Source organism: Zeus faber, assembly GCF_960531495.2.
Source record: "Zeus faber genome assembly, chromosome: 11".
In the NCBI taxonomy this organism is placed as follows: Eukaryota; Metazoa; Chordata; class Actinopteri; order Zeiformes; family Zeidae; genus Zeus; species Zeus faber.
In genome coordinates, this window is record NC_137205.1 from 21,615,440 (window position 1) to 21,758,279 (window position 142,840).

The 142,840-nt window shown below is 42.7% G+C and overlaps 6 protein-coding genes and 1 pseudogene across 9 annotated transcripts; 3 read left to right on the forward strand and 4 right to left on the reverse strand.

Annotated features, from left to right (window-relative positions):
• Positions 1-13,186: 13,186 nt before the first annotated feature.
• LOC307236775 (myosin-1B-like) lies at positions 13,187-27,639 on the forward strand (annotated as a pseudogene). The gene is made up of 32 exons: positions 13,187-13,390; positions 14,579-14,722; positions 14,885-15,041; positions 15,161-15,188; positions 15,289-15,355; positions 15,408-15,590; positions 16,103-16,166; positions 16,278-16,376; positions 16,985-17,088; positions 17,170-17,308; positions 17,418-17,536; positions 17,920-18,069; positions 18,180-18,350; positions 18,436-18,742; positions 18,864-18,934; positions 19,125-19,212; positions 19,416-19,533; positions 19,615-19,738; positions 19,820-19,956; positions 20,334-20,589; positions 21,480-21,722; positions 22,600-22,776; positions 23,285-23,430; positions 24,660-24,750; positions 24,847-25,236; positions 25,560-25,686; positions 25,776-25,894; positions 25,984-26,180; positions 26,670-26,853; positions 26,964-27,129; positions 27,231-27,355; positions 27,447-27,639. The product of its transcript is annotated as a myosin-1B-like (transcript).
• Positions 27,640-33,165: 5,526 nt separating this feature from the next.
• LOC307236653 (myosin heavy chain, fast skeletal muscle-like) lies at positions 33,166-45,748 on the reverse strand (the record flags this gene model as incomplete). The annotated part of the gene is made up of 38 exons (XM_080009128.1): positions 33,166-33,251; positions 34,116-34,215; positions 34,812-34,916; positions 35,118-35,288; positions 35,505-35,630; positions 35,724-35,927; positions 36,344-36,652; positions 36,868-36,992; positions 37,117-37,282; positions 37,369-37,552; positions 37,635-37,831; positions 37,926-38,044; positions 38,135-38,261; positions 38,359-38,748; positions 38,856-38,946; positions 39,033-39,178; positions 39,261-39,437; positions 39,535-39,777; positions 39,922-40,177; positions 40,272-40,408; positions 40,568-40,691; positions 40,796-40,913; positions 41,019-41,106; positions 41,542-41,633; positions 41,747-42,056; positions 42,315-42,485; positions 42,584-42,733; positions 42,821-42,939; positions 43,059-43,197; positions 43,294-43,397; positions 43,591-43,689; positions 43,797-43,860; positions 44,247-44,339; positions 44,441-44,555; positions 44,644-44,671; positions 44,790-44,946; positions 45,317-45,460; positions 45,545-45,748. 38 exons carry the CDS (start codon positions 45,746-45,748, stop codon positions 33,166-33,168), a joined length of 5,778 nt encoding a protein of 1,925 aa, XP_079865254.1.
• Positions 45,749-50,544: 4,796 nt separating this feature from the next.
• Positions 50,545-72,016, reverse strand: LOC307236652 (myosin-8-like). The gene is made up of 39 exons (XM_080009127.1): positions 71,928-72,016; positions 71,310-71,521; positions 70,593-70,736; positions 70,119-70,275; positions 69,447-69,474; positions 69,049-69,163; positions 68,859-68,951; positions 68,523-68,586; positions 68,342-68,440; positions 68,039-68,142; positions 67,709-67,847; positions 67,476-67,594; positions 67,233-67,382; positions 66,949-67,119; positions 66,397-66,703; positions 65,655-65,719; positions 65,305-65,392; positions 64,886-65,003; positions 64,513-64,636; positions 64,114-64,250; positions 63,502-63,757; positions 63,129-63,371; positions 62,693-62,869; positions 62,460-62,605; positions 61,775-61,865; positions 61,296-61,685; positions 60,939-61,065; positions 60,744-60,862; positions 60,063-60,259; positions 55,954-56,137; positions 55,091-55,256; positions 54,876-55,000; positions 53,812-54,120; positions 53,497-53,700; positions 53,098-53,223; positions 52,815-52,985; positions 51,999-52,103; positions 51,814-51,909; positions 50,545-51,063 (listed from the first exon to the last, which is right to left on the reverse strand). The coding sequence occupies exons 2-39, from the start codon at positions 71,508-71,510 to the stop codon at positions 50,920-50,922; spliced, it is 5,799 nt and encodes a 1,932-aa protein (XP_079865253.1). The 5' UTR covers positions 71,511-71,521; positions 71,928-72,016; the 3' UTR covers positions 50,545-50,919.
• Positions 72,017-77,734: 5,718 nt separating this feature from the next.
• Positions 77,735-81,680, reverse strand: sco1 (synthesis of cytochrome C oxidase 1). The gene is made up of 7 exons (XM_080010200.1): positions 81,462-81,680; positions 80,862-80,975; positions 80,656-80,746; positions 79,945-80,142; positions 79,634-79,726; positions 79,299-79,414; positions 77,735-78,273 (listed from the first exon to the last, which is right to left on the reverse strand). Exons 1-7 carry the CDS (start codon positions 81,627-81,629, stop codon positions 78,139-78,141), a joined length of 915 nt encoding a protein of 304 aa, XP_079866326.1. The 5' UTR covers positions 81,630-81,680; the 3' UTR covers positions 77,735-78,138.
• An 831-nt stretch (positions 81,681-82,511) lies between these two features.
• On the reverse strand, positions 82,512-84,611 carry tmem220 (transmembrane protein 220). 2 transcript variants are annotated; one of them, XM_080009492.1, is made up of 6 exons: positions 84,388-84,611; positions 84,276-84,305; positions 83,622-83,682; positions 83,295-83,418; positions 82,906-82,965; positions 82,512-82,788 (listed from the first exon to the last, which is right to left on the reverse strand). In XM_080009492.1, the coding sequence occupies exons 1-6, from the start codon at positions 84,481-84,483 to the stop codon at positions 82,656-82,658; spliced, it is 504 nt and encodes a 167-aa protein (XP_079865618.1). In that variant the 5' UTR covers positions 84,484-84,611; the 3' UTR covers positions 82,512-82,655. The 2 variants fall into 2 exon arrangements, with proteins under 2 accessions (XP_079865618.1, XP_079865617.1); XM_080009491.1 differs by having other exon boundaries at positions 83,198-83,418.
• A 1,921-nt stretch (positions 84,612-86,532) lies between these two features.
• On the forward strand, positions 86,533-102,715 carry map2k4a (mitogen-activated protein kinase kinase 4a). Of its 2 annotated transcripts, XM_080009635.1 has the most exons (13): positions 86,533-87,000; positions 88,373-88,408; positions 90,090-90,122; positions 93,499-93,601; positions 94,798-94,972; positions 95,778-95,897; positions 96,507-96,626; positions 96,718-96,769; positions 97,352-97,479; positions 99,313-99,390; positions 100,763-100,911; positions 101,760-101,805; positions 102,469-102,715. In XM_080009635.1, exons 1-13 carry the CDS (start codon positions 86,886-86,888, stop codon positions 102,580-102,582), a joined length of 1,269 nt encoding a protein of 422 aa, XP_079865761.1. In that variant the 5' UTR covers positions 86,533-86,885; the 3' UTR covers positions 102,583-102,715. The 2 variants fall into 2 exon arrangements, with proteins under 2 accessions (XP_079865761.1, XP_079865762.1); XM_080009636.1 differs by lacking the exon at positions 90,090-90,122.
• Positions 102,716-105,035: 2,320 nt separating this feature from the next.
• Positions 105,036-119,458, forward strand: elac2 (elaC ribonuclease Z 2). Its single transcript, XM_080008785.1, has 24 exons — positions 105,036-105,496; positions 107,446-107,496; positions 107,995-108,065; positions 108,159-108,223; positions 108,445-108,502; positions 108,706-108,774; positions 109,269-109,418; positions 109,803-109,858; positions 110,017-110,075; positions 110,186-110,258; positions 110,882-110,994; positions 111,124-111,222; positions 112,622-112,760; positions 113,259-113,344; positions 113,607-113,728; positions 114,164-114,254; positions 114,608-114,746; positions 115,311-115,349; positions 115,537-115,646; positions 116,258-116,357; positions 116,811-116,931; positions 117,644-117,722; positions 118,598-118,742; positions 118,958-119,458. Exons 1-24 carry the CDS (start codon positions 105,177-105,179, stop codon positions 119,165-119,167), a joined length of 2,565 nt encoding a protein of 854 aa, XP_079864911.1. The 5' UTR covers positions 105,036-105,176; the 3' UTR covers positions 119,168-119,458.
• Positions 119,459-142,840: the final 23,382 nt, after the last annotated feature.

Here is a 142,840-nt window from a genome sequence, read left to right on the forward strand (position 1 = left end):
ATATGTATGGAAGTATGTATATGTATGTGACAAATAAAAAATCTTGAATCTTGAATCTTGAATCTTGAAACACACACACACACACACACACACACACACACACACACACACACACACACACACACACACACACACACACACACACACACACACAGCCATTTTATTTTTGTTTGGTTTATTCTTCGGTAATTCTTTAATATTTGGGCTTTTTATTTATTGTTCATCATTAGGTTTGTTGTATAATATTATACATGTCATCCATTATTTGACTGTTGCACATTTTTTCGGTTTATTGTATATTATGACATTCTTCTATCTTGTCATTAATTTCGAGGTTTATTTTATATTGAGAATATACCATGAACAATAAACTAAACAATATCTATCTATCTATCTGTCTGTCTGTCTGTCTGTCTGTCTGTCTGTCTGTCTGTCTATCTATCTATGTATTTGTCTATATGTCCCCTCTGGTACAATAAAAAAACCGTTATATAAGTTACAACTTTGTTTTTACTATCACACAGTGACAATTAAATCCTCATTAAACCACAATCTGATCAATTAGGGATTTTACAGGGGGAGCGATTCTTGTCTGGTCCTTGATCCGATATTTTTAGTTACCTCATTTTCACATAATTAGGGTCGATAAAACAGTCAGATTTAAATGGAAAAACAGCCCGTAGATAGCCGATGTAGTGTTTGGCTTCCATGATGTTAATGTGAATTTAAACGCAGCAATAAGCCTTTTTGGTATATTAATATAAGCATTTTTTTTCAGGTGACATCAGTGAACCAAAAAGGTATGAGGATAAAGGAGTAAAGTTCTCGAAGACTGCTATTGGTGATTTGACCCCTGTAGTCATTTAATTTAGGAGTCCTCTTTTCCAGTAATAGCAGTACTCATGAGAAAATTACAGCCATTACATAAAATGATATTGATATATGAATTTGTTTTTAGATCAGTTGTAATCAGCACGATTAACAGTGATATTGAAATGGTATAAAACCTTTTTCTTTGCATTTCCCCTCTGGAAATAGATCGTTTCTACCATGTTGACTTTTGGACTAGTTATATTTTGAGTTAGACTGGCGGCGATAATACTTGATCAATATTCCAGATAACACAGCGTGGCCTAGTCGATTTCATCACAGTGCAAATAATTTAGTATGAGCAGAAAAGCAGGCTTTGGAGGAATAGCCCCAAAAAAATGAAGAAAGAATAAGGACGTTGGTTGGAAATTGTGGTTCCAGTGATATTCTCCTCAGTACAATCAGGAAGGATGGACCTTCAATTAATCATAAGATGTGACCTAGAATTTCAATAAAAATAGCAGTTCTGATATATTTTAGAGAGTTTTATATGTAATCTGTCTGGTAGACACCAGTGGTTCTCAACTGGGTCACGGGTCCATTTTGAGTGGAATGCGGCCCATCAATTATAATAATTGATCAATTATCCCATGGGAAAAATACATTATGTACACACACACAACCAAATGCAATACTGGTGACAAAGGTTTATGGGCACTCCTTTCCGAAGAAGTTTCACCATTTTCAGATAAAAAAAAGGACACAAAATAAATTAAAAAGAAAATAAAATCTCCATCCAACAAACTCCAAATGATCAAGCGGGAACCTTTTTTTAAATTGAAAGAAAAAATAAAAAAGTATGAATGAGGAAATAAAATAAATAAAATTATGACACAAACAAAGAAACAAACAAATTAATAAATGAATAAATAAATAGACATTGAACACAAAGGCTGCTGAGACTGCTGGTATATCTGAAGGTATCCAACTACATTTTCGCTCAGGCATCTCCAAGTATGCCTCTGGAAAGATCCTGTGGACAGGTCCTGTGGACAGATCCTGTGAACAGATCCTGTGAACAGATCGTGTGTACAGATCCTGTGACCTGTGGACAGTTCTGACCTTGGCTGCAGATAATGACGCCATGTCTGTCCCTCTGTCCCTCGGGGGGGACGTGTCCTCTCTGGTCTGCGGTTTGACGACTGAGGTCATCCTCCTTGGTGGGCACAGGTATCAAGATGGCTACTTCCTGTCACAAAAACAAAACCCAAATCCAGCTCCACTGCTGCGACACTGAACAAAAATAACATTCAAATGTAGTCATTTTCTGTCTCTGTGGAATTCAGACTTTTTTCTGGTGCAAAGGCAGATAAGAATAATAGAGAATGATCTAAATTCAGCGAACACTGCCATTTAATTATATTATATATACGTATGTTGGCTCCAAGGCGCCGGCAGACAAAATTACATTCTTCATCTGAAGTTTATAATTCTTATTCCTAATAAAGGAAAAGAAAATGCCTTGCACAGATTTTTTTTATCTCTAAAGTTAATTATTTGGGATTTTTTTTTCTGTGTATCGTGTCTGTGCCTCGTTGGCATTCCAAAGCACCACAGATGCTAGTTCTGGTGCAATTCCTTTTGCAATTCCTCTGGTGCAATTCCTATTGCTTTTATTCCATTGTGCATTGTCCCTGTAAAAATAAATAAACAAAAAAAACAAAAAAAAGGAATAAACAAATACATAAAATAATAAACAAATAAATAAATAAAAACAACAAATGTAACTCATACCTAAATTAAATTATAGTTACAATTCAATCTATTCTGACGACCTTACAAAAATGTGTTACCTGTCCCCGACCAGTGTTTCTTCATTTAAAGTCTGAGGGGCAAATTCACGAAGGGATTGCGCGGCTTTTGCAGCCCCTAAACCTGTGCAAATAACGGAAAAAGCGAGTGTCTGATTTACAAAGCACCCGCCAATGGTTTAACACACAACTAACTGCGCTGCCACAAAAACAGCATCTCAGTGGTCCAGTCCTATTTGCACGTATTTCAATGAGGCATTATTCATACATTTGGTGCAAAATTGGCCCCTTTCTATGCAAATGAGCCCCGTTGCAAAAAATGTCAAATTCAGAAACACTGGCGATAATAGCCACACGCACTGAGAGTGAAATTATTACAGTCTGCAGAGAGCTGGTGGTAACTGAAGCACATTTATAAGGGGTGTCATGCCCAGACTTTCCAGTGATCATGGCAGCAGTGATTGCAGGCAGGCGAAGGCATCGAGGCACGATCTGGGCGTGATCCGAGCCATCCCTGCTCCTTTTCTCCAAACAAAGCAAATAAAAGCAGCGTGTTTTTAACGTAGTATTCATTTCCTCCGTTTCCTAATTGAATGAAGCAAAAACAGCCCCGTGCGTAACGGGGAGACTTTCTCAGTCACGATTCTGGACCATGGACAGCTCTGCTTGAGAGGGTAACTGAGAAAGTCTCCCCGTCACGCACGGGGCTTTTTTTGTCTCATTCAATGAGGAAAAGGAGGAAATAAATATATCCACAATATTAACACACAGCTTTTATTGGTTTTATTTGGAGAAACGGGAACCGGGGACGCGCAGCGGACGCGCAGCGTTTAATCCCTGTGTGATCACTGGAAATATTTACAAACTCCTTTTTTTTTATAAAGCTTTGCAGTAAATATGACGATCTAATGAATTCCGACACGTAAAGCCGTCACTAAAAGTTGGAGCCTCCCCAGTTATTTCCCACAAGTCCACAAATGCAATGCAGTCAATTTTGAAATGCGGCATTCATGACCATTTCCTCTAAAAATTTGGATATTATTATTAGTATTATTATTCGTCAGCTTCAGCTTCACTTTCCGCTCGTCGGCATCTTTTGGCTTTTGCTAGATGGTGAAGTACGATACGATGCAGCGGGAAAAGAAGAAGAGAACGAAATAATTGTCGTCCTTATCAGCAGCAGCCAGAGCATCTTCCCCACAGCCGCCCGACTGGATCATAAAGAGGAAATATGGAGGATCATTTAACAAGGGAAACGATATGGAGAGTCCTGGGTTGACCGGCCATTTCCAGATGGATGGGGGAGGGATTGAGAGGGAGGGAGGGAAGTTAATAAACGGATGAATTAAAGCCCTAACAATAATTAAAAGAGAGAGAGAGAGAGAGAGAGAGAGAGAGAGAGAGTGAGAGAGAGAGAGAGAGTGAGAGAGAGAGATCTTGCACCTTATATTGCAGAGTGGGTGGATGTGGTTGTTTTGATGTGCAACATAAAAGGCATTTCGACCCCTTCCCGCACGCCGTCTTTTTTGAGTTTCTCTTTCTTTCTCCAATTTAAGGCGAGCCGGCTCTGGAGTTTGCCGCTGTCCTGCACTAGATCCAACACAGGGACACACTGTAGAGTCACCAGGTCCATTTATTTCCCCGCCTCTAACCACCAAAACCACAGATGGTTGATATCTCACCCTTGAAACCCATTATTGGAAAATGAAGTACGGCATTGTACCTTTAGGGGTACCATGGCGTGTCACGTTGGCAGTTCCCTGCACAGGCAAAATTCTGACCAAATGTGTAACATTTTTGTACCAACTACGTCCAGATTTGTCCCATGCCAAGGAAACAACGAACTGCCAGTTTCGCAGGCCTTTGGACCCCGAAAGAGGGCAACTTGAATACGCTAGCTGCTCATTTTCATATCTGATTTACCAAACAGGCAGTCCTGTCCTTATACCTGTGACAGGATGAAATGGGTGGAAAATTTCGCCAATGTTAGAAAACCAACAGTACTGGGCAAGAGTCTCTAATCTCACTGACACAGCCTTCAATGTACAGAACCCACAGTACGGTGGCAGTGGTTGGTTACCCACAGTTCCTAAACGAGTGAGTTTGTCTCATTTCGTTTTATGCTCCAGTCCCTAAACGCTGACCTCACATGCATGTAAACGCACCCACCGAAAGCCATGTGTGTCAACTCGTCTCCGTAGCAAATGAAGCGTGAGCTGCGAGCAAAAATGCTACACCTTGAGATATGCATGTTCCCTGAGAGCCTTTATCGCTCAAGATGTTTATCAGCACGCCCACTACCCACGGCTCTGCTTTTTTCATGAGGATTTCACACTTTCCCTTTTCGAGGAAACATGCAAAACGGGAGAGGCATGTTCTAGCTTTCGCAGGACAGGCCCTCTTTCCCGCATGATGTAGGACAGACAAACTACGGCCCCCGGGCCGGGTTCGGCCGGCGCGGCGATTGAATCCGGCCCCGCAGAGCCTCCATCACCAGAGACACGCGAGGCGGAGCTGGGTGGGTGGGTGTCGGTGGCTCTGCGGAGCCTAAGGGCTGGTTATACTTTCTGAAAGAGTGTCTGAGAGAGCGCCTGAGAAAGTTTGCCCTCTACAGAAGTGCGGGAATTGCGATTATTACGGGTAAAGCGTATTCACACAAAAACACCCAGTTTTTACCAAATTAAGTCCCATGGTAACGGAGAGGCAACAAGGAGACATGTGTGAAGCCGCACGGGGGCATTTCTGTTTCGTATAATTAGGAAAGGGAGGAAGACGAATCTAAAATATCCATCTAAAATAAAAACACACTATCGGAGGATACGGGGAACGGAGATCGCTCCTCCTGAGGAGCCACGCTGAGGATTTCTACTCCAAAAATGCTCCCATACTTGAATAAGCCGACAAGGCAAGAGAGAACAGCTCAGCACTGTTCCCATTGATACGCGGCGTACAGTATATTGGTGATGAGTTCTGAATATTTAAAATGGCACTAACTAAATGCACTGACAAAAAGGGTTATGAAAAGGATAAGGATTGTCATAGAACTGAATGCCTTTTGAAGCAAAATGTACAAGTTTAGAAACTTGACTGTGGAGAGAAAAAAAAACATGAAATATGAAATGACAACTATCTGCACTGATAAGAAAAGATGTTAGCCGATATGAATAAAAAAGGGAAATGGCGCTATTGATAAAAACGAATCAGCTACTTATGGACCACCGCTCAAACAGACCTCTGAGAAAATCGATTAATATCAGCAGGAATACTCCCTTTGCAGCTGTTTATTGAGCGTGGAGGAATATAACAGATTGTTAACTTTGAATGCAGCCCCTCGCGTGGTTTGCAAAACTCCACCCGGCCCTTGAACCAGAAGGTCTGCCCACCCCCGCCGTAGGACGTAGGATGGTTCCTGCCGCGCTGCTGTGCTTAAGGTATCGATTGAGAACAAATGGAGGCATCGACCCGTCTTTCCCCGAGCAAGTGAAAAAGAGGATCAGTGAGCGGTGGCTTCCTCATGGATGGTCTGGAGAGGAGCGGAGCAAAACAGTGGCTGAGGGCGTTTTCACAGGTTCCCGCTGGTCGGGACCGGAGATTGGTCAGTAGTGGTCCAGCTAGTTTCACACTGGAAAAGGGCACAAATTCAGGTTTTTCACGTCAACTGCGTCATGTGTCCCTCGATAACTGCTTGGCAGCCATGTATAAATAATACAGCCATTGACCGGGTCGCATATACACAAAATTTGGTTTGGGGGTTACAAAATGTGGTCACCCTAAGGTTAACTGCAATTCCATCCTAGTGACTGTGTCTTTATCTGTATTCCCATAGACCTGTGTTAAAAACATACTGTGGTCCTTACTTCCTAGATGGTTCCAATTCTGAATTATTGCAATAAAATACACGAAGTTGCAGGGATAGTAACCCAAATGCATAATCAGTAGTTTGCAAATTGCCCTCACGTTCACTTCGTAAAAAAACAACAGTGTGGCTGCAGGAGGAGTCAAGTGACGTTCGGCAAACACTCCTGACCCTTACACAACCAGGAACACCACTCATCATTTTGACAGCTTTAGGTTGGCCTAATATAACATGGGACGCATTTCCTTTGCTCTGTTTGGAATTTGTTCAAATTACAGTGAAGGACAGAGTGAACATTAAAAGCGGTATTTCTAAAAATGTCGACAAATTGATCCAGTTGTAAATTCAACAGTATTTTCTCTTCAAATTTGCGTCAAGTTTTAAAACATCCTTCTTCAACCAAGTGAAAGACACGGCCATTTTCAACTGGATCTTATCACTAACCTCAACGACCATATGACCATATTATGTTCTATGTTGTCTCACTTGCTGCTGGCTCCTACTCACTTATACTGCACCTTCTGATCAACACTTATCTCACCAACTTCATACCTGTACCTGTGCTGATACCCGTCATTATCTTACTACATTACTCTTGTGCTTATCTGCACTGTTTATTTTTGCCGACTGTGACTGCTGTGCATGTTCATTCTGTATACACTATATATATATGTTTAGCATATTCATAGCCACTGTTCATATTGCTTGTGCTGTCCATACTGTTCTTACTGTTAATAATGTCATACTGTTAATACTGTTCTTACTGCACTTATCTAGAATACCCTCTCTGTTATCTATTTATTCAACTTATTCTACTCATCCCTTTGCACTTGCACTTGCACTCGCATTGCACTCAGTACTTGTACTATGTGCAATGACAATAAAGTTTGATCTAATCTAATCTATATACATATATTACCGGCGAAAAGCAAGTTATGTTTGCTATGGTTCTGATTCGTGCACTTAACATTAGATGAATAAAGATAGCTAGATAGATAGCTAGATAGATAGATAGATAGATAGATAGATAGATAGATAGATAGATAGATAGATAGATAGATAGAAAGATAGATAGATAGATAGATAGATAGATAGATAGATAGATAGATAGATAGAAAGATAGACGATAACAATAATAAAGCAATGGAAAAAAGGAAAGAAAAGAAGAAAATGGCAAAAATGGAAAATGTGGAAATATAAAATAAAACCTGTACGTAATAAAAGACAACAATATACACTTAACCTATTAATAAACAACAGAATATCTGACCAAAAAAAAAAAAAGTACCAAGAGAAAAACAGTAAGAAAATAAATACTAAAAACCGAAAAAATTAACCAGAAATTAATTTAACCATTGTAACTTTAATTTAAACCTGTAAAAGAAAACCCGGCAAGGGGAGAATGACACAAACATGCATCACATCAAGTGAAACGAAAAGTCCTAAACAAACAACAAAAAAAAAAAAAAAGACTTTGAAAAGGACCCTGACTTTGAAAGAACATTTAAATCCCTGTAATGAGTCCCCAGCCGCTGCTGCTGCTAAGCCCTTGTCAGTGACGACTGGGTTCCATCACCAGGGTCGTGGGGACGGATCTCTTACCATGACAGAACCACCACGGCGTCCAGGCTTTCCCCTCAGAACCAACCCAAATCTCCAGAACCACCCGGAGCCACCGGATAGGAGAACGGAGGCAAACAAACTTATTTTGAGCGGGAAAACCGAGATCTCCCCATGTGGGATCTGATGACCGTCCACCGTGTCCACGGTGGTGGGCTGTATTTTGTCCCCACGCGTGAAGAATCAAAAGGGGTCGAACCGCGGGCGCACGGCGGCTGGAACCGCTCTCCAGACGTTTCTGAAGGGGTTCCTTTGTTGGGGCGTCGGACCAGACGAGAGGGGTCTTGCATGGTCTTTAACGCCGGACAACAGCGTGTTCTGTGCGATGGAGACCCAACAAGGACTCCTCTGTCCTCTCCCTTGTCTGTTGTCCACTAAACCTAAATAACCTGGTCCTCCACATATCCCGCATGGATTTTACACAGATTAACGAAAAAGGAAACTCAGTCTCTCTGGAGAGAAAGGGAGAATAGATAGATGGATCTTTTACAGTAAATATAAAATGTTCATCGAAGCGAGATAGATAGATAGATAGATAGATAGATAGATAGATAGATAGATAGATAGATAGACAGATAGATAGATAGATAGATAGATAGATAGATAGATAGATAGATAGATAGATAGACAGATAGACAGATAGATAGATAGACAGATAGATAGATAGATAGATAGATAGATAGACAGATAGATAGATAGATAGATAGATAGATAGATAGATAGATAGATAGATAGATAGATAGATAGATAGATAGATAGATAGATGGCAATAAGAAATAAACCTAAAATTAAACAAGAAAAAAATACACCTGAAAACAAACAATTACAAAATAATGAAGTAAAAAAAACAAAACATTCTGTTTTGCAGCTCATTTTACTCATGCTCGCCCTCTAGTGGAAGATATAAGAATAGTTCAAGTGCATTAAAGCAACACTATGTATGTTTATTACCTTAAAATAACAGCTTCAAAATCATTTTGATGGTACACTGACCTGCATTATGGAGAATGGCGCCTCTTTCATCCCCGCCCACCCCCACCAACGCCTGTTCTTGCACTATGTAGGTTCTGTGTTCGGGTACGAAACTCAGAGAACAGTGCATGACGCTTTACGGCACTTGCCGGTCAAAATGTCCGGTAATACCACTCACTGGACACTGTCCAGCCGTCACTTTCATTGCGCCGCAGGGATTGTTTCACCCTCTGACTCGCACATCTGCGAGTCACAGGGCACATCTGGTAGCCGCACCGGTAGCAGGGGGCCCATCCCTGCGCCCTCGAGGTCCGTGCAAGGGCCGCTGTAACATACAGTAGGTGTACATTATGTCTGCTTTTGTAACATAGACTGTTATTGAAACGTAACCGATAAGGTTGACATATGTCGGTTAAAATGAATTATTTTAGGACACCGGAGTTTTATGACGGTGGTAACTGCACTTAGAATCTGTAGGGGCGGCAAATCCCGAATACCAGAAGTTACATAGTGCTGCCTTAAGGGATGAATGTGGAGGTAGATCTATATAATGACCTAGTTAGATTGTCATCAAGTTTTCCCTCATATTCCTGTACTTGTGTGAAACAAGATACAGTTTGGATAATAGTTAGATAATACTACATGAGATAATAATTTCATTTTAATAAACGTTCTAACGATTACCGGTTAACAAACGTTGCTATTAAAGTCAAACCCCAAAAACCCCCCTGGTGGCAGTTTTAAATCCCTCCAGTTTATTGTATATTTTTTCCCATCCTTGTTTTCCTAGTTTATTATTTATTTTAGGATTATTTGTATTTCCTTGTTGTTGTTTTTACTGTTGTTTCCAGCTGTTTTTCACGGGTTAGGCTATTGCAGATTCTTCCCTTGTTTATGGTTTATTTATAAAGAAAAATAGTAAAATAGTAATGTTTAGGGTTTATTTTCATTGTCGACAAGTTCATTGCACATTGGAAATTTCCCATGTTTTTATTCTTTATGTGTATTTATGTTTCATTTTAGCTTTATTTCCTATTGCCATTTTCTTGCCATCTATCTATCTATCTATCTATCTATCTATCTATCTATCTATCTATCTATCTATCTATCTATCTATCTATCTATCCATCTATCTATCCATCTCTCTATCTCACCGAGACACAGTTGAACCTTCACAGTATAAATAGAGTTCCTCGTTGATCTAATTACTGGACTTTCGGAGCTCTACAGGAGCTTCCTGTGGATTCCGTGGATTCATTAGCGAAGGACGGAGAACCCAAAAGGGGAGCGCAGCAGCTCCCGTGCAAAGTAAAGCTAATATCTGTTGTATTTGGACGGCCGCCATTGTTCTCCGGCCGCTGTTTCCGCAGCAGCTGCCCCGCCATAACTTCAAAAAATAAGATCAGAAAATCCTCCCCAAATCCCTCCCCGCGCTTGATCTGGTATGGATGCTAATCACACTACAGCCAGACCTGATCTCTCTGGCTCCACAGAGGAATTCAGTGGAGATAAAACAGGAAATGTATAAAAAATACATTTGATTAATGAATGGTGTTGAGCCATGTCAATTGGAAAGACAAATTTGACATATGAGGTGATGAACCACGGCTTCAATGTCAGATATGAGAATATAAATTAATCATAGTCTAACATTGGGGCTATATCAGTGTCATGTTCAATCAATCAATCGATCAGGCGATCGATCGTTTAAGCCATCAATTTATCAATCAATCAATCAATGATCTATCCCTAACAGAGCCTGCTCTTTTACTAAATGCCCCATTAATAAAGTACACTGGGGGTATGGCAGTGTCATATTTAATCAATCAATCCATCGATTAATCGATCAATCAATCAATCAATCAATCAACCAAACAATCAATCAATCAATCATTCAATCAATCAATCAATCAATCAACCAATCTTTGGGTCTTTCCCACTGGATGACAAAATAAGTGAAATATTATCTGTCAATAACAGAGTCAGCTCTTATACTCAGAAATGACTACATGACTACATTACCTGTGTTTCCCCATGAATAAAGAAACCTCGGGTATGGCAGTGTCGCATTCAATCGATCGATTAATTGATTAATCAATACTTTGGTCTTTCCCGCCGGATAAAAAATGAAGTGCATTATTATCTATCCCTAACAGAGTCAGGAGGTTTACTCAGCACTGACTATATATTACCTGCATTTTCCCGTTTATAATAAATTACGTTGTCTTATCTAATATTTTCTTATCTTATCTCATGAGCAACAACCTTCTTATGAGCAACAAATCTTCCTCAAAAGTTTCCCAGTGGAAAGAATTCAGGAATAATCAAAAACGATTTTTGCAGGAAATAAAGAACCGAAGGATAATGAAAAAGAAAAGCCGTTGAGATTTTCTCCTCCTCCTTTAAATAACTCACAACTGAACCAAATTCAATGGCTGGAGGTCGACAGAAGCCCTGAAAGGCAACCAAAAAAACCAACAATAATTACATTATTATTATTGTTTTTTGTTGGCTTCTGTAAGGATCAGTGTTCCTCAGATAATAAAATAACAACAAAACTCAGGACATTTGAAATGCCGAGTCCACGCTTTGCTTTTTGTCCTCCACACCTGACGCGGGCTCTGTTGTCTCTAAATGCGCCGTTTTCTCGTGTCCGCCTCTAAATAGAACCACATTCAGCGCGACGCGAACTTCACGCAGGATGAGAGCGTGTCGGCGTCACTGAAGCGGCACACGCACCAAGAGGTCGAAAGAGGAGGACGAGGAGGACGAAGAGGAGGAAGAGGAGGAAGAGGATAGAGGGCAAGCTCATCAAGGACAAACGGACGGAAAATGAGAGATATAAATGGAGGCGGAAGCCTGGCTGGTCCATTCTACCGACACCACCCTGTGCAGGTAGGTCCACTGGGAGCATGGGGACGATTAGACGAATGAACATCTCTAGGATTTAGAGATCTTTAATACAGAGTAGTAGTTCATGTATTCAGTTGCATGGACTTTAGTCTTTTTTTTTTGGAAGGAAATTTACTTTTTCCTACCTAGGGAACTTTTAAGATAAAAAAAACCTGAAAATTGTGGAACCCCTAACCCCTTATCCTAACCCTAAACCCTAAACCCTAAACCCTAACCCTAAACCCTAACCCTAAAGTTGCCTTGTAACGGAAGTTCTCTCTTTCTTTCACTCTAACGAGAAGTATAGTTACATGTATTCAGTCACATGGACTTCAGTTATTATTTGAAGAAAATGTACTTTTCCGAGTACATTTTAATATGTCTTATGTATATTTGTAATGCAAGCAAGTGCTTTTAACTCAGCGGCATTTTGAATGGCTCTTCTCGTCACATTATTCCGCCAAGCGGGAGCGACTTTCACTATGAGGGTTTGCCAAATTCCATTCGATTGAATTCAATTTAAAGAACTTTATTTTTCCATCGGGTATTTTCACAAGGCATAAATAAAAATTAATTCATACAAATTAGAATCTATGGATACACGTGATACAACAAAAGGGTCCGGATGTGACAAAAGCCTTCGCTAGAGCTGTGAACTCCAAACCGACTGTCACTAGTACTTGAGTGACCCTTTGGCCACTCGAAACTTTCTGACTTTCTTTTACTCAAGCTGTCATTTGGTGATCGACTTTTCTTTATCCGCAAGTTAAATTTGTTTCATAGTCACTGTACTTTTACTTAAGAATTATTTTTAACTGCGCTCCACCCAGCTGCTTGAGTTGTGTTTTATCTAGTGAAAGTTTTGTCTCTGTATTTCCTATAGGCTTTTCTTTGTACTTTCGTCAACATTTTTACTACTATACATTATACTTTTTTAGAAAAAAAGTGATATTAAAATTTAAAAAAAATATATATTTTTTTATTTTTTATAATTTACTAAAACTGTTCAATTGGTGAAGACACTAATGCTGTTCAGCAGGTTGGTGAAATTCAGCAACAAATTAAATATTTCCACACTAATAAACATTACAATATCTAAATGATGATGATGATGATTATTATTATAATTATTTATAATAATCAAACTTTTCTTATTAAAAATTAGTTGGTAGTACTCTGTTCCCAACCAACCAACTATATTTTATTTTAATTCCATTTTGACACCATGAGCATGGAGGGGGAGATGGCAGTGTTCGGGCCAGCCGCCCAGTACCTGCGCAAGTCTGAGAAGGAGCGACTGGAGGCCCAGTCCCGACCCTTTGACAACAAGACGGCGTGTTTCGCCAGCGACGACAAGGAGCTGTACGTGAAGGCCGAGGTTCAGGACAGGGGGGACGGGCAGGTCATCATCAAGACCCTGGACAACAGGGTAGGTCCCCTGGCCATTAAGGTGGAAATGTACTGAATAACCCCAATGGTGAAAAAAATAAAATGAAAAATTCCCCCATTCTTATCAAGTCAAATAAAGAATTGTATTTGATAAAGCAGTGTAGCTAGTTGTGGTCAGTAAACTGTTGATATGGATGAACATTCCCAAAAATAACTAAAAATATCCCTACCACCGCAATTGATCAAAAAATGTGCAACAGATACAGTGGAAGTGCAATAATTAAGTGTGGCAGTTTCTCATACCACACACCACCCAAGTGACATGTTCAGGGCCCTCCGGCACAGAGACACAGAATATGATGGGTTGTAAGGACCAATTTATTGTAGAGATTTGTCCAGTTGGAATTAGCCAGGAGCAGATAGAACATTTCATGACACGGGCTCCTATCCTGAGTGTGTGTGGGGATGGCAGCTTTACCTGTTGCTCATTAAACCAACCAACGAGCAACAGGTATGGAGCCACCCTGACCCAATCACCCAGAGCCTGGTCAGGTGTGGCTGCTCAACTAGACCACCCCCAGCCACCCACCACCACCAAGCAGAGAACAAAAATAAAAAAAAATGTTTAAAGCAGACTCTCAGGCCCCTATACCCTAAATAATAAAAACACCAGACTCTGAAACAGGGTTTCCATACCTTAAACAAACAAATGTCCAAAAACAATGTAATGGTCCCCTTCCAGAGGACCTGGTTCCTCAGAACAGCATAGTCGACCGGCCTCCTTCCCCCGTGACCACAGACAGCCCCCTCCTCCCTTCCGGAGTGCGGGGCCACGGGCTGCTGTGCTGGCTGGTGAAGGCGTGGCCAGACTTGGCTGTTGGGGGGCTGCTTGAAGGGCTGCTGGGCTGCTGGATGGTCCCGGCGGTGGCTGCTGGGCAGAGGAGTTAGCTGCAGACAGTTATCCATGGTGGTTGCTGCAGCTGCTTCTCCCCCGGTCCTCCGCCGGACACCCTGTGTGCTGTTGCTGCCAGTCGGGAGAGGGTTGGTGCTGAAATTTCGAGAATATAAAGTACCAAATCTAAAGAAATTCTAATTTGTATGGCACTTGGGGTCACACTAGGTGGCTTGAGGTCAGCCCTGCACCTGCAAACAAGCTGTTGGACCTGTAAAACACCATATAACTCTACCTGGGTGACAACCTTGTGTTTGTTTTTTGCTTTTGTCCCAGACCTTGACGGTGAGGGAGGACCAAGTCTTCCCCATGAATCCGCCCAAGTTCGATAAGATTGAGGACATGGTGATGATGACACACCTCCACGAGCCAGCGGTGCTGTACAACCTGAAGGAGCGCTACGCCGCCTGGATGATCTACGTAAGTTCCATATACAACACCCCCGGTTCCCAACATGGCCACTGATTGGTCGTGTTGGGAACTTTGGTTTGACCGCCAGCCACCACCAAAGTTCTCCCATTTAGCTTCCAATGCGTCAGTCGACTTCCTTCGACCTGTCCCGGGATCCTCTTCTTCACGCAGACCTACTCTGGGCTGTTCTGCGTCACTGTGAACCCCTACAAGTGGCTTCCCGTCTACGACCCCGAGGTGGTGAAGGCGTACCGGGGGAAGAAGAGGTTGGAGGTCCCACCGCACATCTTCGCCCTGTCCGACAGCGCCTACCAGTTCATGCTCACAGGCACGTGGGAAGGGAAGACCGCCGCGCCGTTCAATGCGTTCATTAGATGTTGATGTGTTTAGTTAGTCACCGTGGTGACATCTGCTCAACTTCTTCTCCCCTTTTCTTTCTACCCGCAGAGCGTGAGAATCAGTCTATTCTCATCACGTACGTATTATTGTCATTTTTCGTAACGTATGACTTGACCTCGAGGAAGGATGACTGTACGTTGGTTATTAAAGAAGTCTTTGTCGTCCTCGTTTCTTAGGGGAGAATCCGGTGCGGGAAAGACGGTGAACACCAAGCGCGTCATCCAGTACTTCGCGACAATCGCGGTGTCTGGAGAAAAGAAGAAAGAGGTGGCCAGCAAAATGAAGGTCAGTTCAGCATTTCGGGAGAATACCATCGGTTCATTTCAAAGGAGAGTCGAGGTCGGGAATGAATGTGTCCTCCTCCGCGTGCTCCTGTCTTCACAAGGGGACCCTGGAGGACCAGATCATCCAGGCCAACCCTCTGCTGGAGGCCTTCGGAAACGCCAAGACCGTGAGGAACGACAACTCCTCTCGCTTTGTGAGTGACATGAAGCCGGGGTCACGCTCAATCCAGAAATGCACCCGACAGTAGAGAATAGTTTCCCTAGCTGAGTGTTTGCATGAAAGTCTGGAAAAAAAGTAAGCAATTCATCAATATAAAATTGGATTTATTTATAGAGGATATGGTGATATCCAACGTTAACGTTAATAACGTGATTATTTTATCTACGTAACTTTTTCAGTTATTTTAAGCTGAGTTACAATGAGAAAAAAAGTGTATTATTGTAGTGTCAGATCCGAAATTGGTCGCATTTGTTGACCAGTTTGTTTTGTTGTTTCTCAGATTCAGTGTAAAGCTGGCTTTTCCTTAAGTAACTTCTACAGTCAAAACAGCCAAAGTTGCGTCCCTCCTTAAGATGTTTTTTTTACCACTCGTCTTTCAACTCAATGTAGAAGAAATTAATTTTTGTATTTAGCCAAGAATCTCTGCTCTTTTCATAATCTGGAATAAAACAGTAAAACATGACGAGTAACTTTTTAATATTTCAGGGCAAATTCATCCGAATCCACTTTGGCACATCTGGGAAACTGTCTTCAGCAGATATTGAAACATGTACGTTTAAATTTGCTGCCAATTTTATTTATTTGTTTATTATATCCAAATTCAAATACTATTCACTGATGTCTTTGGTACGAAATGATGGTTGTTGTTATGCTTTTAAAGATTTGTTGGAGAAGTCCAGAGTGACGTTCCAGTTGGGCTCGGAGCGAAGCTACCACATCTTTTATCAGCTGACCTGCAACAAGAAGCCTGAACTCATTGGTACATACCTTCTTGTCTTTTTTTATATCGCTCTCTTTTTCTCTCTTTTTCTCTCCACACCAGGCTCTACATGTCATTAAAAAGCCTTAAAAAGTCTTAAATTTAGTTATATGAGGCCTTAAAATGATGTCAATAATGGTATCAGGCCTTCAATTTACTAAAAGAATCTTCAATTTGAAATTATAATAAATGATACTTAATTTCAACATAGATATTATTTTATTTAGCCATATATGTCGGATTCAGACAGATTATTATAGTTATATGTTGAGTTTGGCCAAAATTAGTGAAGTTCTTCAGCATCAGAGTCAATATTTCTGATGTTCAAAACAATATACTAGCCTTAATACCCACCTGCTACACTTTGTCCAGAAAACACATTTTGGTTGGTTTAATCTGATTTAAATGTGAATGAAATTTAAATTAGTTTTATAATTGAAATCCCCCCAAAAAAATCGACTTTTATTCTAATTGGTTTTAAAAGGGACTGAAAAGTTAGCTCTTTAATACCTGCAGACACCCCATCCACACACACACACACACACACACACACTGCTACCTTAAACTTTTAACAAACTACTTTTAACAACATTGCATTCATTTTTCAGACCTGCTCCTCATCACCACCAACCCCTACGACTTCGCCTTCATCAGTCAGGGGGAGATCAGCGTCAAGAGCATCGACGACGCCGAGGAGTTAATGGCGACCGATGTGAGCTATCGGTGTACTTGAGCGATATGTTCCTTTGAGGGGGATTTTATTGTGACGTGTCTTTTCTGCTCCATGCGACAGGAAGCCATCGATATCCTGGGTTTCACAGCCGATGAGAAGATGGGCATCTACAAGCTGACAGGTGCAGTGATGCATTATGGGAACATGAAGTTCAAGCAGAAGCAGCGAGAGGAGCAGGCCGAGCCCGACGGCACCGAGGGTGAGACCGGTTACATCCATTTCTTGATATTTGTTATGGAATGAGCTTTTTCATATACATGTTTAACGATTAAATCCACACCTTTTTTCTTAATTTGTGCTGAATGCAGAGGCGGATAAAGCGGCTTACCTCATGGGCCTGAACTCGGCCGACCTGCTGAAACTACTCTGTTACCCCAGAGTGAAGGTCGGAAACGAGTACGTCACCAAAGGACAGAATGTTCAGCAGGTGAGACGCACCATGACAAGGATAAAAGAGAATTTGAGCTGTCACAGTCATCATTACATAATCGCCCTGATGGCAATTTTTTGAGCATATCGCTATCGTTTGGTAAAATCATCAGATTCCACAATCATCTCTTTCCATTGAACTTGAGTGGAGTTCTGAGCCACGTTAGAAATGTTGCAATGAATCAATTGGGAATTTGGTGCATTTCCATCAGTTGGGTTGAGGAATGGCTCTTCTGCAATAGAATTGTATAGAATAAATTAAAAAGACTGATCGCTAACCACAATGTCATCATCATAACAGCCCTAAAGAGTACCACACACGTCTGAGGGACCTATTATCCACGAGTCCTTCCAATGCCCTTTGTCTTTCCTTCTCTTCAGGTGTACAACTCGATCGGAGCTCTGGCAAAATCCGTCTATGAGAAGATGTTTATGTGGATGGTGATGCGAATCAACCAGCAGCTGGACACCAAGCAGCCCAGGCAGCACTTCATCGGCGTGCTGGACATCGCCGGATTTGAGATCTTTGACGTATGTGTTGACCCTATGCATGTTCCTTTGTACTAAACAGTATGTAATGGCTTGTTGAATACTGCCAACTACTGTATCTAGCCTCTGAACATTGTGTGTACAATCTGCAGTTCAACACGCTGGAGCAGCTGTGCATTAACTTCACCAACGAGAAGCTGCAACAGTTTTTCAACCACCACATGTTTGTGCTGGAACAAGAGGAATACAAGAAGGAAGGCATCGATTGGGAGTTCATCGACTTTGGCATGGACCTGGCGGCCTGCATCGAGCTCATCGAAAAAGTACAGTAGGCAGCCTTATTTCAGACACATAGATGGATAGCATCTTGCGATTCTCACGGTGAATTACGATTTCTCGTTCTTTCAGCCGATGGGTATCTTCTCCATCCTGGAGGAGGAGTGCATGTTCCCCAAGTCCACAGACACCTCCTTCAAGAACAAACTCTATGACCAGCATCTTGGCAAGAACAATTGCTTCCTGAAGCTCAAGCCAGTCAAAGGCAAGGCCGAGGCCCACTTCTCCCTGATGCACTACGCGGGCACCGTGGACTACAACATCTCCGGCTGGCTAGAGAAGAACAAGGACCCTCTGAACGAGTCCGTGGTCCAGCTCTACCAGAAGTCCCCAGTCAAAATACTGGCAATGTTCTACGCAAGCTTCTCTGGAACAGATGGTAATAAATGACTTCTGAGGTCTGTTTCATTTTCTAGCATACTTAAGCCATCAAGGGCATATTTCAACAATAGATCATTTCATGGTGTTTTCTTCTGTCTATGGTACAGAAACGGCTGCAGGGGGCAGTGCAAGCAAGAAAGTGACCAAGAAGAAAGGATCGTCTTTTCAAACTGTGTCTGCCTTGTTCAGGGTGAGATCTTCACCTATGGTTCCTTACTATTTTAATGTGTATTGTGGAGAAATAATTAAAGACAAATTAAAATAAATGAACACAAACAAAAGCCTCTTATTCTCATTCATATCCACGGTAACACTAGAGTTCGACAACAATTGACCATAATGATAAATGACTGTCTGTCTGTTTTGTGTTGTTTTTCTAGGAGAACCTCGGGAAGCTCATGACCAACCTGAGGACCACTCATCCTCACTTTGTGCGGTGCTTGATTCCAAATGAATCAAAAACTCCAGGTCTGCTTAAGGCTTTATGAGAAGTTCATCATTGTTTCCCTACAAGTGTCATTTTGATGCATCCATTCAACGAACACAGGCAAATGAGACTATTGGTGACAAAGTCTTATCCTGGGAAACACTTCTGCCTCCCCAAATGGCCTATAGTAGCTACAGTATGGTGAAGGCATTCTACGAAGGCCATTTAATTTTTTTCATAACAGGTATCATGGAAAACCAACTGGTCATCCATCAGCTACGCTGTAATGGTGTGTTGGAGGGCATCAGGATCTGCAGGAAGGGCTTTCCCAGCAGGATCCTCTACGGAGACTTCAAGCAGAGGTAAAATTGGGGTTTCTAAATTGACACGTACTTTGTTTTTTGTATTGGATATCTCATCTTATGATGCCCTTCCACCGACAGGTACAGGATTCTTAACGCCAGCGCCGTTCCAGAGGGCCAGTTCATGGACAACAAGAAAGCCGCTGAAAAGCTGCTGGGCTCCATCGACGTGGATCACACGCAGTACAAGTTTGGACACACCAAGGTTCGTATTTCTGCGTGATGCATTGGGTGAATGGAGGCTTGTGTCTATTATATAAGAAATAATGGCCGTCATATTTTTCAGGTGTTTTTCAAAGCCGGTCTCCTGGGAACCCTGGAGGAGATGAGGGATGAGCGCTTGGCCCAGGTGGTGACCTCCACCCAGGCCCTGTGCCGCAGCTACGTTATCAGGCTGGAGTACCAGAAGATGGTGGCCAGAAAGTAAAGATAGCTCTAGAGATTCAAGGGTATTTTGGGAATCTGGGAATATCCCCTATGGAAAAATCCAAAGGATACCAAAAGCCATATCATACATGACTTAATTTTCTGACTGTTTATCAACCATAGAAGCATGATAGACGTCTCCTTGTACTGTAGACAGGGGCTGAATTGAGGGTGGATGCAGATTGACACCGTGGACACCTTTAGTAAATAAATAAATTAGAAAGATATTGAAAGCATTCCCTTGCCGTCCGCCTTTCAGAAGGGATCAAACTCACTGATATCTTTTTAAGACTCACATGAAATTCCCAATTTCAGAGCGGCCAAAGGAATGGATCGGCTCAATTCTTAATAAATCCCAATTTTTGCTTGGACAGGGAGGCGATCTACACCATCCAGTACAACTTCCGCTCCTTTATGAACGTGAAGCATTGGCCCTGGATGAAGATGTACTTCAAGCTGAAGCCGCTTCTGAAGAGTGCGGAGATGGAGAAGGAAATGGCCCAAGTGAAGGTGGACTTCACCAAGCTGAAGGAAGACCTCGCCAAATCAGACAACAGACGCAGGGAGCTGGAGGAAAAAATGGTTTCCATCATGCAGGAGAAGAACGACCTTCTCCTCCAAGTCCAGGCAGTAAGTAAACAGCTGAAATGATCAAAATAATGTATCATGTATAGTATGTATAAGTGTGTAGTGGTCTTTGTTCATATTTATATTTGGGCTTTGCTTCACACTTCCATGACCCTGCCGAGAGGTTTTTGTCACGTCAATGGTATGAGTTAGAATTTTGGGGGCTCTCATTGAGTGTGTGTATTAAGTTTTCTGTGAGCTACTAATAATTACCAAACTTTACCAAATACTTTTCTATGTGCTTAGTTTAATCTTCAGGTTTAATGTATAATCTTTATATTGTAATATTAACAATTACTTTTTTTTTCATAATTAGACTTATTCCACATTGCCATTTTTCTACTTTTATTCACAATGCTTAATTATAATTATTATTATTATTATTATTATTATTATTATTATAATTATTTGTATAATAATAATAATACTTATTATTATTATTATTGCTATTACTATATATATTGATCTGTCTATGTTGATCTATCTATCTATCTATCTATCTATCTATCTATCTATCTATCTATCTATCTATCTATCTATCTATCTATCTATCTATCTGTCTGTCTATCTGTCTATCTGTCTATCTATCTATCTATCTTTCTATCTATCTATCTATCTATCTATCTATCTATTTATCTATCTATCTATCTATCAATCTATCTATCTATCTATCGATCCATCCATCTATCTCGCTGTGATGAACATTTTATATTTACTGTAAAAGATCCACATCTAAGGCTTAAAGTGAGAGATGGTTTATAATTACCTTTATGGAACCTTACCTTTATGGAACCTATGAATCTCAAACAAAACATTTATTCTTATTATTATAATTGGAATTATTTTGGGGTGAATACTGACCCAACTGTTGTCCAAACCCTGCCTGATGCCAGGAGGCGGACAACCTGCAGGACGCGGAGGAGCGCTGCGAGGGCCTGATCAAGAGCAAGATCCAGTTGGAGGCCAAGCTGAAGGAGGTGTCAGAGCGTCTGGAGGACGAGGAGGAGGTGAATGCCGAGCTGACGGCCAAGAAGAGGAAGATGGAGGACGAGTGCACCGACCTGAAGAGGGACATCGACGACCTGGAGCTCACCCTGGCCAAAGTGGAGAAGGAGAAGCACGCCACGGAGAACAAGGTGCACTGGGAAAACGGATGAGAGGTTCTCAACATTGGGGTCCGGGGACCCACCCCCAGGGGGTCCTTCAAGCGGTTCCTCTAGTATATAGTTAAAGTAATAGTGATAGTAATAGTTAAGCAATAGTTCAACTTCACCATTATTTAATTTACAAGACGTTAGCACCATTAGAGAAATGTACAATAATGACTGTTTTGATCCGACTGTAGTTTCACTGTTATCTCCCTAACTAGACAGACAGAAGTGGAAGTTTGGACTAAATCATATCTACCAATAGAAATCTTCCCAGGTTGGGGTCCCAGAGATACGAAACAGGTTGAGAATCGCAACAGCAGACACCAGTATTTTATGTTTTAATCTTTGAATGACTAATTAATTAAGTAATTAAAATACTTGTAATTGAAGAACACACCATTAGCAATAATATTACTCCAAAACTTGATTAAATCTGGCTACAAAGTAATTAAAATAAAGAAGTTGATAATTAACTTTAGTTGTGTTGTTTACGCTAAATTAAATTAAGGGCATATAGAATAATGGTGGGAGAAATGGTGTTTACTTTTTCCTGCTCCTTTCCAGACATTTATAATTTATTTTGTGGGGAATTTGGCGAATTATTGTTTAAAAAATTGTAATGGTTATTTATTGAGCTTCTATTGTTTCTTAAATGTCTGAAGTAGAAAACCAATCAATCAATCCAATCAAAACAAAGGCAGCACATACATCTTTGTGTTGGAATATGATAAAGTTATATTTTCATTAATATGGTGGAAATCGCTTCATTGACGACTTGATGACATAGAGTATATCATGCTCTTACTATGTACTGCATAATAACGGCTGTTTGATCACAGAAGTTTTGTTTCCACATTTTCAGGTGAAGAATTTGACCGAGGAGATCATGAGCCAGGATGAGAACATCACCAAACTGACCAAGGAGAAGAAGGCCTTGCAGGAAGCTCACCAGCAGACTCTGGACGACCTCCAGTCTGAAGAGGACAAGATCAACGTCCTGACCAAAGCCAAGTCCAAGCTGGAGCAGCAGGTGGACGAGGTGAGCGACCACGCTAATTTTTAGCGCATATAGGGAAAAGCAGGCTAATTAGTAATGAACCCTGTGGCTTGCCTCCACGCCTAAATGCTTTCGTGCAGAGGTCCCCAAATTTGAGTCATTAGCCCCAGAGGGGCCCTTGAAAGAATGGCACGGGGTCCGCTGCAAAATTCAGTAATTTCAGTATTTTTCTTTTGTTTTACTTGAAAAAACAATTACTGAATATTTATACTAAACCTCACTAATGTTTGTGTTTTTGTTGCTAGGCAGATAAAGGGTGTACAATTGTAAGTGTAGAAAGTGTGAGGGTGATGTGGTCTGGTTGCACCATGCCATTTAATTAAATGCACCTTGCCATTAAAAAAAATTGGAAACCCGTGCTTCAGTGTACACTAAATAAAAAAAATACATAAATACATAAAATCACCATGCCTGCACCCAATGGAATAACTGGGTTTAGCAGCTGGCTAATGAAACGGTGCTTCAGCTCCAAACTGCTGCTCTTTTCTAGCTGGAAGGCTCTCTGGAACAAGAGAAGAAGGTACGTATGGACCTGGAGCGAGCCAAGAGGAAGCTGGAGGGAGATCTAAAGCTGGCCCAGGAGTCTCTGATGGACCTGGAGAACCACAGGCAGCAGCTGGACGAAAATATGAAAAAGTAAGAATAGGAACAGTTTGAACACAATTCCCTTATTGCAGAGCTGGACATATTTACTTATTCTGCTATTCTGCTACCAATTGTTTTTGTATTGCTTTTTGTTTTTCATTTTCTTTAGTGAATGGATGTATACACCGATCAGCCACAATATTAAAACCACCTGCCTAAAATGATCTACGTCCCCCTAGTGCTGCCAACCCATAGAGGTATGGACTCCACAAGACCTCTGAAGGTGGAGTCTGGCACTAAGATGTTAGCAGAAGATCCTTTAAGTCCAATAAGTTGTGAGGTGAGACCCCCATGGATCAGGCTTGTTGTTCAAGCACATCCCACAAATACTTGATCGGATTGAGATCTGGGAAATGTGGAGGCCAAGTCAACACCTTGAGTCATATTTCATGTTCCTCAAACCATTAGTGAACAATTTTTCCGTGTGGAAGGGCACATTACACTGCTGAAAGAAGACACTTCCCTCAGGAAATACTGTTGCCATGAAGGTGTGTATAGTACTTGGTCTGCTACAATGTTGAGGAAGGTTGTTCGTGTCAAAGTAGCCTCCACATGAATGACAGGACCCAAGGTTTCCAAGCAGAACATTGCCCAGAGCATCACACTGCCTCCACCCGGCTTGCTTTCTTCCCATAGTGCGGCTATGCAGCCTCATAAGCAGCAAGCTGTGATGCACTGTGTGTGTACACCTTTCTATCACAGCAGCATGAACTTTTTCACCAATTTGTGCTGCAGTAGTTCTTCTGTTGGATAGAACCAGATGTGCTGAACTTCGGTCCCCATGTGTATCAATGAGCCCATGGGCGCCCATGACCCTGTCTCTGGTTCAGCGGTTGTCCTTCCTTGGACCGCTTTTGGTAGGTACTAACCACTGCATACCGGGAACACCCCACAAGACCTGCTGTTTTGGAGATGCTCTGACGCAGTCGTCTAGCCATCACAACTTGATCCTTGTCAAAGTGGCTCAGATCCTTACGCTTGACCATTTTTCCTGCTTCCAACACATCAACTTCAAGAACTGACTGTTCACTTGCTGCCTAATATATCCAACCCCTTGACAGGTGCCACAAGATGATGAGATGAGCAATATGATTCAGCTGTCGGTGGCTTTAATGTTGTGGCTGATCGGTGTATATAGCTGATGGGTGTTGATATCGCACTGAACCTAAAACCTCAGCATACCTCTGAATTATTTTCCATGCTTTTCATCTTTTCAACAGGAAAGACTTTGAGTTGTCGCAGCTTCAGACCAAGGTTGAAGATGAACAAGCCCTGAGTGGTCAGCTGCAGAAGAAGATTAAAGAGCTTCAGGTGACTATCCTGACAGATGGTTGGGATTTCCAAACAGTTTTTTACGAGCTATTTTTTCTTGTTGAGATTAAAGAATTAAATTTACCCCGCCTGCAGGCCCGCACTGAGGAGCTGGAGGAGGGGATGGAGGCCGAGCGCTCTGCTCGGGCCAAGGTGGAGAAGCAGCGCTGCGACCTCAACAGGGAGCTGGAGGAGATCAGCGAGCGCCTGGAGGAGGCCGGAGGAGCCACCGCCTCCCAGGTGGAGATGAGCAAGAAGCGCGAGGCCGAGTTCCAGAAGCTCCGCCGCGACCTGGAGGAGAGCTCCCTGCAGCACGAGGCCACCTCCGCCTCCCTGAGGAAGAAGCACGCAGACAGCGTCTCGGAGCTCGGGGAGCAGCTGGACAACCTGCAGAGGGTCAAGCAGAAGCTGGAGAAGGAGAAGAGCGAGCTCAAGCTGGAGGTGGACGACCTGTCCGGCAATATGGAGGCCGTGGCCAAAGCCAAGGTAATATAAGGATAATAGATGATTTTCTATATGGGGCATCTTAATACAAGCTGTGAACCATATTTGTACTACACTAGTACCTCCACTTACGACTGCATCTACTTACGACTAATCCAAGATATGAGTAGCGATAGTCGCGAAAATTTGTATCGACTTGCGACCGACTGCTCGAGGTACCACTGTATTTATAATTTCTGGGATAGAGAGCTGTTTGATCCTAGTGAATAGACCATTGTGCCCTTGGTTGGAAGGTGTTCAAATAATGTTTTTTTTTATTGATTGATTGAAATTGTAACATATAAACTATTTTTTTGTTGTTCTAGATGAATTTGGAGAAACTCTGTCGCTCGCTTGAAGATAATCTGAATGAGGTGAAGACCAAAGAGGAAGAACAGCAACGGCTCATTAATGACCTTTCAAGCCAGAAAGCTCGACTGCAGACGGAAAATGGTGAGATTTATCTTAGTATGTTTGCATATCAACAAATCAGCCATTTTCCAAAATATAAATTAACCAATTTCGATACTTCTTCCATGTAGCGGAGATGTCTCGCCAACTAGAAGAAAAGGAATCCCTCATATCCCAACTAACTCGGGGAAAACAAGGCTTCATTCAGCAGATCGAAGAGCTAAAGAGACTTCATGAAGAGGAACTGAAGGTAAAGAAAATAACCAACCACCGATCCTTTTGTTTGTTTGTTCTATGCTTTGTTTGAGAAATATCACAACATTTCCTTCTTTTCCCAAGGCGAAGAGCGCCCTGGCGCACGCCACTAAATCGGCACGGCACGACTGCGAGCTGCTGCGGGAACAGTACGAGGAGGAGCAGGAGGCCAAGGCCGAGCTGCAGCGCTGCATGTCCAAGGCCAACAGCGAGGTGGCGCAGTGGAGGACCAAGTACGAGACCGACGCCATCCAGAGGACCGAGGAGCTGGAGGAGGCCAAGTAAGAGAACCTACTAGGTAGAAGGTAGGTAGGTAGATAGAAAACCTTCCTCCTGCTCAATAGTGGCATTAACAGCCGGATCCCTGCTCAAGATATTAATTTTCCATCAAACCAACAAGCAAACGTGGCCAAAATTCAAAATGAACGTTAGTCAAGTCAAACTGTCTCTTACGGTGATGGTAGACTTAGACTTGCACAGTTCTGGTGGCGTTCTTGACTTGGTATCTTCAGTCTCAGACTACACTCAGATTCTGAACTTTCGTCTCAGCCTCGACGGTCTACAAAGACTTTGTCTTAACATCGTCTGCAAGACTTGTCCTCGAGTCAGTCTGCAAAAACGTATTCTCTACTTGGTCTGTAAACACTTTTTTCTCTACTCACTACAAAACCTTGGTCTCAAATCTTGCCTTGGGTAGTCTTGGCTGCATCACCACATATTTGAAATGGAAAAAGTGTCATTTTCCAGTCATTAAATGTATTCCCTCCCAGGAAGAAGCTTGCGCTGCGTCTCCAGGATGCAGAGGAAGCCGTGGAGGCTGTTAACTCCAAGTGCTCCTCCCTGGAGAAAACTAAGCAGAGGCTCCAGGCAGAGGTGGAGGACCTCATCATGGACGTGGAGAGGTCCAACTCTGCCGCCTCAGCCTTGGACAAGAAGCAAAGGAATTTTGATAAGGTTGGGGATGACTCTCCCACCTTTACAGCATCTCTGTTTTCTATTATGTTCCTTCATTAGAGGTTTGTCAATGCTCCAAAAGCATTTTGAAGTCATCGCTGATTCTCTAGGTTCTGGCCGAGTGGAAGCAGAAATACGAAGAGAGCCAGGCAGAGCTGGAATCGGCCTTGAAAGAGGTGCGCTCTTTGGGCACCGAGGACTTCAAGATGAAAAACGCCTATGAGGAATGCCTGGAACTTCTAGAGACCCTCAAACATGAAAAAAAAAACCTGCAACGTATGTCACCGAATCCCTTTCATGAAGTTAACACTTTGCATGTCCTTTGGTATTAGCAGGAGACTCTAGATTCTAACTCATGGGATTTTACTATTTTTCAGAGGAAATAATGGATCTCACTGAGCAGCTGGGAGAGACCAGCAAAACCATTCACGAATTGGAGAAATCCAAGAAACAGGCCGAACAGGAGAAAGTCGAGGTCCAAACTGCACTGGAGGAAGCAGAAGTAATAACTACTCCAATTTACCAAGTACTTCTCAAGTAACAACTGGACCTCCCTCGTCTTATTAGTGACTTCATTCAATTCTGTTATACAGGCCTCCTTGGAGCACGACGAGTCCAAGATCCTGCGTGTTCAACTAGAGCTAAACCAGGTGAAGTCTGAGGTGGACAAGAAGGTCTCGGAGAAGGATGAGGAGATCGACCAGCTGAAGAGGAACAGCCAGAGGATGATCGACTCCATTCAGAGCAACCTGGACGCCGAGGTTAGGAGCAGGAACGATGCCCTGAGAGTCAAGAAGAAGATGGAAGGCGACCTGAATGAGTTGGAGATCCAGCTGAGCCACGCCAACAGGCAGGCAGCTGAGTCCCAGAGGCAGCTGAGGAACATACAGATTCAGCTTAAAGTAAGCAACGTGTTCAGAAAACATTTACAAAATCAACAAATTAGTCTGAATGACACCACACGTGTTTTGCTCTCTCCAGGAAGTCCAGATCCACCTTGAGGATGCCGTGAGGAACAGCGACGACGTGAAGGAGCAGGTGGCCATGTCCGAGCGCAGGAGCAACCTGATCCAGGCCGAGATGGAGGAGATCAGAGGAGCTCTGGAGCAGACGGAGAGGAGCCGTAAGATCGCTGAGCAGGAGCTTCTGGATGCCAGCGAGAGAGTGCAGCTCCTCCACTCGCAGGTTCGACCCGAGCTGTTCTCCGTCTCACTGTCCTGTAATGCATTTTAAGAGGGGATTAAATCGATGAGTAATTTGGTCGTTTCCCATTCATGATTTGTATTTCAGGCTCTATTTTTTAGCTGGCACTTTTTAAGAAACAGCCTGTGGCAGTTTTGCCTGCCACACATTTCCCGAGTGTCGTTTTCAGGGCCCTCCGACACAGAGACACAGGCCACGGGGTTGAAAGCACACCTGTTTATTGCAGAAGGTGGGCAAGGTGGGACAAGCCTGGAGCAGATGGAAGACATGTCATGTGTGTGTGGGGATGTGGGTTTTACCTTGTTGCTCGTTGATTACTCTAACGAGCAACAGGTATACAGCCACTATGATCCTGGGCCCAATTACCTAGACCCAAGACAGGTGTGGCTGCTTAAACCACACCACCCCCACACCACACAGCCATTCAATATATTTGCGAAATGAATGTGCTCCTCTATATGCTGTTTCTATTGTTGGTGGCAGGGTCCTCCTTTCCTGGCAAGAATGCAAAACTGGGGCAAATGTAGCAGTGGTTGAATTTGATAAAATAACGTAGCCAGAAAAAAAAAAAAGAAAAGATTTTAAGGGAATTCTGGGACTTGCAGTGTAGCCCACCCAACACAGACAATCTTATGGATAACCAGTTGTTTGCGGCAATGTGAACTACAGCACTACAGGAAAAAAAAGGAATTACTTTGTCCTCATATTTCAAGAGAAATACAGCAATGAATGTACAGTAATGCCGCTTGTGCCGTGTCTCCTGCAGAACACCAGTTTGATCAATAGCAGGAAGAAGCTGGAGGCCGATCTGAGCCGGACTCAGAGTGAGATGGAGGACAGCATCCAAGAGGCCAGGAATGCTGAGGAGAAGGCCAAGAAAGCAATCACCGATGTAAGGTTAGGGTTAGGGTTTTATATTGATTAATTAATGATAAGTGGTTGCCAGGTTTGACCTACAATGCCTCGTGTCGCACGAAAACATTACCATCAACAAAACTCATCTGACCGAACTGGCAACCCTCCAAAAAAAACAAGAACTGCAGGTGTAGATAAAAAAGAAAAATGGAATAAACCATTGCTTTTGTTGCTCTCCCAGGCGGCCATGATGGCAGAGGAGCTGAAGAAGGAGCAGGACACCAGCGCTCACCTGGAGAGGATGAAGAGGAACATGGAGGTGACGGTGAAGGACCTGCAGCACCGTTTGGACGAGGCTGAGAGCCTGGCCATGAAGGGTGGAAAGAAGCAGCTCCAGAAGCTGGAGGCGAGGGTATGGTTTCCTTTAAAACCAACAAAGTAAGGCCCCCTGCCAAAAGTAAAACCCAATTTGGGAAAATGGTTCATGATGCCTTTTCTTTGACAATCTGAAGAACCTAAAATGTTAGAACCTATGGAAATCATATCTGTGTCTCCTATTTTACGGGTATTCACTAAATCATATGCCAGACGTCTGTATTGGGACACACTTCCTGTGGGACGCAATAACCCTTCATTTTGTATGATTAGTTATTTTCTGCACTGAAATAAATGTTTGACATTGTTTTATTTATTGCTAAAGCATCTTTAAATTTGAAAGGTATATAAGAAGAAAAATATTATGGGATCCAACTTGTACCTGGTTCACATTTTTTTGCTTTCTTGGCATTGCCTACCATTGATTTTCCTGGACTGTAGGTCCGAGAGCTTGAGACCGAGGTGGAAACAGAGCAAAGACACGGATCCGATGCCGTGAAAGGGGTGCGGAAATTTGAGCGCCGCGTCAAGGAGCTCACCTACCAGGTATGTCCTGCAGAAATAACTTCTTTAAGGGAGTTTACCAGTTGTGCATGAAGAACCTCTGGGAAGATTGTTATTTTGAACAGTTTGAGACTTCAGTGAAATGCAACGCAGACGTGTGGCGACTTCCCATTTCTGCTGTGAAGCATTAAGTTCACCTACAAAACACCTTAATGATTGGGAATTTATCAAATAAGGCACTTGGCTGCCAATTCAATGACCATATCTTAAATTGTAAGGGGTATTCGTTTTGGCAGAAGCATGTTCTTTTCTGTTGGCTGCCTATTGTTTGTGGTAAAATTAGTGGAGTATTGAATAGGTCTGTTCACCCTGGGGACTATACTGCATAAACCTCTCAAGTTGAACAGAGTCCTTCTAACCTCTATTAATGGCTATATTCATTAATACAAAACAAATTATCCATATGGACAAGAACTCCAGGCAAGAGTGTCCAAATTCTGGTTTTCCACTTGAACCAAGCCTTTTTGTTGACAAAACTAAAGCCTGTATCTGAGCTCCTTTCAAGTCAGGGATTTTCTTTGCCCACCTTGGCTCTCTCCCACAATTTCTCTGCACCAAGCAAATTTTGAACTTGAACAAAAAATTCACATATTTCAACCTTAAAACACACACTTGTGTTGTTTTTTTCATATTTGTGGGAACCAGTCAGAGGAGGACAAGAAGAACATGATGCGGCTGCAGGATCTGGTGGACAAGCTGCAGCTCAAGGTCAAGGTGTACAAGAGGCAGGCGGAGGAGACCGTGAGTGCATTTATTCCTCAACTTAGAGTGCTTTGATAGAATTCAGCCCCTTGAACCCCCTGTTAACCCTTGTTATGCGCCCTGAGCAGGAGGAGCAGGCTAACATCCACCTGACTAAGCTGAGGAAGGTGCAGCACGAGCTGGAGGAGGCCGAGGAGCGGGCCGACATTGCCGAGTCCCAGGTCAACAAGATGAGGGTCAAGAGCCGGGACATAGGCAAGGTCAGGAATCTTTTTCATGTCAAGGATCCTCAGTTTGATATGCCTTAGGCCACAGACTCAATCGAATAAGATTTAGTCTCTGGAACCCCAATCTGAGATGATTTTTTTATTGTTCGATATGACCTGTTTCATGACCTCTTTACCCGTAACAGTGAAAGTAGGATCAAAACGGTCATTACTGTACATACTTCATGACCTCTGGAACCCCTTGAAGGTCCCCCTGGCCGTCCTCAGACCCCATGTTAAGAACCACTGGTCTAACGGTTGTATGCAGGGCTTAAATGTGGAATTGACATGAATGGGTTAGAATAGGTTGAAAAATACAAATTTAAATTACGGTCCACCCACCTCCCAAATCCCAAGTTAACCCCTCGATGTATCAGCTGTATTACTTATCTCTGCTTCTAACCACAAAACCTGTGTAATGCATGGAGTGGGATTTGATGTAGCTGTTGGTAGCTGTTGAAGAATGCGTAATTATACGTATATGACCATATAAAGACAGAAAATATAATGCTGGTTGGTAATCTTCGTCTTGTCTGTTTCACTCTTTCAAATTTTTAGGGTAAAGACAGCGGGGAGTAGTTTTCCTTGGCGGATGAAAAGGGAAGAAGCATGAATCATGACGTAGAATGCAACATACTCTTAACTAGAATATCTATTCCTCGTTATGCAGACTGAACCGCTGTGCAGAAATCAGTGCAGTGGCTTTTATTTTGAAATTGTTTGGTAGTGGTTGTATGTTGCGATAAATCAATAAAACAAAAAAAAAAAAAAAAAAAAAAAAGAGCCTTTTGTTGCTTGATTTATTTAATGGTTTTGATGACAGTAGAAGCACTAGGATTTCAATTTTGGATGGGTCAAAGTCATTTTGTTTGCAAATGTCATTGTATTAATTTACAGACTCTTTCATGCCAAATAGTTACAATTTGCCATTATTCTGCCGCTCATGCCATATAAAAGGTTTATTGAGCTTTGAAAATGTTGAAAATAAACATAAACATAAAATTATGTTCTTTACAGGGTAATTCCAGGATGCGCCAGGGAATTCATTTCAAATTAATTTGAGATAATATCGTATGAAAACTGATATTAATTTATGTTTTTGTTGATATCAGACATGTAAGCATTCCGTATGAGGGCAGATTAAAAACTGAATTTAATTAAGATGGCGAGATAAACATAATGATATAATATAACATAATTAACATAAACATAATTAAAAGTCCAACTCGTCATTATCAGTCATATTCTTCGTGATAATGATGAGTTGGACTTTTAATTATGTAACTCATCCGCTTCACACTTATTCCTGACGGTGTGAGAGTTTTGGTGAATAAAGTGACATGATCCTGTCTAGATATGGGTCTAGATATGTCCCCAACATCCAGTAATTAGCTCCATTAATGAATTATCTGAGGTATATCCTCAGTATGACAGTATAATACTGAATGCATTGTTAACATGCTAAATGGAAATTAAGAGCCTTGTCAAATCTGACTGGCATGTATTACATCACAGTACTCTGTGAGGCCTTATTTTAGTTTATTGTTACGAGTCAGCATTAGAGTGAATAATACCGTTAATATTATTCACAAAAACCATGCCAAACGTAAGCAGTTATATCATCATGATACTGTTGCAGCTTTAACACCCAGCTATTCTGCGTCCAGGTGTTGACGGAGGTTCTGCTCCTGCTACTCTCCTTGTCCCTCTTGTGCCTGGAAATAAGCAGGAAAATTAGTAAAGTGTTCCGTCGAGCACATTTGGAATTATTACGATGACGTTATGACAGTATTGTTGGGTTTTGGCATTCGTTTGAAATGTCAAGACTTTCATTTATTTTATGTATTTATTCAATAGGGGAAAGGATTTAACCACTGGCTGGATCTTATTTCCCTTTAAAACAGAGGGTTCCCAACCTTTATTACTCAATCAAACCCGAGAACCGTCGTGGATTTTCTTACAATTTATATTTGAACTGACACCCATGAGGACTTTTGAACCAATGTTTGAATTGTTAGGAAATGTATACCTCAAATTCAAATTGCGACCCCTCCTGGGATCTCTGGCGACCCCAGTTTGGGAACCCCTTTTCTTTAAAAGACGGATGGTTTCTGTTTATCACAACAGTATGGAGGTCATTTCAAGCCTGAGATTCTAGCATTTTTATGTATCGTCAGTGGGCCGTAGCGTTTGAGATGCCGCGTGGTATTGATTATAGTTGTTGTTGTGGATACCTAAGCATAACCTCCTGTATAACTTGGGGGGCTTTCGGGATTGTATGCATAGACTAGCGGGTACCTTAGTGCCTATCTCCCGGCTCTTGGCCCGCATCTTGTTGGCCTGGGACTCAGCGATGTCGGCCCGCTCCTCGGCCTCCTCCAGCTCGTGCTGGGCCTTCCTGAAGCGAGCCATGTGCACGTTGGACTGCTCCTCCTGGAAGGAAAAAATAAAAAGAAAGAAAGGATGAACACATTCTAAGTCTATATATGGGGAAAACACCCAATGTTAACAAATAAATTCATATCAACCATTTAGTTCAATCCTGTCATTGAGCCTTGGGTCTAGCTCTGCAGAATTTCTTTCAGTTGCAAGTAAAATAATGACAATTTCCAATTTTTTACTTTTATTAAAAATTCAATTTCAAATTTGGTTTTTAAGGGGAGGTAAGAAGGAAGTCAAATGTTCTCAAATGGTAAATGACAAATTTTATATTGTGTACATAATTAAATAGTACATTTGTACATTTGCAATTGAATTACAAGTAAAATAAATTTCACACTTAAACTGCGCCAGTTTTTGACAAAATAACTGCTAGTTTACTGGGGTTTTTTGAAACGCACTAATTTAACAGTAGTTCACCAAAAAAAATTCTAATTTGAGACATTTGATTTATACCATGCCTTGTTATCAAGATAGTGAAACTTGATTCTCAATTACTGATATACTCTTTATTTCATGTATATCAACTTATAGAAAACTATGCACATCAAACTAAATTGATATGCATTACTAAAGAATCCTAACACACCTTATACCACCATTAGAATTATTTTTTTAAGTGTTTTAAAAAAGAAGAAAAAGATTTTGAACAGAACAGATTAAGGGGATCAGGGACTTCTCATTATAACGATACTGTCTTGTGTTCTTGTGTGTGTGTGTGTGTGTGTGTGTGTGTGTGTGTGTGTGTGTGTGTGTGTGTGTGTGTGTGTGTGTGTGTGTGCGTGTGTGTGTGCGTGTGTGTGCGTGTGTGTGTGTGTACTGCAGGCAACAGTGGTTACAGTGTTAATAAGAAAGCACTCACAGCCTCTTCAGCTTGTCTCTTGTACGCTTTCACTTTGATCTGCAGCTTATCCACCAAATCCTGGAGCCGGGCGTTGTTTTTCTTGTCCTCCTCAGACTGAGACAAACAGACACAAATTAATCTCAGTCGAGTGGTTTAATTCCCGGCTCTTGATCATTAATTACCCCTGCAGCTGAGTACACAAATTATCGGCGTGGCATTGTTGGCTTTTAAATGCGCACAGTACCATAAAAGATGATTTCTTCTCAAGGGCAGAGTTTAAAGGACACAGGTATTTTTATTTACTTATTAAAACTTCGTTTCCCAACCTCACCGAACCCTTTTCTATGGGGAAACGTACCACTCTGCTGCAACTCCTCACCGCACTTCCATTCAGTCCAATGGGGCAAACGTTCAAACCTCATCGAAAACGTATTAAAAACTCCCTTTCGAAAATGAGAAGCTGACAACACAGTCAGACTTTTTTTTTTACCAAGATGATTTTATTGATGCACTTCTACAAATCAGCTTCCTTTTTTTTTTTTTTGCTACACCCGTGCGAACGGAAGAGACCAGAAGCAGGAAGTTGCACCGCTTCATTTTTTTTTTCACTTCAAGAATGAAAATTCAACTTTACACTTTGGATGTACCGCGGCAGTCACAAAAAAAAAACAAAAAAAAAAAACGGTTTTGAACAAAATTGGACTTCTGACCTGGTAGGTGAGCTCCTTTATCTTCCTCTCGTATTTTCGGACTCCCTTGATGGCGTCGGCACCACGTTTCTGTTCGCCTTCCAGCTCGTTCTCCAGCTCACGGACCTGGGCAGAATTCACGTTTTTATATGTTTGTTTGTGTTTGGGTCTGTGATATTTCATATTAGAGGTGGGTATGAAGATACTTTTATTGGTAATGGACAGAATTGTGTTAAGTATTTGTATCGAGTGTTGAAAAATCGTATAACATTCCAAATTGTGATATCTAAATAATAACTATACGTATAACCAAATGTCCATACATACCCTCGCCTCCAGCTTCTGGAGCTGCTTCTTTCCACCCTTCATGGCCAGGCTCTCAGCCTCGTCCAAACGGTGCTGCAGGTCCTTCACCGTCACCTCCACGTTCCTCTTCATCCTCTCCAGGTGAGCGCTGGTGTCCTGCTCCTTCTTCAGCTCCTCGGCCATCATGGCCGCCTGGGAGAGCAACAGGAGCGATTTAGTGAAATAGTGAAAATATGAAAAATATGAAAATCCTGGAGGTCACAAATCATCATCATCAATTTTTGCTTTTGAAAAATTGTATTTACATATTTTGTAGACTTGGCTACAATTCATGAAATGGGAAAGAGATGAGACTCTTAATAAAGACCTTTATGGTTTTCAGAATAAAAGCACCGTAAGAAACCTTACATCGGTGATCGCTTTCTTGGCCTTCTCCTCCGCGTTCCTGGCCTCCTGCACAGCGTCTTCTATCTCACTTTGGAAATGGGTCACATCGGCGTCCAGCTTCTTCTTGGTGTTCAGAAGACTTGTGTTCTGGGGGGGGGGTTGGTCGGAGCAGATGGGCAATGTGAACGACGCGACAGCAGCAAACTGGCAATTCGATTTGTAGGATAACCGGGCTCTCACCTGGGAGTGGAGGAGTCCCACCCGCTCGCTGGCGTCGATCAGCTCCTGCTCGGCGATTTTGCGCCCGCGCTCAGTCTGCTCCAGGGCGGCTCGGAGCTCCTCGATCTCGGCCTGCATCAGGGTGGTCCGGCGCTCCATCGTGCCCACTTGCTCCTTCATGTCGTCCTGCCCTCGCACCGAGTCGTCCAGGTGGATCTGGGCGTCCTGAAATCCCAAACGACTCTCCGTCAAGTCTTATATTGCATGGATGTTTGTTTGGTTTTTTTGGAACTGTTTCCATTAAACTCTAGTTTTGTGAGCGTGAACCTTGTAGTTTAATTTTGTTTTCATTAAATGTGATTAATTATCCAATCAGCGGTTATTATATTATAATGTGTTTCCATAATCACGGTGGAGACATGAGCTCATGAGATGGGACAAAGTTTTGGATCTTGGAACCAAATGAACATCCTTGGCAGATCCTTTATGTGATGGAAACCCACGTTGAGCCTGTGCACACGCCTTCAAACCTGGCCAAGTCAAAAAACGGCATTAGTGTGGATGAGATATTAATGTCCATGTAATGACCATGTCAACCATGTGGTATGTCAATATATGCCTCTCAGGACTGCGGCCTGCACCTTGAACTGTCCTTGGACAATCCTCAGCTGCTTCTGGGCCTCGGCGGCCTGCCTGTTGGCGTGGCTCAGCTGGATCTCCATCTCGTTCAGGTCTCCTTCCATCTTCTTCTTGACTCGCAGGGCGTCGTTCCTGCTCCTGATCTCGGCGTCCAGCGTGCTCTGCATGGACTCCACCATCCTCTGGCTGTTCCTCTTCAGCTGGTCGATCTCCTCGTCCTTCTCCGCCACCTTGCGGTCCACCTCGGCCTTCACCTGGTTCAGCTCCATTTGCATGCGGAGGATCTTGGACTCCTCGTGCTCCAGCGAGGCCTTCAAACGCGACACGACATTTGTTAATCGTCAGTGTAAGTCACTGCAGAGTGTAGTATCTGTCCTGTAATCAACCTACATAAGCGTCCTACCCTATAGTCTAGATCAGAAAGCAAAAGCATTGATTTTGTCTTACTGTTACAACCGTCCCCGGAAAAAGTAATAAAGGAGCTATATAATGATTAGGACTGCTGTTGATGGCCTAAATTCTTTACCTCAGCTTCTTCCAGTGCAGTTTGCATATCGCCTTTCTCTGTCTCCACCTGCTTCCTGAACCTTTCCAGCTCGTGGACGATCTTTCCGCTTTCTCCAAGATGTTCGGTCAGGTCTGAGATCTCCTCTGAGAATGGAAGGTGTTCAGGTGTTAGGGAAGCAGAGAGATTGAGAGAGAGATCTTTTGGGCAATTAGGCTTTAAATAAAGGAAAATTTACTGTTTGCTGTGCAAGTAATATACTCGACTCACGCTGCAGGTTTTTATTCTCCCTTTTGAGAGTTTCCAGATGATCCAGGGCTTCCTCGTAGGAGTTTTTCAATTTGAAAAGCTCATTGCTCTGAGCGCGAGCCTCTTTCTGAGCACCCTCGAGCTCCGCCTGAGATTCCTCATACTTTTGCTTCCAGTCACCTAGAATCTAAACCCGCTCGATCATTAGCCAGTGAGAACATACCACTGTAAAGCAAATAAATGGACCTGTACATTGGGGTTGTATTAAAATACCTTGTCAAAGTTCCTCTGTTTTTTATCAAGGTTGGAAGCAATGCTATTGGACCTCTCTACATCCACCATGAGATCCTCCATCTCGCTGTGAAGTCGCTGCTTGGTTTTTTCCAGGGACGCGCATTTGGAGTTCACCGCCTCGATTTGATCCTCGGCCTCTTGGAGACGTTGAGCGAGCTTTTTCCTGCAAAATTGCGAATCAATCAGGAGGACCGGGGTTTTGGCCAGGCGGCGGGATGCAGCTCGCGAATATGGCCAGCGCTTACTTGGCCTCCTCAAGCTCCTCCGTCCTCTGGATGGCGTCGGTTTCGTACTTGTTCCTCCAGAGGGCCACCTCGGTGTTGGCCTTGGACAAGTTGCGCTGAAGCTCGGCCTTGGCCTCCTGCTCCTCTTCAAACTGCTCGCGGAGGAGGTCGCAGTCGTGGCGAGCCGACTGCAAGCTGTGAGCCAGGGCATTCTTAGCCTGCAAAGAGGTCGCCGGCATCGAGGGTGACTACCGTAGGATAGCTTGCCATTTGAAATTTTTGTAACGTGTGCGCATAATGACCTGGCACTACCTTTGACTCTTCCTCGATGTGCCGTTTCAGCTCATCGATTTGGGTCGTGAAGCCCTGCTTTCCTCGAGTCAGTTGGGAAATAAGGCTTTCCCGTTCTTCCATTTGTCGGGCGAATTCACCTAGAACAGAACAGGCCATTTATTTTAAAAAGCAACTCGCGTCTATACATTCGTAAACAGTGGCGATGGACGACATAAGAATTGGACTACCGTTCTCAGTTTGAAGACGGGCCCTCTGATTGTTAAGATCAGTGATCTGACGTATGTTCTCCTCGTTTTTGGTCTTCAACTCAATGAGCTGGTCTTCAATTGAGCGACACATCTTCTCAAGGCTGACCTTTAAAGTCATTTACAGGTCATTAAAAATACAATTTGAGTTGAAGCCAGTTATTCTGTCCTCCTGCCTCCTACAAAGATGTCTCTGATTTGAATACCTTGGTCTTTGCCACTGCTTCCATGTTGCCGGTCAAGTCATCGATCTCCAGCTTTAATTCGCTCTTTTCCTTCTCCAGTTTTTGCTTGACCCTCTGGAGATTGTCAATCTGCTCCCCCAGCTCCGCCATGCTGTCCGCCTGCTTCTTGCGCAGCGCGGCGGCCGTGCCCTCGTGGTGCAGCGTCGATTCCTCCAGGTCGCGGCGCAGTTTGAGGAACTCGGCCTCGCGCTTCTTGTTCATCTCCACCTGGGCGGCGGTGGCTCCTCCGGCCTCCTCCAGGCGCTCACTGATCTCCTCCAGCTCCCTGGACAGGTCCGATCTTTGCTTCTCCATCTTGGCTCGCATGGCACGCTCGGCCTCCACCTCTTCTTCAAGCTCCTCAATGCGGGCCTGGAAAATCAAACCATTTGACTCATTCAGATCTATCCTATTTGAAGGCAGTTTGAATTAAATGTTTGATATTGTAAAGTCATATGTTAATTCTTGCTTTTCCTTACATGCAGTTCCTTCATCTTCTTTTGGAGCTGGTTGTTCATCGTTTGCTCGTCTGCAATTTTGCTGAGTAGCTGATTGTTTTCAAATTCTTTCCTGCAAAGTCAACAAAATAAATTCATACAACAACAATAAACTACGATTTTTTCTGACTTAAATGGATAACCAGTATGTGACCTTACTTCTTGATTTTCTCCTCAGACTGCTGCTTGTCATTTTCCAGATCCATTATGGACTCCTGAACAAGTTTCAGATCCCCCTCGAGCTTCCGTTTGACCCTTTCAAGGTCCATACGGATCTTCTTTTCTTGCTCCAGTGAACCCTCAAGCTTAAACACATTGTGGCGGCGCAAACTTGATTATGCGTTGTGAATAAAAACCCGGAACGTGAATCTCTGTGGTAAAACTTACGTCATCCACTTGTTGTTCAAGCTTGGATTTCGCTTTGGTCAGAGAATTGACTTTGTCCTCCTCTGCTTGGAGATCGTCAAGGGTCTGCTGGTGGGCCTCTTGGAGGGCCTTCTTCTCCTTGGTCAGTTTGGTAATGCTCTCATCTTGAGCAGTCATTTCCTCGGTCAGGTTTTTAACCTGCATTATACATTTGGCACGTTAGAACAACTCTCATGCAATAGTAAACGCAACCAAAAAAACAACCCTTAAGGGACCCCGACAAGGCATCACAAACCTTGTTTTCCGTAGCATGCTTCTCTTTCTCGACTTTGGCCAAGGTCATCTCCAGGTCGTCAATGTCTTTCTTGAGCTCGGAGCATTCGTCTTCCAACTTCCGCTTCTTGGCCGTCAGCTCGGAGTTGATTTCCTCCTCGTCGTCCAGCCTTTCGGTCACCTCTTTGAGTTTGGCCTCAAGCTGGATTTTGCTTTTTATCAAGCCCTCGCATCTCTCCTCGGCGTCGCAAAGATTTTCAGAATCCTATGAATGAACAGAGAGAAAGCAAATGACAGAACTATCTTAACAGCTACAACCCTGGCAAAGACATCATGTCTCTCGTAAAAAGAAAGGCTAAACTATGAAAAAAAAATTTGTAAAATGGCTTTAAGCTCCAGTGGCACTCACAGCTTGTACTTGCAGCATGAGATTGTTTTTTTCCTGCACCAGAGAAACCATTTTCTCCTCGAGTTCTTTTCTCTTGGCCTCCGCTTTGGCCAGATCCTCCTTGCATTTAATGAAGTCCTCCTTCATGGTCGCCATCTCCTTCTCGGTCTCTGCGCTCTTCAGAAGTGGCTTTATCTTAAAGTACAGCTTCATCCATGGCCAGTGTTTCACATTCATGAAGGAGCGTAGGTTGTATTGCAGAATGTAAATGCAATCTCTGTAAAAATACAATAACAATGATTTCTGGCCCAAACGTTCGCACCTACTTAACGACAGAGAGAGTGAAATGTTTTTTTTGGCGAAGATCTCACTTTTGCGCTGTTAACTTTGAAAATTCCAGTCTCATGAGGTAGCCACGACACAGCGCTTGGGTCTGTGTCACCAGAGAGGCCAGTTTATCGTCACGCAGCTCCTCCAGGGTTCCAAGCAGGCCTGCTTTGAAGAAGACCTGGATTCACGTGGTACAGGGGTAGCAGTTCAGGAAAAAAATGGGTTTGGTTTAGTGAGATCAAGGGGCGTTACTCGCCCTGGACGCCCACCCCAAAGGATTCCCCTGGTGAGATCAGTATTGCAGAGTTGTGTTACTTGATTCATCTGGAGAACATACCTTGGTCGTCCCAAATCTGTACTGTGTATGGTCAACATCAATTGAACCGAGAAGCTTCTCAGAAGCTTTCCTGCCATCGATGAACTGTCCCTCAGGGATTGCACTCGCGTTTAGTATTCTGTACCTGTCAGGATTTGGACAAGTAGTCAAGATCACCATCATATAACTGGATGGAACCGATCCATTCGTTTTGATTGCAGTGATTCAAGTTTAGGGGTTAACGTCTACCTCTGCTTGAAGTCAGCGTAGAGGATCCTGCTGGGAAATCCCTTCCTGCAGATCCTGATCCCCTCCAACACGCCGTTACAGCGCAGCTGGTGGATCACCAGGTGGTTGTCCATGATACCTGAAAGGAAAATCATCAATAATGGTAAAAAAGCAACCAACATACCCACCACACTTGGACATGCAGTTTGTTTTACAGTGCAAAGTATGAAGTACGAATCTATACCTGGGGTTTTCACCTCATTTGGAATGAGGCAGCGAACAAAGTGAGGATGCGTGCTCCTCAAGTTGGTCATCAGTTTCCCAAGGTTTTCCTGCGGAGAAATAACTGACATTCGAACCTCACTGGAACCAAACAAAAATGTAGAATGTCCAGCAAGTTCAGAAAAATGTGACCACTGTGAATGTCCACTTTGCTATTAGATGACCTGCTGACAAAATGCATTATTTGTGCATTTTCAAACCTGCCAATACGCTCTACAGTTTAATATACTAAGTTTGAACGAACATTGCATTTTATAACTCAATGTTATCTCAATATAAAATCATGTGTAAACACCCCTGTGTCTTTCTACAGTGCCGTTGAGCAGCTCCATTGTTCTCCATGCTAGTTAAGGTGCATATACACACATTTTAGTATGGTTGCTAGTTCTTTGGAGTGATTGCATTGGCCAGCTACAGTGAGAGGCCTCTGTTTAGTTTGTTGCTTCAAGGTGGAATTGTCCTTTAAGCACAACCGGAAGCTGTACCCTGAAAACAGCTGACACCGTCTGGAAGGAGCCTCCTTTCTTCTTCCCCCCTTTCTTTCCACCTTTTCCAGCTCCGCCACTGCCGGCGTCACCTCCCGATTCTTAAGATGAGATAGAAATATGAACTGTAGCTACAGCAATCATGTTGACAATTCACGTACTTGACAATATGGTTCTACGTCCTGGCACGTTGAGAGTCAAATACCTCCTTCGGAAGCCGAAAACGAAGCGTACAGGAAAGACAGCAGTTTCACAGAGGACTTCTGGTAGAGCTGGACCACGGACTCATTCAGCGGGTCCTTGTTTTTATCCAGCCAGCCGGAAATGTTGTAGTCGACGGTGCCGGCGTAGTGGACCAGGGAGAAGTGGGCCTCTGGCTTGCCTTTGACCGGCTTGGGCTTTTGGAAGGCGTTATTCTTCCCAAGGTGCTGGTCGTAAAGTTTGTTCTTGAAAGAAGTGTCCGAGGCCTTAGGGAACATGCACTCCTCTTCAAGGATGGAAAAGATTCCCATGGGCTGTAGATATCAGGGTCAAATGACATGTAAAAAAGTAAATTCATTGGAGATAGATAGATAGATAGATAGATAGATAGATAGATAGATAGATAGATAGATAGATAGATAGATAGATAGATAGATAGATAGATAGATAGATAGATAGATAGATAGATAGATAGATAGATAGATAGATAGATAGATAGATAGACAGATAGATAGATAGCAACAGAAAAAAAGCATTAAAGACAATGCATTTTCCTTCGGACATCAACGTACCTTCTCGATGAGCTCGATGCAGGCCGCCAGGTCCATGCCAAAGTCGATGAACTCCCAATCGATGCCTTCCTTCTTGTATTCCTCTTGTTCCAGCACAAACATGTGGTGGTTGAAAAACTGTTGCAGCTTCTCGTTGGTGAAGTTGATGCACAGCTGCTCCATGCTGTTGTACTGTGACAAGGGCCGCCAAAACGGAGGGGGTTGAGTACAACCAAAAAGCCACCGCCACAAAACCACCATTGTCCATGTGGCTGAAGGGCCAAACTCACGTCGAAGATCTCGAACCCGGCGATGTCGAGCACTCCGATGAAGAACTGCCGGGGCTGCTTGGTGTCCAGCATCTCATTGATCCTGATCACCATCCATAAGAACATCTTCTCGTAGACGGACTTGGCCAGGGCACCAACTGCATTGGTGGCCTGATGAAAATGATTGCGATAGTTATGATAATGATGACAATAAGAAGAAGAGAGGAAGATTTGTCTTTGCCCTCTTCTTGTACCCACCTGTGGGACTGTCTGTCCTTTGGTGACATATTCGTTCCCCACCTTCACTCGGGGGTAGCAGAGGCCTTTGACCAGGTCCGCGGCGTTCAGGCCCATGAGGAACGCCACTTTGTCGGCCACTGACAGACACATACGAAAGCAAACGAGTTGCTCTTTTATGCCGGCTGTGACCTGAACGGATCTTCTCCGTTGTTTAAAGACTTTTCTTTCCGTTTCTCTATTCGTTCTCCGCCCTCACCCTCGGAGCTGTCGGACTCGGCCTGCTCCTCTCGCTGCTTCTGCTTGAACTTCATGTTGCCATAATGCATCACTGCACCTGTCAGCTTGTAGATGGACCCTTTCTCATCGCTGGTGAAGCCCAAGATATCAATTGCACTCTGTGCAGACGTAAAACAAAAACAGCAATATTGTTCAAGCAAAGACAGTGTATGCTCTGTTCATCGAAAACGGCTAACACTCCGGAGACCGCTCACATCCGTAGCCACCAGTTCCTCTTTGTCATCAATGCTGGCCACGGAGATCTGCCCCTGACTTATCATCGGAAAGTCGTATGGGTTTGTTGAAATAAGCAGCTGGTCTGTGGAAAATTAATAAGAAAAAATAGCATAGTGGTTTTTTTTTTCTCATAGGGAATTTATCACTCGTTATTCCATAATTCCACTGTAAAAAAAATAGCATCAAGTAAAACTATAAAGTGTCTATTGCTTTTACCTCAACCTCATGTTTTTTTCATTACCTGCTACAACCAGTAAGTGTAATAATATTCATACCTATCAGCTCTGCCTTGTGGCCTGTCATGATCTGGTAGAAGATGTGGTAGCTCCTCTCCTCGGTCAACTGGAACGTCACTCTGGACTTCTCCAGCAAATCTGCACAGAAGAACATAACGCAGAACATAACAGAAAAAGAAGATGCAATGATAATCTTTCGTTAGTATGAACAGAAAGGTTGGTCTATGATTTCAAGACACACTTACACGTTTCGATATCCGCAGAGGCCAGTTTTCCTGTTGTCCCAAAGTGAATTCTGATGAATTTACCCTATGAATACATACAGTATGTGAAAAGGATCAACACAAGTTTTCATGGTTTGTGGCCAATTTCCATAAGACAAGTTCAAGAACAATATCATATTTAGATATTAGATCAAAAATGGAGTTGAAAGGTACTGAACAGAAGAACATAATGCTGTCAGACACACACGCATATGCACACGCACCCGCACACGCACACGCACTAGCACGCAAGCACGCACGCACACTCACACACACACACACACACACACACACACACACAGAAACATACCAAATAAAGGCAGTGCTATTTGTTTTGGAACCACAAGATAACTGTACTAAAGCAGTGGTTATTACTCTGCGTACCTTCTGTTCTAAGTGCAGGAACAGTGCATTCTGGGAGATCGTACTCACAAAGCGGGAGGAGTTGTCGTTCCTCACGGTCTTGGCGTTACCGAAAGCCTCCAGCAGAGGGTTGGCCGAAATGATTTGATCTTCCAGCGTCCCCTGGAGGCGCAGAAGCAGAAATATATATCCGATCTCTCCGATTTGGTTGGTGTCATTTTCGATTCATCATCATCACCATTTTATTTTTTCTTCGGTCCTACCTGTATTTTACCCGAAGTTTGCTCTTTCTTGTCGGTGCCACCCGCCACTGCGATTGTCGCAAAGTACTGGATGACGCGCTTGGTGTTGACGGTCTTTCCCGCACCGGATTCTCCGCTTTAAACACAACACACAAAGAGAGATTAAGACGTCTGAGACCCTTCTGGAACCCGATGTGCATCGTCATCATCTTTCATCAACTCACGTGATCAGCACAGACTGGTTCTCACGATCTGTTGGGAAAATAATTCAATGTCAAAATACCTGCGCCTGAATTTTCTGGACCTCAGCGCCATTTAAGAGAGCTCTTATTCTGTAATCACTCAAATAATTCCTCATTTCCAACCTTACCCGTAAGCATATTCTGATAAGCACTATCGGAGACGGAGAAGATATGGGGCGGGGCCTCCATGCGCTTTTTGCCTCTGTAGGCCGACACCACCTTGGCGTCGTACACCGGCAGCCACTTGTACGGGTTCACCGTGACGCAGAACAACCCGGAGTAGGTCTGTAACCCAGAGATATAGGCAGTATAGGACAGTGGTTCTCAACGTGGGGTCCAGTGACCGCCCAGGGGTCCTTCGAGAGGTTCCAGAGGGTCCTCAAGGAAAATGGTTAATAGTTAAGCTTCACTTCATGACTGTTTCGATCCTAGTTTCACTTATCGCTCCTTAACTTTGGTATGGAAGTTTTGGACAAAATCTTTATCTAACAATAAACATCTTCTCAGATTGGGTCTCATCAGAAGGAGTCCATCGCCAAAAGCGTATGAAATTGCGAGTCCTCAAAATGGAAATAAAACGCTGAGAATCACTGATATAAGAGATGATAAAATCACATAAAAGGGAGAGTGAGACTCGTGTGTGACCTTCACTTACGTAGATCATCCATGCGGCGTAACGCTCTTTGAGGTTAAACAGCACGGAGGGCTCGTTGAGGTGCGTCATCATCGCCATGTCCTCAATCTTGTCGTATTTCGGGGGATTCATGGGATGGCAGTCCTCTTCCTTGACTGTTACAATCTGATGGACATGGTGAGAAAATGTTCGGTTTCTGCACACTTGGGTAAATTAACCCCAAAACGGCCTGTAAGCTGTAGGCTGTACCTCCCCAGCGTTGGTCTTCACGGTGGCTTGGCCTCCTTCCTTGCTCTGGATCATGCCCTTGGTGTACAGCTCCTTGGGATCCGGCAGGAAGCAAGCCGATTTGGCGTCGAAGGGCCGGTTCTGCGCCTCGATCCTCTCCTTCTCGGGCTTGCGGAGGAAGATGGACGCCGGCCCGTACTGGGCCATTTCTGCGTCGGAGCTCATGACGAGATCTCACTGGTTTAACAACAAAAAGTTAAAGAAATTAAGATGAAGCAAACAAGCAAAAAAGGGAAAGTAAAAGGAAACAACAGTTGACCTGCCTTTCCAAAAATAATTTCTTACCTTGATCACCCCCCCCAATTTTGTTGATTTTGTTTTCTAAATATTGCTTGTTCCTGCCAATGAAACACATATAAAACCCCAAGGTTATCACAGAGGAGAACAAACGTGCACTATCATCCATGCGGCGTAACGCTCTTTGAGGTTAGACAGCGCGGAGGGCTCGTTGCGGAGGTGCTTCTCACCAGTGGTCGGTCAACGTCAGGCCTCTCAGTGGACTCGACGGTGGGGCTGAGCTCCTTTTATCACCATCAATGCGACGGAGAAGCAAAAGGGACGATCCAAACTTGGGCATGTCATTAGACGCTAAAACTCAATCAAGTCACATTATCAATATCGGCCGGGTATGGCACGGCATCTTCAAGTGGTAATATTAACGCGTCACCAACCGGAGGTGATGATCCACAAGAACTATTTTTACGTGCGTCGCGTCCTGTTAAGTCGAGTTGTCAGCTTCTCATGTGGTGCTCGCATGTTGCTTTCATAAGATATACCTTGTTACCCAACAACAGCCATGCTGTTGTTGGGTAACACCGAGACGTAATCAGTGGCATCACAACTGGATTTTAAATGGCCCAATCCAGGCCCAGGCTCCAATATTAGGAATTGCACTTCCCTTCGCTACATATTTACATTTTTTGATGTCCATAATATATACTTTGATCAATGAAATCCATACAATCAATAGTTCAACCGGCATCAATTCCCAAGGGGAGAACAGTCATTGTATGTATTTTTGGATGCAGATAATACGACACCACAGTCCGCCACAGTGGATCTCAGTTCCTTCTTGACCTCCATGGTCATCCTGGACTTGAGGAACACCTGCCCTTCCTTCTGCAGCCACTGGCAGACATACAGTAGGCTTACTGAATGGACAGGCTGTCAACAAAGCCACATCATTGCCGGCAGAGCACTGGGAAAATCAGGAATAATGTCAATTATAATAATAAATTGCAGATTCCTCAGCCATCGCAGTATGGTTTTCTCTTCCGGAAAGGTATTTTGTCTTACTTTGGGAGATCCATGTGCTGAACACCCAATGTTTTCCAGCTGCTTCTCTGAGCTCTACGTAGATCCTACTTCCTGTCAGATCTTTCCTGACGTAGTGGTTGCTTTCTGAGCAGCGTTAATCTGGAGCGAGCTTTGTTCCTTAGTCGGACATTCTACAGGGGAGCCCACCTTAAGGCTCATCTTGAGCCTCACATCCCACGTCCGGCCAACCGCCCAACTGGACAATTTAAAGATAGACAGGAATGCTGCAGATACCGTGGCAGGCTTGTACTTCAGAAACGCGCAGACTGCAATTATTAATAGTGTGATAAATTTGTGTGGGTCCTTTTCGCTAGGAAAATGGTTTTATTTGCTGTAGGTATTGCAGGTATGGTCCATTAAGACCGTCTGGGATCGAATCACAGGCCTTACATTGGGTTAGATGATAAAGGCAAGACAACGTCTTCCATCACAATAAATTATGTTATACTACATATTGTCTTACATGACATTATATTACGCAAAACGATATTGACCCATGTGGTGTTGTCAGGATATTGAGGCAGCAAACAAGAATACAAAGATGAAATAATAACTCATAATGATAACTAATATGGAAAAAATAGCATTAGGAATATAACATGACTGAACAATTTTAAAAACAACAACAAGAAAACAGTAGAATAATGTTAATCTCCTTGATGGTGGTTTTTACTGGTTGACATTTGTGTATGGGCATATTGATATTTAATATTGGATGAAATGGTAACACACAAAATAACTTCTACTCTGTTCATGACAAACTCTCAAGTATTGATTGACTTTGTGTTGATTTTTTTAAATTAATTTTATGTCATTTATTACTACACATAACAAATAATGAATGAACAATTATTACCACTCAATATAATTATAAAAAAAAAAATAATAATAATCAAAATATGAAATGCTTTGTTTCTCATTCAAGCCAAACTACTGAAATGTGGACTTTTATTTCTACATTTTGTGAAGGCAAATGCTGCCTTGTATTCCACTACCTGCCTTTATTAGTCATGTGATTTGCTCACATAATGACGTTGTTTTCCTCAGACCCACATCCATGTTCGCCGAGCGCTGCAACACAGCCGTGCAATCCCAGCTGGAACTGAGTTGGAGGCAGCGATCAGAGACGTGAAGCTGAAAACACATCGCACCGCGTCGAAACGCTGAACTGACACTATATAATAAAAAATAACAGTACACTATAAACACTACTGGTAGTTTTCATAACTTTTATGGTGATAACTTTATGGTCATATGTTTCATTTATGGTTATTATCCTTTGCAATCCTCCTTATTAAAGGCAATATATAATGGTATTTCTGCTTGACAAAAGGTTGTTCCATCTCTGGATCTCTGTCCTGCTGTGTCCTTCTAGTGTACTGTTTGTGTCCTACTGTGTCCTCTTAGTGTCCTGCTAGTGTCCTGCTAGTGTCCTGCTAGTGTCCTATTAGTGTCCTGTTTGTGTCCTGCTGGTGTCCTACTGTGTCCTGCTAGTGTCCTGTTAATGTCCTGCTGTGTCCTGCTGGTTTCCTGCTGTGTCCTTCTAGTGTCCTGTTAGTGTCCTATTGTGTCCTCTTAGTGTCCTGCTAGTGTCCTGTTAGTGTCCTGCTGTGTTCTCTTAGTGTCCTGCTAGTGTCCTGTTAGTGTCCTGCTGTGTTCTCTTAGTGTCCTGCTAGTGTCCTGCCCATCTCCTGCTAGTGTCCTGTTGTGTCCTTCTGTGTCCTATTAAGTGTCCTGCTAGTGTCTTGTTAGTGTCCTGCTGTGTCCTCTGAGTGTCCTGCTAGTGTCCTGCTATGTCCTTCTATAGTCCTGTTAGTGTCCTGCTGTGTCCTGTTAGTGTCCTGCTAGTGTCCTGCTGTGTACTTCTAGAGTCCTGTTAGTGTGCTGCTGTGTCCTCCTAGTGGCCTGCTAGTATCCTGCTGTGTCCTTCAAGTGTCCTGTTAGTGTCCTGCTAGTGTCCTGTTAGGGTCCTGTTGTGTCCTTCTAGTGTCCTACTGTGTCCTCTTAGTGTCCTGTTTGTGCCCTGCTAGTGTCCTGCCAGTGTGAGTGTCCTCTTAGTGTCCTGTTTGTGCTCCGTTGTGTCCCGTTAGTGTCTTTCTAGTGTCCTCTTAGCGACCTATCAGTGACTCAACGTCACAGTGACTTTAGTCCCTCTCTCTCTCTCTCTCCCTCTCTCTCTCCATCTGTGTCCTTTCTCCTCAGTTGGAGGTTACCTCAGACACGTGTTCTCCGCTCCAATGTGACCGCCCGTTTTCAAAGACACACTTGTGCGGCAGTAATTACCCCTACTTTACAGGGATTTCCAGAAATGCCAAGTAGATGACAGCTGCTGCTGTTTAGTCTACACCCGGACATAAGAACAAAAAGGGAGGATTTATTGAGGTACTTTTTAAAACGACACACTTTCTGTGTCCAAAAATCGTATATATAAAATAAATATTAAATCTTTTTGGTGAGACGCTGAGCACGTTGAACAATGATATCAACGTGTGTGAGTGACTTTGTTAGTGGGTTTGTTCCTTAAATCAATCAAATTTTGAACAACAGAGGGAGATCATTTTCTTTATTAATAATTTGGAAGGCAATATTAGGCCGGTTTCACCGTTTATAAAGATGGATGGAGCATCTCCGTGTTTTGGCTGACAGTTACTGCTGCAGAGAACAAAATAAGAGTAATCGTCATTCCTCATTAAAACGAATGTGGATTTTGTAACATTAGAATGTTTTTAATGTGTTAATGAACACTCTGACTGGAACTTAGCGAGCACACATGATTGCTCTTCTCATACGGGCATTTTTATGGTTGAATGTTTTTAAAGAAGTCGCTGCTATTTGTTCGGCTGATGTCCTACTTACATACGGTTATATCACCTCCTACATGCTTCATGAAATCAAACCCCTCTGTACCGTCTCTCGGTCCGAATAGGTTTACACACCTCCTGCGGAATCTGGGAGGTTTTTGAGCAAATGCCTTCAGCCACTATTCCTGGAATATGTTGAGCTCTCACTGTTGACTTAGAGGTGCCCTCAGTGGCACCGTATAGGATGGAGACAGACAGAGTATATATAGTGTGTGGCCGTGTCATTTCTAATTTGAAGTATTGTCTGTAAACATAGAGTAAATAATAATGATAATCATAATAATCATAATCATAGCAACAGTGATAACAATAATCATAATAACAATAAAAATAACAATAATAATAATAATAGAGTGTACAATCACAAATATGCATAATGTCTGCAATGTACTGGACAAAACAATCATTTCATATTTAATTTGACAATAAAAGCAGCTTCAGTCGCATTCATTTTCTGAGAACAGGAAAAAACAGTGACATCATTAATTATTTTTATTTGACCTTTTGTTATCATCTCATGCTATATTATACTGTACTATGTTTATATCGTAAACAGTGTATTGTAACAAAGCTGCAAACCATCAACCAACAACATTGACATTTCACAAAATCTTTATTTTAAGAACAAAAATATTATATAATATAATTATTATGTAATAATTCATTAATATATTCATATATGAATGAATATAATAATTAATATATATATAATACAAATATTATATCATATGATATTATATATATATATATCATATAGAAATCTTAATATTTGACTGCCATCATAATAAGCAAATGTATAACCTTTGTGAATATGGTAACCTCAATCTACTGTAACTCAATGATTCTCAAAGTGGGGGCCTGCGCTCTAGTGGGCACAGGAAGGTATTGCGCTTTAGGGGGGTGGGACGACTCAAGTTCATGACCAAATAAATCCAAATCAAAGAAGTAAATGAAAGGCTGTTGTGATTTGAGGTAGGTGTCTGTCTTTATTTTTATTGTGGAGGGGACTTTTTCCATATTTGAACGGTCAGTCAATAGAGATATAATGAGGTGAGATGTCATTTATGTGTTGTGATGAGTTTAAAATGTGCGAATAAATTAAGTTCAATAGGACTTTATTCTTTTTAATTTGAACAACAAACACTGCGGCGGAGGTCTCTATTCCCCTTTCCCGCCAATATCACGACTTTTGGTGCGCATTTTGTTCACTTGGGATTCTGCGATGTCGGCCCGCTCTTCGGCTTCCTCCAGCTCGTGCTGCAACTTCCGACATTTTGCCAAATGGAGGCTGGTTTGTTCCTCCTGTTGGTCACAGAACACAATCCAGTCCAGTTCGGTTCGGCAGTATCATTTGAGCTGATGCAAAGCCATTGTGCAAAGCGAACAATGCAACTGAACGATATGCTTCCTTTAGGCACAAACACTTAGTTATGGCGTCATGGTTTCTACAAAGCTGCTGATAGGGAAGCAGCGGCGTGGACCGCACCGGGTGACACCAACAGAGGGGGTGACACCACGGCCGGCGAAACGCGCGTCTTGGCCACCAAATCAAAAGTTAAACGTGCGTCTTGTTGCTGCACGATCACACTCATCAGATCGATTTTGCGCTCCCCCCAACAAGTGAATAAGGGCCGCACCCATGAGCTACCACACTGGGTGACACCCACCCTAGTGACGCCACTGTAGGGAAGAGCTTAAAAAGCATGCTTTTATAGGTCTCAAAAATGTGATGTTGAGGACTTTAAACTCAGTGCTTATGGCTCTTTAAAAACGGCAAAAAGGCCTTTCTGTAACGCACCTTCCATACTCTCCCCATTTCATTTGAATAGCCTTGGAACCGTGTCATTCTCACTCGTAAATGTTTTTAGCCGGTGACTAATTTGGATTTTACACCCATTTATGTCTGACTCTCACACATTCCTTTTTTGTTTTAAGCGCTCAGTATTATTGTGTCTGCCGCTGCCTGTCTTGGCCGGGTCTCTCGTGGGAAAGAGAGTTGAATCTCAATGGGACCCGCCCCGGTCAACAATGAATAATTGAGTCAACACTCACCGCCTCTTCAGTCTGGCGTTTGTGCGCCTTCACTTTCAGCTGCAGCTTGGAGACCAAATCCTGGAGCCTGGCCACGTTCTTCTTCTCTTCCTCGCCCTAAAAACCACAGCTCTCGAATCTCATCACAAACATCAAATCGTATACACTTCCCGTTGAGAATCAAGGGGGCCAAATCCTTCCACTACCTGATAGGTGAGCTCCTTCATTTTCCTCTCACACTTTCGGACGCCTTTCATGGCTTCTCCGCTTCGCTTCTGTTCTGCCTCCAGCTCGTTCTCCAGCTCGCGGACCTGCAAAAGGCAGTTTCCTCAGAGCTGTATTGTATAGAATATCCCAAGTATCAATAAACAATCGGTATCAGGGTGCGTGCCGATTTCCACAAGTTAAATTTAAGAGTTTTTAAGATCATTATGAATGCAATTCAAGACCTATTTCACCTCCATACTGCCAATGGATTTAAAGGAAAATCCGAGTCTCCCAGGTCTGAATACGAATAACAGTTTTCCGAGTTCCCGTGAACGCAGCATCACTTCCTGCTTTCGATCGCTTTCAACTGGAGAGCCGTGTCAGCGTCTTCCATTCCACTAGTTAATTGATTGCGGATGGCGCTCCCCTCCCCCTCCCAAAATAAACTCTTTGGATCTGGACGATTCACACAAGTCACCCAAATATACAGTACGTGGTAAAAGCGACATTCGCCGAAAAGTGAGTTGTTTGAATCACTGAACTTCATTATCCAATCAATTTATAAGACTTGTCAAAATTTTATTTGTCACAGTTTAAGGCCTACAATTCAGATTGTTGGATTAAAGACTTTTTAAGGACCCATGGAAACCCTGAGCATGGGTATCAGGAAGGTATTTAAAAAAAACTTGAAGCAATCAAGGAGGCGGGGTCTACCCTCTTGGGAGGAGCTTAGATAGCAGCTATTAGTTCATGTAGACTTAAACATCTCATTGAGTGAATAATTATAGTTCCTATTTTTTTGGAGGCGCTCGTACCCTGGACTCCAGTTTCTGAAGCTCCTTCTTTCCTCCTTTCAAGGCGATCTGCTCCGCCTCATCAAGGCGCTGCTGCAGGTCCTTCACCGTGACCTCCAGGTTCTTCTTCATCCTCTCCAGGTGAGCGCCGGTGTCCTGCTCCTTCTTCAGCTCCTCGGCCATCATGGCCGCCTGCAAAGGACCGGGGAGAGCAAAGACCTCGTTGGGTTTTTCGCGACAGCCGCAAAGAACGTAAAACTTGATGCCACGCAATTCTCTTTGGTGCAACATCAGCGGTAGTTACATCCATGATGGCTTTTTTGGCCTTTTCATCGGCATTTCTTGCTTCCTGGATAGTGTCCTCCATCTCAGACTGTAGCTGGGCATGGTCGGACTCCATTTTCTTTTTGCTGCTCAGGAGACTGGTGTTCTGGTCATCGGAGAAGGAGAGGTGGAGTCAGTGTGAGGCACATTAAGGGGAAGTCCACTGTGGATCTCTCCTGTTTTAATAAAAAGGTACATGATCCCTCATCCATGTTGGACGCCCGGCAATATCCCTAAACTGAGCACGGGGGTCCAGTACTTATAGAGGTATGCTTTCTTTGTTTGTTGAATAAGTTGAATGCATTTTACAGCGTATATCCCCTTCAACTAACAGGGTTGTGTAGCAGATTCAAAGCCAGCGGTTTCTTTGCTCCCTCACCTGAGAATGGAGGAGCTGAGCCCTCTCGTTGACGTCGACTAGCTCCTGCTCGGCCATCTTGCGGCACCTCTCCGACTGCTCGAGAGCCGCTCGCATCTCCTCGATCTCGGCCATCATGAGGTTGTTGCGACGGTCTAGGATGGCCAGTTGCTCCTTTAGGTCCTCCTGGCTGTGCAGAGCTTCATCCAACTGGACCTGGGTGTCCTGGGACAGAGGGCTCGCATGACACACGATTCATTTTTTAGGACCGGCTGTGCGGCGTTTTGGTGAAGGTCGGGATGTGCATAATGGCAGAGGTTTGGCTCTCAAACAAACCTTGTACTGGCACTGCAGGTTCCTTAGCTGCTTGGTGGCCTCGGCCGCCTGACGGTTGGCGTGACCCAGCTGGATCTCCATCTCGTTGACGTCGCACTCCATCTTCTTCTTGACGCGGACGGCGTCGTTCTTGCAGCGGGACTCGGCGTCCAGGGCGCTCTGCAGCGTGTCCACCGTCCTCTGGTGGTTCCTCTTCAGCTGCTCCATCTCCTCATCCTTCTCCGCCACCTTCCTGTCCACCTCCGACTTGATCTGGTTGAGCTCCAGCTGGAGGTGCAGCATTTTGGCTTCTTCGTGCTCGAGGGAGGACTAACAGGAAGGGGAAGCATCGGTTCAGCGTGATGCTATTAAAACATATACTTTTATTGACTTACTTGTTCTAATTGAAGGCTTTGCTGATGATGCCTGTGCTGTACAGCTGCTTTGACTTACTGAGAAATTTAGTGTGGTGAGTGTAAGTTGCTTATACTGTACTTAGAGATCACATACTGCCTGAAATAAAAACCCTCTGTCCAGCTTTAAAAAAAAAAACATTTAACGAAAACATGCACATTTACTCTTACTGCACAAACCTTTATAGCTCTATATTTGACTCACTAATGCTGAAGAGATGAATTACTGAGGTGTTGAAATTATGCATTGAATGCAATTCATTTTTATTTATTTTTTTGCTATTCCACGTCAATATAGTGCAATTCTATGTAAGCTCTGAAGGACAAATTAAAAAATACATTTTTTTTAGGTGGACCTCGAAATTTGTCTAAGTTCATGTGTTAAGAATGACCTACTGCCCCCTCTCAACAAGATAAGTCATTCAAACCATATTAATGTAGACAAATTTTGAGGTCCAATTATTTTTATTTAATTGTTAAAATGTTCTACTTCAGGCTTTCTGTACAATTCAGTCAATGTTATAAAACTGTTTAATTGCCATTTCCATCAAGACTGACTACGCCTGCTGAATGACTAAATGCAATGTAAATGAAATTTCAATATAAAGGATATAGATTACTTGTACCACTGAGCACGCAGAAATTACATAATACAAGTGTGAAGAAGCAAACCTCAGCTTCCTCCAGAGCGGTTTGGGTTTCCCTCTTGTCCTGTTCAGCTTGTTTGGCCATTTTCTCCAGCTCGTGGACAGTTTTAGCCGACTGCCCCACCTGCTCAGAGATATCTGTTATCTCCTCTAAAAGAGAAAAAAGAAAACACACCTCCATCAAAAACCCATTTAAACATATCGCGTTTGCGTCTCGACACCGAAATAACGAGGCCTCACGTTGGAGATTCTTGTTCTCCCGTCTCAGGCTCTCCAGGTGATCCAGAGCTTCCTCGTAGGAGTTCTTCAGCTTGAAGAGTTCGGTGCTCAGAGACCTGGACTCCCTCTGGGAGCCCTCCAGCTCCGACTGGCTCTCCTCGTGCTTCTGCTTCCACTCCCCAAGAACCTGATGATGCAGAAATATTCCATAAAATATTGGGTTGAGAATATTTTAACTCAAATATAAATAATAATTAAAAAAAAAAAGTCAGACTACAAAGTGACTTTGAGTCCAATCTACTTTTATATGTGGAGCTTGGAGGGTCCTTTTCACTCTGTTTTTATATTACTGTTGGTTCAGCAAATTTATAACTTAAGTTAATCAGTTAAAGGTGAAAACATAACCAAAATAGAAATATATTTCTATCTATTCTAATAATTTCTAAAGTACTTGAAAAAACTAAATTTCTTCCAAAAATATTATTTTCTTACACAAAAACACAAAATACATGTAACTGAGTACTTAAGTAACTAGTTTCTTCTCAGCTTTACCTGACAGGAAAGGCAGCCATCAACATAGTGTAATGAGCAATAAATGCATTTATCCACGATATTCTGTATTTTAAATAGTTTATCTTCTTTACTATTCCTCTTTTCATTAATATTATTGATTATATAAAACTGTAAAGTGTGCAGTATTCGTCCATTACACTCATTATACTCGGTGCCTTCCCATTTCTGTTGAAGCTTGGTAGAAACTAGGTAGGCTTAGCATAAACTCATGGTACTTGGTAGAAACGAGACCCATGTACTCAACTACGTGCACTTTGTGTTTTCCAAAGAATTTGTATTGTATTGAAGAATTTGTACTATTATATCAAGACCTTGTCAAAGTTCCTCTGCTTCTTGTCCAGCAAGGCGTTGGCGGCGTTGGACCTCTCCAGCTCCACCATCAGGTCCTCCACCTCGGCCTGCAGACGCTGCTTGGTCTTCTCCAGCGATGCACACTTGGCGTTCACGATCTCCGTCATCTCCTCGGAGTCCTGCAGCCTCTGGGCCAGCTTCTTCCTACCGTGACAGGAGGAGGAGAGGTCTTATTCATTCCTTCATTTGTTCATTCATTCCGGGTACCATGGCCTCTGCAGAGAGCTGAACCCGCTGCCCCAAACCAAAGACAGGAGTTTCCCCCAGATCTAACCCTAGCCCTCACCCTACCCCTAACCCTAACAAAACCCAATAAACCCAATAACCCAATAAAGCCCTATCTTAAGTTATCTTTATTTATCTCATCTTCTCTTGTTTTATCTTATCTTATCTCAACTTATCTTGCCTGCCTTCACCTATATCTTGGGTGCTTACTCGTATGACGTGATGACAATTATTTTTTATATAAAACAAATGAAAAACAAAAACTCCATCCATCCATCCATTTTCCACCGTTTATCCGGGTTCGGGTCACAGTGGCAGCAGGCTAAGCAAGGAGCTCCAGACCCCCTTCTCCCCAGCAACGTTTTCCAGTTCCTCCTGGGGGACCCTGAGGCGTTCCTAGGCCAGCTGGAATATATAATCCCTCCAGCACGTTCTGGGTCTACCCCGTGGTCTCCTACCAGTTGGACGTGCCCGGAAAACCTCCAAGGGAAGGCCCACAGGAGGCATCCTGATCAGATGCCTGAACCACCTCAATTGGCTCCTTTCGACGCGAAGGAGCAGCGGCTCTACTCCGAGCTCCCTCCGGATGTCCGAGCTCCTCACCCTACAGTATCTCTAAGACTGAGCCCAGCCACCTAACGGAGGAAACTCATTTCGGCCGCTTGTATTCGCGATCTCGTACTTTCGGTCACTACCCAAAGCTCATGACTATAGGTGAGGGTTGGGACGTAGATGGACTGGTAAATTGAGAGCTTTGCCTTCCGGCTCAGCTCCCTCTTCACCACAATGGTTCGGTACAACATCCGCATCACTGCTGACACCGCACAGATCTGCCTGTCCATCTCACGCTCCATTTTCCCCTCACTCAAGATCCCGAGATACTGGAACTCCTTCCAATGGGGCAGCAACTCGCTCCCAACCCGGATGGAGCAATCGCTTTCCGGCAGAGAATCATGGCCTCAGACTTGGAGGTGCTGACTCTCATCCCGACCTCTTCACACTCGGCTGCAAATCGCCCCAGTGCGTGCTGGAGGTCACGGTCTGATGAAGCCAACAAAACCACATCATCTGCAAAAAACAGAGATGCAATTCTGAGGTTCCCAAAAAGTACACTCTCCTCACCTAGGCTGCGCCTTGAGATCCTGTCCATGAATATCACAGATTCGGGGACAAGGGGCAACCTTAGCAGAGTCCAACACCCACTAAGAACGTGTTTGACTTTGTGCCGAGAATGCGAACACAGCTTTCACTTTGGTTGTACAAGGCCCGGATGGCTCATACCAATGGCCCAGGTACCCCATACTTCCTCAGTACCCCCCACAGGATCCCCCGAGGGACACGGCCGAAAGCCTTCTCCAGGTCCACAAAACACATGTAGACTGGATGGGCAAACTCCCACGACCCCCCCAGCAAACCTGTAAGGGTAAAGAGCTGGTCCACTGTTCCACTTCTAGGACGGAATCCGCATTGCTCCTCCTGAATCTGAGGTTCCACAATCGACCGGAGCCTCCTTTCCAGCACCCCGGAGTAAACTGAGGCTGAGCAGTGTGATAGCCCTATAATTGGAGCCCACCCTCCAGTCCCCCTTTTTAAAAATGGGAACAACCACCCCGGTCTGCCACTCCACAGGTACTGTACCCGACATCCATGCAACACTGAAGAGGTGTGTCAGCCAAGACAGCCCAAAAATGTCCAGAGCCTTCAGCATCTCAGGGCAAATCTTGTCCACCCCCGAAGCCATGCCACCGAGGAGTTTTTTGACTGCCTGAGCGACCTCTGCCAGGCATATGTACGAGACTTCCCCTGAGTCTTCAGACTCTGCCTCTTCCCCTGAGGATGTATTGATCGGGTTAAGGAGTTGATAATATCCCCAGTCCGGGTCAACAGTTCTCCACCCTGGCTGAACACAGCCTGAGCCAAACCCTTTCTGAGTCGCCGAACAGTTTTCCAGAACTTCCTTGAGGCCAACCGAAAGTCCTTCTCCATAGCCTCCCCGAACTCCTCCGACACCCGGGTTTTTGCTTCAGTGACCACCGAAGCCTCAGCCCTTCTAGCCTGCCGGTACCTGTCTGCTGCCTCGGGAGACCCCTGGGCCAGCCAAGCCCGAAAGGCCTCCTTCTTCAGCTTGACGGCTTCCTTCACCGCTGGTGTCCACCAACGGGTTCTTGGGCTACCGCCACGACAGGCACCGACTACCTTCCGACTACAGCTCCTAGCAGCCGCCTCTGCAATGGAGGTTTTGAACATGACCCACTCGGATTCCATGTCCCCAACCTCCCCCAGGATGCGCAAAAAATTCTTCCGAAGGTGGGAGTTGAAGACCTCGTGGACAGGGGCATCCACCAGGCGTTCCCTGTTCACCCTAACTACACGTTTGGGTTTACCAGGTCTGTCTGGCAGCCTCCCCCGCCATCTGATCCAATTCACCACCAGGTGGTGATCAGTTCACAGTTCTGCTCCTCTCTTCACCCGAGTGTCCAAGACATACGGCCGCAGATCTGATGACACGACCACAAAGTCGATCATCAATCTTTGACCTATGGTGGTCTGGTACCACGTACACTTATAAGCCACCCTATGCTCAAACATGGTGTTCGTTATGGTCCATCCATGACTAGCACAGTCCAATAACAAAGCAAAACTTGGATTCAAATCAAGCAGGCCGTTCCTCCCAATCATCCCCTTCCAGGTTTTGCCATCGTTGCCCACGTGAGCGTTGAAGTCTCCCAGTAGAACTATAGAGTCCCTAGGCGGAGCCCCTTCCAGGACACCACCCAGAGACTCCAAGAAGGCTGAATACTCTGAACCGGCGTTCGGTGCATAAGCACACACAACAGTAAGAGCTTTCCCCTCAGCAAGTTGTAGTCGCATAGAGGCGACCCTCTCATTCACTGAGGAGAACTCCAACATAGCGGCACTCAGCCGGGGGCTCGTGAGTATCCCCACACCCGCCCGATGCCTCTCACCCTGGGAAACTCTGGAAAAGGAGAGAGTCCAGCCCCTTGACAGGAATTTGGTTTCAGAGCCAGTACTGTGCGTAGAGGTGAGCCGAACTATATCTAGTTGGTACCGCTCCACCTCCCGCCAGAGAGGTGACATTCCACATCCCTAGAACTAGTCTACGATGCCGAGGATCAGCAGGCCCAGGCCCTTTGCCTGACATTGCACCTGACCCCCTCGCCTGTCCCTGCAGGTGATGGGTCCACAGGGTGGCGGCTCCATGGTGTTTTTTCGGGCTGTCCTCGGCCGAGCCCCATGGGTCAAGGCCCGGCCACCAGACACTCGCCGGCGAGCTCCCCTCCCAGGTCTGGCTCCAGGAGGGGTCGCCGGTTTCCCTATTCCAGGCAAGGTACCATGTTGCCTTGATTGTCGTTGCATTAGGGTCCTTTGAAGGACAAAAACTAAAAACAAAAACAAATAATTTTTATTTTATTAATTATTTTACAAACGATTAACTTCATTTGATTTAATTTGAACATTTTTTTTAAATAAAAGTACAGTGATACAGTAATAAAGTAAAAAAATAAACATTTATTTTACAGTTTTTTCCCGATTGTTAATGATCAACTTTTTTTTTAACTTTTTTTTCAACCCATCAGCTTTCTTCACTTTTTTAATAAAACTAAAATATTTCAGACCTCATGTTGACTGAACAATACGGCGTATTGTCATGTCTTATCACTATCACAACACGATATCACTGGGAAGTCCATCACCCAGGATAAGGGGCCGCCGTCCTGCCCTGACTGCAGCTCTCTGTCTCTTTGAAAAGAGCTTTGGAAGTGTACAACAACCCTACTTATTATTATGATCATTCTTATTATTATCATCACATCCCTCTTACTTGGCCTCCTCCAGCTCCTCGGTCCTCTGGATGGCGTCGGTCTCGTACTTGGTCCTCCACTGCGCCACCTCGCTGTTGGCCTTGGACATGCAGCGCTGCAGCTCGGCCTTGGCCTCCTGCTCCTCCTCGTACTGCTCCCGCAGCAGCTCGCAGTCGTGCCGCGCCGACTGGGCGGCGTGCGCCAGGGCGCTCTTCGCCTGCCACACCCCATAATATTAAACACAGCGAGTTCACCGGTGTGACGTGCACAGACGAGAGAGAGAGGGATTCCCTAACCCGTCGGAGGTTTTGACGTCAAACTGAAAGGTATTTTGTACTCAAGTACTTCCATTTTAGGGCACTAATACTTTAACTCAACTACATTTCAAAACCAATATCTTATTTTTTACACCTCGAGATGTATCTGTGCTTTTCATATAAGCAAAGCAAGCCGTGAAATATTATTTTAATAATTTTTGTATTTATTTATTTATCTATTTTATATTGTGATTATGTATTGTTTTTTAATAAATATTTCCTTTACCTCCCAGCTTTGTTTTGTTTGGAGCCTTCCAGTGAGCATCTCACCACATGTAGTATTATAGTACAAATGTACTCGAGCACATGAATGAATATAGAATAACTCAAGAAGCGATATGAGCGTAATACATGCTTCTTTTTTCTTTTTTGGTCTTCTCTGACCTTCATTTCCTCTTCCAGGAGCCTCTTCAGCTCTTCGATCTGCTGACTTCCCGCACTTTTCACTCTGGTGAGTTGACCGAGAGCGGCTTCTTTCTCCTCCAGCTGTCGGGTCAGCTCCCCTGTTTGAGTTGTGAGGGAAATTATTCACCCGGTCCGTCCATATATTATTATATTTCTTTTTTTCTTTTTTTTTACCGTTTTCCGTCTGCAGGCGAGCACTTAGAGCAGTGTAATCGCTCAAAGACCTCTGGGCATCGTCCGCCTTGCTTTTGTATTCGCAGCTTTGGTCTTCCAGGCTCCTGCACAGTTTCTCCATATTAGCCTGGAATATTAAAATTTGATTAAATGGGCAGGCGGCCCCACATTATTTAAAAAAGTTCCCCTAGCAAGTGGGCCGCCTAATCATTGGAAAAACAAATATTTTAATGAATGATTTCTTTTTTTTTCATAGAAAAAATTACACATTCACCTCATGGTATGTGTTCCCACAGAGCACAGCTGTGGAGTTTTGGCTGCACTGAAAATAAAATCTCATACATATATTCCCCTCACCTTGCTTTTCAGAATGCTCTCCGCGTTGCCGACCATGTCGTCCACCTCCAGCTTGAGCTCGCTCTTCTCCTTCTCCAGCTTCTGCTTGACCCTCTGCAGGTTGTCCAGTTGCTCCCCGAGCTCCGAGACGCTGTCGGCGTGCTTCTTCCTCAGGGAGGCGGAGGTGGCCTCGTGCTGCAGGGAGCTCTCCTCCAGGTCGCGGCGCAGTTTGAGGAACTCGGCCTCGCGCTTCTTGTTCATCTCCACCTGAGCGGCGGTGGCGCCGCCGGCCTCCTCCAGGCGCTCGCTGATCTCCTCCAACTCCCTGGAGAGGTCGCAGCGCTGCTTCTCCACCTTGGCCCGAGCAGAGCGCTCGGCCTCCATCTCCTCCTGCAGCTCCTCAGTGCGGGCCTGCGGTGGGTTTTTGAATTTGTATGAATGAATGATGAAGAAATTGGGGGAAAAAAAATGACCCTTGAGTAGAGTTAAATGCCATTTACCTGTAGCTCCTTTATCTTCTTTTGGAGTTGTGTGCTGAGAGCTTGTTCATTCTCATTTTTTCCCTGTAGGTTGCTGATTTCAAAGTCCTTCCTGGGGAAAAAATGGATTGTGGATCTTAAAGCAATATTTCCCAGTGTTTCTCCCTCCAGGATTTCTAGAGTGGTGTTTACCACTGGTGCAGAATTAAAGTGGTAATCCGTAAGATAATTTTGTTAAAAAAATTAAAATTAAAAAAAATCGGATATTTGATACTTATTTAAGCAGGTACGTTTTAAGAAACAGCCATTGAACGTTTTTGCGTTATGTATGTACTATTTGCTGTTTCCATTAGTGGTGGCGGGGTCCACCACTGATCAGTCACGTACAAGACAAGAAGTGAAAGCGCCCTCAGATTAAACCATATGCCACCACCTCAAGGGACCAAGAAGAACAAAAAACAAATCAATAGTTTAATAGAAGGCAAACTTTGAAGAAAAGAAAGTGACCGTCTTAGGGACCCTCTTAAATACGAGAGTAAACCCAGATGTTGGGAAAAAAACAACAACATTGTAGTTTACAATGAAATTCTGGGATTTTTAGTATCATCTATCCAACGCAGGTGATTATATGGATTTCCACTTCAAACCTAGGATTTGCATTGGAGCCCTTTAGGTCGACATCATCGCAGAAAGCCAGGAAACACACTTTTTTAATTGCTCCTCCATCCGTTGGCCTTCGTTCTCCAGGTCCATGATGGTCTCCTGGGAGAGCTTGAGATCCCCCTCCAGTTTCCTCTTGGATCTTTCCAAATCGGCTCGCACCTTCTTCTCGTGCTCCAGGCAGCATTCAAGCTAGAAGAGATCAGCCGCTTTCCATATTAAATGATGTCCTCACCGACAAGTGACATCGCTCAACATCTCGGGCGTCCTTCTACTCACATCGTCGACCTGCTGCTCAAGCTTGATCTTAGTCTTGGTCAGTGAGTTGACTTTGTCCTCCTCCGCCTGGAGGTCGTCCAGAGTCTGCTGGTGGACATCTTGCAGGGCCTTGATCTCCTTTGAGGACTTCAACAGGTTCTCCTCGAGCGTGGTCACCTCCTCGATCAAATTCTTGACCTGGTTCAGGGGAACGAATCAGATTTTGGGCGTCGGGTCATGACATCGAATGCTGGATCGCAGCCAATCATTGGCCTCGAAATCCGGGAAATGTCTGGAAATACTAATTTGGAAATTTCTTTACTTTTTCGTTTGTTATCTTTAGTTTTGTATACGAGTGTCTACTTATGTTTCCTATTATTAGACATGATGGGAAGGATGATAAGATAAGTTGAAACCTGTGGTACAATAACCCCATTCCACATTGAGGCGTTCTGACCTTGTTCTCCGTGGCGTGCTTCTCCTTCTCCACCTTGGCGACGGTGAGCTCCAGGTCGTCGATGTCCCTCTTCAGCTCCGTGCACTCGTCCTCCAGCTTCCTCTTCTTGGCCGTCAGCTCGGCGTTGATCTCCTCCTCCTCCTCCATCCTCTCGGAGAACTCCTTGGCCTTGGCCTCCAGGTGGATCTTGCTCTTGATCAGGCCCTCGCAGCGCTCCTCGGCGTCGCACAGGTTCTCCCTCTCCTGCGGATCGGAGGAACCCCCCCCAACCAAAAAAAAACGCTCTTTTAAGGGACGACTTACCGCGGCCGCTGTCGGGCTTGGTGGAAGATGTATTATGGTCTTTCCTCAGTGAGCCCGCGGTCCGACCTACCGCCTGGATCTGGAGGTAGAGGTCATTCTTCTCCTGCACCAGCGACACCACCTTCTCCTCCAGCTCCTTCCGGCGGGTCTCGGACTTGAGGAACTCCTCCTTGATCCTGGAAAACTCCTCCTTCATGTTCTGCATCTCCTTCTCGGCCTCGGCGCTCCTCAGCAGGGGCTTGATCTTGAAGTAGAGCCTCATCCACGGCCAGTTCTTCACGTTCATGAAGGAGCGGATGTTGTACTGGATGACGAAAATGGATTCCCTGGAGAAAAAATAAAAGAATGGAGAATATGGAAAAAATATGCAAAATAAATTACATTTTAGAGGAAATGTAAATGTGATTTTTCTTATTTATTTGAGTGTGTATTTAAAGATCAATTTATATAATTGTCTAATTCATTTATTGACCTATTTATATATGTATTTATTTATTTGTGTATTTAACTGTTTACTAATTTATTTCTTCATTTATTTAACTGTGTATTTATTTTTCCAATTCACTGATTTCACTTTTAATGTATTAACTTTTTCTATTTAAACTAAGCTCAAACAGCAACAATGTGCACAGCAGATTTAAAAGCAGGTTAACAAAAAGGTGAAGGCTCTCCTGATAGAGACCTTTTCTTGGACATTTCCTTGAACTTCTGTCGGGCAACGTAACCGCGGGCGACGGCCTGGATCCTGGTCATCAGGACGGCGAGACGCTCGTCTCTCATTTCCTCCAGGAGGCCCAGCAGGCCGGCTTTGAAAAAGACCTGAAAGCGGGAAAAAAGCCTATATATGCAACACTCCCGACAACCAGGTCCGGGAAATTACTGGATATTAGGATTTTTCCTAATCTGTTTATTTGGCCGAGTACATTTTCGTAGACAAGGACTTTGTCGTGGTGAAGATTTGTGCATTGCTGTAAAAAACGATGTACTCACACACACACACACACACACACACACACACACGCACACACACACACACACACACACACACACACGCACACACACACACCTCCTGAAAAAGTACCTTTGTGTATCCAAACTTGTACTGGGCGTGGTCCACGTCGATGGAGGAGAGCAGCTTCTCCGAGGCTTTCTTGCTGTCGATGAACTGTCCCTCAGGAATCGCACTGGCGTTCAGTATTCTGTACCTGGGAGGGAGAGACAGTTCGGTGGAGATATAGAGGGTGGATTTCGGGGCAACCTTAGATGACCTTAGATGTCTATCAAGGTGATTGTTGTTGAAGCTAATTTCACTTCTTTGGCAGTTTTCACGTTTCGTGCCATTCCCGGGTTTCTCTCTTCTACCTTTGGGAATTTTGGGACATCCAAGCCACCCGAGGGCTGGGGGTTCCAGGGTCAAGCTGGACTTCAAACGTTCAATCAAGTCGTGGTCTAACCTCTGCTTGAAGTCACCGTAGAGGATCCGGCTGGGAAAGCCTTTCCTGCAGATCCTGATCCCCTCCAGAACACCGTTACAGCGCAGCTGGTGCAGGACGAGATGGTGCACCATCGCCCCTACAGGGGGAGGGAAGATTAAAAACTGCAGCAGCGGAAAATTTCGGGCGTGGGTGAACGAATACAATGTCCACCGGGACGTTCACCAGGAGTCCCAGTTCCCCCGTGGCACCCAGTTAGGATTCTCCCACGGTCGAGACAAACGGGCATGGACTCTGCATCCCCTGAGACGTTTCCCACTGACCACGCCCGCCGTGTGTTTGTTGAGTCCTTGTGGTGCAGACCCACTTTTATCTCCTCCATTTCCCCCGTCGTGGCTTTCTCACAGCGTGTACCGATGCACTTGTTTGACGTTTTTTACCTGGCGTCTTGGTCTCGTTGGGGATGATGCACCTCACAAAGTGCGGGTGGGTGGATCTGAGGTTTGCCATCAGCTTGTTGAGGTTCTCCTGGGGGAGGTGGACGCCAGAACGAGAGAACAGTCAGACTCGCCGTCATTAGATCCTTTTCTTTTTGTTGTAATCAATCCCTCTAGTTTGACGCCAGCGCGGCCGCCCCCAATATCGTTGAGATAAGGCCCGGGTCGAAAAACAGCGAAACCGATCCTTTAAGGCGCAAGCCGACCAAACACTAACCCCGATTCAAGAGGGGGAAGAAGTTCAAATTCAAACTGAAATCCAAAGAAAATCTCCATGTAAATGGTTACTGTACCCTGAAAAGTGCAGAGACCGTCTGGAAAGAGGATCCCTTCCTCTTGGTAGTTTTCTTACTTCCATCTGCTTTTAAACAAGTGAGAGGGAATCACAACCAGGGACGGGAATCAGCAGGTAACTCACAGTACAATACTATCACCTTACATTCCCCGCGATAACGATGGTATCACAATTCTGCAATACACGATCCAGGGATATTGCGAGAAAATCATTGACGATTCATCACGATATCGGTGTAATTGAAGAGGGAAAAATACCCAAAATCAAACAGGAATGAATGATATACTATATTCTGTACGTTAATAAAAAAAAGCTATATAGAGCGGCGTATATTAATTTCATATCGTAAGAGTATCGCGATATATTACAGTATCGATTTTGTCTCTCACACCCCTACTCATAACAGACCTTTTGGCATTGGCTGAGTTCTGATCCAATCCATTGATTGTATAGAACAGCGCTGACTGAGAAGGCTTAGTTTGGGGTCAGTGGAACACAGAAAATGACACGCCTTTGATATTTTTTCTTCAATATCTGACATTGCTTGATAGGACTCTCTGTATCCAATTTTTGTAAAGGGCATATTCTGTGATACCGATACCTTATTTTAGCCTCATGTCGCACCAGTATCTGACACCAGTAATAGTATAAACACATCCCTATCACATATACGGTATGTACCGTACACTAATACACATATTCTCAATTAAGCTTTCTTCCATATAAACCTGTGAACTGACCGTCGGCGGAGGCGTAGGTGGCGAAGAGCTGGTTGAGCAGCTTCAGGCCGGCCTTCTGGTAGAGCTGGACCACGGTGTCGTTCAGCGGGTCCTTGTTCTTCTCCAGCCAGCCGGAGATGTTGTAGTTGACGGTGCCGGCGTAGTGCACCAGGGAGAAGTGGGCCTCGGTCTTGCCCTTGGTGGGCCTGGGCTTCTGGAAGTTGCTGTTCTTCCCCAGGTGCTGGTCGTACAGCTTGTTCTTGAAGGAGCCGTCCGTGGCTTTGGGGAACATGCACTCCTCCTCCAGGATGGACAGGATACCCATCGGCTGCGCACAGGATCCGCAACAGCCGCTGTTTGGTTCGTTTGTATTTCTTTACACGAATACGCTGTACAATTTTTACCTCGCATTCACAAATGGACACTCATTCATAGGCAACCTGCTCATCGGGAGCAGTTAGGGGGGGTTCAATGTCGAGAAATCCTCCGATTAGAGACGCAGATGACCGCCATGCTCTACCTCCTAAGTCACTGCCGCGCCATGAATGTAGGTGCTGTACGATGGCCACCTACCTTCTCGATGAGCTCAATGCAGGCCGCCAGGTCCATGCCAAAGTCGATGAACTCCCACTCGATGCCTTCCTTCTTGTATTCCTCTTGTTCCAGCACAAACATGTGGTGGTTGAAAAACTGTTGCAGCTTCTCGTTGGTGAAGTTGATGCACAGCTGCTCCAGGCTGTTCATCTGCACCGGAGTCACGGAGGAATCGCTTCATTCAACCATCAAAATTCAACAACCCTACTCTGAAAAAAAACACTTGTTATAGATTGACAACCTCATAGGTCATAGACATTCACCTCAAATATCTCGAACCCGGCGATGTCCAGGACGCCTATGAAGTGCTGCCTGGGCAGCTTGGTGTCCAGCTGCTGGTTGATCCTGGCCACCATCCAGAAGAAGAGCTTCTCGTACACCGCCTTGGACAGTGCTCCCATTGAGTTGTTCACCTAGAAACCAGAGGGTTTCCTCATTGCCCGTCGACCATTAGGTTTTAAGTGGCTGAGCACAAAGCCAGAGGTGGTTCCAAACCCTTTAAGTACCTGCTGGACCGTTTGGCCCTTGGTGACGTACTCGTTCCCCACCTTCACTCTGGGGTAGCACAGAGCTTTCAGCAGGTCCGCCGAGTTCAGGCCCATGAGGTAAGCGACTTTGTCGGCCACTAAGACAAAATATTTAGGAAGAAGGAAACAAATCGATGTAGTACATGCCACATGCCCCTTCTCCAGAGGCGTGTATGATTTACATTCTGAACATGAACGGCTTAAGACCTCACCCTCGGTGCCATCGGGCTCGGCCTGCTCCTCTCTCTGCTTCTGCTTGAACTTCATGTTCCCATAATGCATCACTGCTCCGGTCAGCTTGTAGATGCCCAACTTCTCCTCAGTGTTGAAACCCAGGATGTCAATGGCACTCTGTGAGGGGAAAGACACGTGTGGTTCGGCGTCTTTAAGCTGAGTTTAGTGTCATTTACATCAGTTCGTTCTGTTACATTTTGCTGGGTTAAGTTTGGTTTGGTTTGGATGTCATCGTTTTTAAATTCCATCAGTATGGAACCCACATATTTTCCGTATTTATTTCAACGGAGGTCCGGATTCAAACTCACATCCGTGGCCATCAGCTCCTCTGTGTCGTTGATGCTCAGCACCGTGATCTCCCCCTGGCTGATGAAGGGATAGTCGTAGGGGTTGGTGGTGATCAGCAGCATCTCTGGAATAAACAGTAAAAAGCAGATTCAAACATAAAATACAGAACACTGTCTTTGTTCTGACGTTTCGATTTCACACTTGAGTTTCAGCGTAAAAATGCAGCCTGATTTCATGACACGTATTACTTTATTTCTTTATTTTATTGATTTGTTATCACACCTCTTTATCTCTTTATCTGTGTTGCTAAAAAGCGTATTTACCAATTAAATCTGGCTTTTTGTTTGACAGGATCTGGTAGAAGATGTGGTAGCTCCTCTCTGCAGGAAGCTGGAAGGTCACCCTGGATTTCTCCAGAAGATCTACAAGCGTAATTAAAGTATTAGTTCATTATCACTAATAAAATAATAACAATAATAATAATAATAACTTTAGCAAACTTACATGTTTCAATATCGGCCGATGCCAACTTCCCCTTTGTTCCAAAGTGGATGCGAATGAATTTCCCCTGGAATATAATAAATATATATTTTTAGTAGTAGTAGTAGTAGTAGTAGTAGTAGTGGTAGTACACTGAAAAAAATTGTCATTGTATCAATTAAAAAAACATTATCTATTTCTTTGATTTTCTCAACCTAAAATTGTAGAAATTATAAAGTGTGAGTTTTAAATTGAGAAAACCTTAAAAATTAAAGGTTTTTGAACATTGCAAGCATTTTTTTTAAGTCGTTCCAGTGACACAAATCCAATATTTTTTCCTCATAAAAGTCTTAGACTCACAAAGCGAGAGGAGTTGTCGTTCCTCACGGTCTTGGCGTTCCCAAAAGCCTCCAGCAGAGGGTTGGCCTGGATGATCTGGTCCTCCAGAGTATCCTGGGGGGTGTTAAAACATACAGTATGTTTCCCTGCAGCAGGTGATTTGTACATTTGTTTTTTATCATTGTGTTGCTAGTGAAATTGCGATTGGAACCTTCATTTTCACGCCCAGTTGCTCTTTCTTGCTCGAGTCACCGAACGATGCGATAGTCGCAAAATACTGGATGACGCGCTTTGTGTTCACCGTCTTCCCCGCACCAGATTCTCCACTGTGGAAAATGGTACATTTTGAAAAACACACAAAAAAAACACATTTCAATCAAAAAAGGAGATAGATAGATAGATAGATAGATAGATAGATAGATAGATAGATAGATAGATAGATAGATAGATAGATAGATAGATAAATAGATAGATAGATAGAAAATAAATAAATAAAGAAAGAAAGAAAGAAAGAAAGAAAGAAAATGCTTATTGGGAATTTTATAAAAATTCACTTTAATAAATGCACAGGTTTATAGCTTTTAAAATAGACCAAGAAATGTTACTTACGTGATGAGGATTGACTGGTTCTCACGATCTGTGAAAAAAAAGAAAAAGAAATATTTAAAAATTGTAAAGGTCAACTCAATTTAGGTGAATAAATTGAAAATTCTTTCTCTTTAGCAGATTGTCTTATTAATCACATCAAAATACACTCTTCATATACCCACTCCATGGCTGGAGTGGGTATATGAAAGAAAGGTTGTGTACTTCATACTGCCTTATAGATATATAAAGGTTGTTTTTTTGGACTTAGTACATAAAATAAAACATTGAAAGTGTGGTGATGTTGAAGGAATAATGATATTCAGTATATGTAATAAACTAGTGCCTTATTTTACCATTATGGTAATCTTTACACTTTTGAGTTAGCTGGAAATAAAGTTGTCTTTGCATGATAAAGGGTTGTTGTTATAAAAATATAAAACTATTTATATTCGTTACTCTCATATCAAAGACGTCAATCTGCACTTTGAGATGATATTAATAGTTTTTATTGTTGATGGAAAGACTTGACAGAAGAGCCAAAGCAACAACAAAATGTATCACTGTCCAATGACTTTGGGTCAGCACTGTATATGAATGGATATTTAGAATTGTAAAGTAAGTATGGGCCTACTGTACATTTCCAGATAAAGTTTAGGGAAATAGCGGTATTGCAATTGTCGCTCCGAGAAGTACCTGTGAGCATGTACTGATAAGCGTTATCAGAGATGGAGAAGATGTGCGGGGGGATTTCCTGTCGTTTCTTCCCCCGGTATCCCGACACCACCTCAGGGTTGTAAACAGGAAGCCACTTGTAGGGGTTCACCGTCACGCAGAACAGGCCAGAGTAGGTCTGCAAGGGGAAAGTAGAGAGGTTAAATAAAAAGTATAAATTAAAAAAATATATGGATAGATAAATATTAAATTATTTAAAAAAAGAAAAATTAAAATAAATTAAAATAATATAAAATATAATATAAATATGATATAATAAATAATTAAAAGATAATGGCGAAGGGAAGTGCATAGCAACTATAAAAGTCTAAATTTTAAAATTGCTCTGAATGGCCTGGCTGCACCTTTTTTACAATCCAAACCCAATTAATTTCATGTGAAAACGCAAACATTTCACTTCCCCCGTTCATGATTTAAATGTCATTTTGTGTTTACGTAGATCATCCAGGCGGCGTAGCGTTCCTTCAGGTTGAACAGCACGGCCGGCTCATGCAGATGTGTCAACATGGCCATGTCCTCGATCTTATCGAACTTTGGAGGGTTCATGGGACGGATGTCATCCGGTTGCACCGTCACAATCTGGATGAAAAAAAAAAAAAAGTTCACCACAAAATCATTACGGATAATTTAAGATTCAAATACATATGACAAATACCACAAACAAAAATACATGTAGAAAAACCCCTCATCGTCACAATTTAAGATTGAAATAGTGACAGCCAAAAAATGACAGTTTTGATCATTTCACTATTCCTTAGTTTATTGAAAAACAACAAATTGACCAATTGATAATGATTTTTAAAAGTCCTTCAATCACCCTTCTATCCCCCATAAAACACGACGGTTAAAATCTATACGCTCAGGCCCCGTTGGCCCCTAAATCCGGCTTTACACTGAATCGACAAACGAGTCCATTCATTTCTATGGACGGTCTGATTTTAAGGCGCCCTTTCATTCAAGGAAATGGCAACGGCAAGTTTTGGAAAAAACAGAAATAATAAAGTTGCGAAACCTTCAGACGCAGTTCACCCAACGGCTACTTGGAGCATGGGGAGCGGGAGTAGGATCCCACTGTCGGATGCGTTTTGGGATTCAGTGTAAAGCGAACTTCACAGATAAAACCGGTCCGCTCTGTACGCAGCCGACACCCACCTTCCCGTCCTCGGTCTCCACCGTGATCTTGGCCCCGTCGTGGCTCCGGATCTTCCCCCTCACATACTCCTGCTTGGGGTCCGCCACGAACACGGCGGCCTTGGCGTCGAACGGCTTGTTCTGCGCCGCCAGGCGCTCCCGCTCCGGCTTGCGGAGGTAGGGGGCCGCCACCCCGAAGATCTCCATCTCAGCATCACTCATCTTTTAGGCAGCTGGGAAAAAAAACTTGTGATCAGAATCAGAATTTGAATCTGATGCATTTTCATATACAAGGGGTCAGGATTGGTGATTGATGATTTCCATATAGACAATTAGAAATTTCGGAAAGAGTCTGAAAAATAAATGAATAAATTAATGGATCAAAAAATGGTGTAAATGAATAAATAAATATAATTTTATTCAGATGAAAAAATATATAACATAAAATAAAAAATAAAAACAGCCAAATATAAAGAAAAAAATACAGAGCAGAAATATCCAAACACATATAAATATACAGAATATACAAAGTGTGATTATATGCACAGGATCAATTATTTCTATAAGTATCTAAGGTATACATTTTTACTATGTCCTTACTAAATTGTCACAGTGTTATAACAGTGCTGTGTTGCTTACCTGAGTGCTTTAAAAAGACAGAATTTGCTTCCAAAGGTTTTGTTTTTTAAGACGAATAATTCTCCCGCTTCCTCGAAAGAATACTCCAGATTCACCTCCCACTAACAAGACCGTGACAGGTTTTATACGAGACGACCCGGTCCCTATCTCCCAAATTTGGGACCTCCTCAGACCAGTGATGTCTGTTGGTGTCCATTCTTTATTTTCAACCTGCCTATGTATAGTAGTATTGTGTCACTTCCAAATGGTTTCCATTGTAATCCTCCGGCCTGGAACCATTTGAAAAAGCCAGTGAAGGCTAAAGAAGCCCAGCTTAGGGGGCTTTGGGGTCCCAACATGGCGGACCCTCATTTTTGGGGATCAGGGAAGATTAGCTTTGTATTTGGTCGTTTAGGGCGTCGCTGGAATTCTGCCCTTGATTAGAGACGGCTGCCGGGGGCCAAAAGGTTTACACCTGCCAGACTGAAGTTTATCACAATATCCGTCATTACTGAGTTTTACCTGTTGTATTTCATTTTATGCTTCTTAATTTACTGAAAGCAAATGGCAAGTTAACTATGATTTTTATAGGGTTTGATACCAATGTAGCCTAATGTATACATACATGTATGTATTAATGTATTCCTTCATTCAGTAGTCATTTACTATTTTTATACCAAATAGAATAAATATACAACTTTTATATCCATTAGTATGAATATACTATTTTTATTCCCAGTAGTAAAATGTACTATTTTGATACCCAGTAGTATAAATATAAATATTTTATACCCAATAGCATAGATATACTGTTTTTATACCCAGTAATATAATGTACTATTTCTATACCCAGTAGTATAAACATACTTTTTTATACCCAATAGTATAGATATACTATTTTATACCCGATAGTATAAATATATTGTTTTTATACCCAATAGTATAAATATACTATTTTTATACCCAGTAGTATAATGTACTATTTTTATATGCAGTAGTATAAATATACATTTTTTATACCCAATAGTATATAGTATTTCTATAACCAATAGTATATAGTATTTTTATACCCAATAGTATAGATATACAATTTTTATACCCGATAGTATAAATATACTATTTTTATACCATCAGTATAAATATACCATTTTTATACCCAATAGTATAGATATACTATTTTATACCCAATAGTATAAATATATTATTTTTATACCCAACAGTATAAATATACTATTTTTATACCCAATAGTATAATGTACTATTTTTATACCCAGTAGTATAAATATAAATTTTTTACACCCAATAGTATATAGTATTTCTATAACCAATTGTATATAGTATTTTTATACCCAATAGTATAGATATACAATATTTATACCCGATAGTATAAATATACTATTTTTATACCATCAGTATAAATATACCATTTTTATACCCAATCAGAATCAGAAATACTCAGTATAGATATACTATTTTATACCCAATAGTATAAATATATTATTTTTATACCCATCAGTATAAATATAATATTTTTATATCCAATAGTATAAACATACTATTTTTATACCAATATACAATTTTTTTTACTGCACAATATAAATATACTATCTTTATACCCAAATTCAGTACTCGCAGCAACCACCAGTTTAAGGGTTATTTATCCTGTGTCCTTGTTTACATGTTTATATAATAAACAACATTTTTGTTACTTATGTCATAGGCCTGGTTGTGTAAACCAATGCAACGACAATACTTAGTCAAACTCCTTGAACATGGCCAAATAAAACAAATTCTGATTCCAAATAGACATTGGTCATTTCAGTAATAGGCGGCTCAATCACAAGTATCTTCTGATAGTTGAGCGTACAACTATGTTTACGCCGTTGCATCGTCCAATGGACTTCATTGATGGAAACAATCCAAATTAAATGAAAATTAATCTTAAATTCTATATCCGGGTAGGTTTTAAATAGTTTCAAAAGGTTTGAACTGCACTTTCGCCTGTCATCTGTGATTATATAAATTCTTCCTATGTGCTTGGAACTTTTGATTTCTATGCTGCTTTGTTCTGTCCCTCGTCCCTTACGTTGACGGCGTTGCCATGCCCCTCGCATGCGAAACGTGCTATACAATGAATCCACCCGTCCGGGGGATCCGTCCACAATCCTCTGAGTGTGTTTCTATTCACGTGTCTCAATTTGCCCCTGTGGAAATAGAGCCCAAGTATGTGCTTAAAGAGCGATGCCAGGAGTGATAAGGAGCTTTGCCAAGGCCCGGCGTGACGACTTTCTCTTTTTAGAGGCGTCGTAGCCTCCATTCTGATCCCGAAATCCGTCCTTCTGATTCATGACCCTGACAGCTGACCGTCACCGTGATAAGGCAGCCACCAAAGAGGATCTAAGATTAAAATATTTTGGCCCTCTGATATTCAAGGAATCAATAACCCCTTAGATGTGGATTATTTTGCGGCCGTGCTCAGACATCGCTCCCATTAGTGAATAATCCCCCGATGCATCTTGAAATGTCAAGCTGAAGATTGGGATTTGTTATGGTCGGTGTTGTAGGGTCACTCGCCTACGTACTTCACTCCAAAATACTTTCGTTGCCTCACTAGGGTGATCAGCAGAGTGTGAATTATACAATGACAATTGGGGGGGGGGGGGTCATAATTTTTTTGGTCTGAGCTGCGGATCGCGCCATACATCGTACGCGGCGCACGATGCTCGGCGTAATGGTACGGCCCACTTTAGGGGTGTCTGAAATCGTATCACAAGATTCTTCCAAGCCTGAATATGGGAAATATATTGTAATGTTTACGTGTACGGGTAAGAAGGAGATGTAAATGTTTCCACTCCCCCCGACCTGTTGTTTTTAACTCTTTTCGGGGGGTCCAAGTGTTAATTATTGAGGTCAGAACCCACCAATCCACCCTGATATCGAGTGGAGGGGTCTTGTGTCACGCTGAAGGGGGTAGTTTTGCGAAAATGACCGCCTGGCTCTACATTATCCTACTCATTACATGACTATTTACTTTAATAAGCCCAGGAGTAGATAGACGTGTCATGACAGAGCTACTCTCTCCTGAGTGAGTGTGGGGATGGGGGTTTTACCTGTGCTCTTTCGACCAACCACCAAGCAACAGGTATGCAGCCACTCTGATCCTGGGTCCCCAATTACCTAGACCCAGGTCAAGTGTGGCTGCTCAAACCACACCATAAGTTATTTAATAAATATTTAATAAATATTTAAATAATTTGAACACTTTCAAAATGTATTTTTGTAAAAATAATTTGGATGCCAGGAGTGGTGGCATTTTACGCAACTGAACGCTTTCATTCACATGACAGGTAGTATGATGTGGTAGAAAAAAAGGTATCGAATGACGTATGTTGTTGAATGAAGTATGGTGGTAATCGCAATCACTTTAAGGGTATTGGTATTGGTATCATAATACATTTAACAATACCCAGCCCTTTAGTTTTCATGCAGACACATGAGATGACTATTTCTAGTTGTTGTATGAAGATGATGATCTTGGTCTTATTCTATTGTTAGTTTGTTGTGATTTCATGTCTGAGTTTAAATGTCCGTGACGAATTTGCCATCTCTACCGTTCCCTCATTTTCATCTGTAAATCTGTCTGGCAGCGCATGCCCGGCTCCGCTAATTGGCGTTGATTTAACACGCCCTTAAAGTCATCTGAAGGTCTGGCAACAGCCGGGGTTATAATTGGTCCCGAGCAGACAAACACGCTCACACTTAGGCTCGCACCAACCGGAGTGCGGGACTGTGGATGACCCCCGACGCCAACCTACAGGTCGTGGGGTTGAAGGAAGGGGGCGACGCGGAGATAGGGAAATCCCCCTCAGCTGGTCGTGTCTGGGGGGAGACGGGAGGGAAAATAGATCTGAGGACGGGGGGCCGTCTGCCCGGGATTTTGGAGGCTCCACGGGGGAAGGAGAGAAGGACCTCGGCTGGTGTGTGAATAAACGCTACTGCAAAACAACAGATGGCCAAAAAGTACACTAGCTTCCAGGGGTGGATCCCCAGAAAAATGATTAATAGGTCAACTTCACCAGTAGCGTCGTTAGGGGCGGGCAACCGGGGCTCCAGCCCCCAATGTTTTATGAATAGCCCCCCGATCTAAAATAGTCCCGCCGGGAGGGCTCTTCCTATAGGAGACACAGGCCGCCAATCGGGCCCCGATCGCTTCCTCTCTGGCGGAACCGACTGTGCCCACGGCGCGACGGCGATAGGGCACAGTGTTGGGCAGTGTTTTCATTTTAGATGTAGGTTATTTTACTCCATTTCCCTATGGAACGAAACAAGCACTGTGCCTAATAGGGACGCTTACTCCGTCACTCTCTTACCCCCCCCCCGTCGACAGAGCCTTTTTGGGCTAAGCCCCTGATGTCTCTCAGTACGAGCAACGCCCTTGAACTTCACCGCTAGAGAATGTATAATGACTGTTTTGATCCTACTTTCACTGATATCGCCATAACTGGAGTATAAACAGGGATGGAGGTTTAGACTAAATCATATTTAACACTAGAAAATATACCTGGATTGGGGTCCCAGAGAGAAAATCAGATCAAATGGGTCACCATGGGTAAAATGCATATGAAAATTGAGGTTCCTTGATATGGAAAAGGCTCAGAATCACTCCTCTGGAGGAACTGAATCACACAATTGTTAATCCATCTATTGTCTCAAAATCAGTGACAATTTCAGGTATCATCCAACCCAATCCCATGCCTTATAATTTCTGTCAAATCTTAATCATTCTTGTCAGTATTTCCTGTTATCTTTTGCCTATATATATTTTTCCTTTTTTGCAGTTCTCGGGAGTTTGCACCTTTATCATTTCGCTGCACCGTGTACTGGTAAAAAGACACGCAATGCGCCAAATAAAAACCTTGAAGCTTGAAAGTGCCGAGCTACTATCCAGTCCTGCAATCCCTTTTGTTTTTTCTCCAGCATGGCGATACAAATGCCAATAGAAAACGAGATTAAAGGGTGGAGCGCGTTCGGGCTCAGCCGAGTTCCGACTGCGCTCCACAGAGATCAATGGGAAAAACAATTAGCGGAGTTATTGTATTACACCCAGACACACAATGCAGCAGCATCCCAGATATGTGTTTGCTCTGTCTGGTGTGCAACACCTGCTTGCTTTTGTAATCTCCCTGCCAGGAGAACGAAGGGCGCGGTCGAACAATAAGGAAATAGAGTATCAAATCAGTTCCGGCTGAGACAAAGCTATCAGTTTGAACGGATGAAAAATATTGGGACGTTTGTTTATCTTTTTATTATTGTACTACTGGAATCAAAATAATCAGTACCCTTGATAGGATTTGAGATGTAGGCCACACTTAAAAAACAGGCCGCAAAAGAATCCAAAAAAGGCGAATAAAGTTGAAGACCAGAGCAATGATTAAAGGGACACGGTTTTTGACAAAATTGATTTTTTTTGTCTAGTTTTACCCAGGTTCAGACGACAAGTTCGATACCAGTTTAATCTCTGTGTGTCCAACGGGCTGGGTGCTGTGTTAGCTCAACGCAAGGCTGCAGATGGGATCAGCTAGCGTAGCTCCTGTGAAATTTCCAAGTATGCCTTTATTCAAATAGAAATTAATATTTAAGTTAGGATTGAATTATTTTTTTTTAAGTTGCACTCTCACCATGAAGGAAAGGTTCAGACAATTCTTTCTTTGTTTAGGTGGATTATATTTGATGACACAAGTGCAGGTTTAAATGAAGGAATCATTGAATAGGATGTTGTCAGAGGTGATGATTGTAAATGGACAAAGAATCTGCTTTGAAATCAAATCAAATATTCCATTGTTTTATGCACACGGCGGTAACAGCTAAAGAAAAAAAAAAAAAGCTTTGTAATCAGCTTAGATCACTTGCTGGCATTTCATGACAAAAAAAGGAAGAATATTTGGAATGAAGCGATCCTTCTTATTATATTTTCAGATTTCTTGCCATCCTTGATGTGGTTTGATGCCACATTCCAATGCGTGGAGTACAGTGGGCCATTGTGAACGCACTACAGAACAGAAAATCGTCCTCGGGCCAGTGGTGGTGCAACCCCCGAAATAAATGTATAAAAATAAAAATATAACACGATCAGCACGGTTCTATCCCAGTGACTAGACTAGTGCACAGAGCGGGCGCCCGGAGGCAAAGTTCTCGTTCGGACTTCCGCGCCGGTTGGGGCCCGTCCACTCTTTTATTTCGACTTCTTGTACTTCCTAATGTGCGAAGCGATGGAGTTGGTGATCTCTACGCTTCTCTTGTTCTGCCCAAAATACTCCACAAACTCCCCGTCGGGGCCCACCAGGTACATGATGATCGTGTGGTCGACCTGAAGGGAAGAGAGATGGGGGGAAATGGCATTTATACTACAGGGCTGGGAGATAATTCAATGGTGTTACAGACCATAAATCAACTTTGATTTTGTTCCGATGTTCTTTATATAACTACAGAGTCGGGACCTTTAACATTAGCTTTTGTTAACAGAGGCAGATATGGTAGTAGATTATACACTTATTCAAGCATCAAGTATATAATGATACAACTTACATGCGTGTGTATGTATGTATGTATGTATGTGAACAAATGTGCGGGTCTGTTTACATGTTTCCATGACGACTGCATTTAATTTCCACAAAATGTTGGCGCAAAAAGTGGAATACTGGCCAAACCCCCCCCCCCCAAAAAAAAAAAATAAAAAAAAAATAAAAATAAATTGCATTTCGCGCGCCCGTCTCCCTCCCCCGATGCGTTCGCCAGCAACAGGCCGCCCGCGGTCGGCGCCGAAAACAGTGTGTTTTCATTTTAGATGTAGGTTATTTCTGGAACTAAACAAGTGCGTGTGGAACGGTACGGAACGAAACCGTGCGTAGTGGGGACGCTTTCTCCGTGACTCTCTCCCCCCGATCGCCCCCCTCTCCATGCGTTACACGCAAAAATAAAAAAATTATGTTAACGAGTCTGCGAGTCGTACCCCGTTCCTCCGGGCCCCGTCTCACTGTTTGTAGTTTTTCCGTTTTATTTGGAGAATTTGGAGCCGTGTCCGATTCGAACATTTAAGAATATATTTATGATTCCCCTTATTTATAATTCCCCATTGAAATGCTATCCCTGTGCATTTTGTAAGCTTCTATCTGTTTTATCCTGTTATTGTAGTGCACACTGACTGAACAACAAACAAAACGACTGCTCGACTCGAAGAATCTAAGTCGACTGACGGGTTTCCGACTGATTATTCGACTCGTCGAATAATAACGTGCAAAATCAACTGTAATTATTATAGCGATAATGAGTTCTATCTCTTTGCTGTGACCCAGATGCTCGAGGAGCCTCTCACTGAACCAGGAGGAAACTCACGATGTAGTCGTTGTCCTCGTCCTTGGGTCCCTGGCTGTAGTACACTCTGTAGGCTCTGGAAACCTGCTCGATCTGAGCCACGGTGCCCGTCAGGCCGATCAGCTTGGGAGAAAACTCTGACAAACACACAATAAAGGATTAGTACAACACAGAGAGTGTCTATTAAAATAAAAAGGTCCTGTATCATTTGATTGAAGCGGGTCCAAATAATTTGTTGGACGGGTTGCCGGGAGGGTCCCAAATAGCCCAGAGTGTCTGTCGACAAATACATCAAATCCCTGTCCAAGCGTTATGGTCTCCATGTGGTCGGCTGTTTTGTTTTCAGGCGTTTGTACCTTTCACATAAGCGGCCAAGGCTTGTGGTGTGTCCCTGTCGGGGTCGATGGTGATGAGGATGGGGGTGAGGTTTGGTAGGGACTTGATTTTGTCTGTAAATAAGACAAAAATAATTAAGTTAAACAGTGACTAATTATTTAAACTAGGGGTGCAATAGTAAGTATTGTATATTGTAATGTCAGCACTGATCAGTCTCTATATTCCAAACGGTGTCGCTTCCACTAATTAGCCAGGTCCCATTCCAGTGTTTAGCCTCATACATTGAACATGTTTGTGCACACGGCATAAAGATTTTTTTTTTTTGTCTCACCTATTTCGTCCACCACCTCTATCATTTTCTCTATTTCGTCAGGGCAGATGTCGGGGCAGTGCGTGAACCCAAAGTAGATCAGGACCCACTGGCCGAGAAAGTCCTCGCTCTTGCAGGGTTTGCCGTCGTGATCGACCAGCGAGAAGGGGCCCCCGAGGGCCGGGCGGCCGATCGACTTGGTCCGCTCCTTTTCCATCACTGCAAACAAAAAACAAAAAACACACACGCCTTTGTTGAAGGGCGGGATCACCTTTTAAGCATGAGCCATCTTTTGTTTGTATTCTATGTAAAACTTGAGAGCAACTAATCCATTTAAACCATTACCAATATTAAAACATGTCACAAAATAGTAATATGGTTTCAGGGGAAATGTTATTTTTTTAACAATTTATACACATTTATTCAACTGAATGCATGTGTTAATGTGTGTAAATCAGTGTTTCCCCAACTTCTTTCTGACACATTTTTAGAATAAAGTGATCCCACGGCACTAAACCACTATCCTGTTAACCACGTGTATAAAAAAACAAAAAAAAAACAAAAACAAAAAAACAACAACTGTATCCTTATTTCCATTATTTATGTATTTTACGTGGGATTCGAAACATTTTCACGACACATCCGGCGAGTTCTCGGCACGGCGGTTGAGAAGCACCGGTGCGAGTTGATCCAGCGTGAGGAATGTTTAAATCCAAGCGGCGAGGCGCTTACGTTCCTCCTTTTCCTTTTTAAAATACTTCATCGCCCCGAGGAGAGCGGCTCCGAGACCAAACGTCACGGCGAGGGATTTCCACGTCACCGGCTACGGAGAGGAGAAAACAAGTTTTTAGGTCTCGTCGCGCGCCCACGGAAGCGGCGTTTGCCCCTTCTCAGACGCCCGGGGTGTTAAATCGGAATCGAACGACTCGACCGCGTACCCCGGATGGGGGCGTTGGGGGCGTGGAGGCGTAGGCTCTGGAGGGAAACGCAGGCGGCCGCCGCGTCGTCCTGCAGGTTAGACACCGCATATTCGCCTGCGCGTGAGCGGGAAGCTGAGGAGAGACACACAGCAGTCAGTCAAACATTAAAGAGGGGATCCGTAAGATCTTCCGCATACCGCGAATTAAACATCGCCAAACTAGATAATTAGTCGTCTTCTTAGTCGGTTAAATCGGCGGTTCCTTGGTTACGTGAGGGGACACTTCTTCCATCCGAAGGGTGTTGAATGTTCATCCGCATCGACAGTTTAGCGAGCACAACAAGCCACGCTGCCTCATCAGATTCACAGCGGCTTGCCTTTCGCTTCTGTCGTCCGTGGCGGACCCCGCCACCAACAGTGCAAAGAGCGTGTAGAGCAGCACATGCACAACACAAGCTCATTAAACGACTCTTTCTTAAAAAGAGTGTGATTAAAAAAAAAAAAAACAAGTGTAAAATATGGGAATTTTCAACAAAATTATCTTATGGATTTCCACTTTAACCAGTAGAGCTTCTGCTTGATATACGTAGTAACCCGCAGCATGTCTGCTGTGACCCACCAGGGCCGGGACGCCGGGTGAGGTGAGCTCCCTCAACACCCTTCCACTTCCCCCGGGTTGGGCGCGGAAGTGCGCCAGTCGGGCAGCCGGGACGTGTGTACACCTCTGGGGGAACATGTTATGGAAAGCTCTCCATCCGCGTCTGGAACAAGAGAAACGGAGAGCCATCGCCGTCGCCGCCGTCGCCGCACGCAGCCCCGACCGTATCCGATAACACGGAGGCGGTGAACGGTCTACACCACGTCAGCGACGACTGACCTCAAGTCCGCTCGATTTGTTTCCTATCGTTCCATTAGCGGGAGTTCCGGTGTGTGAACCGACCTGGGAACAGTTCACTAAGTACGACCGTGACTTCCGCACTCACCGGACATGACGTTTCCCCCTCTCTCGTTTGTGGTCTTTTAACTGGCATTATGCGCTCTCTATTTCCATCTATTGGAGATTTGATGAAGTGCAACGGGTTGTCACTGGTGGGTGAGTGGATTTTGATTTTATTTTAATAAATCAAATAAATCAATTAACTTATCAGTATTTTAAATGGTTCATTGATGATATTTGATGGTATTGATCCTTCTGTAACCTTAAAAGTCAAACGTGTGTCATTTATTTTGGTGTTGTGATTAAAATTGCTGAGATTATTTTTGGAAAAGTTAATATTAGGGACCTTATATCTCAGACTTTTTTTTTTATGAATGATGTGATTCTTGGATTCACAGAATTATTTTGACAAATTACACAGATTTTCTATTATTTGATTAATGGAATCCTACTCTTAGCTTAATATTGCATACTGTACACAAGTCAAATTCAGCATGTACAAGCCTCTGTAAATGCTTTTTGGAAGTGATGTTAAATTCTATATTGAATCAATTGTCTCATGTCTTAATGGCAAAACTTTTTCAAGCAACAGCCTCTGTCAGAGCTACAATTTAAATATACAGCGATACAGTAAAAATTGTAAAACCATTTGTAAATTAGTGTCAAAGACACATTGTATTGTCTTAAACCGCATGTTTTACGACAACAATAACCACAATCACTCTGGTAGAATTAAAGAAAAAGTTATTTTATTGGATCATTGGAAAAAACAAATATAATACAAATTACAAAAATAATGAATTTCTTCAAATCCTTCTGAAAGTGCTTCAATCTGGTCCATAGACATAGACAGGAAAAGGGGCGAGGGGTTCATATCTAAATTGCTGTTTTACAGTGGGAGGGCCAGTTGGCTCTCAGCTCCTTGTTGATGTAGTAATACAGCCAGGCCACGAAGGGAAACACTGTGATGGCGACGGCAGTGCACAGCCGGAGCATCCCAACAGGACTCCTGGAAGAACAAAAAACAGTAAATATTCAAATAATAGATAATGAAGTATCATGGTATTTTCAGACTGACTTAATTTAAATCTCTCTCTCTCTCTCTCTCCCTCTCTCTCTCTCTCACCTTCCGGAGTGTCGACACAGAAGAAGCCAAACTAGGGTCAACATTAGGCCAGAGAATTCTCTAGAAAAAGAAAAGAACAAGCATAATTACAAAAGAAATTGGCAATAACTTTCCATAAAAAAAAAAAAAAAAGTCGAGAAACAAATTCAGATAAACTATAAGTGATTCCAAAAACCAGCATCTGCTTCCACACATACAGTCCGTCCAAACACTAACACGCCAAGTGCAAACATGGAATTAATGACCGCACTGACAGCACAGGGTTAGATGAATAAACCATCATCACCATCACCATCAACTGTTGGGACACACTGTCCACACAACGGACGGCAGAAAACGTTTGACTGCCCCCTCCCCTGGAGCACAGAAGCGATGACCCGCCAACACACCTCCCCTCCTCTCGCTGGAACACGTCGCTGACGCGCCCCCTGTAAAGCGTCCACCCCAGCAGGGCCACGGCGGCGGCGGCCACCGTCACGTGGAGGTCGGCCACCCTCCTCCAGGGCAGACATTCTGCAAAGAGCGACATCGACATGACTGATGACTGATCGGGGAGGGGGGGGGGGGGGGGGGGGGGGGGGGAGAGAGAAAATGCAACTGAATCCCATCTGTGACGAGATGCTGAGAGGGGGCGTGGCGGTGCGTTCGCGCCGGTCCGCCGCGCGGGGGCGCCGCGCAGTTGGACGGCCCCGATGGAGGTTCGAGGGCGCATTCACCTGTCACGCGGGGTCTTACGCCGACGGACGCGCAGAGGAGCGCGGGGACGCCGTAGGCGACCTGTGGGGGGAGGAGGAACAGTGACGAAACGGAGAAAAAACAGTGACGAAACGGAACGAGAACAGGTGACGGGAGCGCAGGAAGCCAGCGGCCTGTTTTCGTGGTGCGTTCAGATTCCTCGGAACTTTTAAAACTCGCCCCCCCCCCCCCGTACACGCAGACCGCCTAACACCATGTCTAGATCGGTCGGACTCCTGTACTTACAGCTGTCACACCTGGACTACATTGTGTAAAGAAGCCCATGTTGTACTCCTGACACAGTTTCCGATTTGTGGAAGTGTTGTTCGCATTGTTAAAACAGGCCAAATGGGGAGTTTACTGTATTTTCTTTTTCACGCTGACGCCTCAGGACCGGATGCATTCCAAAAACGACTGTAGTTGTAGCCGTCAAACCTGGACTACATTATAACGAGACGCTACAAATTGCATTTTTATCACAGCTTCCGATTTGTGAAAACAGAAAAATGGCGGATAAACTGTACTTTTTTTTCACATTAGACACATAAAACCAGGTATATTTCAAAATACTGTTCTTATAGCTGTCAAACCTGGTCTAGATTATAATAACAACGGTGGAAAACCTTCACTCTCACCATCCACAACCCGGCATCGGGATCGTTGATCTGTGGGACGGAAAAGTGTATTAACTTAAAGTCGGGAACTCCGGTAAAAGTTGAGGAACACACGGGTGCAACAACCTCTCACCTGGACGTACGTCGAGAGAGCGAAAAACAGTGACATCAACAGGTTGCACGTTTGCCAAACAAGCAGGACGCGCGGTGCGGCGTTCTCCTCCGCCATTGCCGCGTGGATAAGGGTTCAGAATCAGAAACAAACGCACATTCCCGGGGTTCTCTCGCTTTCCATGAACAACCGCGGTGGCTTCATATCGAAGCCATGACGTGATAGAAATCTAACGCTGCAGCGCAAACTGCTCGCGACGACGAGCCGCGTTGATGCTGCGTTCGCGTCCTGTGGGGAATTTGGGTTTCACACGCCCTGCGGGAATCTCTCAGTTCATTTTACAATTTCCGAGGGGCGTTACCAACGTTACCGACGCAATTGGATATACCTACAACCAATCAGAGCACGGGGTAGACCTGCAACCAATCAGAGCATTGGATAAACCTAAAATCAATCAGAGTATTGGATTGACTTACAACCAATCAGGGACTGGATAGACCTACAACCAAACAGAGCATTGGATAGACCTACAACCAAACAGAGCATTGGATAGACTTACAACCAATCAGAGCACTTGATAGGCCTACAACCAATCAAAGCACCCGATAGACCTACAACCAATCAGAGCATTGGATAGACTTATAACCAATCAGAGCACTTGATAGACCTACAAATAATCAAAGCACTCGATAGACCAACAACCAATCAGAGCATTTGATAGACCTACAACCAATCAGAGCATTTGATAGACCTACAACCAATCAGAGCATTGGTTAGACCCACAACCAATCAGAGCATTGGATAGACCTACAACCAATCAGAGCACTGGATAGACATACAAGCAATCAGAGCATTGGTTAGACCTACAACCAATCAGAGCATTGGTTAGACCTACAACCAATCAGAGCACTGGATAGACCTACAACCAATCAGAGCATTGGTTAGACCTACAACCAATCAGAGCACTGGATCCTCATTGTATCAAACCTGCCCCATATTAGATAAACGGTTGCGATTGGCCCAAACCTGGCAAGGTCGGGTGGAAATCTGTTTGAATGGGAGGGTGGCCAGACGTATTGTGCAGGGCAAATGAAACATGAGCTGCCGGATGTTTTGTTTCCCAGTCTCCACATTGTAAATGAAAAGCATAGAACAATCTGTGAAAATGCATCGTAATCATTTATGTGTAAGGTCATACAGTCACATAACGTCTTGATTGCATTTCATGAAATTCCCAACCGACAGCATCTACGACTTGAAGTCTGACGTGAGCGGCGTGTTGTTATAATGTTTCATTGTTTCTATTTGATGGCCGTCTTTTAATGTAGAGTTGAGTTCATGTCGTTTATGAAAGGTGCTACACAAATAAAGATTATTATTATTATTATCATCATCATCATCATCTTCTTCTTCCTTTCTTCTTCTTCTTCTTATCATCATCATCATCATCATCATCATCATCATCATCATCATCATCATCATCATAATCTTCTTATTATCATCATCATCATCATCATCATCATCATCATCATCATCATCATCATAATCTTCTTATTATCATCATCATCTTCTTCTTCTTCTTCTTCTTATCATCATCATCATCTTCATCATCATCATCTTTTTCTTCTTCTTCTTATCATCATCATCATCTTCATCATCATCATCTTTTTCTTCTTCTTCTTCTTATCATCATCATCATCATCATCATCATCATCATCATCATCATCTTCTTCTTCTTATCATCATCATCTTCTTCTTCTTATCATCATCATCATCATCATCATCATCATCATCATCTTCTTCTTCTTCTTCTTCTTCTTCTTATCATCATCATCATCATCATCATCATCATCATCTTCTTCTTATCATCATCATCATCATCATCATCATCATCATCATCTTCTTCTTCTTCTTCTTCTTCTTCTTCTTCTTCTTCTTCTTATTATTATTATTATTATTATTATTATTATTATTATTATTATATTTGTATTTTTATTTGTTATTATTATATTGTCAACGTCACGCTGGAACCTCGCAGTGACTATCGGTCCCGAGTTTCCCGAACGCAGCGCAGCTCCGAGGCCCCGCCCACAACTTGCGGAAGCGCTAGGGGCTTTGCGGGTGATGACGTAGAAACGTCAGTCGGTCAGCTGATTGCGGGTCGTGAAGCTGCCTGGCCGCTGTTAAGCTAAAGCTAAAGCTAAAGCTAAAGCTAAAGCTACAGCTACATCGAGCCAGTTCAGTGGCAAAGCTGCTTAGCTGTGGGTGCTAAGCTAAAGCTAAAGCAGAAGCTACCCAGTAGCTTCATGTGTGTGGTTTTTTTTTGCGGTTATTTCACGCTTTCCCGTCGAGCTATCGCCCGCGTCCTCAAGCCGGCACCAGCGAGTTCGCGGGTGACCCAACAGTTTAACTCCGCTCAGCGTTAGAGGCGGTGGGTGTTCCGCTAGCCCGGCTGTCTCTCTCTCCGCCCGACCGGGGGAAGCAGCCCGGAGCTGCTGCTGGAATCCACACACACAACAATGGAGACTCCCAGTGCGAACAGCAGCGGCGGCGCAGGGTCGACGGCTAATCAGCAGCACCAGTCCTCCCAGTCCTCCCAGTCCCACCACATCACTACCATGAGCAGCATGACGGGTAAGAGCCGGGGGATGGGAGGTGGAGGCGAACTGGGATGGTTCCGTGTCGCAGGGAAGCTGCCTGTGGTTCCACGCCGATGTCTCCTTGTTGTTATTTTATCACACTAGATTAAAACCTACACGCTAGTCGTCCTTCGCATTGGATGCATTTCAATCTGATGTACTAAGACCGTGTAACTGTTTGGTTTTTTTTAACCTGAACTGATTCTAAATTGGACTTAAAAAGATTGATCTCCAAATGACACACGTCGTGATTCCACTGTGTTTGACAGCCAGTCCGCAGGGTGTCTGCAGGCCCTCGGAAAAAACCCTTAAAATGCCAGAAATTCCAGGTTTTAAAGTTAACATATTTGGCCTCTTTGAAGGCAGTACATACTCTTAGAATTAAAAATGGCAAGGTCTTCATTTCAGCGGCACCATGTTGGGTGATGTATCCATGTAAAATCTGAATCTGTTTATTTGGCCCAAATGCATTTCTTGTCGGGTTGCTGATGCCTTGGTGCATTGCTGTATAGGGGGGGGGGAAGTCCTCTACAATCTATAAAAGAAAACCAATATATACGGCATATATAAAATGTTATGTATGCATCACATAAGTTGCTATAAGAGGGGATACATGTCGGATAGGATGTAAGTATGGATTACTTACTTACATACTTAAATATGTTTACAATAGACTCGACACGGATAACAATGGGTGGGTTCGGTTGGTTCTAAGTTATAACAGTGTTATTACCATTAGTCAAGCATCATAGGTGACATTTCGGATGTTATAAAACCCTAAAATAAACCCAGTTCATACCATCATACTTACCCTTTACACTTATTTGTAAAGAGAAATCCAACAAAATCCTGGTACTTACCTGTCTGGCTGAAGTTCTGTGGGCGTGGGGGTATTCAAGTATCTTTTTACTTAACTTACTATCTGACCTAAATAAAATATGTCAGAAGTTATAATAACTGTTAATAAAATCATCTAGTTCATTGCCAACCCCGTTTCTACCAAAAACGTACCGCTCTGTTCCACATATATTTTATTGATTTATCCCGTCCTGATTTGCCTTTAGTGCCGTTAAAAATGGTGTCCTGGAAAGTGTCATTTAACTCCCTGATACCCGCAGACGCCCCGATTTTGAGGTTGTTCGCTGTTGTTAGAACGCAGTGGCATCATTTTTACGACTGTGGGTTTGTTCATGTGATGAGCTCTCTGTTTTTCCGCTTCAGGACGTGTCGCCACTCGTTTCGGAAGTTCTGGCTCATTATCTCCTCCGCTGAAAGAAATGTCTTATTGAAAAATGCTGTGTTGTTATTGTTGCTTTTGTTTTTTTTTGTGCAAACAATGTGAACAATGTGTGATTCTAACTTTCCAGAATCCAACACCTGCTGGAGATGTCAGAGTGAAACAGGTAGCTACACCTTTCGTTGACTTCGTAGAGTGAGACTAACGGCTTCATTTGTGAATAAATGTTGATGGTTTGTGGTCATAACAAACCAATAACACATTAGTGTAATCAAAAAAACAGTGAATTGCATCCAATGATGTCAAGTGCATTCACCTAAATTTGATGAAGGTACGCTCATGCATTTGTTTGAGAGGATTCTTTATTCAAAAAATATATATTCAGATATTAAACAAATATGTTTAGATATGTAAACTTGGATCATTTTACAGGTACCAGTTATCAACTTGCTTGAGATGCCCCGTATACTGTATTTGAAATTTTTTTCTTAGAAATCTCTGGTTGCTTTGTAATATTATTCGCTAATTATTCAATGTTTACTCGTTATTACTCAATTATTACCCTAAACATATATCCATAACGTAGTGTTAGTGTTATATATGAATGCTGAATGCTATATATGAATGAATATTGGAGTTTAAATGCTGAATTGCATTATATTAGATTCAGTACTTTGTTTAAATGGTATTGGTATGTTATGTTAAAATAAGAATGGTGCTGTTGTGTTTTCTCATGTTTTCCACCAAATATTTTCTACCCTGTCCTTATTTTAACGCTAACTATTGACACCGTCTGCTGGTTTGGTGGTGAATGACGGTGAGCTAAGAGGAAACACAGTCCACTGTTGTGGTTTTCCTTGTTACGTGTTTGCTTATCTATTTATTCCTTTCCTCTGTTGGTGTTGTTTCTCATCATTGTATTGTTTTAGAATCATCTTTTTTTTTTCTTTTCTTTTTTTCATGCATGCATTTACGTCCCAGCGAATGCATTTCACCCCCGAAGTGTTTTGCGGTTCATTCCCGAACAAAGAAACCATTTGACCGAAAAAGATTTGACGATTTTGTTTTCAATATCTTAATAAAATCTGTGTGTTCCTGATGGGGAAACTGACCTGAATGGCTGAGGTGTTGGGGTCACGCATATTCTTCATAAATCATCTCCTACCCTCTGCCATCACCTATGGTCTCCTTGATGCGAAAAATTCATGATGAGTCACAATCTGTTTATACATTTTCTTATACAAGAAATTTGACGTGGTTAAGCGTGGTGCACCGCTGAGCGGGTGATAAGCAGAAAAAAGCTTAACAGTCTCACAAAATAGTTAAATGTACCGAAATAGGCAAAGAAAAAACACGAAATAGTGAAATGTTTAAAAATAGCAAAATACACAAAGAAAATAGCGGAATATACAAAAATAGCAAAATATAAAAAAGAAAATTACCAATTTAAAAATAAAAATAGCCAAGTGTAGTGTGGTTTCATGTATGACTGTTTGGCTGTAAAATATAAATATAGGCCAACGTACTGTATGGGATGAATAAATATGCATACAATAATGTGTGCGCATGTGCGTGTGTCAGGGGAATGTTTTGTTTCCATAGTGTGTGTGTGTGTGCGTGTGCGTAAGGGGAATGTTTGGCCTTCAAAATATGAAGGAAATAAGTGTGTGTGTCAGGGAAATGTTTGGTTTTCAAAATATAAAGGAAATAAGTGTGTGTGTGTGTGTGTGTGTGTGTGTGTGTGTGTGTGTGTGTGTGTGTGTGTGTGTGTGTGTGTGTGTGTGTGTGTGTGTGTGTGTGTGTGTGTGTGTGTGTGTGTGTGTGTGTGTGTGTGTTGTCACCTGCAGGCTTTCAGATAAACCTTTCTGGAGCTCCCCCAAGTAAGACCGAAAGCTCTCTTCCCCATGTCTCACCGTCTGGTTTGGGGAAGTCTGTCCTGTGTTTCTGACTAATACCAAACACACTGACGGGTCGGAGGCTTGTGCTGCTTTTGGGATCGTTTTAACAGTTTGATTTGACGTGTGACCAGTGTCGTATTTTCGGATAGGATGACGCTTCTTTTTATATTTTTGGCCTTAGATTAAGGTTTGTTGCTGGTACAGTCCCTCGGTATGCATAGATACCATTACTTTGGTTACGCCTAAACTGATTCTGAGTGGTGAACTTTATGTCTCCATGGAGTTGCATAATACAGACAAAGCAGCAGTTCGGGGTAAATATAAACCTCATTCATTTTGTTAAACGTAATCCAACTCTGTTTGAGTGGTAAATGTCAAGATTCAAGTGTTTTTATGGGCTTTTAATTTATGACATGTTTTAAATAATAGCATTGGAATGACATTGGAATTATTTATCGTTGAGAAAGGGCCCGAAATTAATCTACTGTGCGATACTAACTTCAGAAATAAGTGAATTCAAAAGCAGTAATTCAAGAGATGGTTGGTTAATCCGTTGAAAAGGCCCCGGAAGAAAACTATTGTGGGAAGAATGATGAAATCATTCACAGAAGAACGATAGTGATTGATTCTTGAAGGTCTAAATTGATGACCCTATCCGAAATTCTGTATAATACCTATTTTTGCTAAATTTAGCTTTTTTTATGATTATTATTCTCACTATTCAAGCACCTTCTGTTATTGTAAAGCGCTTTGAGTTGCATGTTGTATATGAAAGACAAATAGAGGTTATTACGAGTGATACATTTTATTATTAATAATAATAATAATAATAATAATAATAATAATAATAATGATGATAATAATAATAACGATAATCTCCGATCCCCTGTTTTGGTCTAGTATCGGGCCCATATGTCCTCTACAAGCTTTGGAATCAGTCACTCGCCAGCATTAGTGGGATTTGAGTTGATCCCATGGAGCTAATTGTGCTCTAGCTGTAGATTCCGAATTGAGTTAGTTTCCAATCAAGTCCCAAACATTATTCAGAAAGTGATCTGCAATTGAGCTTCTTAGTTAATTGATTTGATTGGGCTTTTTTTTTTTAATGGCCCTCTTCTCGTCGGCACAAGCCTAAAGGTGTAAATTCCATTTGTGTTTTCTAATATTTGGGTTTCCGCTTCCACTGGTTAGCTCTGACAACTTCTTATGTCGTATAGTTTTTTTTTGGGAGATGGGTAACATTGTGTTGTTTTTAATAATGTTATAGTTAAAACACTGTGATGGGATCCCTCCCAGTGTGCTACTAACATCCACGTTCTGCCTGTAGTGTGGTCACACCGAGGGGTTTTGGGCTTTTTAACATGTCTGCTTGGGTTTGTTGTGTTTTTGTTTTTGGCATGAGTGACACCCAAGTATGGTTCTTTCTTACTTACTGTACTTGTTGAGACAAGGACATGCACACTCAGAAGTTTAGATTTTTTTCCATTTAAGCCCATTGGAATTTGAGCGCACGCATTCTTGTGGCCTTTTGGGGTGGAGTCGACACGGAACGCTTCCTTGAATTCAAGGTGAAATCAAAGCGCTTGGCCCTGGGAAGCACGGAGTCCACAGAGGTTTCTTTAGTGTCTTTCTTGGTTTATCTTTTTCCTGTTGGGTTCTGTGCCAAATTTCACACATTGTGCCACGAACGTGGCTGTAGAAAGAAATAAGCAGCGATTTCCCTGTTTTGGAATCACATTCATAATGTTCAGGACGCCAAGATGGTCAATAGTGCAAAGAAAGTATTCCTGCAAACCCTATGTTATTGCTTAGCCTGTATGCTCTTCTCATATCATCATATTGTGATACAGTTTCATGGTTTGAATGGATAAAATATGAAAAGTATTAAACCTGAAATTTCATCCGTCCACAGTATTGGAAGCACTTCCATTTGGGGGAGAAAGAACTGGGATTGTTTAGCTCCTAAGCTGGGTGGATGGATGCATGTGATTTTCTTTATGCGTACTCTGCAATAAATAAAAGTAATTAAATGTTATTTTAGGTGGCATTAAAAAGGTTTTTTTTTTTTTTTTTTTTTTTTTTTTTTTTTTTTTTTTTCAATTCCCTAAATTAGCCTTGAGCATATCGGTGTAGCGTCGGCATGAAACCACCGTAAAACATGTCCAAAATGAACTGATACACATTCACAGAAAATCTGAAATAATTCATTTAATATTAAAGTACACAACGCCTACTCTATGGCCCACTTTGTTGTTTTTAACTGTGACATTATGTTTTTGGGGGTTTTTTCTGTGCTTTTCTTATCAACTTTTTACAGTGATGCGTCCGGACAGTTAAGTGTCGCTGTTATCGTAATGAATGCACTCAGGCTGATCTTAACCTAGTATGGAGGAACACAGAATGACAGTGCAAACATGTATACTCCATCACTACATTCCCTCACTAACTCTTTCCTTTGTTGTGTTTATTTATTTTTATTCAAAATCTTTATGTAATTGATATTTCTTCCAAAAATATGAGATACTACATTGTTACGGTAATGTAGGCGTACATTACTTTAACTAGGTCTTTTTGCCCGGACGTGGTACAGTGATTAATTATTTGATAAGAAAAGCATAGAAAAAACGCTCGTATAATGTCGTCGTTAAAAACAACCAGGAGGGCCACATAGAAGGTGTTCAAGGTGTACTCTCATATTTGAATGAATAATTTCACATCTTCTGCGAATCGGTATCAATTCATTTCGGACACGTTTTGCGGTGGAGACCGACCCTGATATGCAGGAGTCAACTTCAACCGAGAACCCGAAACAAAGGCCCTCCCCTCCCAGAATGCACCTTTTTTTTTAAATTAATTTTTTTGGACGAGAGCTTTCGATGCGTTACTCTAAAATCATAACTTAAACCCTCATGAAGACGTATCCTCGACCTCAGTAACACCTCGGTGCCTGTTCCATAGCAACAATGGAATCACATTTCTGCCCTTTCAGTGACTTACTTTTTTATAAAGTGAAGCATCCATCTGGGCCGATTCCCATTTCAGGGGATTTACAGCCTTTGGGGAGAACAGTTGGAATAGTTGGAATAGTTAAACAGCCAATTGGATCTGAATTGAATTCTAAAAAAACATTTTCATGAGAGGATTGGATGTGTGCTGTAAAATGCCTGACGCCCATGAGTTTACTACTGACTGGTCCCTCGGTCGCTTCATTGGGTTTTCCCCGTCACGTTTTGTTGTTTGGTTTGGTTGGTTGTGTCTGCCGCATCATCATTAACTCGTGTTTTCCTTCTTGTCTTGCTCAATACTTGACCGTCGTCTCACATGCGGGTCCCAATACCTCCTTCTCCCCCTCGATTAGGTAAACGCAAAGCCCTGAAGCTGAACTTTGCCAACCCTCCGATCAAATCCACAACGAGGTTCATGCTGAACACGACGGGAACCCCGTTCCAAAACCCGCACATGTGAGTTCCACTCCGGCTCCGCGTCTCTGCCGGGAGACCGAGGGGCGGCGCCGTCCGTGCTTTTAGTGTGAGCGACCTTAAAAATGCAGGACGCCGGCTCCTCGAGATGAGAACGGCCACACGGAGGATCCGTTTTGTCTTCTACTGTTATCAATAGGGCTGCCGTCTGAAAGCCGACGAGTCGAAGGGTCAGTCGTCGGGGGCCCGTCGACTGCGGTTCTTCAGGTCGAGCAGTCAATTGTTTTGGTTTTTCCCAGTCTGTGCATGACAATAACATAAAACCGAAGCTTCCAAAATTCATAGAGGAGGTGATCGGGGAGAGTCGCGGCGAAAGTGTCCCCGTTACGCATGGTTTCGCTTCCATAGCGTTCCATACGCACTTGTTTCATTCCACGAAGACATAAAATAGAGTTACCTCCATCTAAAATTAAAAAAAAACTTTTTTGGGTGCACAAAATGCGCCCAGGTCATTATTCGCATTGAACAGCCGAATCCGATTAGACTGACAACGTTCTGAGTCGGGTGCAGCCCTAGTTATTAAAGCTCCGTGTAAAGCGGCATGACAATATATCATTCTACCACGGGCCTTTTCAACTGGCGGCCCACGGACAAATGTGCCAAAGTACCTGCAGCGCTTAAAGAACCAACAACTATATGAAACCTGGGAGAATTGTATTTAGAATTCAAATTTTTAATTTTGTAAATCGATAAAGATATTCTGAACAATATTATACCATTTTCTTTGTCTTTTGTTTTATAAGTGTAGCTACAACCTCAACAAGGTAATTAGCGCATTGAATTTGTCAGGGCCCCTAAGCCGGTTACAGGTTGAAAATCTGTCCCCCGGCAGAATGCAGTGGAATAGCCCCGATCTGTATGATGGTATTATGAGATTCTGTCACATTAGCCCCCAACAGGCAGAAGGTCCGTTGCTTTAAATCTACGACAGAAGGGGTGATGTTTGGTACAGTTTGACATTGAAGGACGTTTGGCATCATTTCCTCCTACGTAGCTCTATAAATTCCCTTTAAAGGAAATGATGGTGAGCTCGGACAGAGGACGTAGGCGACCACAACGACCAGGAAAAAAATACATTTGTGTCTATAATACAAAAGCGCGACCGACAGGTCTAGCTCGATTTAACTGTTCCTTCCTCTCTTCCCGAACCCACTCCCTCGGCATTCTACCTCCGTCAGAGAGCGACTGAGGACGCACAGCATCGAGTCGTCGGGGAAGCTGAAGATCTCCCCCGAGCAGCACTGCGACTTCACTGCCGAGGACCTCAAGGACCTGGGGGAGATTGGGCGCGGCGCCTACGGCTCCGTCAACAAGATGGTGCACAAGCCCAGCAACCAGATCATGGCCGTCAAGGTGACCTGATGGCTGTACTTTTGTTATGAAATATGAATAAAATGACCGGATATAACCGTCTCACACCTTGACTCTAGTGGAAAATGGATCATTTGATTAGGCATTCTCCCGCTTGCTCACTTTTTATTTTTTATCCATTCTGTAATTTAGTTTGTCAATTCAGAGATTTGGTTCTAATTTGTTATTAAAGTGTAACATGACTAAAGTTTACTTCTCTGGATGGAGGTGGGGAGGTAACTAAACAACTTGATTATGAGGAATATTAACATACTGACATCACCCTGTGATTAAGGATTTACCGAGCCAATACCAATGATTGCGATCAATCCCTTGCAATTTTCCTCCATGGGTGAATACAGTATTTATCTGTTTAGATATTTCTAATTGATCAGTATCAACTGAAGTACACCCAATCAAATTCCAGATGTACTATCTGTTTACACCTCTACATGTAGGTGTTGCAAACTGGCCTTTACAGCTCTGCTGGCGGTAAAATGCATAACTCATACATTTCAGACTTATTTATTTAAATTTTTTTTTTTTGCTTTTCTGAGCTTTTTTGGGGAATTTTTGTTTCTGTCTAGCAGGTTGCAAAATGGATGCAACTACCATTGGTTTCACTACTGACATTTGTAGATCATCTGTATTCCCTATTCCCTACCGTTAAATCATATTGAGACACGAGCCATATTAAATATTAACTGAGTCGGGGCCTGAAAAAAGGTGATGGATATCCCTGCTTGTGATGGTTGGGTAAAACTATATCAGAGTATTACATGTGTTTGTCTTTCCGTCTGTGCATCAGAGGATCCGCTCGACGGTGGACGAGAAGGAGCAGAAGCAGCTGCTGATGGACCTGGACGTGGTGATGAGGAGCAGCGACTGCCCCTACATCGTGCAGTTCTACGGCGCCCTCTTCAGGGAGGTCGGGATGCCTCACATCGCTTTTAGACTTTATTGAGAAGAGTTGTAGAGTTTGGGTTTAGTTAATGTATTTCTTATGTTAGTTTGGGGTTTTTTTTTGGACGTTTTCTGCGCATCACTATTGCAATGTAATTCCATTTGAATGTTGCTTGTCACGTTGTGCTCCATTAATTATTACATTTAAATGCCACATGAGTGTCTCTCAGTGGGATACCTTTTTAGGATGTGTGGCGCCAATGAGCAAAATGCCAAATCAGAAATATTATGGGAAAAAATATCATCCACATCATAAATTGTTGTGTAAACGGTAACTCCAATCTATTTTCATGGAGGCTGCTACAGGCTTGTTAAACTATTACCACGGCAGCCACCTTGTTCCTTCGTCGAAAATTTGGGCTGGTTCCGTGGTGCTTAGCTGACAGCTTGTCTCGGTTTACGCAGCCTTTTGACGAGTACGACAACTATAATTTAAACGGAGGTATTTGGAGGTGACGAACAGGATCCTGGTAAAAGAGGCAGACCGTGTGGGTTTCATCAAAAATGGAAAAATCTGTGAAACCAACATTTTGTTTATTTTCGTGTGTGTATCTCCTCTGTGTCCTCACCTCAGGGCGACTGCTGGATTTGCATGGAACTCATGTCTACCTCCTTCGACAAGTTCTACAAATTTGTCTACTGCTCATTAGACGAAGTGATTCCAGAGGAGATTTTAGGGAAAATAACATTAGCTGTAAGTTCTGGAGTCTGCTTCATCTCTGTGAACATGAAGGGCTTTTCCACCTCCTCATCCTCACTAATGTGCTATCGTGTTTCTGTTGCAGACTGTGTATGCACTTAACCACTTAAAAGAAAACTTGAAAATAATACACAGAGGTGAGTGTTGCACTTTGTGTTTTATGTCGGTGTAGCATAAACTGCACGGGGTGGTGTCGTGGGCGCAGATTAGGCCTGAGTTTAAAACTCAATCGCACTTTTAATCTGGACTGAAAAGGCCTTCCTCAGTCATGGTTAAAATAGTCTCAGACTTGCCCAAGTCTTGGTATTAAAAATAATATAATAATAATAATCTGATTTCCAGAAGGAAGATCGACGTCCAAATGAAAGTTTAATTTAAATATTTGGATTACTGGGTGTGGCCTCCAGGTCGACAGGTTCCTTGACAATAGAGGAAACGCATTATCATCGATCAAAATCTCAGAAAGGATTTGAACAAAATTTGCTTTGAATCTGGCATCACATTGCCTTCCATTCAGTTGCAATTAGGTTTTGACGAACAAATACAAGTCGTCGCATTGTGGGGTCGGCGTCACAGGAAGGTCCAAAGTTCAAACTAAATCCTTCTTTTGACGTCTGACTTCCGCTGTGTGTGTGTGTGTGTGTGTGTGTGTGTGCGTGCGCGCGTCTTGATTCGTCAAACATCTTAATTTTGTATTTTTCGGACTCTCTCCCTCTCAGACATCAAGCCGTCGAACATCCTTCTGGACCGCAACGGGAACATCAAGCTGTGTGATTTTGGGATCAGCGGGCAGCTGGTCGACTCCATCGCCAAGACCAGAGACGCCGGCTGCAGACCCTACATGGCTGTGAGTCACGTTTCGGAATAATGAGATGTAATATAATAATGATTAAATATTCACGTCTGACCCCTGGGGCAGCTGTAGCTTGATTTGTCTCAGAGGATTTTCGACAATGATGTGTTGAATACAGGGCTCTTTATGTTGGACATTATACAGACACACACACACACACACACACTTGAATTTGAATATTTTTTCAAATGTTTGACTGTCAACACTTGGAACACACAGAGAATAAAAAAGGAGTTTGTAAAAGTGCAACTACAGTGGTCAATTTATAAAATGATAAATACATTAATTCATAATTCATCAAATGATTTCTGGAAAATGTTTTGATATCATTGATATCACAAAAATAATTTTGAGACTTTCTCCCTCAAATTTTTTGGTGGGTGGACACTCATAATGTGTCATTTATTGGCTAAATACTATATACTATATATTTTGTTGTCTTTCCGGCTAAAGTTTAGTCCATTTGGGCTAATGGAGCTTTTTGTTTGGCATAAGACTTAAAGCACAGGTCAAACAATGAATATCCATCCATAACCGTCTTCGATGGCATATTTATAGTTTAACTTGTGCTGACAGCAACAAAATACATTTTATAATGTGTTCATTTTAGGGCTGAACAATTTAGGAAAATAATCGAATTGCGATATTTTTTTGGACCAATATTGTGATTTAGTATGCATTTCTTTTTTTCTTCTGTATTATTCACTGAACACAAGCCATATATGATTCTGTAGTATGACCATCACATCATTGGATACAGTCAGAATATAAACTGCTCTTTCCTGTAGGCCAGAGTTGATATGAATAACAAATCTTTATTTAACGATTGAATTGTAAAAAGAAAAACCTTCAATCACAGTAGCATATGAACGATGAGCGGAAAGTTAGTTTTTATAAAAATGTCCACGTGTGCTCAGGGACATCTTTGTGCTAACTACATTGAAAAAAGGTTAAAAAAAAAACCTAAAAAAACAATAATAACAGTTGCAGTGTTTTGGAAGAGGCTCCGTCCAGACTCTACAGCTCCTCCGGGCTCTTCCAGCAGCGCATGCCGCGCACCGCGGCTCCCTTTAGCCACTTGTTTTGTTCCATAAGGAGACGTAAAATAAAAAAAACCCCACTGTTCTGCCGCGCCGATCACGGGTGCCCCATCGCTGACACGTGCATCTTCAGTGCAGGCAGAGAGGGAGCCAAGTGCGCAGTGCCCCATCGCTCCCTCCCCTTCCCCCCCTCGGGATGCCTTGCTAGGCGACCGTCTATCTCGCCTTTAGGAAGAGCCCGCCCTGGACTGTTTGATTGTGTAACATAAAATAATAAAAATAAAACTTTCGCAGCCTTGCCGATTTGAAAATTGCGTTCTATGAAAATTGTCATGTATAAACTTGATTAATCGTTCAGCCCTAGTTCAATTATATATAACAGACAAATATTATCCAACTATCAATTACCTACACTTCTCCTTCAGAACTAACTGGAGTAATGAGGTTAAAGATTATTTTTGTATTATTATTATTATTATTATTAATACATGTTCCAACAACACAAGGATTCTTCAGGTAGTTTTGTATTCATAAAGGTGGTGAGTGGTGACATCATTCAGAAATGGAGAGAGGCGCTCCCTCTCTGCTGTGGTGTTTTTCCCAAGTCCTGAATAAACTGTCAGACGGAACGACAACATGGAATTTAGGAACAGGAGGCTTGTTGTCATGGTGACTGTGCAGGTAAAAAAGGCAACTCGAGCCTTCGCCAGGGAACGTGGCTTCTTATGGTCCATATCAATGTTTTCAAATATATCTAAGTATTTATTCTTTGTTGTTTCTCCTCCAGCCGGAGAGAATAGACCCCAGTGCATCCAGACAGGGCTACGATGTGCGATCCGACGTGTGGAGTCTGGGAATCACGCTGGTGAGTCCACGCTGCACCACACTGCACCACACCATCTGTCGGTCAAACCATGGATCCAAATGACACAAAAACAAACTTGATTTTTAGTTTCTTATTTTTCACCTTTTTAGACATAGTGTTTTCCACGTGTGGGGGAAAAAAAAAAAAAAGGATATTAAACAAAACAATTAAATCTATGCAGTATGTGTGTATGTATAAAAAATATTGTGTGTATATGTGTGTGTGTGTGTGTGTGTGTGTGTGTGTGTGTGTGTGTGTGTGTGTGTGTGTGTGTGTGTGTGTGTGTGTGTGTGTGTGTGTGTGTGTGTGTGTGTGTGTGTGTAAATATATATATATATCAGAATCAGAAATACTTTAATAATCCCAGGGGGAAATTACTTTTGTTACAGCTCCAAATCTACATACAACATATTTACATACAATATATAATAATTACTGAGAAACATATTGATATATAAATATATATATGAACATATCCATATGTTATAAACATGTGCAAAAAGAAGAAGGTGCAGAAGTGGAAGTCCGTGTTTTGAGGTCAGGTTACAGAGAGGGGGTGTCTGACTCTCTGAGGGAGGCGTTGTAGAGAGTGATGACCACAGGCAGGAATGATTTCCTGTGGCGCTCTGTGGTGCATCTGGGTAAGAGGAGTCTTCTGCTGAAGGTGCTCCTCTGCTGGGCCAGTGTGTCGTAGAGAGGGTGTGAGACATTGTCCAAGATGGACTGAAGCCCGGACAGCATCCTCCTCTCTGCCACAGTCGTCAGGGTGTCCAGCTCCTCTCCTACGACATCACCGGCCCTCCTGATTAGTTTGTTTAGTCTGTTGTTGTCTGCGACCCTCAGCCCACTGCCCCAGCATGTGACAGCGAAGAAGATCGTGTGTGTGTGTGTGTGTGTGTGTGTGTGTGTGTGTGTGTGTGTGTGTGTGTGTGTGTGTGTGTGTGTGTGTGTGTGTGTGTGTGTGTGTGTGTGTGTGTGTGTGTGTGTGTGTGTGTAAAAATACAAAACTCCACTTTTATTGTGCACCACCTCACACTCCTTGTGAGGATGGTTTCTACATAGGGCCCACTAAGTACACACCGTTTTTAACAGTTTTTCTAACCCTAACATTGCACCAAAGAATTGTGGATCATTACACTATTGAGTTTCTGACAGAAGTTAAAATGGTTTAAATCTTGAATCATATTTTGACTTAATGACTAAAGGAAAAATGTGGATCCTGAGGCTTGGACCGGTTTGGAACCACTGGCTTAAAAATGAGTTGGCTTTTATCATGTTGAATTCTCCCATGTTGTCCAGCGTGGTAGTATCCAGTCCAGTGATGGGTTTTTTTTTGTTTTTTTTTTAATAATCTGCTGTGTCCATGTTTCAGTATGAGCTGGCCACCGGGCGCTTCCCCTACCCCAAGTGGAACAGCGTGTTCGACCAGCTGACGCAGGTGGTGAAGGGAGACCCCCCGCAGCTCAGCAACTCAGAGGAGCGGAGGTTCTCCCCCAAATTCCTCGCCTTTGTCAACCTGTGGTAAGAAAACCGCCGTGGAGAGCTCGATGCGCCGGCTTGCTCTGCTTTGTCAGAGAATGACATTTCACTGCATATATGTATGACCGTATGTATATGTATGTGACAAATAAGCTCTTGAACGTGAACTTGAACTTGAAATGGAAGACAATGGATAAAAACAAACAAACAGAAGAAAATGAAAACAGAATGTCAATAAACCTCAGAAAACAAAGGGAGCATACGGAAGCATACGCATACGCCTCTGTATTTCTGTAACTAATTCACAACCTCGAAGATAGAAAAATAGGTTATGTACAATAAAAATTAAGCCAACAATGGAAAAAAATAAAAAAATAATAATAAATATAAACTTAATGATCAGCAAAAAAACCTATAAAATAAAAGAAACTTAGAACAAAAATCAATAACCATAAACAAGAAAGAATTGGCAATATACAACAAACCTAGAAACTAACCAGAGGAAAGGAGACATTAATAAGACTTAATTCATCGTAATTTAGAGGGGCTTACTAGTTTAACATCAAATGTTATTTTACAGAATAAATAAGGTATTTAATTACTTTTTTTTTCTTTTATTCCTGGATTTTTCTCAATTATATCCTGTCTTTTCGTAATGGAAACACATTTGGAACCTAGAGCCACGTCACATTTGCAGTCATAAGCGCTTTGTCACAAGTGATTAATGAATCACCTTTATAAAAAGAGAAAAAGTGTGACAGAACAAACAAGTGTTAATTCGCAAGGTTTTCCATTGGGTTGGAGGAGATGCCAATGAAAGCTACTGATCTGCTTTGTTTTAACCAATTCTCTTTTATTCTCTTTTTGTTTCCTTTCTCTTCACTCTCCAGCCTTACAAAAGACGAGTCGAAAAGGCCAAAGTACAAAGAGCTGCTGGTGGGTCTATTTCTAATTCAACACAGATAATTCCTCAAGTTTTATTTTAAGCTCAGCAGAAGTATGAATCAAAGCCTATTTTATAGAAGTTTAACGTATTACAATGAAAGACAAACAATCCCTGTTTCCACGTAAATATGCGGTTATATTTTGAAATAAATTGTTGCATTTGTTTTTTTGGTTTTTTTTTTTTCATTTCTTTTATTTTTGAATACTCCTACACATCGCCCTTTGCCCCATAGAGAAGTAAACAAAGCACATGCTAGCAGGCTAACCAATAAAAAAATAAAGTATACATAAAGAAAATAATAACATTTTGCCTGCCGTGTGAACGTAGTTTACAAGATTTTGTGTGTTTTAGCTCTGAATGAGGGAACTACACTAATGTGATGGTGCAAGGGCCCTCACTTACATTTCAACTTAATTTCTTTACATTTTTTATTTTTTATTTTTTTTTGTCAGTTCAGTGTCTGAAATTGGACCAAAATATCACAATACTCAAAAAAGTACACTACGCTTTGAACTTTATGGAAAGACAATTGGCAACCTGTCATTATAAAAAATAAAATAAATACACAAAAAAAAAAGGAAGAACATTTGCATCCGTGTCAATATAAAAGTAATTAATTTTACTTGTGTTATTCTCTTTTCTCCTCCCTCCAGAGAGATCCGTTCATCCAGATGTATGAGGAGCGCTCGGTGGACGTGGCCACTTACGTCTGCAGGATTTCAGACCAGATGCCGGCGTCCCCCAGTTCCCCCATGTACGTGGACTGACCAGAAGCTGCAGCCTGATCGAACATAAAGATGATGATGATGATAAGGATGTCAATAAAACGTAAAAAAAAAAAGTAAAACGTATAAAAAAGAAAACAGAAAAAAAACAAAACAAACGCTAACCAAACCTGGTGTGAGGGTGGGGTGGGGTGGGGTGGGTGGGGGGGGGATGCTTGGTCCTCTCTTTGCAGTGTTAAAATGAAATGTAAATTGTAAAAAACAAAACCGCCACGTGCAATAAGAGTGGTGTTGATTTCAGTCACGTCTGTGTAATATATCCACATTCGCACATTTCTGTCTCTCTCTTGTCCACAAAGGAACACAGAAAAAACACTTATTTACGTTTTAAGAGAAGTGAACGGATCGACTGCGGTCTTGACTCCTCCCTATATTAGACCTCATCTCTATCACGTCGACGGCGCAGTGGCGACAAAGGAAAAGACAAAAAAACAAGCCTGGACTTATATTTATAGACGTCACATGTGGAGTATTTGGAGATGCTTCGTCATACTGGAATCATGGTCTTTGTGAAACGTCCCACCTTCTCTGTGTATGCAAAACGAAACCCATTGTGTGTAAGGCATTTTATTGGAACTTTGCTTCTTCGAGTCTAACTGAGCGTCAACCGGTGAATTGAGCTGCGTCGGTGGAAACAATCATGTTGTAACGCTGCGAGGCTGCTCCCCTCGTTGTGCACGGGACTCTGTGCTGAGATGTATAAATAAAGAGAGCGAACAAATCACCCGTGTTCCATCTTTCTTCACTTGCTTCGCTTATTAAACTCGCAAGGTCCTCCGTATAGTAGTCACAATTAATAAGAAGTAACGTAAATTCAGCGAGCAAATTGGCAATAGGGTCACTGCTTCTGCATCTCGTCTTTTCAGAATATATTGGATATTAAATTTGATCCACCACTTTGGAGGGCTGAAACCGATGCTCTGCGTTAGGGTCAAGGGTTTAACTTGTGGTTAACTTGGTGTAACGACCAACAGGGCAATGTCATCTTCCATTTATCTTTGTCGTTACCACTCAGGTGTGAGGAATTCAGCTCAAAAATAATAATGTATTTCAATTGCATTTTAAGAATTGGACAATGACATGAAAACGACTTGACCTTTATGTTTTTACATGCTTCATGATCCGCCATAGATATATACACTGATCAGCCACAACATTAAAACCACTGACAGGTGAAGTGAATAACATTGTTCATCTTGTTCCAATGGCACCTGTCAAGGGGCTGGATATATTCGGAGCAAGTGAACAGTCAGTTGTTAAAGTTGATGTGTTGGAAGCAGGAAAAATGGTCACGCTTAATGATCTGAGCCACTTTGACAAGGACCAGATTGTGATGGCTAGACGACTGGGTCAAAGGATCTCCAAAACAGCAGGTCTTGTGGGGTGTTCCTGGTATGCAGTGGTTAGTACCTACCAAGAGTGTTCCAAGGAAGGACAACCAGTAAACCGGCGACAGGGTCATGGACGCCCATGGTTTCATTGATACACATGGGGAGCGAAGTCCAGCCCGTCTGGTTCGATCCCACAGAAGAACTACTGTCGCAAATTGGTGACAAAGTTGATGCTGCTATGATAGAAAGGTGTCAGAACACACAGTGCATCACAGCTTGCTGGGTATGGAGCTGCGTAGCCAAAGACCGGTCAGTGTCCATGTTGACCCCTGTCCACCACTGAAAGCACCTACAATGGACACGTGAGCATCAGAACTGGACCATGGAGCGATGGAAGAAGGTGTCCTGGTCTGATGAATCATGTTTTCTTCTACATCATGTGGATGGCCACGGTTCGGGTCCGATCCCATCAAGCATGTGTGGGATGTACTGGAACAACAAGTCAGATCCATGGGGGCCCAACCCCACAACTTCCAGGATTTAAAGGATCTGCTGCTAACGTCTTGGTGCATATAGTTCATTTACTCCTTGTGTTACACCGTCGCACATCAAAACCAATAGGCAATGATATTTCATAAATAGAAAAACAATATAGAGAATAAAGTTGCCAATATACAAAAAAAACTATCAACAATTCACAATCTCATAAATGAAATGACTTCGTTTTTTTGTTTTTTTTTCTTGGACATTGCGATTAAGAAGCACGTGGACGATGACGTCACAATCACCCCAGCGTCCGGTTTGTTTACTATCGTTCAGAGACGAGCTCAGTTGGAAGATGGAATACGGTGAACAAAAATGCACATTTTTTGAAGTGTGTCCGTGTTTTTTACCTTCGTCCCGTGATGGGTCCGCATCTCACGGTCCGAGGAGCGGAGACGAAACAATCCCGAAAGAAAAGAAAAAACAACGATTTTCCGAAGGGGGCGCGCTCTGATTGGTCACACGGGGCTCGCGGTGGGCGCTTCTCCGCCAATGGAGGCGCGTCGCCGGTCGACGTCATCATTAGATGCCGGAAGTAACCCCACGCGTGTCAACCTCCGCGGCGGCGAGTGGGCCGAGCTCCGCGAGGCGGCGCGGTGCGATGTTTGACACCGGAGACGAAATAAGCAAAACCAGCGCGTTCACATTTCGAGTACACGCCGCCGGGCTGCTTCCCACGGGACGCCATTTCGGATCATTACTATGAATACGGCTCTTCTGAGGTTTAAACCGTTTACTTTGGCGTTCGCGAAGTTCTCGCCCGTCGCGCGTCCCGGCCCACGCCGGGACCCTCGTCTCCACGGGGATACCCTCCACTTTTCCCGGACAATGACGACGAACGCGGAGAGGCCTCCGGCGGGTGCCAGGAAGGTCAAACACAGGGATCCCCTGCGGCACGTGAGGACCAAGGAGCAGAGGAGCAAGCGGGAGGTGCACGGCCCCAGCACCGTGTACCTGCAGGTGGTGGGAGCCGGGAGCCGGGACACCGGCGCGTCGCTCTACGTCTTCTCTGAGTACAACAGGTATTCGAGTATACCAACATTCGATTATTCGACCATGAAAATGTGAGGTTTGCGCTGTCCTCAATACAAGTCATGTGAAATGTCCATTACAAGAACAGGGTGTCCGCAAATGTCTTCAATATTATACAGATGTATTTTTATTAGTAGTATGATTATATTATTATGGTTATTATTGTTATTAGATCATGTTACTATTGATGTTGTTTCGGGCAAATTCTCTCAAACTATTTGAAACAGAAGAACGGCAGAAGCTATTTGGTCAGTTTGAACACTGTTTACGTCTCGTTTGAACCGGTATGTTATAAACACTTTGTGGTTGAAGTCTCATCCAAATCGATCCACATATGGAGCAGAAATTAAAAAACCGACCAAATTTGACCAAAATCATAGACCCGGTCCGATGCATTCATAGTCAAAATATGTCCGACCCGGCTTAAAGTATCTGGAACACAACAATGACAGATGCGACAGACAGTTGAGGTGTCGTTTAAACCGGTGTGTCACAAGCATCTCGTGGTTTAAGTTTCATCCAAATTCATCCACATACGGAGCAGATATTAGTAACAAATCAACTTTGACCCAAAGTGTTCAGCTGGTCGTGCCTGACTGACGTGACACTACTCGTAAACAAAACGAACGAGATGAGAGCTGCAGGGAGACGCGTTATGACGTCATCGTATCATTTGCTATAAATGTGCAGGTTCTCATTCAGAATGTCCATTTGGACCATGTACAGAGTGCGGTGTAGACTCCGTCACTCTGTAGTGGTGAGAGATTACAAACTACACGTTTACATGTGTATTTATGTACCTTCTTACCTGGTAGATGGCTGTAGATCTGTTTGATTGATATTTGATCTCTTCGGTCTCCATTACTTTGCCGGATTCATGAAAATATGAAAAAAAAAAAAAAGTAATCCACAAAAACTCGCGACCACGTCGAGCGGAATCCACTCGAATGTACGACTCACAGAAATACCACAACATTTTTGCAAATTCGACTTCCTACGTAAACCTCCGTAAATACGTCGCTTCAAACATGTGACATAAAACAGCCAGTGGTACAGAGCAGGGAAACAGCCGCGTGTCAAAACAGCCAATCGTGCAGCAGGAGCGGCGGTGCTTCCTCCGCTCGGCAGCACGCAGCGGGGATGGGGCCCCCTCCCCGGAGCTGACGCGGCGGTTCTTCCTAAAACGCAGATCTGAACTGGAACTCTCACTCCTCCCGTCCAGAGCCCGACGCAGCCCCCATCCCCGGAAAAGGAGAGCGATTTACAGAAAGAAATTTGCGGTAGGAGAGAGTCCCTCGGAACGCTCAAAGTATAATCACAGAGCGCACATTCGGGAGCCTCAGATCCTCGGAGACGTATAATACGTACCTGGCGTGACTAAACTGGACCCCATGTATTGCTGCCTGCAGCTATATTTGTTATTGTTGTTATTATGAGTATATATCATACAAAATACATGCAAAGACTGTCTTAAAAGTGATTGGATAGTCTCACATTTTGATTTATTAGGTCTCAGTTTCAATCGAAACATTTTATTTCTGTAAAAATGTGTTCAGTTGAGCCGACCTTTCTGATTCTGATGTTATAAAACCCAAAGCCTACCGCTGAACCTAAAACTAACCTTCATATTCACCTAATAATAAGAAGAATAAGAACTTACATCGAGCATAATCTAGTTCCTAAACTACCCTATTTCTACATAATCCTTACCTCAGGCCCGGGTCAAATATACACAACTTACATTTATACTGTCGTACTTACCTGTCCAAAGATGTCTTAAATGTCTTCAATTTATTTTGCACAGTCTTGAAAGATCTTGACAATTAGTATTACATTTAACTCTGATACCTGCAGACACCCTGAAGAATCAATTAAATCAATCAATCAGCAATCAATTCAGACGAATTGATCCTGACTTGCTTTCCTCCTTTTGCTTCAGGTACTTGTTCAATTGCGGCGAAGGAACACAGAGACTCATGCAGGAGCACAAGTAAGATTTATTATGAATAATCAATCACTGTATCTCTCCATACGGAACATAAAGAGATCTTAGCGGGTCCTTGAGGTGCTTGAATTTAAGTACTGGAATGCCTTGAAAATAGCCCCTTTTGTGCTGAAGTGCTTGAAAAGTCCTTGAAGGATTTGAAACCTGTGATATTCCCGTTATATACAGAATCGCTTTTAGGACAAAGAGAAATGGAAAATGGACACTTCGAATATATTATAAGATATAATAGATACACTAATATAAATAATAGACAATGAGACTACGATTATATTTTAATTCACAACAATCACATTCAAAAATGATTGTAAATGTTTTGCGTGAAGTCCTTGAAATTGAAAAAAATAAAATAAAAATAGTGCTCCAAAAAGTACTTGAAGGTCCTTGAATTTAATTATCTAAAGTCAGAATGAACCCTGTGAATACCTCCTCAAGAATAATTTAAAAACAACATAGTTACTAGTTCTATCTGACTACCTCCAGGCTGAAAGCGGCGCGGCTGGACAACATCTTCCTCACCAGGGTGAACTGGGAGAACGTCGGAGGTTTATCTGGTTAGTTCCGTCCTTCTGACGCCTTTTACCAAACTATACTTGTGTGTTATCGGCTTATTTCTGATTCACAGTGTGTATTTCTATTGTATTTAGGAATGATCTTAACCCTGAAGGACACGGGGGTTCCTGAGTGTGTGCTCTCCGGGCCTCCGCAGCTGGTGAGTTCAACATGTGTGGAGCTGTGTTTCTGGCAGAATATCGGTGACATGATGTGTACTTTCTTTAATTGACATCCCAGGGATTAATAAATTGTTTTATCCTCATGCCCACCCATAAATGTGATAATAAATGATCTGACTGTAATGTCTCACTATTTGTGATATATTACCGAGTGTCGCGCCATTGAAACCTAAAACGATCTGTGTCCCTCTGCTCCAAGGAGAACTTTCTGAGTGCCATCAAGGTGTTTTCTGGGCCTCTGGAAGGCATCAAACTGTGTACGTATTACAATCGACCAAAAGTAAAAAATGTCCCCGAGTGTTTTGAGCTGGCCTTCTGGACAAACCAGTTTTACTTTCTGAACCTGGAGTAATACCATATATAATGCAATATAATATAATAATATAAGAGAGATTCATTTGTTCTCTGTGTCTGCATGTTCTCTGTTTCTGACTCTGGTGTATGCGTAATGATCTCCCAGCGGTTCGACCCTACACTGAGGAGATGCACACAGACGAAACCATGACTGTTTACCAAGTGCCAATATTTGGTGAGTTTGATGTAATTTTCTGTTGTCTCCTGCCTTTTCGGCTTTATTATGTATTACTGAAAGGTATACTCTTTAATGCCTTCCTGTTTTTTGTTTTTTTAAATGAACCGCCGTCCTAAAAAAAAAAAAAAAAAAAGCCTCTTGCACATGATTTTTCACCCTCTTTGAGTTTTGACCACCGGTTTTAAGACTTTAAAAGTCATTTTTTTAGTCTTCTTTTGTTTTATTAAATATGTTCATTTTTTAGGCTTAAATCAATGCAAACAGGCCTTTGCAGTAAATGGTCAAATTAAAATGACTACATCAGTGCAGTGGTCAAATTGTGGGGCACGCCCCCCAAGTGGAGCAGAAAGGAATCGCAGCTTGACAATAAAGTTTGATGAAATACGAACGTGATCAGTTTTGCATCGTCCACTTTGCCAGTGACGTTCATTGTGTTCCTAATGTCGTTCATTAGTTTGACCCTCTTGTGTTGTCGTTACCTCATCTTACAGCCCAGTCGAAAGGGAGCGATGCCGGCCAGCATTCCCCCAAGGCGGGGCGGAGCAGTCCGTCCCGCAGTCCCGTCTCCAGCCAGAGGAGGGAGCTGTGGAGCGCGGAGGACAAGGAGAAGAGCAGAGAGAACCAGGGAGAGAGAAGCCCAGGTAGAGGATAATTACAGTAAAAGACCGTTATTTTTGCCCACCAAGTACTCATCTTTAAGCATGTTTCAAGTATTATATTTGTATTATACAGTTAGACATATATCAGTATTTTTATATATTTAATTTGATCAATTGGCATATATAATTATTTTACATTTAAATAATATATATAAATGTGCAGTATATTGTTTTTAATTTAATATGTATTATATAACCTTTTTTCATTTCAATTGACTGATTCACTGCTTTTTGGTCAAGCGAAATTAATAAAATAAAAAAAATTATGTTCATCTGCCAATCAGTTAAAAAAAAAAGTTTCCAAAACCAAACATACACTTTTTTGGTGGATAAGACTGGAATTCAACCAATTGTCTCCACTACCAGGTGCCATCTCAAAAGCAACTAGAGATCCCTCGCTCGTGGTCACGTTTGTTTGCAAGGTAGGAAACCTAAAAGCCTGTATCCTGTGACACACACACACACACACACACATACACACACACACACACATAAATATATATATATATATATATATATATATATAAATATAAAATAGTCGTCTTCTTCTCAATGTCGAATCATCTCATTGGTCTTTCAGCTTCATCCTAAGAAAGGGAATTTCTTGGTGCCTGAAGCCAAGAAGCTTGGATTGCCAGTGTGAGTGGTGTTCCTTTATTTTGGTTTGATGTTGTTTTGCACTTTTAAAATTTTATTCTATTTTTATTTTTTTTGAACAATGTAATAAAACCGGTTTAATCTCCTTAAAGCGGCACGGCAGCGATCGGTCCGTTGGTCACAGCTCTGAAGGACGGGAAGAGCATCACGTACGAAGGGAAAGAGGTTTGGACTCTTCATCGGGCTGCAGAGGGTTGCAGTCACTTATGTGTTGTTTTTGTTGTTGCTGTTGTTTTTTTTTTAAAACACATTTTCCTGGTTTGACCCTTTTGAACCATCCGTGGGCGACCTGCTCAAATTTACCGATTTTTCCGACTCGTTTCTGAAATCCTTCCGCTGTCGTGCTCCCGTTTCAAAACGTCTCCGGGAAAACACCCGATTTCTCGAGATGTTCTTCGTTACCCCCCCCCCCCCCCCCGAACTCGCGACAGCGGCTGCTCCCTTACCCGGGACGGCCCTCGGCGCCGATAGCTGCTGTCTCAACAGCGTGTCAGGGGGCCGTCGACAAAGTTACACACCACATTTTTGACTAAAATACTTCTCAATCAACAATCAAATTACAAACATTTAAAGATGAAAGGCAGCAAAACTTTTTTTTATCTTTATTTTATTGCTTTCCTTGTTTTGGTAAAGCATTTCATGTAAACAGGCTCGTTTGTCTTCGCCGCTCGCTCAGATTAAACTGTGGTGATTAAGACGACGCAACTTTCGGGCGATTGAGCGCGACTGATTGTTTTGATCGTTCGACCGCCCTCGTTTTGATCTTTCGTCTTTTCTCTCGGTCGTAGATCCGCCCGGAGGAGGTGTGCACGCCCTCGGACCCGGGGCCGGTCTTCCTGGTCGTGGAGTGTCCCTCGGAGGACTTTGTGGACGCCCTCTGCTCTAACCAACACTTGGCCAGGTAGAGGTTCCCAGATCGAGGCGTCGGAGGCAGGGTTTTCATGGCCGGAGGTCTGGATCCGGTCAAGTCGTTCATCTGAAATGAGTATTGACTCGTTTTCTGTTTGTTTTTTTTTGATCCCCACGTTAGGTACCAGGCGGGAGGTTCAGAGGACTCGGCGGTGCTGGTGGTCCACATGACTCCGGAGTCCGTCCTGGAAACGGATCAGTACAAGCAGTGGATGGAGAGGTGAACACTCACAGGGCCCCGCCCTGCGCTGCCAACCCCGCGGACTCATCGGGTCCTTAAATTGACGGACTCTAGATTCGGGAGCTTTATTTGTCACATACATATTTCAGGAGCGTTATTCGTCACATACATATACATACAGTGCGTTCATACGTATATGTAGTGAAATGTCTTTGCGACGCACCCGGAGACTATGCACAATAGTTACTAAACCGAACATAATATTAACCTCATTCCTACCTGGATACAGTAACTAACTGAAACGAACTGATTCCTAAAACGTAATGCAGTTAGTGAAGAGAATGATATAGATAAAATAAAAATAAAATAAGACTCAAAAAAGATAATACAGAGTGGGGGTACAAAATAGAAGAGTATATGTATATGAGTAATGTATATGGTATAGGCTCTTTGTATATACAGATATGTATCTAAATCGGGGAGAATGCGCCAGTCGGTGACCGGGCGACGTGGATCGGCTCAGGTTTCCCAGAATTGAACCGTGACAGAGGGAGGTTTCACCGACTTTGATTCCTGAGGGGAAAAAGAAAAACATGAAGGATTAATTTCTGTCCAAAATGTCCAGAGGCGCCTCCGTCATATACAGCATGTAGCCTGCGGTGCACGTGTGTCTTTGCGCGTTACAGTCAGTTCTGTGCTCTCCAGGGCCTTGAATATGTTGGAATGAAAACCCCTGTTTATCGAAACCTGGGAGGCGCCGGTGTCTTAGCGTTTGTCGTCCATCAGTCAGTCGTGTTGTGTGTTTTCTTTGGTTTTTATTCTTTCTGCCGGGAATGTATTTGTGTTGCGCTGCTGCTTTTTCTTCCTCCTGCTGCAAACGACGTTTCCAATCTCGAGCTAACGAAGGCAGTCGCCAACAAAATATCAAATAAACAAAGGAACGAACGAACAAAGTAAGGAACAAAGATAAGTCTGGAACATTATTGAGAAAAATAAGTCATTGAAGATAAACCTGTATTAGTTAGTTAGAAATTTACAGTGTTACAGTTGCAGTAAAAAGGGGTGCAGCAGGAAATAGAGAGCATATAAGAGTAAGCACTATAAACAATATAAATGTATAGAAAAAAAACATAAATAGGAATCAGAGTAAAAGCGTATTGCACATATTTCGACACATTGCACATCAGGGATTGCACTTGGGTTTGTGTGTGTGTGTGGGTGGGTGTGGGTGGGTGGGTGGGTGGGGTCTACTGGCTGCGCTTGTTGGTTATACAGTATGACAGCCGCGGGAAGGAAGGAAGGACCTGCGATAGCACTCCTTCCCACACTTTGGGTGAAGCCGAATACCTAAGCAACGATACCAGATGTCGTTATCAATTCTGGTGTAACAGATCTCAAATTTTATCACGCTTGTCTCTCCCGCCCTCCCCCCCGCCAGGTTTCCCAGCGGGACGGAGCACCTGATCCTCAACGAGCAGGTCTGCACCGTGCACAACGTCCGGAGCCACAAGATCCAGAGCCAGCTCAACATGATCCACCCGGACATCTTCCCCCTGCTGAGGAGCCACGACCCCACGGTGAGGGAGGCCCGCGCTCGCTCGAGTAGAAAACCCTGTGGCGAGCTGATTCTAATGTGCTTATTGAAGAACCGGCGGGTGAGGAAAATGCAGCGGATGAGGTTCGAACGCGGCTTTCTATTTGCATATTCATTTGTATTCTTTTTTATTTTATTTTATTTTAATTTTTTTTCAGTTCGGAAGTTTTCAAATTTAGTTTGGGGGGGGGGGGGGAACATAAAAAAAAAAACTGATTTCTTCTATGTTTTCAAAATACGTACAAATAGGAACGAACCCTGTCGACTGACGTAGCTTCCCGTCGACTACCCCGCTACGCCGCCTGCCTTGTCAACTCGGGTTTTTCGGAAATCTTCCACAAACTTTCCGCATCGCGTTATTACCTTAACCCGGCTGTTGAGCGAAACGGGGGTATCGAGTGCATGTGTTACTGACTGTCGAAAAGAGAGAGGGAAGATAAAGGACAAATTTAAATCCTCGTAATTCCTCCTCTTTTTTTAGGAGCCCCAGGCCGCCCTCCATGTCCCCAACGTGCGGGGAGAATGTCTGCTCAAGTTCCAGCTCAGACCCCTGATGGAGTGGCAGAGGTCAGTCCCTCCTCCACCTCCTCCGTTTAACAGCCGTCCCTCCGCCCGAAAAATAATCCTTCATGCACCGCTGCACTCGGCCATGTCTCTCTCTCTCTCTCTCTCTCTCAAATTGAAAAAGTGAGTCCGACAAAGTCGTTAAGAAACTCTTTTTGGCTTTTCAAAAGTTTTGTGTGTGTGTGTGTGTGTGTGTGTGTGTGTGTGTGTGTGTGTGTGCGTGTGCGTGCGCACGCTCTCCTCCTCCCTCTCGTCTTTTTTTTAGGGACGCCATCCCACCGTGTGACACGGAGGAGTTCCTGCAGGAAGCCGCCCAGGTCCCCGGTTTCCTGCAGGAGGTGGAGGAGTGCGAGAGGTTCTGCTCCAGCGACCCCGCCGTGCTGTCAGGTGGATGGGGGGGGGACTTTACTGCGGAGTTATTATGGGAAGTTCCTTTATTTTGGGTTCATTAAAATATTAATAACTAAGGAGCTTTTAATGATTTGTTTTTCTCATATGACGCGAGATTCATGCCAGAATTAAATGAAGTCTTCTTGTGAAGTGTGCTTTTTCAATTGTGCATCGGAATATCTTTGTATTTTTTTGGTAATTATTTTAATAATTTATTTTAAAATCTATTTTGCATAAGAAATCCTCTCAGTTAATATACGTATACGTGGAAATAAATATATCCAATGTATGTAATATATATTATTATTATATATACTGTATATACAATTAATATTTTTAGCTTAATTCACTCATTCGATTAGCGTTGAATTTAGTCATAACTATTTCACAGTCTAAATAACCACGTTGTTGTTTGTTTTGATGCTGACAAAGTGGATCGCTACCCGGAGGTGGTTTTCCTGGGGACAGGATCCGCTCTTCCAATGAAGATCAGGAACGTCAGCGGCACTTTAGTCAATATCAGGTATTTTTATATGGCAATATACAATAATCCTAATAGTGAACAAAAAAAAAAAGATGAATAAACCTAGAAATAGAAAAAGAAAACCAATTGCCACATACAGTAAACCCAATAAACTTAAAACAAGGAAATAATATAAATAATGTATTTTTAAGACAATTTATTTGTAAATATTTGTTGGACACAGGATTCTTATTTAAATTTTTCAGCTACAACATTGGCCTAAAAGTTCACTTAACCCAGTATTTCCAAGGTGTGAATGTCCCTTCAGTAGGATTTGCTGATGCTCGGCGAACCTCCTCTCTAATTAGATGTTTCCTTACAAAGTAAACAACCCAAATTTTCCTTTCCCTCAGCTCGACTCGCTCCATGCTGCTCGACTGTGGCGAGGGGACGTTTGGGCAGCTGTGCCGTCACTATGGCGACCAGGTGGAGCAGGTGCTCTGCAGCATCTCCACCGTGTTCATCTCCCACATGCACGCCGACCACCACACGGTAAGGAGATCCCAAAGCACCAGGGCCACCGCTGCTTCCTTGTTACCCTGCCGCTAGTCCCACCAGGCTTCTTACCAGGTCCTTGAGGTGCATGTAGTGCTGGAATTTCGTCCTCAGAAAATGTAGGTACTGGAACACCTTGAGAATAACTTATATGCCGAAGTGCCTGAAAAGTCCTTGAAAACAAAAACCTGTGATATTCCCCCTGGTTTTGTTACTCACATCGTACCGTAATAACATTTTTCTAGAATCTCTCTGACAACATAGATTATGGCAGAGAATTTAAATGTAATCCAGCATGGTTGGCAGTAGACACCTATAGTAGATGGTGTGTGTGTGTGTGTGTGTGTGTGTGTGTGTGTGTGTGTGTGTGTGTGTGTGTGTGTGTGTGTGTGTGTGTGTGTGTGTGTGTGTGTGTGTGTGTGTGTGTGTCAATGAGATTAAGAGATTCATATTATATTTTAATTAATAAAGTTCACCTTGCATATGGATCATATTTGCAATATATATATTTTTCCCTTGAAAATGGGAAAAATTGTGCTTAAAAAGTACTTGAAATTCCAGGGGCTGTTGAAGCTGCTGTACCAGAGGGAAAGGGCTTTGGTGAGTCCAAATAATGTATTTTTCTTCCTGACAATATATGGTGCTTGGAGCCGTATGGTGCTGGTGTAGTTTAACCTTACCTTACACTACACCTTACACCTTTCCTTACCTTACACCTTACCTTACCTTACATTGCCTTACACCTTTCCTTACCTTACACCTTACCTTACACCTCACCTTACCTTAGGCGTCCCAGAGGATGGCGTTCAGCCCCGTCTACCTGGTGGCTCCGGTCCAGATCATGACGTGGCTCAACCAGTACCACAACCACTGCCAGGAGATCCTCAGCCACATCAAGTACACTCACGCCCATATTCTCCATTTTAACCCTGTTTAAAGGCTATGGAAGCTCCATGTCCTTTATTTTATCAATTACAGCTGTAAGGTGAAATATTTAGATTGCAGTATCCTTGATTACACAGGTAGGAAGTACACTGAAGTGAAGTATAAATATCTTGCATTATTATGTTGTATTATGTAACATGGTATAGTATAATATAGCGCTAGTGTACATGATATTTTATGGATAGTGATGAAATTGAAATTGCTAATGTGATTATTTTGTTAGTGAATAATAAATTAGCAATGTTACTTCTGATTATTTAATTCAGCAAATGGCTTTAGTGGGGTTTTTTTCCACATACGCATTATAGAATTTACAAAATGATCAAAGTGGAAATGGCAGATTTTTTTTTTTTCCCCTCAAAGGAAATGAGCGAGTCCTGCCAAAATGTACTGAACTTAGATTTTTTTTCTCTCTCGCTGAAATATTAATGGTCAATTAATTATTAATTAATTTGTGAATATTATTTTTGCTTATTTCTATTATTTATTTATTTATTAGGCCATTTATTTGTTTATTAAGCCTGCTATTCATACATGTATTTGTTTCTTCTCTTCTTTTTCAGTATTATACCAAACAAGTATCTATGCGACGGGGTCGAGGTTTCCAAGTACAAAACCAAATCCTTCATCCAGGCGCTGCTGAAGAAAAACGACCTGCAGAAGGTAGGTCGGGGCCAGAAAATCCAGTCAATTCCAATTTGTTCTGCCCGACTCTTCATCTCAGTAGGTGCAGGTGAAGGTGCAGGTCTTTATATTTGGTGTTGTTTGGTGGCATTCTTTTTTTTTTTTTTTTTTTTTTTTTTTTTTTTTTTTTTTTAATATAATTCATATATGGCCTTAAGAACACTGAATTAATGTGAAGAAAGTCATATTTTGATTCAAAGATTTGTAAATTTGAGTTTATTTATCGGTTTATTAAACACATTATTGTGAAGGCAGTTTTCTGTTGATTTACAAAGCGCGATTAAAATCATTCTGTTCCCCAAAATGGATGAATAGTCATGATAAATAACCACGATCACAATGTGAAGCAAGATAATCGTGATCATCATTTTAGCCGTAGTCCTGCAGCCCTCACATACAGCACGTCCTCATCATCAGCGTGTTGTGCTTCAGTTCCAGACGTGCCACGTGCGTCACTGCAACAACGCCTACGCCTGCAGCCTCACGCACCAGTCGGGATGGAAGCTGGTGTTCTCGGGAGACACCATGCCCTGCGATGCCCTGGCGCACATGGGTCAGTACCGTCCGGGACATAAGTCAGGCATTAGGTACGGCCAGCAGGTTATTATTGCACACATAACGCCCTAAAAGGGTTTATTTTGCGATATTGACCGGCTGGCTGCATATTACATGTCTGCTTACTCAAAAGAATACATTGAGACATAATGTTGATCTGAAATTAACTAGTGTTCATAGCTTTACAACTAGTGTGCCGGTACTGGTATGCTCAGCTTTACAACTAGTGTGCCGGTACTGGTATGCTCAGCTTTATAACTAGTGTGCCGGTATGACTAGTTTGGCTATCTTTATAACTAGTATGTGTAGGTATATGACTAGTTTGGCTATCTTTGTCACTAGTATGCGTAGTTATATGACTAGTTTGGCTGTCTTTGTCACTAGTATGTCTAGCTGTATAACTAGTTTTACATAGCAAACTACTTTCCCTACAAATTTGTTTTTGTCTTATATAACTAACCTATTTACTGTCATTCATGTGAAACTGGAGATCCATACTCCATCCATCTCTTTAACTCTTCCATTGTAGTTTTTATGCAACAGTCTGGATTCTTTCCAAGGAAAAGGCTCCCGAAGGGGATGGGCGGAGCCGCACTTCATTATTCAGACCGTTTGATTGATTTCCTGAGGGACGAGAGGAGGCTGGAAGTGCTTGGCTTGTGTTTCTCATTCGGCAATTCCATTTGTTGTTTTGTTTTGTGTTGTTAAAGGAAAGAACGCGACGTTACTGATACACGAGGCCACTTTAGAAGATGGGATGGAGGAGGAGGCCGTGGAAAAGAGACACAGGTAAGAGAGAGCAGGGAATGTCGGAAATGCCAATAACTACAATTCCATACTACTTTGGATGACGTTGTTTTCCAAATGCTTTAATCCAAATTATCTGACATGTGGTCCATCCATCAGTAGCAGTCATCGTTAGCAAAGACTGTAATAATAACAACAATAATGATTTATTTTCTTAATGACGACACACAAACGAGCAGGGGTTCAGAAAGTGGGCTTGGGGAACAAGAAGTCAGTAACAGTACATACATATACAGGTATTGCATATATTTGCTTATATCTTTTTGTTTAGATATTTTTTACTTGGCTCTATTTGAGTTTGCCCTTTTATCATTATATTGTTTGATATATGAAGAATCCCTGCAAAAGGAGATTAAGATTTCTCCTGGAATGCACTTCACTTCCACTTCAGTAAAGTAAACACAGTTCTTATGACTTTTTCTTTTCTAGTTTCCTCAAATCACACTTTCGTGCTAAGCACATTATTCTTGCTGCTCAAGAAATCACCATTAAGGGACGAAGGCACCATTTTGTGTATTTAAGAACGCAGAGTGAGCCTTTTTTGTGGCATTATTGTAACAAAATAAATAAATATGAATATAATTCAAGGAAAAAATATACAGAAATATACCTTTTTATTTTTTTTTACCTTGAACATGTTGCAAAATGTGTGTCTATTGTATGGGAATTTTTCCTTAAATGAAAAATCCAATACAATTCTGGTGATTTCAAAAGGAACAACCAAAAAAGGCTGTGCTGCAAAAACATCGTTTTGAAGTTTGGGTAGTTTGGGTTAGTGTTGGTGTAGTTAGTTTACGGAGGAACCGATTGTTCAGTTTTTAAATCCTGTTGCGATATTAAATTGTTGATATTTCCAGCACCACGTCGCAGGCCATCGCTATGGGCATGAGGATGGAGGCCGATTTCATCTTGCTCAACCACTTTAGTCAGCGCTACGCCAAGATCCCTCTGTTCAGCGACGACTTCAACGACCGAGTGGGCGTCGCCTTCGACCACATGAGGGTGAGCACCAATGGCACAAGGAACAAACATGTCATCGCATAGGTGTTTTTAAATCTGAACTAACAAAAACCAGAGGTTGTGGAACCACTTTTAATGTTATGTAGGTATGGGGTGTCTATCTATCTACTTAAATAGCCTCTAAAATGCAATATTGTGATCACCAATTGTGTTCATCATTTACCTAATCTAATCGAATCAAATCTCTCCTGCCTCAGATACGTTTCGGGGATTTCCGGGTCCTCCCCAGGCTGATTCCTGCCCTGAAAGTGCTGTTCGCTGAGGAGATCGGCGAGATGGAGGAGCGGAGAGAGCGGAGGGAGCTGAAGCAGCAGAACGAGCCCCAGAACGAGCGCAGTGGTTCCAAACGCAACCAGCAGGGGGCAGCGCTGCTCAACACAGAAAGTAAAAGACTGAAAGCCAGCTGAAGTAAAAACCCATATTAAATAAAGCACGAGCTGAAAATAACATGTATTTAAAATAAAATGCACACATGTATTTAAAATGAAATGCACACAACATTAATTGCCCTTTTAGTTTCAATGTTTCTCAAAACTGGATAGAATGGAGTGTACGGCCTCCAGTGTGTGTGTGTTTTGGTTTGTGTGTGGTGGAATCATGAGTTATAATTATATTTCTTTGCGTTGCAGTAGAGAGAAAAGCCTTCAACACAGATTATTAGTCTGTGAGATTTTTGTTTCCATTCAAAATCAATAAAATGGTGCCAAACTGCCATGTCGACCTTGTCATGCAATCGAACTCACCGTGCCACTTTTAATTTAAATCATATAGAATCCGTCAGTTTATCCCATATTTATTTTATTATTAAATGTATTTATTTTATTTTTTGAACAACTTTTTTTTTGTCATGTTCATGAAACCAGTTTGCGATGACTTTTTATTTTTTGACATGGTACATTATCGCACTGGAAGTAACCATTAGAAGATGGGTGTGCCCATGATGGCATGCGCATGGTCAGCAACACTACTGAAATAGGGTGTGGCATTCAAGCCACAATTGATTGGTATTAATGGGCCCAAAGTGTGGCAAGAAAAATTCCCCACATTTACATTTTCATATATACGGAATTTGTTATGTTGACCATTGGTGCATTTCTCGTCAGAAAATGAGCCAAAAGAGTCTTAAAAGTCTGAAAAATCAAAGGCTTAAATAAGATAATCGCCAAATATAAAGAACTATCCGGAAATGCAAACAGTCAAATATTGTTGATTTGCGAGGTTATTTTTCCTTGTCGACCGGGAGAAAGACAAAGTATTTCTCGAATCTAATTCTCATGTTGTAAAACCCTAAAATATAACAGCCCCTTTCCCCTGGTATCCATTTAAACTCCACTCCTTTCATCCTGTTTCGGAGACAAGCCTACCGCTGTGACTGTGCCGCCTCAGACCCCACGCCGGCGTTGTGTTTTTGATGTAAAATTCAACACCTTCTTCAAATGACGACTTCAGTCAGAATGAATTCTTTTCGCTGTGGAGACCTGAGGCTTTGTGTTTGGTGTCTGATCGGTCCACCACCAGGGGGCGGCGTTTCCAACCAGGTCCGAGGCCCAAGGGGGGTGGGAGGGGTGTGCTCTGCCCATAGCAACCGTGCGTGATATGAGGGTCCAGGGGAGCTCAGCCATTAGCGAAAGACACTCCCCGAGGGAAGCTCCGGCTGAAGGAATCTGTGTCCTCTTCTGAAACGACGTCAAAATATTCCACAATTCACGTTCCCACAGACGCTCTTTTTAAAATGGTCATCTGTGAGATTGTTAAAAACAATAGTAATTTAACCCTCCTAGTTTTACATATATTTTTAACAGTCATTTATAAGAGCCATTCTATGTATTTTGTCTCATGCTCCTTTGTATGCTGATGATCCGATTGTTGCTGGCGGGGTCCGCCGCCTTTCTTAGCGATAATGCATTATCAGGCACATATAAGAAGTGAACTATTCCATTGCTCATATTCCTACAGACATGCTTTTAGTACGCCATTCAATGTATTCGGTTTGTGTGTGAGCCCGTCTATTTGCTGGTTCCATTGTCAGTGGCGGGGAACAAGAATGCTGCGAGCACCTAAACGCAAGAAGTGAAAGCTTTTACACAGCTGTAACACAGATAGAACACACATTTTTTTTTTGTAGTATGGATTCTGAGAGCGACCATGAGGCTCAACCCAGACGTTGAAAAAGAAAATGGAATTCTGGGACGTGTGTGTGTATATATATGTGTATATATATATATGTGTGTAAATATATATGTGTATATATATATATATATACTGTATATACACACACACACACAATCCCAACAACAATTTAGTCCATATTGCATGTGCATGAATACCTGACAACCCTCCGGGAACTCCTGACTTCACCAACCCTCACAACCCCATTTTTTTTTAAATTGGTCTGCATTGTCTAATTGATGGAGGGCTGAAGTTGCCAGATTAGATTGTGAGACGCAACACACACTATACACGATCCCAACCCAACCTGGCAACCCAGAGTTGCCAAGTTGGACGGGAAGAAAAAGGTGTCGGTGGTGGTCTTGTCTTCAGGGGTAGGGTGATGAGTAAATGTGCACATTGTCTGTAATAGACTGTCTATATCCACACTCGCACGAGAGAAAAACATTAAATTATCATAAAAATACGTGTCCCCGTGTCTGAATTCAGGTCCAAAATGTCGAAACAAGCTGAAATATTCAATGCAGCAGCAACATCAAGATGCACTCGCTGTTCAGATAAGGCAGGTACTTACACTCTGAAGCAAATGTCAAATGGGAGAGTGTGTGTGTGTGTGTGTGCGTGTGTGCGCGTGCACTCCCTTTTTTCCTCCCTCACCTCAGTGAGGGAGGGAGATCAGTGAGCGCAGCAGAAGGCTGGTGATTAGTCTATTTTCTGGAGTGTGAAGCTGTTTGAGATCGAAATGCATTGCCCTGGGTCTGGAGTCCGCCTTTATCAGCGACTGAGGATGTGAGTGTCCGCGGTTCCCAAAACGACAACCGAGTTTGATAGAAAATAGCGCATCAGTCAATCGAGAAATAAGTCAATGAATCATCCATCAATCGATGGATGATTCATTTTTTTATCGAAAGAAGGCATTGAGAAATGGCCTCGTCGTTTGCGAACGTGCTCTGATTTACGTCATTCACATTTACCTCGACATAAATTACGACGGAAACAGATGTCCCAAATAAAAGGATGAGCAACACACAGTAAAATGCGAGACATTCAGATAAATACATAATTGATGATAATTGATTATGTATTCCCGAAAAAGGCTCTCGGCGCATCTGGAGCCGTCCATTAATGAGCTCTGGCTCCGTAGTTGTAGCGATCCTGCTATTCCGTTAATGACGTCATTCCCGATACAGAAATGCCTTCAGTCGGTCGCTCTCCTTCACATGCAGTTGTTTGAAGGGACTCTATGTTTTGGTCGGACATTTCCTCACTCAGCTTAATCAGATTCAGACGAGGAGGTCGATACCGCTCTCATCCCTCTGTGTCCCGGACGGAGGTAGCGACGGGTCGCCTCTTAACTCTTGTTAGCGCAATGCATGGCCACAGATGGGATCAGCTAGCCTAGCTCCTGTGAAATTAGGGAAAAGCGCCTTCCATCCGGGCCTTTCAGAGGCAGCACTTTGTAAATAAACAGCAATGGTTCACTTTCATTTGGAAGTTCCCTTTAAGAAACCCCAGACGGCCTTAAGAAAAAAATTTAAAAAAATCATGGAATTGGCATTGATCCGGTAGATAGATAGAAATAGTGAATAGACAGAAAGTGAATTTGTCCAAAAAGTGATCTAGTTTTGGAATCACACACACACATATATATATATATATATATATATATATATATATATATATATATATATATATATATCACTACATACATATTTTCTGAGCCATTTTTATTTTGAGAAGAATTTGGGGGCGATGAAGCGGCGTAAATCTACTTCCACGCTGAGACTCAACTCACCCTTTCCGAAGGAAGAGGAAACATTTACACGACTCCGCGCGGCGTATTGTTCCTGCCCGGGTTTCTTCCATTGCAGATATTTGCGGATGTGGGTTAGGCCCTCCAGGGATTCTTTTTAAAATTTAGGCTAATAAAAAAAAAAAAAAAAAAAAGCCAAGAAGCCTCGCCGCCACCTTTGCATTTCGCGATCCAGTCTGGAGATGATCTTGAAATAGCCGCTGATAAAAAGGGACATGTTTTTAAAGATAGTGACGTCTTCAAACAATGGGGGTCACCTGTGTTGTTTTAACAGCTTATTGCCCTTTATTTCCTGCAGAAGGGAGGGAGGGAGATGCAGCTCGCCATCAGATCCTCCTTTTGACCTCCGTCCTTTGTCTCTCTCCAAAGAAGGTTTTGTTTTTTTTTATCTTATTTTAACTTTGTCCTCCAGTGGAACCATATTGTGATGAAATTAAGACATTGTCCCATTGTGTTCGGGGTTTTGCCGTTTGTTTTAACGGCGATGAGGAGAGACGACCGAAAATGACGACCGGTTTTCGGTATCTCAACAGTATATGAAGTGAAATGCAAAGAGCCTCAGTCTCCTAAACTGGTTTGCGTTAGTATCCACAGCAGAGACGGGATTGGAGTCAAATACCTTGTCGAGGGCAGAGATTCTCCACCTTTTGCATCCAATGTTAGGGTTTAGGTGTCAACCCTGACCCGAACTGGAATAATTAGATATGAGAGTATATTTAAAAAATGTATTTAAATTGGTCTGCATTGTCTAATTATGTGTATTTTAAAAAAAATGACCACCGAACCGTCGTTATGGCTCCCAAGCCTCCCTGCCACCTCAGAACGCCGCCCATCGAGAAACCCTAACCCTACCGCCTTCTTTGGGAGTTGCCACGAGCCCGCCTGTGAGTCGGACCGAGCCATTGCTCTCTATGGAGGTGGAGCGGCGTGAGAGGCCCCCGCGCCGTCAGACACCGACCCTCACGGAGCCTCGAAGGGAGGGAGGGATCCAACCTGACGTGAAGCGCTCCTGCACCTTCCAACGAACGAGCGGAAGTTCAAAAACCCAAGCGACCCTGATAATACCACAGGACCGACTTGACGCAGCAGTAAACCGACCCACCGAGGCTTTGGCCGTGGGGGTTCATGGGTGGACCTTCGGGAAAAAGGTACGGTACGCGGAGGACCTTCTGGGGAAGATCAACGCTGGGGATACACGCGACCCGCGGTTCAACTCTGTCCGAATCATGGGCACCGTGAAACCGACACATGGAGGTGAAACAGACCGAACCCGATGAGTTGTACCCCCTACGGTGCACCGCGGGGGGTGACCACAGCGCCCAAAACCCTGCGACAGGCTCCCGAGAACTCTTAAGGAGATACTGTACATTTGGCCCGGGGCGTGTTTTCCACCGGACAAAATGTTCTGGAATCCGGCACACATGGAGCCGTGTCCTCCCTCTCTGTGTCCTCCCTCTCAGAACATCCCTCAGAACAAGTCCTGATCGTACCGGAGGCTGCACGACGTGCGGCGTGACGACGGATCCCCGATGAGGGGAAGACCGCATCGCAGAGGCGCCCAACCGTTTGCCGGCGCCCGGGTTGGTCCGGCGATGGGGTCAGATCAACTGAAGGCTGACGGAAGACGGGAAATGCAGCCGGACCTCTGGACCTCGGACATGAAGACCTTCTGTATCACGACGATGGTGGGAGGTCGGGGCTCCGCCCACTGGGGTCAGGGCTGCGATCGTGTATTCCTCGGCCTCGGCCCAAAGTTGGCGATGTGGCCTCGGTCTCAGGGATTCAAACACTCTCTATTCTTTTTTATTCTCTCCGTTCTGCTTCTTCTCCTCTTTCTCTTCATTCTCCTCTTTCTCCTCATTCTCGTCATTCCCTTCATTCTCCTGATTCTCTCCAACGCTTCCTATTCTCCTTGTTCTCCCCGTTGTCTTTAATCTCCTCATTCTCTCATTCTCTGTAATCTCCTCATTCTCTCATTATCCATATTCTCCTCATTCTCCTCATTCTCCGCATTCTACTTATTCTTCTCTTTCTCCTTCTCCTTCTTTCCATTCTCCCCATTTCTCCTCATTCTGTCATTCTCCGTACGCTCATTATTCCCCCCTTTCTCCTCATTCTCCTCATTCTCTCTCATTCCTCCCATTCTCCCTTTTCTCCCCTTTCTCTCTCATTCTCCTCATTCGATCGTTCTCCGTATTCTCGTCATTCTCCCCATTTCTCCTCGTCCTCCTTTTTCTCTCATTCCTCCCATTGTCCTCATTCGACATATTCTCCTCTTTCTCCTCATTCTCTTCATTCACCTCATTCTCCCCTTTCTCCTTATTCTCCTCATTCTCCTGAGCAGGAACCACGCCGTGAGCTAAATCCGAGGGGACTTGTGTGAAAACGTTGGGCGGGTGGGGTTGGGGGCAGAACAATGATCATGAGCAATCCAGATTGGAGGTCACGGCGTTGGCCCGGACCTTCACTCTGGCCCGGCCAGCGAGGTAATAATTGTTCGGGGCAGATAATCTATTCCCGTTGATTCGTCCCGAAATGCCCGCATTCCGCTCACTCTGCCGTCGCCTCGCCTGGAATTCTCCATCGCGGCTCTCACAGCAGCTCTGGTTTCACAGCCAGGTGGCAGCCTCTCCAGCGTAACAACAACAAATATAAACATATACAATACAATACAATACAATACAACATAATCGTACAATATAATAAAAAACCTGATGCAATTTTATTACAGTTATTTTACCATTACTTGTTATTACTGTGTAATTGCAAGGTATTACCAGTAATGACACTAATAACAGTAATAACATGCTCGTAATGTATTGAAACTTTCCAAACACTTACATATTATTGCATTTTATTGCAACAAAAAGTGGACAGTTTGACTTCCTTAAACAGTAAGATTTGCTGAATTACATATATTTCAAGCATAAACTGCACCACCTGCTAGTGACTGTGAGATCATTATCCTTTAATGGAAATAACTGCACCCTTTAACGGCACTCTCTTTTTTGGGTCATTGGCAGTATTACAACAAGGGCATTCGTTTTGTATTACTTTAAGTATTCCACATAGCGCTGCCGGGGTTCGGTCCGGGCTGCACTGCATTAAACGAGTTTGGTGGAAAAAAGGAACAAATTGGTGAGGGAACAATTTCACATGAGTTCAAGAAAAAGGAAAGAAACTATAAAAAATCCAGCAAAAAAAAAAAAGCAGCAAGCACTACATTTTTGAAGCTGTTTAATTTGTTTGTATTGCTTCAATAAAAGAGAGGAAATAAAAGAAACACAAACATGGACAAAATAAAACAATTACAAAATTACAATTTTATGTCAACAAAAAAAATACACTTTTTTGGCAATATACAATAAACCTAGGTAACAAGCGACGTTTTTTTAACAATTCGGGAAGCCCTTTACCTGAAAAATATGATCTAGCAATATGAATATTAAATAGAGGTCAAGTAAATCTATCGGTGTCAACATGCAGCAATATTTTGTTGATTGAAAATAAATTAATAAATAAGCTTTTCTAAAGTTATTTGTTTTTTGTTTGATTACATTTCTTTCACCGAATACCAATAACTATTATAAATATTCAATTCACTGTCATACGTTTTGCACGGGTTGGATAGATTGGACAACAAGATCACTATTAGACAGGTACTAATATGTTTTAAAGACCCGATACTGCAGGTAAAATGGCAATATCTTGGAAAAGAAAAAGTGATTTGACTTGGGAATTGAAATACAGAAATAGCCAAAAAATACAGAACAGAAATAGTATGTATAAAAAATACAGAATATACAAAGTCTGATTCTATGCACAGTATAAATTATTGGCATAGGTATGCAAGGTATAATTTATATATTTAATTATAGATTAGATATTTTAAGTATATATTATAATATGATATAATTATATCATAATTACTATGTTTTATTATTAATAGATAGTTACATATAGGGAATTATCAAGTATGTATAATGTCTATCTCTGTTGTCTCTAAGTCCATCTAATCTTTACAACTTACAAATCTATTTAATTGGTAATTTTCTCAAAGTATCATTTTCTAAAAAATCGTAAATCACCCATTTCTTCTAACAATAAAAAACCCCAAAAACCTCATTTGGACCATATGAGGAGTAGGGAGAAGCGCATTCATCATGGTTACGATCTGGGGTTGGACATAATGAACTCCACTTTTTGTTTTCCGAAATATTTGGGAATGTGACTTAACTTCACCGCTTGTCTTCCAAATGTAACAATATGCAGAGCAGTGTGGGCTGTTGTCTCCAATGCGTCCATTATCTCGGCTCCCGAGCCCCATACGCTTTGTTTTCCTTAAAAAAAATAAACTAAAAAACGATAATGAGTCATATGGGAGATATTTACTCCTTCCTCTCGCCTGGATACTCAGACCAATTATATTCAGATTTATGTAGCACCGGGTAATTAATGTTTAAAAGGTGAAGGAAATCGCAAAACTGCTATTTTGCGGTGTGTGACTCGACTGATGAGCAGCAATACAACAGCGGCAAAAAAAGTTTTTAATCAAATCCACGTCGTCCATGAATAGATAAATAGATTTACCCATATAGGCCCCCTTCAATGTGACCATGCACGAAAGATGAATTTGGAAAAGTGAAAGAAAAATGGAAGGCGATGAGAGGAGGGGTCGATAAAACAGGTGCCTCTCCGAGGTCTTTCTTTTTTAAGTGTTTTGGTGGTGGGGGGGGGGGACGATGACACTGGGTTTTTAACTGGCGGCAAACAAATATTAAAGCCCCAGACGCGATAAAAGTGACTTACGGGTCAGCTCCGAAGGCTTCAACTTTTTACGACCTGCGCCGCAACTTGTAGCAGTTGCTTTTGTTGATGAAAAACAAAAAAAGTTGATGATGTGTCGCTTGGATTGCAGGAAGAAAATAGAAGTGGAGTGTCTGCGACGCAGACGTGTGGACTCGAGTCGTTGTGACTCGGGCTCGGATCGACTCCAGTCACTGTTTTGACGGCTTGCAACTTGACCTGACGGAAAACAAATGACCTGAGACTCGACTTGGACTTGGAAGTTAACGACTCGTGACGTGACCCGACTTGAGACACTTGACTCGAGTGATTTATTTGCGCTCACTTTCATCGACTCAAACCTTGAACTAAAACGCAACCGGCAAACCAAAAAGGTGCTTTGTTTGGGCTCTGCACCGTACGGTGTCACGGCTCGGCTGCGGACGGACAAATGTTGCAGTAATCCGTGAACGCTGCCGCCGCGCCACATTTCCTGATCATACACAAGTTGGTGTCGAGAGTAGAAAGTTGTAAGTTGCAGACAAATGACGGTGGTGGACGATGGTTTTCATCCAGTGGAACACAGACATTTTTTTTGCATGATCTTAAATCGAATCTTTTAATTTAACATCATGTTTTAAATGTTTATTTTTTATCTATTAAAACGTTTTTTTTTGCGTTTTTTTTTTTATTAGTAAAAAAATACTAAAAAATAAGTTTTTCCAATTGATTTAAGCGCTCGCTACCTTCCCGCTGGTGACGCACAGACGGTGTGATCAGATGAGATCGTCATGGCAGCCGCGGCTGTGCCAAGACTCATCACTTTCGGGTACAAAATAATCTCCTTCAGACATTTTCATTCGATCAAATCAATTTGTGAAAATCTGCTCATAACTTGGAGAGATATTCTGCAAATAGGCAAACAGAAGGACAGGGGCAGAGTGTAAGTGTCAGTATTTCACTGTTTAAAAGTGATTGGCAGGGAATATAATTTTGATTGAGAAAGAATTAAAAAATATTTAAGCTTTTCTAAAGTTTTTTGTTTTTTATTTGATTACATTTATTTCACTGAAAATAAATAATTATAATACAAATTCAAATCACTGTCATACTTTGTGAACGGGTTCTATAGATTGGCCAATAATATAAAGACCTTTATAAAGACCGGACACTGCAGATAAAATTGCAGTATCTTGGGGGAAAACAGTGACTTGACTTGGGACTTGACTTGCCTTAACTAAGGACTCGACTTGACTTGACTTGACTCAACCTGCGACTTGACTTGACTCGCCCAAGGAAAAATGACTCGGGACTTGCTTGAGAAATGACTTGAGGCTTACTTTTGACTTGGATGAGAGAGACTCGGCCACATGTTTGCCGTGACGTCGCTTCCGCTGGTTTCTGAGCGGACCATTTTTAAGCCTCGCGTTTGTCTGTCGGTCTGCCTGTCGGTCCATCCGTCTGTCCGTCCGTCTGTCTATCTATCTACGAGAACTTTTTTTTTCCATTGACCTTCAGTCAGTACAACGGAGTTGTCTGTGTGTAAGTGGTTATTTGGCAACCAGCAAATTTCGAACCCGTACGGTTCCAGAAAGCATTTATAATATTCTTGAACTTCAACAGGCAAAGCAACTGCTCTTACATGCGTCCATTAAAAGCTCAGCGTGTCATTTTGACATTCAACACGATGTCAGTCAGACATCTGCAGCCCAACAACCCCAGGTAACCGAGGGTGGAGGTAGATGGACGATCCGTTTGCTGTGCAAAAAATACGCATCATTCACATTCTAAATGTCGGCTTTTCTTGTTTATTACTTTTACGAGATTATTCAATCCATTGCAGTCCAAATGATTATTTTTTTGTATTCTATTAGTGGAAATATAAATACCTGTCCATACTTGTAAGTATCAAAAAGGCAGGCAGCAATACATAGGATCCAGTTTATTAGTTTTAGGTACGTGTTACAATTTTAGTTTTTTGTGAAATACATCAAAATTAACTTACTTACAGGTAGTTACATCCATTGCAAATCAAACTGTCATGACATTAGGTATGAAGCATTCCCATTTCAACCGGACGTCAGCTATTGATTTTAAGTTCCAAAGTGATATAATTTGTCTCATATGAGATAGGTGAGTTCTAAATTACAGTTCTAAATAGCTGAGCTAACAGTCCGAATTTTGTTTGTAAGTTGTATAGATCAATAATGTGGAAATGTGGACAAGACATAACAAGACAAGTCAGATAATTGTTTTATTAAACAGTTGTCCAAAACAGTTGGATGAAATAATCGATACACAGGGTCTAATTTATTCATTTTAAGCACGTGTTACATTTTTGGGTTTTTGTGTAATGCAGCAAAATAAACTGAACTTATAAACATAATGTAGTTACCTCCATGTAATTTCAGGAATCCAACTTTCATGGCGTTACGTATGAAGCATTTCCATTTCAACCAGACGTCAAGCATTGACAATAATGGAAAAACAATAATGGAAAAAATGTATTGAACGTTTTTCCATTTGGGTTTTTTTCACATTATTTTTCTCTCAGTACTTTATTTTGGAATATTGTGTCTGACCTTAACGACTGGATATTAGGACAATGGCTTCTTAAAAGATTTTTTTTCTATTTTTCAGCATCTGCAACAATAACAAAAACAACTTTTGTAATAACTTTTCATAACGATAAATACATTTCATTTTAGGAATTTATAAATACATGTTATTTGTAATTACTACTTTATTGTATTTTTTCTGTTAATATTGCACAATCGGAAAATTCCGTCTAATGGATGACTTGTCTAAATTGTAAGGCAGACAACATTTTGAATTATTATGGAAGAATTTGTCATTACTACAAACGCTTTCTGCTTTTTCATTAAAGTTTGTTAAATTAAGGTGTAGCACGTTTATAAGAATATATTTCATTTTTTACTTTAAACTACATCTTGTCATTGTTATAACTTACCTTGTTGCATTGAAGTACATCTGAAGTAATAGTGACAGTAGGTGACATTGTGACTTTTTTTCCTTGGATTACATTTTCAGTAATTTATGTTTCCATGAAATATGAAAAACGTTGTGGTATCTCTGTGCGTAATTACCATTGCACGGCTTCTATTTTTTCGACACCTCACTGGATTTCGAATGCATGACTCAGTCACTCAATCCAGTGGAATGTAGTCGAGTGACAAGTTTTTATCGACTACTTTTTATTTTATCATTTTATTCATTAATCCGGCAATAATGGGGACCACAGAGATAAAATATCAATCCAACAGATCTGCTAACATCTACCAGGTAAGCAGCTTCATAAATATACACGTAAATCGAGAGTTTTTTAATGTCGAAAAAGTACAGAGTTACTGATTTGACACCACACACTGGATACGGTCCAACTGGACATTCTCGATCAGAATCTGTACATTTATAGTAAATAGTATTATGATGTCATAAAGCCTCTTAGTTGTAGAAGAAAGAAGAAAGAAGAAACAGTCTTTAATTGTCACACGACACTCCACAACACATGCTTGCACACACACACACATGCACATGCTTGATGGTGGCCGGTGAAATGGCTCCTCTGCTTTTGACCCATCCTGGCTTGTCCTTCCTCCGGGGGCACAGCCAGGAGCAGTGGGCAGCATACGTGGACGCGCCCGGGGAAATCTCATTCCATTCATTTTGTTTATGAATAGTGACCTGTCAGTTAAGCACAACCTGCTGATTATTTCGGGGCCAAAGCTGTTTGGTTTTTCACTAATATCCGCTCCGTATGTGGATCGATTTGGATGAAATTTAAACCACGAGATCCTTGTGTCTTCAACCGTGTTTGTAGGTTGTAGGTAAGTTTGTGTTCCGGATAATTTTAGCCAGGTTGGACATATTTCAGCGTGAAATGCATCTAATTTCACTAATTTGTGCTACATATGTAGAGCGATTCGAATGAAACTTCGACCACAAGATGTTTGTGACATACCGCTTCAAACAAGACGTAACTGTGTTCGTAGGTACTGCTGAAGTTTCTGTTACAGATAGCTTCAGATTTAAGAATTTTTCCCGGAACAATGACAACAGGGTTCCGGCATTACGTGCTGGATTCCTAATAATAATAAGAATAACATAATATCAGAATAATTATAACACAATTAAAACAATGCATTTCATACTATTGTTTTCTCTATTTATTCATTTAATATTTTTTATTAAGGCAGAGACTTTCATTTTCAATGTGTCAATTTTTTTAATAAAAACATTGTTTGGATATGAAAATGTAGGTTTTGCTGTACTATTCACCAACAGCACCCAATCCCACTCATCCTTGACCATTCCAGTAACTACAGATTTGTATACAATGATTCAAATAATAAATAAGCTCAGATAAAGTGTGTGATAACATTTGTTGAAGTCGAATAATGTGGAGATGGTCTCCGTGGGGAAACAAGCTCCATCCACAGCTCCATGGGGAGGATGATTAAACCTTCTCTCCTGTAGCAGCAACATTTCTGCGCCGGCCCCAATTACCCCGGGTGGTCCACCACCACCATCACCACCCTCCATCCCTTCATCTCTCCTCCATCCTCCTCTGATTTCCCCGTGGGCCCACAGGTAGCGTGACGCTGAGCAAGAGACTCTCCAGGGTTGGTTTTGGGCAGAACATGTCTTTATGTGCGACCGTAATGAATGAGGGATCTGTCGCTCTTCATCAGAGGGGCGATGGTGTGTCCTCGTTATCTCCACGTAGAGCGGAACATCTCCACCTCGACAAAACATGAACAACGATGAACGCGATTCCTTTTTTGGTAATAAGTGTTAAATCCAGCGTGTATCAAATTGCCATGCTAACAAGGTGAGAATGTCCTGTGGTTGAGGAAAGTACTTTGTTACTTTACTTTGAATCGGAATCAATTTATTCGGCACAAGTACATTTTTATACATGAGGAATTCGTCGTGGTAAAGATTGGTGTGTTGCTGTACGGACAATTGGCATAAAAACAGCATAAAATAGACAAGTATACAAAAGCAGACAAATAAACGTAGTCGCAAAGTCATTTTACACAAAAATATACAGAAAATATAAAAAGCTTATTCTACTTAAAACATTTATTTTTTTATTTTTTGAACATAAATTTTTATTCAAATATATTCAATATACACTGATCAGCCACAACATTAAAACCACTGACAGCTGAAGTGAATAACATTGCTCATCTGGTTCCAGTGGCACCTGTCAAGGGGTGGGATATATTACACAGCAAGTGAACAGTCAGTTGTTGAAGTTGATGTGTTGGAAGCTGGAAAAATGGTCAAGCGTAAGGATCTGAGCCACTTTGACAAGGACCAAGTTGTGATGGCTAGACGACTGGGTCAGAGCATCTCCAAAACAGCAGGTCTTGTGGGGTGTTCCCGGTATGCAGTGGTTAGTACCTACCAAAAGTGTTCCAAGGAAGGACAACCAGTGAACCGGCGACAGGGTCATGGGCGCCCAAGGCTCATTGATGTGCGACGGTAGCGAAGTCCAGCCCATCTGATCCGATCCCCCAGAAGAGCTACTGCAGCAGAAATTGCTGAAAAAGTTGATGCTGCTATGACAGAAAGGTGTCAGAACACACAGTGCATCACAGCTTGCTGCGTATGGGGCTGCGTAGCCACAGACTGGTCAGAGTGCCCATGCTGACCTCTGGCCACCGCCCAAAATGCCTGCAATGGGTATGTGAGTGTCAGAACTGCACCATGGAGCAATGGAAGGAGGTGGCCTGGTCTGATGAATCAAGCGCTCTTTTACATCATGTGGATGGCCAGGTGCGTGTGCGTCCTTTACTTTGGGAAGAGATGGCACCAGGATGCACTATGGGAAGAAAGCAAGCCGGCGGAGGCAGTGTGATGCTCTGGGCAATGTTCTGCTGGGAAACCTTGGGTCCTGGCATTCATGTGGATGCTACTTTGACACGTACCACCTTCCTAAACATTGTTGCAAGTACTGTACATCCCTTCATGGCAACGGTAATTCCTGCTGGCAGTGGCCTCTTTCAGCAGGATAATGTGCCCTGCCACACTGCAAAAAATGTTCACTAATGGTTTGAGGAACATGACAAAAAGTTCAAGGTGTTGACTTGGCTCCAAATTCCCCAGATCTCAATCCGATCAAGCTTCTTTGGGATATACTGGTATAACAAGCCCGATCCACGGAGGCCCCACCTCACAACTTACATGACTTAAAGGATCTACTAACGTCTTGGGGCCAGATACCACAGGACACGTTCAGAGGTCTTGTGGAGTCCAGGCCTTGACGGGTCAGAGCTGTTTTGGCTGCACAAGGGGGACCTACATAATAGTAGGCAGGTGACTTTAATGTTGTGGCTGATCGTTGTGTATAATTATAATAATTACAATAATAATAATATAATTTATATTATTGAATATAGAATATACTTGCTATTATTAGTATTAACTATTGTACTCGTATATATATATATATATATATATATATATATATACACATACACAGTAGTATTGAGTAAATTACATTTCAACTTACTTCCTAGCAAATATTGACACTTTTCACTCTTGTTACATGTTCGTTTTTTTTTCTTCAAATCATAGTCCAAGTCTAATCAGTATAGTTTTTAGAAATGACTATTACGCCACCTATAAGCCACGATTTATTTTTACTTTTTTCGGAGTCATCTACAGAAACAAAGCTCCCGTAGTAGTTTATGAAATATTTCAGACGATCTCATACCAGAGCCATTTCACTTTGTATCTTGTGTTGTTTTGGGTATTTGTACTTTCGCTGAAGTAAAAACTCTTGAGTACTTTGCCCACCGTTGTACTCTGCTTAAAGCGTGATGGAGAACATCTCTGCAGATCAATCTCCCTTCTCCCTGGAGACCCTGAGCGCAGATAAACACCTCTCCCCTGGAAAGGTGGAGTAGACAAAGATGGATCGGTCTTATCTTCCCCAACTGAGCAGCGTGTGGGAGGCTGATTCAAGAAGTTTGGAGATAATTCAGACCTAAGTAAGATGTTTACTTCTCACCGTTGGACAACCAACCCCAAGCAAAATAAAAGACACCCGAAAATGCTTCAGTATGCTTTAAAACAGGTGTTGGAGGGGCAGTTATTTGCCATTGGGGGACGCATGGGAAAATAAACAATGCCAATGAGGGATGAGCAAATTATGTCAAGTCTGCGACCGATTCGTTCATAGCAAACACATCTTTAAAATGACTCAGCATTGTGGAGTCACACACAGCAAACGAGTCGTGATGTTTGTTTCGTTCGATTAGTTCGCAACTCGGTAACTGTAGCCAGACTCGATTCGCGAATGAAAAAATCCAAGAGATGTGAATCATTCACCCTATAAACTAATAATAATAATAATAATAATAATAATAATAATACATTTTAATACATGACACATTTTAAGTTTCAATCACTATGACTTAACCAGCTTGGTTGAGCTCAAGCGAGCTCGGGAACGAATTCGATGTACACTTTGCATTCCACCTAAATAATACATTTTGACTGAAATTGATTGATTCTTGTAAGAATCCTGTTCCCAAGTCAGAGCCGAACCGACTCTGCTGACTCTCAGTGAACTGAGTGACACGTCAAAAACCGAATCTCAGACAAGACACCCTACATTTGGTGTCATTCGGGGCAAAAGTTTGAGGGGAATCTATATATCTATCTATTTATCTAGCCGTCTGTCCGTCCGTCCGTCCGCCCGTCCATCCCTTCCTCCTTCCATCTGTCCATCCCTCGCTCTGTCCGTCTGTCCATCTCTGTCTATCTATGTGTTGTAAGGACATGCCTCGCATCAAGACGGTTAAATGTGGAGGTGATAATATCAGTCCAGGTTACAGAAAAAAACATTAATATCGACCTGCTCTGTTTCTTCCACTGGCAGATGGCCTATTGTTGCAGAGATAGAGAAAATGTCAGAGTTTCAAGACGGACTTTTTGATATTTGTTTGGTTTTAGCTCTGTTACGTGGTCGTTGTTTTGGAAGCATATACAGTCACTACGATTCATGGGACTCAGTTATCGATTCTTGTCTGAAAAGACGGGTACGAAACTATCAGGGGCGCTTTTTTGGCACACAAAAGGAAAAAGAGTGTATTCCTATCTTTTACTATCAGGGCACATATCCATAAAGAGGCTGCGTATAGGCTTTAAAATCGAGTCCGATTTTATTTTGAATGTTCAAAACAACATATTCTGAGTAGTAAAAAAGGAACTAGGGAACGTTATGTCCTATAATTATGTCCTATAATGCATTATTGGATTAACAATATGGTGGGTTAAAAAAAAATCATCTGCATTGTAACAAATGCAAACGTTGTTAATTATTTACTTTGACTTAAATCAGGTGATCAAATAATAAGAAAAATAAACTAATTTTACTTTCCCTTTTATCATTTATTGCCTTTACTGTGCTGCCTCCTCCTCCCCAATCCCACACTCCTCCAAACGTTCCTATTTTCTTGATTCTGGCACCCACTGAATCATTTATCTATTCCCAACTCCCCAACAGAGCTGAGAACAGCAGCAATACTCAACAATACTTCATTATAACAGAAATAAAGCTGTGGTCTGAGATGTTGAAATCATTCCTTTGAGATTCTGGTCCATGATTGTGTCACACAATTCCTGCAGATTTGCCGGCTGCACGTTCATGCTGCGAATCTACCACATCCCAAAGGTGTTCTATTGGATTCATATCAGGTGACTGTGAAGGAAACTAAAGAACATTGAGCTCATTGTCATGTTCATGAAACCAGTTTGAGACGACTTTGGCTTTATGACACGGTGCATTACCATGCTGGAGGTAGCCGTTAGAAGATGGGTTGATTTTGGCCATGAAGGGATGCACATGGTCATCAATGATACTCAAATAGCCTGTGGCATTCATGATTGGTTGGTATTAACGGGCCCAAAGTGTGTTAAGAAATATACCCAACGCCATTACACCACCGACACCAGCCTGGACTGTTGACACAAGGCAGGTTTGGTCCATGGAGTCATGCTGTTGGCGCCAAATTCTGACCCTACCATCCGTGTGCCTCAGCAGAAATCATGAATTATCAGACCAGGCTACGTGTTTCCAGTCTTCAACTGTCCAGTCTTGGTGACCCTGTGCCCACTGCAGCCTCAGCTTTCTGTTCTCGGCTGACAGAAGTGCAACCCTACGTGGTCTTCTGCTGTTGTAGCCCATCCACCTCAAGGTCCCACGTGGTGTTCATCCTGAGATGTTTTTTTTCGTCTCACCACAATTGTACAGAGTGGTTATCTGACTAAGCGTCGCCTGTCTGTCACCTCGAACCAGTCTGGCCATTCTCCGCTGATCTCTCTCTTCCACAAGGCATTTTCGTCCACAGAACGGCTGCTCACTGGATGTTTTTTCTTTTTCTTTTTTCCGCAGTTACAGAAATACTCAAACTAGCCCGCCTGGCACCAACAATCATGCCACGGTCGAAAACACTGAGATCACATTTTTTCTCGATTCTGATGGTTGATGTGAACATTAACTGAAGCTGCTGACCCGTATCTGCATGATTTTATCCATTGCACTTCTGACACACGATTGGCTGATGAGATAATTGCATGAATAAGTAGGTGTACAGGTGTTCCAAATAAAGTGCTCAGTGCTCAGTATATACGTATTTATTATATATAATTTTTTTTTCTTCTGTTCTTGATCCAGGCATTCCCTGTCATGACTGACATGCCTTTGTCATTGTCATATAAGCAACCAGGAAATTGGTAAATAGATAAATGATTAAGCGTGTGCCAGTACCGAGGAAACAGGACAAGTGAGAAGCCAGAAAAATAAGACAAGTAAAGGGAAGGGTAAAATTGATTTATTTTATTTACTTATCTATTTTTAAATGTATTTGTTTTTTTTTTACATGTTATACCTATTTATTATATCAACAAAGGAAATAACCAAAATATAAATCTTTATATTTTAATCGATTTAAAGTATTTGGCTCAATGCATTATTTATTTTTTAACTCATCAATAGCTATATACACTGAATTAAACGCTATAATGATTGCCCCCACCAAAATATATTTTTTGAATTCTTTTTGAATTCTTTGCCCCTTCCCAGAAACTCACCTTCCACTGCCCTGAAACGCTGTCCTCGATCGATGAATGCTGGGAATTATGTTAAACAAATGGACTCTTCTAATCTTTTACAGGAAGATTTGTTCCACAAATTTTTAATGAATGAGATAAACACACACACCCATACCCGCACCACACACACACACACACACACATATATATATATATATATATATATATGTGTGTGTTTTTTCTCCCCCCAAAACCAAATCAGCAAACCAGCTTCTGGGTTGTATTTAATATATTTTCTATTGTTCTGGAAGGAGATTTAGTTCATTCTTCTCGTCCACCCTCGCTTCCACTCTCTGAATAGAACGAGCCTGCTGAGCTACATGACTCCGCTAATTGGACAATACAATTTGGACAATAATATTTGGACAATCCTATTTGTAAGTGAATAAAAACAGTTTAGCAAAAGCTATTGTGTGTCCGCGGAGAGGAGGCGGAACGTCGGCTGACGGTGCAAATGTTTTCTGAATGAAGCCGGCGTGCAAAAAAAGTGAGGGAGAAGAAACCAGACGGAGAGGAAAGGAGGGAAAAGTCGATTGTTTCAGAGTGAGTGAGGGGAACTTTTAATTTATCATGGAGAAGAATCAGAAGAAGAGGTTGTTAGACTGTCTCCATTGAAAGAGGAATGAATGGAGACTTCAGCTGAGCTCAGGGGTTTCTGGCGACGTGAATGAATTGATGGCGCCTCATTATCATGGTACGGTGTTGTGATATGATCTCAGCCCCTCTATAAATCTCCCCCTCGGCTGCCATGGAACTGTGTCCTTGGCTTAAAAAAAAGAAAAGAAAAAGGGTTTAACCTAACCGGCACAAGACCTTTCCACATGCGTTTGCATCCATGAAGAAGTGACTCTTGACGACTCGGCAAAAATTCAAGAATTTAATAAATGATTCCCCAGTATACTGGAGTGTGTTCACGGCAAACACTTTAGTACACTATGTTCTTTGTGCCTTTGCTGTCAAAATGCACCCCAGGATTTCTTGGTCTCGCCTTGTCATTAACCAGCGCTTTCTCAATATTTTGGGCGGTGCCAGAATGTTCAGAGCGCTTAACTGTAGGTGTTTTTGGAGGATTTTTTTTGGGCTTTACCTGAGCACTTGAAGCTGATACCACGGACTGTGAAAGATGACGGTGAGAGAGTTCATGACGAAGCGAGCGCAGACCAGTTCAGATACTGTATATTGATAAATGGCTCCCGTTAATGACAAACATGCACCATTAAATATTCAGTCGACCAATCAGAATCTGCACGGCCAAATTCTGACATCCAATGAAATGCAGCACAATTGCCTTATTTTTACCGGTGACTTTACAAAGACGAGCTGGGATGGATCTTATTGGAACTGATGGAAATTATTGTGAGAATATTGTAGAGCATTTTGCTCATGGTGGTGGGCGTCAGGCAAGTCCGACGTTTACTCCCCCGGACGGCAGAGAACCCCTTGACTTTTCAGGTGATTTCTGGTGTTTCTTTGCAAACAGATGATAAGCCATGTTTCACATATTAAACTCTTACCATAACCAATCAGCAAACATGTAAAGAACATCCCTTTTAGAATATAAAAATATATTCTTTGAATGTCTTTTAAAGAATCCACAGCAGACCTTCCTTAATGCACAGTTCAAATCTGTCATAGTCATTTGATAAGCATGTCGTTGACGACTGAAGTACTTCTCGTTGTTGTTGTTTTGGGTAAGGGTTACCCTAACCCAAACCCTCACCCAAACCCTATCCAAACACATATCTGTTTACCAGACATAATCTCTAAACCCCAACTCCAACCCTAACCCAAACCCAAACCCTATCCAAACACCAACCTGTTTGCCAGACCTAAAACCCTAAACCCCAACCCTGATCGTTCCTAACCCTAGCCACTAACCCTATTCTAGGAGTTCTGGCTACACAGGTTCAGTGGAACCAGGAAGTGAGCGTCAGGCTGGGGTGGAGCATGCTGGCTTGTGGGGTTTTACTAATCAAACAAACCGCTCATGTGTGGAAACAAATCACCAGGCAGATACCAACATAAATAACAATAATAACCCTACCCCCTAACCCTATATCTTGTCCCTATCACCTAGCCCTCCTCCTACCCCTCTCACCTAACCCTATCTCCTAACCCAGGTGTACCCGATACGTCGATCACGTTCGACCGGTAGATAGCAGAGGTAGTGCGGGTAGATCGCGCGCCATTCAATTAAAAAAAATGTTTTTAACCGATTTGACCAACATGTTGAATGAGCTCAATTCAGAGCTGCAAGGAAAAGACAAAACCGCGGTCAATATGGTCAGTTCAGTTAATGCTTTCAAATGAAAAATGCAACTTCTGTCCTCAAAGCTGCAGCGCCATGATTTGGGGAACTTTCAAAACCTGGCGTCAGAGCTGGAGCCCCAAGGGAAGGCACGTGCGCAACTGGACAGTGGGCGCTACACTGAGCAGATTGAAAATTGTCTGTCAGACTTTGACAAACGGTTTCAAGACTTTGCTTTACTCGAGCCGATCGCCACATTTATGTGCTGCCCATTTATGTGCTGCCCATTTAGGGAAGATATTGAGGTTGATTCACTCGCATCAAAAATTGCAAAACCGTTCCACCTGAACTGGTCTGCAGAGGAGGATGAGATGCTGACACTGCAGGCTGACATTCAGCTGAAGTCCAGGGCTCATGGACAGTTTTGGAACTTACTCACAGAAATGTGCTCCCTCCTTGACTGCATTATTGGGCTCTACTTATTTATGCGAGTCGGCCATTTCCCGCATGAAGATTATTAAGTTGAAATACCGTTCCACCATGACTGATGATCATTTGGAAGCCTGCTTGAGGCTGGCTACCAGCAGCTACTGTCGGGACTATGCAACCCTGCCGACTCCATTCAGTGCAAGTCATCAGAGTAAGGTAATGACCATAAATGTATTTCATTGTATTGTGCCTTTAGGGTTCATGCAGTGATGCAAGGTACGCCAACATAAATTGTATATATAAAGTATACTATATATATAGTATATATAAATAAAATATATTTAGCATTTTTTTATGCAGGTCGATCAATTTGACCTGGTCATTTTAAAAGCAGCTGGCCAGCCGAAAAAGTGTGGGCACCCCTGCACTAACCCTATCCACTGACCCTTTCTCCTTACCCTATCCCCTCACCTCTAACCCTATCTCCTAATCCTATCCCCTAAACCTAACCCCTAACCCGTAAACAGCACCGTGAATTGCATATCAATTGCGCCTGCTATCTGCGGCATTCATAAAAGATATTTCGGTAATGATATGACAGCGCAAACACTCCCATCAATTGTTGCTGCTGAGTGCAATTTGCCCTTGTTTTGCGTCTGTTTTGCCCTTGTAAACGCGCTTCAGTTGCACCAGCGCCATGGAACGGCAACAAACTAAGACTTTTACTCCAACGGTGAGACCTCATCCTCTCCTAAACCACGCAGACATAATGATTGACAGGACAGGACAATAGCGGGAACAATTCTTCATAATTACCCATTCTCGTTCAATTGTTTGAACAACAGTTGTGACTTGAGAATTGACAGCGACGGCTGGTGTGTTTTGATGGTTCTATTCAATACAACAGTTCTTCTACAACAAGGAGGACCGTACGGCTGCCCCTCAAACACAATGTGCCTTTCAAGTTTCTCACTCATTATGGAGGAGTGTGTGTGAGTGTGAGAGAGAGAGAGTGTGTGTGTGTGTGTGTGTGTGTGTGTGTGTGTGTGTGTGTGTGTGTGTGTGTGTGTGTGTGTGTGTGTGTGTGTGTGTGTGTGTGTGTGTGTGTGTGTGTGCATATGTGAGACGGATGTTCTCGTGTTATGTGGCTCTCGTTCCTTTGAGGGATTATTGTTGCAGTAAATTGAAGAGGAAGGATGTTTTACCGCTGTGGATTGACATTTCTCTGGAAATAAAAGTATGGTGGACGTATGGTGAGGGAACAGTTCAGTCAGTTTCCATCCATCCATCCACCCATCCATCCATCCATCCATTCATCCATCCGTTGTCTGTCCATCCATCCATAATTTATGTCCATCCATCCATCATTTCTTTCTGTCCACCCACACATCCATCATGTCTATCCATCCACCCATCCATCCATCCATCCGTTCATCCATCCAACAATCCATACATCCATCGTCCGTCCATCCATGTCTGTCCATCGATTAAACAATCAACCCCTTCACACATCCAGTCTGTCAATCCATCCATCCATTATGTCTTTCCATCCATTCATCCATCCATCCATCCATAATTTCTGTTCATCAATACAATCATCATGCCCATGCATCAAGCTATCCATCCATCATGTCCTTCCATCCATCCATCCATCCATCCATCCATCCAAACATTATGTCTGTCCACCAATCCATCCATCTTCTATCCTCTTGGTTTGGTTCAGGGTAGGGCTGTGCAATAATTAAATAAGAACAATTAGCATATTTTAGTGCTGCCATATTAATAAAAACAAATCATACTTTCATCAGTCTTTCAAAATCAATGTGAATCCACAATTTATGCACAGAACGGTGTTTTGGCAGGCATTTTTTATTGACTGGAACCAAGTTTCAGAAATTCCGGTGAAACCATCTCACAGATTTCTGGAGTTTCTCACATCGCGACTCACCCCTTTGTGTCACTTTTCCGAATCAATGTACCAGACAATGTTTGCAATGAAATGAAAGCAATATTCATTGATACACAACAGGGGGCCGGGGAGGTGGGCCAGACGACACTCTGACGACGTGAGGTGGTTCCAGGCCGGCCTCCGGACTGTACCTCAACAGACATGAAGACCCCGCTTTTTTTTTTTTTTTTTAAATCCCATTTAAAATTCACGACTTGATTTGTACCTGTTTCAGATTCAAACCAACACTGAAGAAAATGGCATCCATCTAATTCATCCCTTTATACGCAACTTGAGAATAATTACGCTGCCTGGAAATTTATCGGAACCTCCAAAAGGCAAATTAAACACAATTTCATACCCGGTAAGGTCCTTTATTACTACAACTGAACTGAATTGAAGAGCTTTTACAACAGACAGTTCAATAGAGTCCCCAAAGAAGAGCAAAGGTAAGTGGAAGCACGGATGAATGGTTAATTTGTCCGTTTTTCAACTTTGTTCCCAAAACCCAGCCTGCGGCTTAAATCACAATAGGGACC

What these genes read in the sequence shown, in the direction of transcription:
- LOC307236652 (XM_080009127.1), bottom strand. Translation starts at nt 71,510, where the DNA reads ATGAGTGATGCTGAGATGGAGATCTTCGGGGTGGCGGCCCCCTACCTC. An exon ending in TACGGTGACTTCAAGCAGAG is followed by an intron (nt 64,637 to 64,885) that starts GTTAGACCACGA and finishes TCTCCCTCCCAG; the next exon opens with GTACAGAATACTGAACGCCA. An exon ending in AGAAGATAAAGGAGCTACAG is followed by an intron (nt 61,686 to 61,774) that starts GTAAATGGCATT and finishes AACCCACCGCAG; the next exon opens with GCCCGCACTGAGGAGCTGCA.
- sco1 (XM_080010200.1), bottom strand. Translation starts at nt 81,629, where the DNA reads ATGGCTCTCCGTTTCTCTTGTTCCAGACGCGGATGGAGAGCTTTCCAT. An exon ending in TAAAAAGGAAAAGGAGGAAC is followed by an intron (nt 80,143 to 80,655) that starts GTAAGCGCCTCG and finishes TTTTGTTTGCAG; the next exon opens with TGATGGAAAAGGAGCGGACC. An exon ending in AGAGGTGGTGGACGAAATAG is followed by an intron (nt 79,727 to 79,944) that starts GTGAGACAAAAA and finishes TCTTATTTACAG; the next exon opens with ACAAAATCAAGTCCCTACCA.
- tmem220 (XM_080009491.1), bottom strand. Translation starts at nt 84,483, where the DNA reads ATGGCGGAGGAGAACGCCGCACCGCGCGTCCTGCTTGTTTGGCAAACG. An exon ending in CTCTCTCGACGTACGTCCAG is followed by an intron (nt 84,306 to 84,387) that starts GTGAGAGGTTGT and finishes TCCGTCCCACAG; the next exon opens with ATCAACGATCCCGATGCCGG. An exon ending in GTGTGTCCCAACAGTTGATG is followed by an intron (nt 82,966 to 83,197) that starts GTGATGGTGATG and finishes TTCTTTTTCTAG; the next exon opens with AGAATTCTCTGGCCTAATGT.
- map2k4a (XM_080009635.1), top strand. Translation starts at nt 86,886, where the DNA reads ATGGAGACTCCCAGTGCGAACAGCAGCGGCGGCGCAGGGTCGACGGCT. An exon ending in TACCATGAGCAGCATGACGG is followed by an intron (nt 87,001 to 88,372) that starts GTAAGAGCCGGG and finishes CTAACTTTCCAG; the next exon opens with AATCCAACACCTGCTGGAGA. An exon ending in CTCGCCTTTGTCAACCTGTG is followed by an intron (nt 100,912 to 101,759) that starts GTAAGAAAACCG and finishes TTCACTCTCCAG; the next exon opens with CCTTACAAAAGACGAGTCGA.
- elac2 (XM_080008785.1), top strand. Translation starts at nt 105,177, where the DNA reads ATGAATACGGCTCTTCTGAGGTTTAAACCGTTTACTTTGGCGTTCGCG. An exon ending in CCAGGGAGAGAGAAGCCCAG is followed by an intron (nt 109,419 to 109,802) that starts GTAGAGGATAAT and finishes CTCCACTACCAG; the next exon opens with GTGCCATCTCAAAAGCAACT. An exon ending in AGAAAAACGACCTGCAGAAG is followed by an intron (nt 116,358 to 116,810) that starts GTAGGTCGGGGC and finishes GTTGTGCTTCAG; the next exon opens with TTCCAGACGTGCCACGTGCG.